Raw genomic sequence first — 135,112 nt, 5'->3', positions numbered from 1 at the left:
GGTCTCAGCCTACGAGCTGTATGGTCACGCGATTTTTGCTACCGTGTCGTGGTGGACGGCGAGCATGTCTGGCCGAAGTACCGCCGTATTGGGCGTGACCGACGTCAGAGATACATAGCGTCGTTGGTTCGTCGGCTGTCGAGAACGCCGTGCAATCGCCCAATTACCGTAGAATGGGACTTTGATGCGTGGGCGTATCGCACAGAGGGCGATCGCGGTTACGTCGCCAATCTGCGGCGATTGTTGGATCATCTACCGGAGCGAGTTGAGGAGCCGGGGATCGCATACATGGCGCGGGATAAGCCGATCCTCCCACCTCGCTACGAGAGGTACGTAGAACGGGAAAGCAACCCCGGGTATTACGACAAGCTCAAATACGAGTGTTGGATGCGCAACGCTCTCGGCGTGTTTGTCGCCTACGAGTGGATCGAAGCGACGACTTTCGAGCCGCGTTCTCGGTATGAGCGGTATCCTCAGATACCGCATTGGTTTTCGCAGTACAAAGTCCCTGCGGACTTCGTTGCGGAGGTCCCACCTTGTCTGGTGTATTTCGGCTTGAGTTTGAATGACTCGCCGCAGTCTCCGCGTTGGATGATATTCCTCAGCAAATGGATCGCTATCGTGGCGAAAGGTTCATTTGGTCATCGCTGGACGGCCGGTTATACGTGTTGCCGACCATGCTTGTCCAATGGTTGCGCAAGCTAGACTTGGAAGGGGTCCTTGGTGGGGCTTGGGTTTGCGAGCAGCTAAATACGCTGCTCGATCTTCATGACCGGGTTGACTGGCCACGGGTGCCTTATGGTCAGGGCCACCATTACGATCGCTCTGATCGCGCGAACGCATCCCCGGGGCGGCGAGACGACGCCGGCGAACCGAACGCCGGTAATTGGATCCGGCTCGACCCGGGGTCGTTTAAGAGCCTTCAACCGGAATTAATGCAGGGATCTCTGGTCCCTGTGTCAACGTCAGTAGCTGCGCCGTACACACCCCGCGAGGGTCAAGACTCGGCAAGTCAGCCGGGTGGACCGGTACAACCGGAGGCTCCCCTGGGGGGCGAGAGGCCGACGGTTGGGGAGCAATCGCTATCGGTGACTTCGAAAGGGGAGTCGGGTGTACGGCGGCGTATGTTTGCCGAGTTGGGCGTCTCCGAGGACGAACTCTTGAAATTAGTGAGCAACGCCGAGTTTGTGGCGGGAGTGAAGCGCCTCAAAACGGCGGTGGATGCGGGGGTTACCACGGTCGTGGTGGACACCCCGATGGGAGGGACGGCCCCGGCGGCGGCGACGGTCGCGGGGGACCCCCTCGATTCTGAGGAAGGGTCGATCCCGTCGGATGCACCAGTGGCTCCGGTCACCGGGGTCGAGGATGATCTCGTCGACGTATGGGGAGTCGTGGTATGTGGCGGGTGTGCGTCCTCGTAAAGGAGCACCCCGGGGTAACGCGATACGCGCGTGTAGAAAAGAGAAGAGGAGTTACAGTAGAAGATAAACGGGACCCCTTCTCTTATCAATCGCCGTACGCAGGCGCCTTGTGCCGAGCAGTGTACACAACTCGAAGCAGAAGCTTCGGGGGGGTGTCGTTTTTCCGCAGCTCGAGACGGAGGGGCCCGTTCGCGGTGTTCGCGGGAAGGAAGGGGCCCCACGAGTGAGAGCTCCTTGTAGATCGACCGTCACCTGAGGGCGAGTCGCGTAGTGTCCGTGAGAGGGTGACCCGGGGCGTTGAGGGCAATTATGGGGGCGCCTTGGGATGCGAACAGCCGAGCGGTTCACACACGACCTCTGTAGCCGGGGTCTCCTGGTCTCGGCATGAGTACCGCCCCAGATCCAAGAATACACACAGCTTGTAGCTGACACCGCGGGGGGGGAGGTTACTTCACCCGAAGAAGAAAGGTCCCTCGCGGTTACGCGGGACGCTGCTCGGACGTGCCAGGCCGCGAGGAGTCGTTCCTTGGCTGGCGGCAAGGTCATGGACGGAGCCGGTCTTACACGGCTGTAACTTAACCGGATATGAGTCGACTGTAAGGTCGAGGGTTCACCACGAGGGATTCGCGGGTGGTCCCCTGGTGAGTCGGCGGGCAACAACACCCGAAAACGAGACAAATCCAGGGTCGGCTTGGGGGTTAATTGTCTATCCCCACGCTGCCCGGAGTAGACCATAGCTGGACGTTCGGTACGGGGACACGCTTCCGTCTGCAGAACCGCACGACGGTGTTATAGTCGATATGGTTCGCGGGCTCCCAGGTGTCATAACCTGCCGCGTAACCGTACCAACGAACGCGGAAGAGCGGAACTCCGTTCGCTCCGGGCTTATGATCGGTAAGAGCCTCGACCACGTAGGTGTTTGTGGCTTCCTCGGTAGGAGGGGGCCGTCTCGTCGCCTCAGAGAGCGTGGGGGTCGCGCGTTGAGCTGAGGTATCAACCGCGGATGCCGGGGAGGAAGGACGTCCGGAAGGGAGGAGGAGGGGGGTACCGAAGATACACAGAGACGCCATTTTCGCAACGTGCCCCCCGGTGATCTCTTCTGCACCCAGCGGCGTCCGATTGGAGCAGGGAGCGAAGTCCGTGATCACTACCGGTATGGTGCGTTCGCCCCAGGAGATTTTCTCTTGATTTTTCCCATGACGACCTTCCCACGTGTCACGTGTCTTGTTGGTGAAGGTACTCGCTCGTTTGCTCACTGACCCGTCGCCGTTCGGGGCGCGGGTCGTTGGGCAAGCGTTCTGAGCCGTAGGGCTCGCCTTCGCGGTACGCGTCTGTAGAGGGACTGAAGGGGACTGTGGAACTTCTTTCGTCTGCTCCGTCCGGTCTCGCGTATCGCCCACCTGTGCGGGGAGCCGCGGAGGCTCAACAGGGAGCTGTGACTCCAACCGCGAGGGTGGTTGTGAAGGGGGGACGTCGTCCTCTGGTACGGGGTTTTCGCCTACAGGGGCGGATCTCGGATTCAGTTGAGATATGATCCGGGTACGTGAGTCGCCTCGAAGGGCGTCCATTAATCCGGTTGTTGGGGGACTCCCCGTCTTCCGGATCATGGGTTTCGACTGAGGGGGTCGGGTTTCTTCTGCGCGGTTATTCGCGTCCTCCCTCCCGTTTCTGCTGCGAGTAGTGTCCCGACTCCCCACGTCGGTCGACTCTGGCGGGGATCTACTCGTGCCACGTTGGTCGAGGTCATCCTCTCCCGGTGGGGTCGCCGTTGGGGGCGCGAATTCCGCGTCGTCGTCGACGGGGACGGTCACCTCAGGGGGTGTTGGTTCAGTGAGCTCGGTCCGGAGAGGAGGGGCTTTAACAATGCGGTCTGTCGAGACGCGATCCTTCAGTCCCGTCGTTCTGAGGATGGTCACTGTATGCTCGTCAAGGGCCACCACCGGGAACGGACCTTCTGTTCGGGGCGCCAACTTGTTATTGACCCGGTCTTTATCCGTCTTCTCATCCACTCGCAGGGATGTCTCTCTCTCGATGAGGACTTGATCACCTATTGAGTAGTGCGGTGTCGGCGTTCGCAATCTCTTGTCGAAATCGCGTTTATAGCGGTCTTGACCGGCGAGCAGCGTGTCGCGGGCTGTTGACATTAGCCCGCGCAACCACGTTAAGAAACGGAGCTTATATTGCTTCCGCGAGACGTCCTTTTCCAGAGTAGGGGTCTCTTGGATGGAAAGCGGCGCCGGCGTCCGAGATAACACGAGATCAAACGGCTTCATACCGATCATGCGATTCACGGTACAATTGTAACCGTAGGTTAGCGCGTCCGTGAACTGGTCCCAATCGCGTTGGTTGTCGGCTAAGTAGTGCCGTAGGGAGGATACCAGGGTGCGGTTGAACCTCTCCACTTGTCCATTAGCTTGTGGGTGATACGCTGTGGTGAACACGCTTTCGACGCGGAGGATTTTGCACACGGCAAGGAAGAATCTTGACTTGAATTGAGTCCCATTGTCGGAGAGTAGTTTCACTGGGGCTCCGTATACGAAGACCCAGTGTGTGACGAAGGCCTGAGCAACGGTCTCGGCGGTAATTCTCTTAAGCGGCACCGCTCGGGTCAGCTTTGAGTAACGATCAGATATTACCAAGAGGTATCGATTGCCTCTTGGTGTTCTGGGGAGTTCGCCGAGGATGTCAATAGCGATAAACTCCAAGGGTCCCATCGGAGGGAACGTTTTCAACTTCGCGTTGTGCTTACGCAATTTAATGCGGGCTTTCGCACAGTCGGAGCACCTTCTCACTGTGGCGTATGCGTCGACGGACATACTCGGCCAGTAGTACCGTTGTCTTAATGTGTAGAACAGACGCCTGCCTCCGGGGTGTCCCGAGGCGGCGGGGTAAAGCGCCATATACAACATTCGCTCGCGCAGAGTGGTTGGTACGAAGATTTGCTCAACACCGTCTAGGTGCGCTTTCCGACAAATTACCCCTTCCTTGTTCATGAAGAACTTGGAGAGGCGAATTTGGGCCATACCCTGCCCTTCTTAAGATGGGAAGCAATCTCCTTACAGAACGGGTCGGAGTGTTGAGCGAGTACAATCTCGTCGTGTGTAATTGCGGCCTTGGAAGCCGGGGGGCGAGGGCGAAGCATCCGTCGTGAATGTCGTCGTCCCACTCCTCGGATTCCACTTCCGGCTTGTCTTCGTGAAACTCCAAAACGGAGAAGCACGGTATTACTTCGTCGATGGGGACGGTTGTGCCCCCTGTAAACGGTATTCGACTGAGGGCGTCGGCAAGACAATTCTTGATGCCCTTCACGTACGTGACGTCGAAGTCAAACTCGGCTAGGCGCAAGCGCCACCGTGCTAAACGCCCGCTTGCGTCGGCGAGATTCATTAACCAGAGAAGGGAATGATGGTCGGTGTTGACCGTAAATCGCTCGCGTTCCAAGTAAGGACGCAGCGTCTGAATGGCCCACACGGTGGCCAAACATTCTTTCTCCGTCGTGGAGTAATTCCTTTCCGCCGACGAGAACGTTCGCGACCAGAACCCGACAGGGTATCTGTTACCATCCTCGTGTTGCTGTAATAACGTGCAACCGAGTTGGGCGTCGGATGCATCCGTGTCGAGGGAATACGGTAGCCCCAGCCGCGGTAGTCGCAAGATCGGCGGGGAAATCAGGCAAGTCTTCAGAGCTTCGAAGGCAGACCTGCCATCTTCGTCCAGTTCGGGGAGCCGATCGGGCTCTCCCTTCTTCAGCATGGACGTCAACGGCGCCGCAATCTTGGAGAAGTGGTCGACGAAACGTCGGTACACGCTACACATACCCAGAAACGAGCGGAGCTCGGTCTGGGTTCGTGGCGGCTTGGCCTCGGCCAAAGCCGAGACATTCTTCGGGTGGACATGAAGTTCCCCGGGTCGAATGATGTGGCCCAAGTACTCCACGGAGTCCTGAAAGAATTTACACTTGTTCAATTTCAGTGATAGCCCCTCTTGTTGTAACGCAGAGAGAATATCCTTGACATCCTTGAGATGAGTTTCATAATCATTCGAGAATATGATAATGTCATGTAGATAGATGAGGCGGCTCTTCCATCGGTATCCAGAGAGGAGAATGTCCAACATCCGTTGGAATGTGGTGGGCGCGTTCATTAGCCCGAACGGCATTCGGTTAAATTGATAAGTACCGGCATGACACATGAACGTGGTTTTCGGACGGTCTTCTTCCGCAACGGGGATTTGCCAATAACCCGAGTTACAATCTAGAGTTGTGAACACGTTCCTTTCGCCGCGCGAGTCCAGACACTCGTCCATGCGAGGAATCGGGTAAGTGTCCCGTACTGTCATCGCGTTCAAACGTCTGTAATCGACGCAGAAACGGAGGGATCCATCCGGTTTGGAAATGAGAACCACCGGGGATGCCCATTCTGATTGTGATCGGGAGATGACCCCGCTTGAGATCATCCCATCCACGGCGTCTTTTTCGCCTTGTCGAGACCGAGGTCCAGCCCGATATGGCTGACATCGAAACGGCTTCGAGCCGGGGTTGAGTTCGATCCGGTGCTGCGTAGCCCGGACTTCCACGAGATCGCCACTCCACATACGGGAGTACGGCGTAAGCATGTCACGTACTCGCGTGCGGACATGTGACGGCAGATGTTGGAGGGAGACAGCATCAAATTCTTGGGGTTCTTCCTTCGACGAAGCCGGGGGGGCTTCTCCCCCTTCTCAGATTGGGGCTTGTCCCCTTCTGTAAATTCCGCCGCTAGGAGGGCGTCGAAAGGCATCGCGGTGCGTATCATGGCACGCGGATGAGGGGTAACGTACTCCAGCACCTGGTTCTTCGAGAGACGCTTGGGGGCTGAGGCGAAGTTGGCTACCAAGACCTTGAACTTTCGAAGTGCGGTGATGTGCGCGACCCCATTCGACAGGGAGACGCGGTGTTTCGCATATAACTGCGGGTTGGGTTCCAATACGGAGAAACCCGTACGACCGTTGGTCACATGCACCCAGGCTTGCGTCCTGGGTGGTATGATAACCGGACGAGAAACCTTGAGTTTGGGGGAAACTCGACCCGGGTCGTTTTCATACTCCTGCTCCGAGGGGAGCGGAGGTGCTTCGGCTCGACGAGTTGCCGGTTTTCTGACGATGGGGACTTTCGTCCCGTCATCGAGCTCGACCACCTTCCGACGTGGATAGATGGCCTGGACAAACTTAAGTTTGTCCACCTGGGCTGTGACTTTAACGACAATTGTCGTTAAAGTCACAGCCCAGGATGACGGGGGCTGCCAGGCGCTCGCACAAGATGAACTTGCATTTCATGGTGCGAGTGGCTAGTCGAACAACGAGGGTGATGGTCCCGCTTGTTCGTAACGGCCGCCCATTCGCGTCAGCGATCGTCGGGACTTCCCCCGGTTCGATTAAGCTCTCCCATCCTTTGGGCAGGGTGTCGGCGCGGACAAAATTGGAGCCGGCACCCGTGTCCAGGATGGTGAGTTGACGCACCATGATGGAGGTGGTGATCCCAAGGTCGGCGTAGACCTTGTAATTACGTCGAGACAGTGTACAAACTGGCTCCACGGCCTTGTCGTCGGGGGAGCGCCTCCCGTTGTTAAGACGCCACGGTCGGCGGAGCGTCCCCATGCCCGTCGGATCGGGGTTGGAGGGGCTCGCTTGGCGAGCGTGTCTCCGCCCCAAAACGCGGATCGCCGGCTTCGGGGGCGGAGGTGACGCGGTGTCCCGAGATGGAATGTCAGCGATTTTCAGCTGTGGGTCTCCTAGTTGTTCGGAGGTGCGGTCTTACCGCTCGGGGGGCTTGACTTTTCCGACGCGGAGGGAGACTTCGACGGTAAGACGGGTGCGATCAGCCGATTCGCCTCGAAACTGAGGAGGGCTACAGCGCGCAAGTACGCGTCTGCCGGAACACGGGCCATCTGTGCCGCCGTGAGCTTCTCAAAATTATGAGGGACGAGCGACACATCGCGCACCTTCATGCTGCAGTCGGGGTTAATATGATCCCCGACTTTGTGGCAGGTGTAGCAGATGATTTGCGGGGAAGGTGTCTTCATGTCCCGGGTTCCCTCTCGACCGGCCCACCCGAGAGACTTCTCGCGCGGTCTCGGAAGCCGGGGCGGGTCCTTGTAGGTCGGCCGCCGCTCTCCGTAGAACAACAAATCCTTGTCGTTGAATGAGGATACCTCGGTGGGAAATGAGGGTGACCCAGCTGCAGCGGCGAATGGCTCGTCATTGGCGAGGAAGTTCTCGGCGTCCAGGCCGGTATGATAGCTCGGGGTCAGACCCGCGGTTGTCGACGAGGGCATGCTGTCTGCCATTGCCAACACTTGCTTGGCGGCGGGTCTTGCGAAGTCGACGCGTCTTCTTCCGCCAGCCGTCTGCGCGCGGTAGGCCGCCCCTTGAGCGCGGGCTTCGGCCACCGTGTCGTCGAATGAGGATCGGGGGCGATTCTCCCTTGCTTGGAGCACCAACGGCTTGATCGTCGGAAGGAGGCCCTCTATGAACAGGGTAGTGCGTTCATAGGGGGATTGGATGTCCCCACACCGCACGAGGGAGGTTAACATACGAGGTGCATACTCGGTCTCAACTTCGCCGGGTTTTTGGCGTAAATTCCGGATCACCGAGAGCGCTTGCTCGATCTGAATATTCGTGGCATACGTACGAAGCGACTAGTTAACTGCTGCTGGCCACGACGCAATCCCTTGATTGCGTCGGAAATATCCCCGATAGGATTCATACGCCTCCTTCGCCGGCGGGTTGAGAAGATGCGGCAAGGCCATGAGAGCCATTGCCTCCGACATTTCGGCGTTGTCGAAATTCTCCTTACATCTATCCAAAAAGCTGATGACTTTGATCGGGTCGGACACGTTAAACTTGTACTCCCCCATTACGACGAGGAGATATTGCACGCGCTTACGCGTCGTGGCGTACACCTTTGCATCGACGGTGGGGTCGGTATTCACGAGACGGTATGCTCGATAATTACACGCGCCTCGGAAGCGGTGGTTGGTCGGCTTCCACAACGTGACACCCTTCGCTTTAGGGCCGAAGGTCGGTTGTGGTACCGTGAATGCCTCGGCTTCGGAGTCCGAATCGGAATCGGATTCTGAAGCTGAGGGCGGGGATCCCCCCGAGTAACCGGAGAAGTCCTCCGGTTCAGGTCGGCTTCCGTGGCCGGACTTGTGACGGCGGCCTTCGGTCTTGACCTTCTTGTCGCGGGACGATCTTGGCGACGGGCCTCGAGCGGCCGCTAGATCCGGGATAGGATCTCGTTGTCCATCCATCGTCAGGGGATCGGGGAACGGAATCCCGGCGGCCGTGAGAGCCGATTTCGTGACGTCGGCGAACAGTAGATTTTCGTCCAACGGTTGTAACGCATGTAGCTGCGGGTTGGGTCTTGGCTTCGACGCGGTCGACTCGTCCGGTCTACCGGGGGCGGGTCGTGCCTGCGCCGTTTCCAAGGCGAGGTTACGCCAACGGAGGTCGTTGACTTCCTGCGTCAGGCGATCTACTTTCTCCCGTAGGGGAAGGAGCGTCTCGTCGACGGTGGACCCGATGTCCTTCTGCCACGCTCGTGTAAGAACGCCTTCTAGTGCGGCGAGGCGATCACGTCCCTGTTGGGACTGTACCTCCGCCTGAGCCGCGATCTTACCAGCAACAAGGCTGTCCAACATCTCGCGTATCTTGGCGGTGTGCGAGTTGAGTTTCTCCTCGATTAAGTTGAGAGAGAACCTCTCGGCTTCTTGGAGTCCTTCGCGGCGGTTCCGCGTGATCCACGCCGCGACGGGAGCTGGGACGTCTCTCGGACGAGTGTCATGGGACGACTCGGAGCCCGTCATCATGGCGAATACACCTAACGATCGGTGCGTGAGGGAAAAGCGTAGGTAGGAGAGATAGAAAGGGAAAGTAGGTCAGGGAAGAAAGAGGACACTCGGATGCACGAGAGTATCGACTGTTTCTAGGTCGGGAGACCAAAATGTCGTGCACTACAGCCACGTGTGGCGGCTGTAGGCAGAGCGACGCGCGTTCGGACGCGTAAGGAAGTTCGGGAGACCACCGGGTGAATGACCGGAACCGGGATCCGGGCGCGCTTGCGCGGTAGAAAAGTAGCAAGGTAGTCAGCAATAAAAGGGGGAGGAATTAGGAGAAAAACAGAGCTAGCAGGACGGAGAGCACAGTGGTTAACGTAGGTCTCGCGCGGGGTGATCGACGCGCGCGGGGAAGGCAGTTGGAATTCCAGGGGGTGTAGATGGCTCGGTCGGTATGGGCGAGCCAGTACCGAGTCGAGGCTACAACCTGGAATCAAGAAACCAAGGTAAAAGGCCCGAGGCTTCGTGCCTCTTTACTTTGAGTATCGGGTTGACTATATAGTTCCCCGTCGCCGTAATGGCGCCGCTAAATTATACTGTAAATTAGAATAACTAGGAAATAACGGATGTAGCCCCGAGGGGACCAAGTACAGCCCTCATAGGCCCTATGGGTCGCGGAGGGATTACACGTGTCCACGGGGAGGTCCGGTAGAGCGGCAGGGGAGTCCACGTGTACCCGTGGTACACGTGGTGGCGGCGAGCGTGATTTTTGGCCGATCAGGACAGCTGTCCCGGTACCGAGTACAGTGCACTACAACACGTGTACTGGCGGGAAACTTATACCGTATCGCCGAACGCTGCACCGCATTTTTGAGACACGGACGGCGAGAAACCTGACAAAGTTAGCTGGTTACCTTCTCCCGCAGTTCAGAATGCCACGGATCCTTTTTCCATCACTTCATCCACTGAATTCATCTGTTCTACCTGTCATTACTTCTCCCGGTAGTGCACGTGCCCTTCGTCATGCAGCCTCCATATTCGGGCCAGCCATCTCACAGGCGGCTCCTTAAGCGAAAGAGCTCATCTATCGCCGTCGGAGTTCAGAATAGACACATCAAGAGAAGGGGAAATAAGAACGTTCTCAAAACTATTTTTCCCCGTGACGGTAATTGTCCTGATGGAGAGAATGACGAGCCCCGAATTCCACCCGTCACGAGACTTTCAGACATGGAAACGCAGCCGCCTCCAACCGACGAAGCAGAAAGGGGGAATTTACCTGCTTAGGATCGTCCCTGTTCCGGAACCCAATCTCATCTGCCTTCTGATGTCGACAATCCGAGATCTGGGCGACAGAGGGGCCCGGCAGGAGCCAATCTGCGACGAAGGGAACACGTAAGGAATCGAGAGGAAAAGGAGAGGGACGAAGGGCCTGATGTGCTTGTTCGTAGTAGCTCAGGAAACTGGGCAGCGACAGAAGAGTTGCGCAATGAAGAGGGCTTCTCGGGCAGTGACATTACCAGTACAGTACGGCCAGGCCTTAGTGACATTCGAGCAGTATCTGCCAGACCAAATTCAACCAAACAGTTAAGACCTAACATAGGGGGAGCATTGACCTCGTTTCGCCTCTTTTTGGATAGCATGCAAAAATCTGTACTGGCTCGCCTTGATACAGTGGAAGGGAGCATGAAGGGTGTTCAGAGAGACCTGGAGACTATCAAAAACGCCCTAACAATCTTCAGTGTATTGAAGCAAAAAGCAACATCTTATTGAAAGTCAACTCAAAGCGAACAGCAAGCACGTCTTCGAAATGGACGTTCAAGGATATCGTCGATATGGAAAACCCAACTTTGAAGTCCCAAGTGGAAAACGTTTTTCGCATTTATCTCATGTCGCAAGGTATGGCAGAATCTTCTTGCTATTTTATGGAGTACGCTTGGTCTATGGGATCAACCGTCGCCCATATCCACCTCGCAATGGCTGCTTTTCTTTACGGGCATCAAAAAAAGCGACAAAAAAGGACTTTAAGTCAGGCCCCGCTCGCGTTCATTGCGATTTCAAATCTCGATTCGTGCGAACACTTTTCGTTGAGGGTGGAAAGCAGATCGAGAGAGATTGCATGCGTGAAAACGATACTCGAAGATCTTTGAAAACGAGCGTTCCTCCAGAGAAGAGAGACGTCTATGGAAGATCCTTCGCACGAGTGGAAAATGAGCCAGGCGTATCCAGTCTCATGATGCCTGTGCCAAAACCTCCGTACTGGCTGAATTCTAAGTACGTCGGAAGGCATGCATTACAGAAAACTCGACAGTTGGTGGAGACCAAAGCAAAACCGGATAAGAAAGATGTCGACACGAAGAACGGACGTGAAAGCCTGTACATTGCCCACACCGTATACTCAATGTCTACAGATTTTTTGAGAGAATCACGTGTCGCGGCCAGGAAACGCTTCTTCCAGGATCTGGGGTTTGCGCTTAGACCTTGGGAGGCAAGTAGAGGAATACCGGAGGAGTTCGGCCAGCCCAATATTGCCTTCAAGTATCCGGAGCACCCGTTCAATTTCCGTGACCATGTGTCATCTGCCGTGACATCAGATGCCCCTAACGCAAGTGTTTTGAACTTGCAAGCTCTGAAAGAAATGATTTCTTCTCGGCTGGAACTTGACGTTCTGGTCGATTACTACGTGATCGTCGGAGATGGTTTGCTGAAAAACGGGATACAAAAGAGGGGGTTTAAGCCTGCGGAACGCAAGAAGATGTACCGTACAATCAATCCTGCACGTGTTGCTGTCAACTTTTTCGTTGCGCTAACTCAAGGGAGAGGAATTAATGAGTTCCTTGGGAGCCACTCTGGGTCGGTACGAGGTGTGTGCAGGACTGCTTTGCTCTTTCGATGGTTCGTTCGTGACATTATCAATTGCAGTCGTCATTACGATATGCCATCCACGTTGACAGGGGAGACCCAGATATGCCTGCAACAGAAAAAGAGGAAAGGCGTTGGTCAGGAGAAACCAGATCTCAGCGCAATGAGAACACGTTGCTCCCGCTACCATGGAAACGATCGAATCAATGAAGATAAACTTTTTGAAGAAGTGGATGACAGCATACAGTTTTCTGGTGAGCTGGAGGAAAGTGGAGGTGCGCCAAAAGGTGGCAAAAGGCGGTTATCTAAGAGTCAGATAGTTGATGAAGATCTGAGTGACCGCGAACACAACGATGAGTCGCAGCAAGGAAGCACCATGATTCGTTTAAAGAAAAGGGACTTCATCCCCGGGCATTCGAAGCAGAAAGATATATTGGATGCTTACATCTTAAGAATGCCCACAGCGCAATTTAATCATGATTAAATGCTGCAGCTCTGCGCGGACTCGCCCAAGAGAACTGAAAAAATGTACAATCCTGTAAACGCCCTTAATCGTCGTGACCGGACAGAAGTTCATGCATTAGCTGAAAATGATGATGATTGGGAAGATCCTTCTGATGATGGATTTGATTTTGACCATCTCCTTCATCATGCGGAGGAAGGGGCGAATGAAAACTGAAATAAAATCGTCCCCCAGCTAGTGTCGAAGACGTTTATCTTCTAGGGGACCGCGAGGAGCGGCGATGGGGAGATGAGGATGGAGGATAACGACGGCGTCGGTGGTACGCGAGGTTGGGTGCGTCGTGCGGGAGAGGTTGCGTCAGTGGCGGGAGTACGTGCTGGGTTTGTGAATGTCAATGTTTTAGGTAAGCCATACAGAGCACTGCTGGACAAATTGAGATGAGGATGGAGGATAACGACGGCGTGGGTGGTACGCGAGGTTGAGTGGGTCGTGCGGGACAGGTTGTGTTAGTGGAGGGAGTACGTGCTCGGTTTGTGGAGGGCGAGGTGTGGCGGAGTGGGAGATCCAGCCGGTGGGAAGGCAGCTTCTGGGGGTGTCGGGATTTGGGGACGGGTGCTCAATGCGAGCAGATAGATCGGCGCGCGGGGAAGACGATTGCACACACACTTTGATTCTGGACGGAATGAAACGAGGATTTTTTGCCGCTGTTTCTAAACCATTGTGAATGTCAATTTTTTAGGGAAGCCAAACAGTGCACTGGTGAGCATGTTGTGCAGATGTTTCCAAAAATTGTAACATTGTCAGGCAGCACGCCACGGCCTCGCGCTCTGTCAAAAGAGTCCGACGCAGCCTCCAGCGTGTCCTTCCCGCACTCCAGCTCGTAATTCTTCGGACAGCATCGAGCTGGAACCCTCCGGACAATGCCGGAAGAGCAGCGCAATTTCCTTCATTAGCAACATGGAATGGTTATTGAGCGGTTTCTGATAAACAGCGAATCGGCTTCCGCCCCATAAATTAGAGCTACGCGTTCCGTCTACCCTGCAAGTTTTCCGGTACACGGGTACCAGTCCGAGGGAATAAGATACCCGAATGAACCAACCACTCATTGCACGACAGACAATCAGTGCGTGATCCCGAAATGAACTGCAGCTCCTGTCGCTCTCTCATGGCCGGACTACGGCTCTCCGGATGTGCTTTGCCGTAATCTAGGATACCATAGCACCATTTTGTCCGAAACGGCTTGCCAAAACGCCCACGCAACGAAGAAACACCTCCAAATACGTTTAAGCGCCGCAGTCTGAACTCCATCCTAAATCATGAGCCCGTCATTGCACCGGAGGTACAAAGGGCTTTCGCCTCTATGCATGCCCCTTAACAGGCATCAACAAATGTAGAAATGCCACCTACCCCGGCACGGCTTAACTCGACGCCATACAGAGGGCAGAGAACCGAAGTTTGCATGTCTCCCGCGCAGGAATCTCCTTCCCCAATGGACATCTTAGCAGATGTGTACTGTGGGAGCGTGATACTGCACTACCTTGCAATTCACGCAGTAACACTTTGTTGGCTTAAGGTATGTGCGCCGAGCCATACGTGACCCGCATCAGTGGTCCAGCTTATTACTAAAAAATATTGTGATGTCCATAACAGCAACGTAACGACCTTTAACAGACATGATCGACCCTACTACTTTTGGTTTGTACATTTACTATCTTTTACAATTTTTTTCGGCTTGCGTGACTGGTTGCCTTGCTGTTTTATGCATATTTATCAATTCACAAAATTTGATTACCTGGAACACTGAATATTATTGATCTGGCATTTAGGGCCGTTGCAGTCGCAGTGATATCCATAAACCGTCAGAAAAATCTGGTAGTGAACCGTTGAACAGTAGAAATGCTGCAAACCCTGCTGTCAACTGTTCAACGGTTCCGTTGCAGGTTCTGAAGCAACGAAAATTGCCTTCCTTCCCGACAAGAAAAGGCCATTTAATTGGCACCGTACCGTAAGGATGTGTTGCTCAATCACCAAAGCCACATCCTGTAACCGCTTCCCCTTTTTCAAAACGCAGACCTTCATCCAACAATCCCCCCAAACGTCTCTCCTCGGCTTTTCTTCCCATGGGAAACAAAAAACTGACCCTGCTCCAAAAGAAAAATATGTGAGGAAAAAATTCGTCGACAGAGGGCAGGTGAAACAACTTCGCGTGCTGCAATTGCCAAATGGGCCAAAGCTAAAATTTCCCCCGGAGAGACTCTGAGCAAGTCAACATGTCGCGCATTTTAAGCAAATCGGTCAATCTTGTGTCCAGGTTTAATCAAGAAATATCAAAAAAATCAGGGACAAGAATGGAAAAAACCATCGCGTTGAGGAAGCACTCTTCGAGTGGGTTTGTAACCAGCATGCGGCAAGAAAAATATCAACGGGGAATTTATTCTCCAAAAGGCGATCAAGCTGCAAGCTTTGGCCAATAAACAATTAGATATTGGGGAGCGGACCAATTTATTGTTTTCGGAGGGTTGGCAGGATAAGTTTAAACGCCGTTGGGGCCTACGGGTTTTCAGGTCGCATGGTGAGGCTGGAGACGCGGACATTGAGGTAATGAATGCAGCAATGCCAAAGCCCAGAGAAGCAATAACCGCGTATGATTGCAAAGATATTTTCAACTGTGACGAGTGCGGACTTTTTTATCGCTTGGCACCAGACAAAAAATAGCGCTTGAAAGGCTGGCGGGTCGCAAAAAGGAAAAAGAGCGCATCACATTTATGCCATGCTGCAATGCAGAGGGGACAGAAAAAACAGAGCTGATGGTCATTCGGAAATCTTTTAAACCGCGATCTTTTAAAAAGAGATCAGGAGCCGAGCTAGGATTTGACTACCATGCAAACAAGAAAGCATGGATGACGACAATTGGTTTTTTGGATGGCTGCAGCGATTCCAAGACTACGTTGCCTGGACCCCTGGTCGCAAAGTTGTTTTGTTTATGGATAACTGTAGTGCACATGGTACGAAGGATAATTTAACGGTTCTGCCCAACGTGAAATTCATACTCCTTCCAGCTAACTGTACCTCTAAGGTACAACCAATGGACGCAGGTATCATTGCTTCTTTAAAAGTACGGTACAGGAAGTTTCATAAGGAGAGGGCACTGGAAAACCTCGATTCAGATGTTAACGACATTTACAAGGTTGACTTGTTGGTGGCGATGAGATGTTTTAAAAGGGCATGGATGGAGCTTCGCCTATCTCGGAAATTACAGCACGTGAGGGTCCTGTGGTACATGAGCACCCTTGTACCGACCCCATCCACGGGCCCCTTCTTCAGTGGTCTACAGAAGTACTTGGAAATGGATAAGTGGACGGCACGCGACCTACCACATGCGTACACGTGTATGGAAAAGTCGCAAGAATAAGGGACGGCTACAGTATAGCCACCCCTGCTTACAGACACTCAAACACTATTACAGACAGTTTCAGACATTCAGAGACTGGATCCGAAGATACTTCATAGTAGGGGGGAGCAGCCGTCCAATTAGTCCTGGTATCGTTCTTAGTTTCCCATAAATGGTACTTACAACACGCGCCACGTGAAGGCGAACGAAATTCGAATCTTGACAACAAGGTTCCGGGACCTGAAGCCTCCAGTATTAGTCTGGCTGCCTTTGGATCCTTCTTCTCATTCCCTAACCGGATGTTCAGGACCCCAAAACCGGCAATCTCTAGCACTAATAACAACCAGCTCAACGCTGGTCTACTCGAGATCTCCGGTTTCAAAGCTCATCCTACCCCGTTAAGGCCCTCTCCAAAGGAGAAGCGCCGATTGATTATAGTAGCTGAAACAGTTGGGTATCACCCCGATTCCTTCAAATGGAAGACAAGCGCACAAGGAACTCGTCAATGATAAGTAACTTACTAATTCGAGATTAGTAGAGAAATAATCTCCGGTTCACAGCTGTGAATTCTGTTGCCCCACTAGGGGAAAGTGAGTCACGCAAAAATACGGAAAGGGGATGAGTGGCCTTCGGCCACTTATCCCCCGTACTTGTCGCTTTTCTGGCGTTGTCACTGTTTCTCAGACGTGTACACGTGTACCATATTCAGACCGATGCGGCCGCCACTGTCCTCCCTTAAATTGTTCATGCTCCAAGAGCACGAGTATATTCTCTTCTTCATCCCGCCCCGCAGCCGTCCACATTGCGCGCAATGATGTTGAACTCCGCACCCACTGTCAAAAGCATGCGCAAAAGATTGGCTCTCTCCGAAAAAGCAGATATTATTCACCAGCTCTGTAATGGGTTCACCGTGAGAGATGCAGCAACTCGTTTCGGTTGCAATCCGCGAACAATTCAAAAGATCCGTAAGAATTCTGTACGACTTCTTTGTTACTGAGAAACTGCCGCCACTGTCCGATGTTGCCCAGATATTTGGGGGGTGGAGGCTTTGGCGGAAAGGGCAAGTGTCGTTGGGGCCAGCGAGGGGCTTCGTCGGGCAAAGCGAGCCTTGTACCGAGAGCAGACGAGATAGAGAACATGGCAGACGCTCATTTTCGAGCATTTTGAGTAAAGGACCTATGCCAGCAATGCGATCTTAGTAGTTCGTTCTGTCAATAGTTCGCATTTTTGGGTCCTGGCAGGGGGGTGAACTATTGAGGGGTGCCTACTGTATTAAGTATAAACATTTTCATCTCCACTAAGTTGCTCTTATAGACACCGTTCACGCTGTTTACCAAAAAATGCTTAAAAGGCACGCTAACTTTCGTCTTGTGGTTTCCAGTAGAGCATCCTATACTTTACAAGCAATACCTGTACCCTCAAATTCAAAGCTGTGCCAGAGGGGTCACATTGCTATGTATGTGCTCGAGACGAAGATTTTGTGAAAAAGTAGAGATGCAACTTTTCCAAAGCGACCTGAAATTCTGTATGGGAGTAACAAAACATCCTTTTCAGTTGTTCCACTGCTTAGCCATTTCGAAACAGATTTATGCGCAAATCATCCAGGCTGTTTTTTTTATGAAGAGTCAAACACACTGGGTTGCACCAATCCACGTGACTCCTCCTCATTGCACCCCAAAGCTCAAGAAGTTTCTTTGCCTAGCATGAAGGATAGGGTGCCTCCATGATTCGTTGACGTTCTACCTTTCAGTCATTGACTTCTGAACCCGCTCGGACTTCTCAGTGGACTTCGCATTCTAATCTATCTCTCAAACAACCTCACGTCTACCATCACCCTGCACCAAATTCGACCCCCTCCCCCTTCTCTACCGAAACTGCTTCAGTCGTTTTTCTGGGTGAGTGGGAATTTCAAAATAACTACATTGTTCCCACCGCAACGTCGCGGTCGTCGTCTGGAGTGACAATATTTTCGATTGGTGATAACAGGCTGGAAAGCCTGTCTTAGTTCTTTAAATCAAACCTCACACAATGCGCAGGCTTGTCTTCAGTCTCCCGGCTGGCGTAGTTCTGGAACCGCATGCCTGAAAAGACCCAGGGGAGGGTGTCTGGGAGGGCGATGAGGAAGTGTAGTAGGGTACCCTTGGGTACTGCTACAGTATGAAAGTACCTAATAGAGTGGAGCTGCGAAATTGAGGAAATTTCTGCAGTATTGGTGCCTTCTTGTTCCTGGCCTCGACGGCCTCTGGAACGGCCCAGAGCTCCCCAAGTGTACAAGTATATCTACAATTCCATTCCGAAAATTTTGGTCGTACTGTACTACAGTACGCAGTACCAAGGGTACTGTACAATATATCATTTTATGGCAACGCACCTCCTCGCTGTCAACAATGCGGCCCTTCCCCTCCACCTCAGCCTCGCTCGTCTTTGTCGCCCAACTATTATCGCAGCGTGCAACATCTCTTCCTTCCGTCCACTTTGTACGTAGGTGGTAACAGTTCCACTCATTTTGCGCTCTACCATTTTCAACGTTTACGCTAGCTCTTGTCCTACTTCGTAAGGCCTTCGTGCCGCACGCCGTCCGTTGGAAACCCGCCAAGAGCATGGAGCACACATTAGTCGACAAGAGCATTGCTCTTCGAGACGACGATCATGTGGAGATCACAGTTCTTGACCCCGATCAACGTGATGAAATGCAAAGAGACCGTGAGCGACTACTTCGATCTCACCGAGAGTTTTCGGCCCAAGTTCCTTCGCAGCACGGGCTGAAGAGACCTTTCCCGTTTGAGAGGTAAGCCACCACCTTTGCGACTTCCTTGCATATCTCGCTTTTTCGGTTCTGACATAAACGACCTCTATCTCGCCACTACATTACTCGCATCTACGGGGTTTTTGCGTACAGTTCATCAGTTCAGAAGAATGTTGGAGCCAAGCGCTTGCGCAAAGACGCCGGCACTCGAGGTCGTCCGGAAACGCAGGGGACCGTACCAAAAAGTCCCCTAGATGTCCTGACAGACGATTTATTAATGGAAATATTTTCACACCTTCCCCAGCTTCCTTCCATCCTTACTATTCGCCAAGTCTGTCAAAGGTGGAAGACGCTTTCTTGTAACCCGCGCTTATGGAGAGCTCTGTCGTTCGAAGGTCACGAACATGTCACATCAAGTAATGTAAAGGCCCTCTGTAGAAGCATGTCTACATTTCCAATGCTGAAAACGCTTTCCTTAGCCAAGGTCCATGGCGTTGGTGATGAGGAAGTAAGAAATATCCCTCGAACATGTGCTGCCTCTCTGCAAGACGTGGACTTATCTTGGTGCAGTGGAGCGACTGACAAAAGTGTTGTTGAGTTCTCGAGATGCCCAGGTCTGCGTGAGCTACGGTTGTCACACTGCCGAAGGGTTACGAGGCGGAGTGTTCGCATTTTGGCAGTGAGATGTCCGCGATTACAGGTTCTAGATATGAACTGCATTAGTGGAGTGCGAGATTCGTTGCTCAAGGTGATTGGCCAAAACTGCCCCTTTCTCCGCGTGTTGAACATTGCCAATGCGCGGAATGTAACGGATGAGGGCGTTACGCACATGACAAGAGGTTGCGTGAGGCTGGAAGTGCTCGATCTGTCGTGGTGCCTGAGAATTTCAGACTATTCAGTTTTGAGGATCGCTGAAAATTTACCACATCTTCGTGAGTTGGGTTTGTCCGAAACGAGGGTGACGGACATTGGTATGTCAGAACTGACGAGGTGCTGCACACGGCTACAGATCTTGCACCTTGCAAGGTGTGTCTACATAACAGACACTGGAGTCGATAGCATCATTTCTCATTGTCAAAAGCGATTGATCTCTCTAAATCTAGCGACTTGTGAACTCGTTTCCGACCAGTTCGTTGAACGCTTGATCAGAGAATGCCCCAAGCTCAAGAGTCTAGACGTGTCAAAGCTGCCATGTCGCGAGATATCTGGTATGCTCGACCAGATTACCAACGCTCGAGATATCGAAGTCTATTTTTGATTTGAGTTACGCAAGAGAGACGCCGGTAATCGACGTCAGGAGAACCGTTACGGTCTATAATCAGGTACATTGCAAGCTTTGATCTTCGCGTACCTCACTTGTAGAAGCTCTTGTTGTCGCTTATAGCTCAAACTGTGCATCTGCAGATGTCACTGTGTGTGAAACAGCAACTGGGGAAAGGCCAGTTTTTGCCGTTCGACAGCTTACCTTCATTTGTAACACCACTTGTTCTCGTTATATATCTGATCGGGATTGGTCACACAACGAGCACGCATGCCACTAGCGTTGGGCATCCCATTGCACGCAACTACTGCAAATCAAAACAGATGGATGGTCATATGTGGCTTCCCTACTTGTTCAAATATACTTTCGATGTGCCTCCCGCTTACTCTAAAGATAGAAAGTGAGGCATGAGCCTTGTGTTTTTGAGCTAGGGGACAGATCCATGTGGTGTTCCACAAGAGGCAAAGGTATGGCACGCGCTAGCGGTCGCAATTTACGAACGATTGGCTGAGACGATGCAGTGATGCAAGAGGCTGTTAGGACGATGTAAGGCCATGAACCCAACCGCGTGGCGTGACGTCCGGCAGGCGATTTAATTAGAGGTGAGCTACCGGGGCCCGGACGGTCTTGCGCAAACGACCGTTGAAAGGATACAACACTGAGCGCGAGGTCAGAAGTCGGACCAAATTGTCCTAGTCAATGAAGCTAGCGAAGACGCAGTTACCGTTGTTTACGTCCACGAAAGGGTTCATGAACCAATAGCTACCTTGTGTCGACACCACTTCATCTTTATATTGCGAGTGTAAGGATACCGGTTTGAGCGTTTAATGTTACTCTACGTTCTTCGCTGCCGCCCGAAGTCTTCGCTTGAAGTTGAAGCCAAGGAATCTTCCTTTCGGCTTGGACGATCCAGATGCAAAATCTGTAAGTTCTTCGTGCATCTGCGAATCTTGGGCCGGAGCAGAGATGGGCCCCTGCGTTGACGACAAGCAGTCCAGTGTCCACTGTACTGCACTGCGAACCTTGACATCATTCCCATGGAGGTCCAGAGTGGCTTTCAGAGCCTCCACTGCGTGAGAGCGCTCAGCATAAGTTTTGCCTTCTGGTTCACCTTTGAGCAACTCTGCCAACGCATCAGTTGCGCATCTGGCGACGCGAGCATTGTCACGTCTTTGGTTGAGGATGCTGATGGTGGTCTCAATCGCCCCGACTTGCCGAAGCCGCTTTCGGGAAAGTGAACCAAAGGAAGCTAGAAAAAGGCATGCCTGACAAGCGTACCAACTGACCTTGGCACCAGGTTCACCAGGCCAGTAGTTAGAGTTTTGCATTAGAGTCGTAACCCTCTCGGCTATGCATGATTGGAGCATTGCTTCTTCGCATTCGACATTGCGCCATTGAGCTATCGCACGAATAAACTGGCAGCAGAGAACGAGAAATTCAGGATCGTCGTTCCTCAACATAATTTCTGCCAGGGCCTTCAAACCAGAGCTCATGACTATGTTTCGACGCCCACCGGTGTAAAACGAGAACGCGCGGAGGGCAGACAGTATATCACCCTCTAAACTGTGGTCAGTAAACACTGCCGCTGACCTGGAAACAGCATCAAGGGCTGAGACTTGCACCAAGAACTCCGAAGCGCGCTCATTGCCTTGGGCAATCTGCCTAACAGCGTTGAGCGAGGCTCGAGCGAGCTCGATATTCTTAAATGATACATTGTTCTTAGTCATGGCCCTGTAAACCGCTGCCGGTCCCCCTAGCGTAGCAACAGCCGATCGGGAAAGCTCGCTCGCCCCTGCGATAGCTGCCAAACACTTGCATCCAGATGTTTGAACAGGAACATCAATCTTGTGCCTGTTCATCAATTCGACAACTTCAGACGGTACACCTGTTGCTCTAATGCGGTGTCCCACTTTGTCATTGTAGTGTTCCGATAAGATGGTCATGGAATCACAGAAAATTACACACAGTTCCGTATCGAATTCACCGAAACGCACGGCTCCTGACAGAAGTACCTCAATACCCCCTTCTTCACAAATATCAAAGTACGTAAGCTCATCCTTGCAATGTCCTAAGATGTGTGCCATGCCTACCCTGGTTACTAGCGGCGAACAATTATGTTCTCTCATTGTCTGCAATATAGAAGAGATATCCCCGACAGTGTGTGCCCTCACTATGGAGTGCATAGCATTTTGTTCAAAGTCCGAACCCTGACTGTCCCTCGCCTCTGAATCTGAAGCATTTTTCTGTTGCCCTGGCAGCGTCTCTTCTGATGAGTCAGTCGTTCTCTTACGCTTCATGATTACTTCGGAATCTTTCTCGAAAACTGTGTCCACGCGATCCGGCCAGTCGAGGTTCAACGGCATCATCGGTTCATCGCTCATGTACATATTTCCGTTTGTCTCATCGGCTCTCTCATGAATCGATTTTGCACTTGCTTCCTTTTGGGAAACTGTTTGCGAGGTATTGCCTTCCCCTTCGCCCACTCGCTGTAATCCCTCACTACGTTGGAACGCGACGCCAACGAGGTCTTGCAGTAAATTGCAAAGAACGTCGACCGTCGGTCTGTCATCCATCGAATGCGACCAACATTTCTCCACAAGTTCCTTGAGCGCCTCGGGAATGTGTCCGTAAAAATCTTTCTCTCCATCTTTCGGCCATTCAGGACGAGCACCTCGGGCCAGCCTCAAACCAACCTCAATTAGCGGAATTTTCTTCCACGGTTTTCTCAGAGTTAACATTTCATACATCACCATACCGAACGAAAATACGTCTGTAGCAAAAGTTTCCTTGCCGGTGCTGAGAGCACTTTCAGGTGCCATATAATTAACAGTTCCCATCGACTGTCCAGTAGATGTGATGGTTGTCTCAGTGAGAATAGTCTGGATTCCACTGGATGCAAGTCCAATGTCTGAAATGCGAGCTTGGGCCGAAGGCGGAAAACGTCCGGCGGCATTGAGCTTTGCGGACAGCAATATGTTCTCAGGCTTCACTTCACCCCATGTGTAACCAGCAGCGTGGACAGCCCGTAGTCCGCCGGCAACTTGTAAAGATATGCGTATGAAGCTTCCTAGATCAAGAGGAGTGTGTAACTTGCGCAACTGACGTAAAGCTGCCCCCATGGACCCCCCCTGCATGAGCTCGGTCACAATTAAAACGGAATCATGTGCAGAAACTATTACTCCCAGAGTTTTCACAATACCCGGATGCACGAGCTTCTCTTGATTTTGGATTTGCCTGGCAAAGTCTTGGAGCGCATCCGACCTCTTTGCTTTCACAAAGGGGTCATTGGCCATGTGCGGGGAGAGGGAGTCCAACGAGACTCGCTTGACTGCTGCTAGTTCTCCGTAATATCTGCCAACGTGCACTGACCCGTACGTTCCCACTCCCAGATGGTTAACATTGTCGTCAAAGTCCACTTCTAGATGAGCGCCGTTGAGGATAGCTGCCCCCTCCTCGACATGCACCGGCGGCAAGGGTAGAGAAACTGGGCTTGATCTTGGAGAGAAGGTGTCGCCTGCGTCGCGGTCACGGGTGTTAAAGTGAAGTTGTGATATCTGGGAGGCAGCGGAAATGACCTCCTCGTGAGCGTGGGGCGCCGAGTCAGGGCGTGGAACGCCGGTCATTGCGGTGGGCGGTGCTGAAGAAACAACGGAATGGGATACGTCGAGAAACAGCGAAGCCAGCTCTCGGAGGTGATATTTTGAAACGCAACGAGAGAGGAGAAGAGGCGAGGGGTGTGCGGTGTGTGGAAAGATGATTTAGGTGAGCAGTGCCGCAGCAGGCGTGCATATCGTGAACTGAGGTTTCTGTTGGTGCCATACATTGAAGCACTGAAACGCTACCCACAACGCGGCGGGCACAAGGCAAGTCCTTCGGGTACTGGATGTGGTCCTACACTCACGTGTACCCAGGCGCATGTACAACCACACCCCAGCAGTGCTGGCCCAGTAGCTTTACCCCTATGGGAGTGCCACCAGGCTGTGCACCGGTGGTGCCAGCGCGGCAACGAGGTTACTGCATTGCGGAGCTTCGCAGGGGGAGCTCGCAAATGCTATCGAACAGTGCGAACAATGGCATGACCCGTCCACTCCAATACGTGTACAGCAAAGGGATGCTTACAGTATAGTCCTTGCGTCAGGGATCTTGTCTTTGTCACAGTCTTTTCGTCTTTTGGTCTGCAGTGCAGACCAAAAGACGAGGGTACTGTAATGTTTCATACAGTGCAGACTCTGCACTGTATGAAACATTACAGTACCCTTGGTACAGTACATATTGTACATGCACTGGGCTCGCCGTGCTTCACCCATTGGCACAGGGTGACATTACACCGAGTCCGTTCTAGGGCATTGCTGTTGCAAATCCAGATCTCATCAGATCGCGCTTCAAAGCGGATCCCCCTTTCACTCAATACGTAACCGGGATACGCCATATGGAATATCTCTTGCTCCCGTAACTCGTGTGTCCTCCTTACTCCACTGCGCGCACACACACACACACACATGCACATGAAGAAGACAACAGCTTCATCATTCCCCTCCCCTCCGTCGCCGCTAGCTCTGGCGGCGGCATCGGCCCGGCCACGCGCGCTCGGCGCCAGCAACTCGAGCGCGGGCTGCGTCTATAATTCGCGCGCGAGAATGGCCTCGCCTCCTTGCGCTGCTTAAGCCGCTCACATCACCTCCTCCGCCCAACCTCCCCCTCTTTCCTATGGTCCAGCGTTGCATCTGCTACCCTCGCCCGTATGCCTTCTCACGGCTCGGCCCTATCATGTACTTGTCATGTACCACCCAATTGTGAGTCTTTGACGCCCGTCCTGTAATACTGTATAGCGTCGTCCCCCGTTGAAAGTTAGATAAATAACCAAATCTCTAAATTACTCTACTGTGTGCGGCTGACCGCCGGCCTTAAATATTATTTGCTTGTATTTTGCAGTCTGTCCTGTCCGGTCTGTCAAGACCTTCCCGCGCTGTAATCGTCCATGCCTGCTTCAGTGCAAGCATGCAAATCTATCCGGAATCTAGCACAACGTACCGTGCTCACACAACTTCTACTCTCCAAGGATACCAAGGATGCTTTTTGGTGTTCCCTTCAGACGCGAACTCATGTGTCGCTGGTCTGATACGGTTACCACTGCGGTGCACAAGGGCTCGAACTCAACCCCACTTCAAGCACTCGCGAGAAGCCCTGGGACAACCATCTGCTTCGAAATTCACATGTTCACTATATTTCCATGGAGGCAGTCTTGATTTCAAAAAAGCGCAACGGCGACGTGAAGCATAGCCAAATAAACTGTAGAAAATGGAATCTTGTACCACTACTTTCTCCTTGAGAAACTGCTCCTCACCGAATCTCCGGCCAAGAGGGCGCAGTAGACGACTATCTTTGTAATAATGCTACGGGCTGGTCACGACGTTTGCAGAGGCACTACGGTACAATATGTACTTTCCGTTGCGTTCAGTAATTTCCGGATCAGTATTTAGCACTCTCGAACAAAATATGAGCGCTTTTATCAAGAGTATGAGCACAGCCGCTGCGGCTATCCGGGATAGTATCGGATACTGTAGCCGAAGACTCCATCTTCTGAAATATTTTTCATTCCTCCGCGTTACATGTGTGCACGTAATATACGTGTACACTGCAGCTCCTGCTCTATGCGGGGACTTTCTCCGGGATGGCACCCGTTTATCATCTTAATTGAAAGGCGTCGTCGCTCTTCGCATAAGCTTCTAATCTTGCAACCCGAATAGTTGCGAGCGCCATGCCAAACTTGCCGACTTTGTCATGAGTGGTAGGGTTTTATCTGCCGCCTCGAGGTCAGCAAAATCTTCAAAGTCAACGAATCGCTTCGTGCGCTTTGGGTACAGAAAGCAGAAGCAGGAGCAAATCACGCTGCCTCAAGCCGCAGAGCAACATGGCCGTGCTCTCCCGCAAAAGTCATCCATTCGTGCCAGAAGCGATGTTCGAAAGCACAGGGAGTTTGATTGGGATCCAAGTTTGAAAGATGTCAGAACTGTTGACTATTCTAGCTGGCCAGAAGTTGGAAACTGTCCCGCTCAATTAGTTCCAGTTTTGTCAGGTCAGGATCCTAGCATTATCCCCATTCTCAAACATGGAGTAGAAGCGGTTCTTCGGGGGGACGGCGTGTATCCACTGGAAGCACCGTGGATCAAGGCTCGGGGTGTCCATAATAACGGGAGGAGGTTGCGCAGGAGAGCGAGCCATTCAGAGAACGATCAGTATCAACTGTATTACGGGGACTCACTGAGAACAATCGTTCACCCTGATCACATTGCATGGGAGAACATACCTGAATATATTCCGGCGGGGAGTGACACAAGGCTTCAGCAAATCGCGGAGTCTACCGCTAATGTGCATTTTTACTCAAGCACGAGTTCAATAACACCAGCGATCAGCGCTCTATATCATCTCATTTCTAACTTTCGGGATACTGATCTCCAAGGCAGGCTATCCTCGCATATTTCCGATTTGCCAACCTACTTTTCAAAGATGCATCGGAGACCAGTCGCATTCACAGTGAAGCGAAATAGTTTGAAAAGGCGTATCTATTCCGTGAACGCGCACTCAGGGCCTGCGACCGGGCCTAGTATTTTGCGCGATCTTGGACACTCGATGGAAAGAATGCTGACCACTTCCCCGAATGAATTCTCTACAAAATACGTTCGTTCACCGAACGAAAACAGTAGTGTTCATCACGATAATATGAATGAAAGCAAAGGTTTGGCGAGCCCGGATGAGCAATTTTACAACTATTCTAAGATCTCGAAGTTTTTATTACGAGCGCAAATTGACTGCCGAAATGAGAACACTGGCGAAGTTTTCGATGTGAAAACAAGAGCAGTTGCCCCGATTCGATACGATCTACAAAACTACGAAGCGTTTTCCACGCATCGCCTCCGCTTCTTGAGAGGTAAGAGAGATTCTTACGAACGGGAGTTTTACGATATGGTGCGCACAGTGTTCCTCAAATATGCATTGCAACTACGCATAGGCAGAATGTCTGGAGCTCTTGTCGCTTACCACAACACGTCTGAAATTTTAGGACTCGAGTACCTTCCTTTGAAGGAAATTAATTCATATGTTTTTGGAAGCGAGAAGTGGGGGGACATCGCCTTCGGGACAACGATGCATCTGTTGCAAGACGTATTAGAGAAAATCACAGCAGAAGTCTGTCAGGGCGATCCAAATGAAAACCTGAAGGTCGTGATGTCGACAGAATGGTCTCGTCTTCACATGTACATCTTCGTTCAACGAGTAGTGGATGGAGAACAAGACCCGTTTGGACCCTCCGTCTTTTTGGAAATGGGTGAGAACGACACATCCCCGGCTGAAAATGTAACTTCCAAGCAAAAGAATCTGAGCGGTATCGGACAATGGCATATGGACTCCTTCTTACATGCAAACTGGCGTGGTCTATCCATGTTAGGGTCCCATCCTAGCATCAGCAAGCTAGGCGGTCATATGCTGGAGCCAGTCAAAGAAGACGCAGCGCTCCGTTTAGCGAAGAGGCCGCGATCGGAGACATATGACTACTCGAACTATGATCTCACCTCTCTGACCAGAGATCGGTTCCGCGTCTGGGAGCTGAGAGTAGCCCCTCTCGTAAATGACAAGATGGCTCCCAGGAATCTTATCTGCCTTGGCGAGGAAGATAGATTTCGACTGAAGTATAACTTGAAGGAGGTTAGCGACGTAAAAACCGAGCACGTAGCCAAATTCATCACGAGCTTGGGTAGGATATATACCTACTAAGTAAATCTGATCTGATGAGCACATCTGCTTCATTTCCGGAAAAGGCAATGCCAGAGAGGCGTAAGAGGCATGACATATCACGATCTTGTTCAAAAGGATGAGATCCTTGACTTTCTTGGATATCAACGATCGCTTCCTTCGACAAACAGAACCACGTTCTGGTAGGAAATAATTGCTTGAGATGCTGTTGGGTCATAAGTGGTGCCTTTCAATGGTGAGATAGCGCAGCATCTCACGATCTTGAAGATGATATTAACGCTAATCTATGTACTGTATGTTCTAGAGCATAGCAGAATGTCGCGAGAAAGTGAAGGCCAACATGCAGTCTTCCTCTGTCAAGCTCAAATTTCGCACGCACTGACACGACGGTGTAGTTTTCCTACTAACTGCTTCGTGTGACTCCGACATCAGCCTTTTGAATGAAGTCTCCCCTTGAGGTCTTCTACTACAAGCAGTCCAGACCAACTGGATAAGCTGAGTGTGAACGGCCTCGTTGATCTGCTGGGATGGCAAGTATCTCAAATTTCTGAAATGAGCTGAATCTGTGTTCTTGGTTCTGATGGAGTGCGTGCAACAATTCGCCGGCTATCACTTTAGGATAACTTCGCCATGAGCTTCAGGCTCATTCCATAGGACAGCGCAAATGTGGCGAAACGAGACCACCACCAAATAGTACCATACAGAAAGGTTCAAATGAGGAAATGGCCTTACATTATTACGCAGGCACCGGTTTGACACGCACAACGCGCTCCAAGCAGGCTTGAAGCTCGCTGCGATCGACACTGTCGTCGAACAGCACGTTCCGGTACTCATGTCGGTCTTCTGCACGCAAAATCCATCTCCAAATCGCATCTACAGTCCGTCTCAGAACGTCAGCGCGGTTGCCGTTGACACTTGTTCCCGACGCTAGATGCGTTAAACAAAAATCGAGAGACTTGTTTCTTGTCCCGCCGTCCTCATCAGATAATACAGCAAGTACTAATCGTGAGTCCACTCCGCAGTTGCGCTTTTCGGCTATCTGCCTCTCAATCCATTGCATCGCCTGTTCTGCTCGCCCGCTTCGCGACCAGCGATGGAGCACCGCAGCCTGATCTTTAGCATCAGTACTCTCCAAAACCTCCATATCTACCTCCCTGTTGTCCGTGTGCGCCAGTGCCACGCGACGTAACTTCCCCAATTGTTCTGCGTCCGCGACATCCCCAATAAGTCGTTCTCTCAACTGCGGCCGAAATTCCAACATCACCCAGAGCTTTTGTCTCGTTTTCCGACCCGGCGGCCCAAGCCACCCTCGTCGCATTTCCCTCCATGCTCGCAATGCCCCTTCTGTGTGCTCAGTGCGAACACAGTATTCAAGAATTGCGTCAATGGCTCCGTGGGGGACGCCGATACGCCGGTCAAAGAACCAATCGACAATCTCAAAGGCATTAGCAATGTTTCCGTCAATCTCCTCTTGTTTGACCGCAGGCACTCTTAGGTATGCTTCCACAAAAGGTCTGGCTAGAGATGGCGACAATGACACTGAGTCTCCACCCTGCACTAAATTAAGCACTGCGGAGATAGTGTCGGGACACGTTGCGCGAGCCAGCAACAAAGAAATCGTGTCTCCATTGACTCTGATCCCTCTCCCTGCCATTTCAGCCATAACAGCCCTTGCCCGAGCACCATCACCGGCCGAAAAACAAAGCCCTAAAACAGCGTGCAACATCTTGCGATTGGGCTCTATACCAGTCGCAATGGCACGATGAAACACGGCTAAACCAAGCTCTAGTTTCCCGCTCCTTTCGATAAGAGAACTATACGTCCCACGTCTTAACCTTGTTTCTAAAAGTCGTGACAGCAACTCCCCCCGAAACGCGTTGCTTACATCCCCTCGGCAGAGCATCCCTCGAACAAGTAAGTCCAGCAAAATCCCCACATCCTTGTCGGGCAATGCCTGCAAAATTTGAGCTTCTGCAAGGCAATTCATGATGGCTTTCGTCTTTTCGGAATCCGAAGCCGCTACTCGCTGCACAGAGGCGACAGTCACAGCACGCAAACACACCGCCGGGTCAACTCCGGCTGGTGGAGCGGCTGCTTCTTGAGCGACGTCTGCGAATAAATCCATGCGCCCCATCGCTGCATACGTGGCAGCTCTTGACCTTAATTGATCCACGAAAGCAGACGAAACAGTCCGGCTCGTGGCCAAATGCTGCTTGGACTTATGCTTGCCATAATCAAACGGAGGGCCTGCTGGCGCCACTGACTTCAAAAGAAGGGCGCGATGCGGTAGCACTGGGCGCATGTCCGCTTCTGGTGCATGCACTCGACCGACGTCCCGTAAGCGTGAAAAGATCTCGCGACGCTTTGCCTTGTCCTTTCTCCGATTTCCAGAGCATCCACGGCGAAGTAAGGTTGACGCGCAATTGGTGCTTAGTCTTCGCGACATTCTTTCTGGTAGCAGAGAAAGATCCGAATTGCCTACACAGCAAGCAGATGAAGCAGCGACGGGTTGTCAAAAAAGTCCGACGTTTCGGTTGTACTGCGAGAAGAGCACCGCGTGGAACCATACACAGTCGCTATGAGAATAAATAAATCATTCGCCAAAGAGGTCGGTAGTATGTTGACGTGGTTCTCTCAGGTTAGCGGCCCTCAAGCTTGTTCAGCAACCCTCAACCGTGAATAAACGGATATCCGTGACCCAGCTCAGAAGTCTCCGTAGGTTGAAAAGAGCCTTAGAACTAAAAACGTGCCCGCAAAGGACGATGTGCCGGCGCACACAGCCCAACAAAGCCTGTAGAAAACTTTGCTGCAATGGACCAGCACCATAATAATTTGATAGATTTTTAACCCTATCCTAAATTATTGAGTTTCGTATCCCCGTAACCGCTGTATTTCGCTCTATTCAATGCCATTTGTTGCATACACAATAAACTACATGCCCAGGCTACAGAATGAAGCTCAAACATGGCCTGTATAGACCTGCGCAGCGTGCGATGGGATGGCCTCAAAGCCACAGTGATACGACAACGGCAGCGGCCGTACTGGACCAAATTGAAAAGCTCAGAAGGTGATGGATGTGCACTTTGATGGCAGCATATGTATGTCACAGCGCTGCGCGACGATATCTTGTGGGCCATTGTTGGACTGTGCAGTGCCATGTTTACTCTTCGCATTAACTCTTTTAGCTTCGCATGTTCAATCTATTGTTACTTTCTACTTCTAAGCCTCCTTGAACCGCCCTTGAAAGTATGTCAGAACACACCCGTGGGAGGCTTCGTACTTCCGGTAGAATTTTGACAGACTCAGTCGTTCAAGCCAGAATAAGTGTGTATTCATCCATCTCTCTCTCTTTCTTTCTTGCGCGTTCGTTGTCGAAAAGCTTTCCTCTGTCCCCATCCACCTGACGAGAGCGATGACAAACTCTGCGAAATACTTCCCATTTCGCATCCTTTTGATCAGTTGACCTTCGACAGAAAGTTTAACTTCTTCGCCGTAGTAGCTCTCCACAAAACGCGGGAGTAGTCTTTCTACTCCTGCAAAGTAACCCATCGCTCGATCTCCGAATGAGTCCACGTTCTTGCAGAAAAGGGATAAGGCACGCCCTGGTGGAAGATTCTCGAATTCTTCAATGTAGCTAGTCACCTCTTCCATTTTTAACCGAAGCCATTCCCTCGTCTCTCGTAATGGCCCCAATCTTTTCAATAGGACATCTCCTCTTCCATCCAATAGGCATATTTTATGCACAATAGGATCCAAGAGCGTGTTTTCATAGTTTTCATACTCGGACCACAATGTTACGAAGAACCTCCACCATTTTCTTAAATTGTAGATGTCGCTCAAGATTAGCGAAAGGTATGAGGAACGGACAATGTTCAGCATTTCGAATACATCAAATAGCTCCCTTCTAAAGGTGTTGTGCATCAAAACCCACAGGTCACTTGCATGTGCACCTTGACCTCCGTATCCAACCAAGCATAAAACAGGGGTTCTCAGTCGTTCGCCTTCATGGTCTATTAAAAACTCTTGGAACTCTCGTGCGTCAGCGCCATCTCTTGAACAGAATAATCGTCTGTTCAGTACCTCTCTTTCCTCGTCTTCAATTGCGTTCAAGGATTCTGGGAGGCCCCGAGATGAAAACTTCTTTTCCAGAATTATGGATGTAGAAGTAGAAATATCAGGGAAAATCGACTCTGGGTCAGAGCCTGATCTCTTCCATTCGCCGGTAGAGTACGACCAGAAATTAGGGGTGGACTGACGTTCTCTTCTCGAATTTATAGAGCTGGTAGCGGTAGACACAGAAAAGGAAGCGTTAAAGCTCTCACCCTTCTTTTTGTTGTATGTATCCTTATTTCCTCCCTCGGAACCCAAGCAAGGAGTCGCAATACTTTTAGCGTCACAAGACGTACGTGGAGTCACCTGAATGACGCTGAGGCACTCATAACCCTCGCCTGGCTCAATGCAAGTGCAAGGATATGAAAGGTTCTTATCCGAGTCTAGCACGCACGAACGACTGTCGCGGGACATTGTCAGACAACTATTGCAGCGGCGGGACGAAGCGCTGCACACCAATTGGGGTTCTTTCACGGCATGTCCTTGTGAGTGTTGGCCATGGCCTTGCAAGGACAAGGACATAATCACGGCCCAACGAAAGTTAGGTAAGCTATTTGCATGCGGCAAGATAGTCTTCTTCGGAGTGGACACGAACAGCGTACACACTGTATAGCTGCCAGCTTTTGCATTCAAGGGGTACAACGCAGCCAAACTGGGCCAGAAGTACACGTGGCAAATTATGAGCTTGTCCAACTGATCATGTGATGTGGGAGTCTTCGTGATGATGCAATTCCAGTATTATAAGTCATCCGAACACGAAGTTTTTTGCTTTTAATAGCCCTTTTTAACTAACCCTGTGCTCCCGTTTGTGACGATTACAGGGGTCTCAAAAAGTGAGACGATTTGTGAGATTTTTTGTGAGTTGTGCTACCGAGCCCGCCGCCGTCTACAACATCACAAACCGTTTGTGAACATTTGTTGACGTTTAGCACTTTTTCAGATGGTTTTGAGACGATCTCATTGCCTCATCTCAAACGTCTCATAAAATGTAGCACTTTTTGAGATCATTGCGTGACGTCTCACAGGTGCATCTCAAACATCACACTTACTATAGCACTTTTTGAGATGAATTTGTGTGAACATTCACAAAGTTCGCAAACGTCAACCCTAAACTGCACAGTTCACAAAACTAGTGTGCCGTTTGAGACGGTTGTGTGTGAGCGCACCACCACGATCAGACGCCTCACACAGTCAAGTGCCTTTCGTCTCACAAAGTGCTCTTCGTGAACAAACTCAACCAAAATTTCCCCCAATCTCACTGTGTCTCGCGGGATTCTGCCCTTTGTGATATCTGCCTGTTCCATCCCACCAATCACCGAATACCCGCACTGTCCACATTTTCTGAAACTTCTGGCCATCTCTCGCTATGGGCGACAGAGCACGGTCCCCGGTGGAAAAAATATCCAACCATCGCATGTCTGCAGACGACAGTCTTAATGCAACGGCTCTTCCCGGGTCTCAGCAGGCCTGTTCGCTACAAGCCTCGCCAGAGAGGCTAAAATATTACCAGAGAGGATTCAACCCATCCGTAGGGATCTGTATCCCGAACTACAGCCTTCGGAGCTATACGAGGACATTTCACCGCCTCTGAAACAGGCAGAGCTGCGTCACACTTCACTTCCAGCAGACCTCCCTGCAGTCCTCGCCGGTTTTTTGACGACGCAGAGTTTTCACCAGCCCCCTGTACCGACACTGCACAGTCCGGACAACACGTATCCCCGCATAACCCCTCCCTGACTTTGCAGCGTTCATACGGGCACCAGGTAGTTAATGGTGGGGCCATGCTCGAGCTTACAGACTCACTGGACGCCAGTGACGTTCCATATTCACAAGAAAGTCCTGTGTCTAGCAGCTTCAACTCCTCCGCAGAGGAAGTGCCTCTCTCTGACGTTGAACTCGAGACGGAAATTAACGAAGCCGAAGTACGTGCATTGCAGCCAACCACCTATCTGGCAGACGTAATAAAGCAAACAGACTCTGATGCCACTCTATGTGAGGACCTCTTCAGTAGGATATATTACGATTTTGATGAGGAGAAATACTCCAGAGAGCATTGGGCGGATTTCGACGCTGAGGCCATGAATTTATGCGTCCCGGTCTCAGCAGACGAATTGGAGGAGCGTGCTCAAGCGCAAAGAAGTGGCGGTCTCGATGGCTGGCACTATGATAGCCCTTTCGACGAAGTATTCTGGAAAATCGACAACGTGAATCGGAGTCTGGAGGGTCGATTTGTAGAAGAATCCAACACTGCACTCGACCGGGTTATTGCAGACATTTCCAGTAGAAAGGATGACCGGGATGGTAGAGATGACTCCGTTACTTTATTAACGCCATTGTCCTGTATGCAGACGTTTGTTACTGAGTGTCTGCTGGAAAAACTTCGGTATGTAGCAAACCGAGTCTTGCACGAGAGAAAAAAAGAGCCAACAACAAAGAAAGAGATACTTGGCCTGCTTATTCTACATATTATTTGTGCTTCGTACAACGAGTCGCCGACTACGGTTTGTGACCCCCTCGAAAGCGGCCACTTCTTCCAAATGGGCCTGTCTGCAGACCGCCACTATGATGTCTGGGGGGCTCTCAGTGGTTCGAAGGAGCCCCGTGCCACACACGACTACAGTTGGACGGGATGGTTCCCTACAGCGAACAGGGCAACGACTCTCATAACTGAGATAGAAGCCGAGGTTGCAGCCGTCAACCGTGACTTACTTTATGTACAAAACACAACTGTCTTCTCGTTAGATGACGATCATTTGCGTATGGCATCGCGGGCTGTTGTTGAACTTACCTACTTGCGACAACACAATAACCCTAAGAACGGTTTGGGGCCTGTAGGTAACGCACTATGCTCCGCTCTGAACCCTTTCTTTATAGCCTGTCATTTTACGCGCACGGGTGAGAAACTGTTGCATACTTGGGAGAGGCTTATCCAGATGGTTCAGGGGGCATCTACGACCGGAGCTTTACGCCCTATGCCGAACGCAATCTTCGCAGCCGATCGCGGCTACAATTCTAAAGAAACAATCTCGTTTCTGTCCGACAAACTAGGTGCAAGCCTACTGGGTACCCATAAGAGGGATTTATGGTACCCGTTTGTATTTGGCGAAGGCCCAATTTCAAGAAGGCACCGAGGGATGGACGTGTCTGAGAGGGGCTGCCGTGCTGTGTACACGGCCCGACTGAAGGGCGGGGGGCTTGCAGTTCCCAGGTTCGACGTGCCGAGGCCTGTGGTTATCGAGAGAGCTGCTCTGGGAGAATTGCTGCCTTGGTTCACAATAATGCATCCCTGTTCCCTTCCAGACGCTTCACTGTTGTGCTGCGTGACTCTTTTCGAACGAAGAGTTCTGTACAGAAGCTACAAGAGTCATTAGTAGCCTTTGACGAATACCACAAATGCGGGGATCAGCCGACAAGGTCCGAATCGGTCCGATCGGACACAGTTAATCATGGCAAAAACAAGGTTGAACAGCTTCTTAGCAGGTGCACCATGCTGACATATTATCAGTCGGAGGACCCGGTTTGGTTCCTCCTTCGTGCATTCCGCTTCACATCATGCACTGCCCATGGCTTTAAAGCCGCTTTGACTAGCGACTACGAGGCTTTATTGGGGGGGCTATCATGGCTGTTGCGGGAGAAAGTGCTAACCATTGGGGCACAGTCTTTGTCTGAAGACCATGTCATTGTTCGGGAATACCTCAGGCCAAAATGGGAGCAGGTTCTCAGAACCCTAGGAATGGCGTTAGTGTAGCATAAACACCCCCAGCGATAGGGGTGTATGCACAGTTCGACCGAGACCCCGTCCGATCGGGAAGACGGGGGTGAAGCAGGACACCAGCTAACGGCACCGGGCAGCGGGCCTGGGTAGCGTGGTAGAGCGGGAACGGGGAGGACGCCGGTACGTGCGAGCGGTTCGACGCCTCGACGCCTCGGCGCGGTACTGGGTAACGATCCAGTACCGACGGGCGGAGGCGGAGCCGACTCGTGGGCGTACCGCGCGCGTCCTCAACCCGCGCTCGGTGCCGCTCTAAGGTAGTTATCGAGCGCTACCTTACAATAAGCGGGAAGTCGGACCTTGACGGTCGGTGGGTGACAAGTCCGTGCTTGTCCTCCTCCCCCGCCGCCGGTCCGCTCCATATTTAATGTACATAATAACCTATCATAATAGTACAGTACCGATGTACTGTAGCGACGTACTGTAGCGGTCGGTCGACACTGTAATACTGTCAGCCATCGGGGCTGACAGTACACGTGTGTGTGCGTTCTTCGGTCCCACGCGTACACGTGTACACGTGGGCCCCCTGTACTCGGGAATACACGGGGTGGTACTGTAGAGCATCGAGCCCTATAGTAACCGATCCGGTTCTGAGTTGATCCAATCTGAAATAAAGCCCCAGGGGGGGGTTATACTACACGGCCCCCCCCTTAAGCGGGGACGTCTGCGTCCACGGGTGGTTGTAGAGAGGGGACAACATGTCCGGCCACGCCGTCTATACGGTCGATTCCGCTCTCCCTGTCTGTAGTATAACCCCCCCCCTGGGGGTTTAAATTAGATTAGATCAAGAACTAGATCAGCTACTGTAGAGCGTCGAGCTCTGCAGTACCACCGCGCGTGTCCACGTGTACACCACGGGGACAAGGGACTTGCGCATACACGTGCACACGTGTATAGCGCGCGAACGAAGCGCGCACGCACCACGAGTGATACGTGTACTGTCAGCCTCGACATAGCTGACAGTATTACAGTGCAGGCCGACCTGCACTACAGTAGCCCACTACAGTACCACGGTACTGTAGTGTTATGATAGAGTGTTTTGTATATTAAATATGGAGCGGACCGACGGCGGCGGAAGGGGACAAGCACGGGCTTGTCCTCAACCGACCGCCAAGGTCAGTGCACCCAGCTTATTCTAAACGTCGCCTTCGCTCTCCGCGCGCGTTTAGTCGGAGCCGAGCCGGAGTGGACGCGCAGCACGCGAGCGAGCACGGAACCGCCTCCGCCCGTCAGCACTGGTACGTCACCCAGTGCTGCTCCGGGGCGTCGAGGCGTCGATCCGCTCGTGCGTGCGCGCGTCCCTGCTCGCTCCCGCTCTACCACCGCTACCCGGGCCCGAGCCCGGTTCCGTAGCTGGTTGGCCCGCTTCACCCCTTCTCCGAACCGGGGTCTACAGGTCGAACTGCGCATACACCTCCAGTCGTCTGGGGGTGTTTATGCTACAGTGGTCTCCCGACCTAGAAGACCCCGAGATCTTTCCGAGAAGACTTTCTTTTTCCTCCGCGTCCGTACGCGTTGAGATGAGTCAAGAATACGCCACCTCGATCCGGTCCGAACCGGCGGATCCGAGGGCGGCCGCTATGCACGCACCATCACCGCCGCTCGGCGACGGCGACGCTGGTCTCCGAGACCGCGAACCGTCGCCCGAGTCCCCCGAAGGACAAGCGGCTGCGATGTTCGATCGCATAGCTGACTACATCGAGGAAGTCCGTACTTCACTCCGTATAGACGTGACGGACGCCGTCTACTCGCGATGTATGGACGAGCTTCGCTCCCTACGTGAAGGGAGGTTCGATCGAGTCAGCCAGTCCTTGGAGAATCTCCGAGCACTAGTCGACGAGTTACACTCGCGACTGGTGCTCGTCGAAGACTCACGCCTCGCACAGCCCGTACTGCACGGGCAAGGTCGCCCCACGAGGCCGACCTCGACGAGACGTCCCGACGATCGACCGTCCCCGTCAGCAGAACAGTTGGGTGCGTTCGCGCACCTCTCCGCCGAGCTCAACGCTACGCGACAGCGTGCTCGTGACATGGAACGGACCATGGCCGCAAGGCTGCCCGGTGCCCCCACGAGAGGGCCCGGTGGTGCTGTACCTCCGAGCGCCGTCGCTCCGGAAGGTTGGCGTCCGACTGGCGCCGACGCCAGTCGGACTGCGGAAGGAAACCGTCCTCCGATGGGCGCGAATCTCGCGTCCGAGACCCAAGAATTGCCGCCTATCCCCGTAAGTAGGCGGCAGATGGACCGCGTATCGTACGCGGACGAACAGGACCGTGGAGGAGCCGCCCGCGGATCCGGAGAACCGATGTTCTCCGTCGATCCCCGCTGGGGCGGCTACCCGCCGGCGAGTTATGCCGAGCATCCAGGTCCGGTAGACGTCCGTACGCTACCTGTTACCTCCTTCGGCACGCTAGGTCTCGCCGAGCCCGGGCTCGAGCCGGTGCATACGATGATCCAAGATTTCAGCGCCGTCGCTGACTATCGTATGTACCGCTTGGATAAGACCTCAAGGCTCGTCACCTCGGGTGACGCGGGACGGATCGCGAAGTACGTCCAACGCTGCCGTGGGATCCGTCCCACGATGAGGAGCTTTGACGGTACGGACCCGATCCAGCTCCTACCGTTCTTGAAGGATATTCATTAACCTTCAACTCGCAACACCTGACCGAAGGTGTTGCGGTGAGAGTCCTCGCACACTTCTTAGAGCGCGACGCGGAGCGCCTGTATACGAGTTATACGATGCGTGGCCTCCGCGCCGGCCAACTACACGACGACGTGAGTTGGCCGGGGCTCGTGAACCAGTTCCTGAAACGCTACCTAACCGACGACGTGTTAGGTGAAGCGTACGACGCTGTCGCGACGGCGCGACAGCAATCTCATGAAACGGAGAGCACGTTCGCGGACCGGCTCGAAACGGCCGCGTTCCGGTGCACGGCAGTGTTCTCCGAACAGTCCCTCGCGCACTACTTCGTGCGGGGACTCGCTCCTGCGACCCGTGCCGCAGTTTCCGAGACAGTGCAGCGGCTGCCGAGCCGCCAGAAGACCGATCTTCCGACCATCCGCCGTATCGCAACGGCAGAAGGAACCACTTACCGCGCTCGACGCGGTTTACCTCTGCCGGATTCGAGACCGGCAGGGAGGGCTGGCAGGACTACGAAGTCCGCCGCAACAAGTTCGCCCGCCTCTACCCTCCATGTCGGGGAGGATGAGTGGCAGGCCGACCCTGTCCTCATTACGCAAGGAGCAAGGCCGGTAGGGGGTCGACCCCCTTCACCGATGTCGACCGGAACGACGTCGAGCTACGCGACCGCGTTCGCGGCCACTCCCAGAGCACCCAGGGGTACGGTTCCCCGGGTCGCTGAGCTCGACATCTCAAACCGAGATACCGGAGGTGAAGCCCCTCGCGTGCCCCTCCTCACCGATGAGGAGGCGCGTCACGCGGCGACCTTCGCCTCGACGGACGGCAGCGCGTACGTGTGCTGGCTATGTCGTACGTACGGACACGCCATGTACGCCTGCCCGTTCCTGTCGCCGGAACAACGAATGTTCACGGCGTACAGGAACTACCGCTACCAGATGGAGACGCGCGCCGGGGCGCGCAATCTACTCCGGCAAGCGGTCGGCGAGGGTCGTCTCCCGCGTCAAGGTTTCCCGAATCGGTCGGGTGGGGGCGCTCGATTCACCCCCCGTGGAGGCGGGTATCGTCGTACCGAACTCGATCGTCGCGATCGGCCCGACTACCGCCAGGCCGACACAAGGTACCCCCGCCAAGGAGGGAGAGGGGACCGAGACCGTTCTCGGTTACCCCAACAGGTACAGAATGCGATAATGTACCTGCAAGACTGGGTAGAGGATCCGTACCCCCTACCCGCGGAGGGTCACGAAGGAGAGCCGACTCGCTTCATCCCCCATATCCTGCGACGGCCGGACGGTGCAGGTCAAGGCCCGGAAGTACCCGAGTACTTCGCCAAGGCTGCCGAGCCGCCCGGGAGGAATAGTCCCGACCCACGTGGTCGGCCACCCGGAGAAGACCTGGCCGACGATAGCCAGGGGGGTAGCTCCGATAGCACCGGTAGTTCGAAAAAAGGGTAAAGACGGTTACGTACACGCGGTCGCGTGAGCCGTCTTTTCCCTATGAACTAGACCGGTCCCCGCGTGCTGGCCAAGGACACGGGGGGTATTGTCCGATAATACATCCCCCGCTATCGGAGTCGAGCACGGGGACTCCAGCAATGTCGACATTGCAGGAGAAACCCAACACCGTGGCCCACGTAGACCCGATGTTGGAAGAAGGCACCACAGGGACACCCGACATCCCAGTGAAGCGCAACGAGCGAGACGTGGTTAACGCCGACCGACACGAGTCGGTCGCCCTTCGGACCCCGGTGAGCCCAAGGTCGCCGACGAAATGTCCGCCTCGTACGGACTCCAGCACCTGGACGGGCGGCACTGAGACGCGAACGTCCCCCGGCTCGAGCCGAAGGAAACGCAAGAGGGGCCAACGCCGAGGTCGAAGGCCCCGGCGGAACGACCTCACCGATAAGGTCGCGCCCAAGGTGGTCGATGGCCTCGTATGCCTCATGACGTCGAAAATATATAACGTCTTGGGCTCCGTGGCCACCGAAGGCAACGCGTTTAAGCCCCACACGATCGCCGTCGACACGTGCTCGGGCTACAACTTGGTGAGGAAGGCCGACCTCCCTCCCGACTGGGCTCGCTACGTAATACGGGGCGCGCCATTACCACGCCTGGCTGGCGCGAACAGTAACCCGCTTCGACTTACGGCGGTCGTCCGCCTCGCGGTCCGGCTGCGGAACAAGACGTTCCGCATACCTTTCGTAGTGGCCGAACAACTCGCTGTTCCCGTTCTACTTGGGACCGCGTTCATTGATGCGCACGTACGCAGCATCGACATCGATGGACAGAAGCTCGAACTTCGTCACGGTGGCTCGGTAGCCATCGTCAATGGGAAGGGGGAACCGACTCCCCCTACCAGGCGACATGGTCGCCAAACTAGTCGTCCGGAGGTACGCGAGGAGGTCCCGCAGGCGATCCGAATCGCCCGCTGGGCTACCATCCCCGCGATGTCGCAAGCCCGTGTGCGTGTGACAACCGCGGGGAGGGGTCTCGTGTTCCTGGAGCCCAAGCCCTCACTCCAACACCGCCATGGAGTGAGGCTGACGAATGGCGTCGCAGAAGTCCTGCCGAACCAGACATTCGAAGTCCTCGTCGCAAACTTCTCGCGACGGGAGAGGCGGCTTCCGAAGCACACCGTCGTGGGATACGCGAAGCGCAACCCCCTCGCGATCCTCACGCCCGAACGTCGAGTCGCTGAGGCGGTCGCGCTTGCGTTGCATCTGACCGACTTGACCGATCAAGTCAGAGAGGTCGGAGCTGGCCGATCCAGCTCCGACGAGAAGGCAACCGCGGGGAGTGAAGGGGTTGACCCGGACGAACGGTCACCTATACCCCAACCGACGGCGGGGGGTACTGTACCCCCCCAGCAGAAGGATCCCGAAAATCCACCGATGGATTGGGAAAAAGAGATTGACTTGTCATACATCGATGATGACAAGCTCCGTGGCCACGTGCTCGAGATGCTCCGTAAGCACTCGAGCCTGTGGAGCGGTGCGCTCGGAACGATCCAAGCCACAGAGCACCGCATTCCCCTCGAACCGGGAACGAAACCGATTCGTTCTATGCCCCATCGGAAGGGCCCGGCCATGCGCGAAATGGTCGCGAAGGAGGTCAACAAGATGTTGAACGCAGGGGTTATCGAACCCGCGAGCACCGAGTGGGCGTCCCCGGTGGTGCTCGTACCGAAGAAAGACGGCTCTCTTCGGTTCTGCGTGGACTACCGGAGTCTCAACGCGAAGACTGCAGCGGATTCGTATCCGCTGCCGCGTATGGACGACTGCATCGACTCGTTAGGAGATGCAGCCGTCTTTACGACGCTGGACTGCAATTCCGGTTATTGGCAGATCCCGGTCGCTCCCGAGGACCGGGATAAGACTACCTTCACGACACATATGGGTACGTACCGCCATTTGCGCATGCCGTTTGGATTAAAAGGGGCACCGACCACCTTCCAACGTGCCCTCGATATCATACTCTCCGGAGTCCGCTGGCAAATATGCCTCGTCTATCTCGATGACGTTATCGTGTTCTCGCGTACGGACGCGGAACACGCAAGGCATCTCGATACCGTCTTGAGGTTGTTGCGGAGTGCCGGCATCTCCCTCAAGCTTAAGAAGTGCAGCTTCTTCCGTCCCAAGGTGCATTACCTGGGGCACGTGATATCCCCAGGTAAGCTGAGCGTTTCGGATACGGCCTCCGACGCCTTCCGAACGTTCACGTTCCCGAGGACGCTGACGCAGGTGCGCTCGTTCCTCGGGGCGTGTAACGTGTATCGTCGCTTCGTCAAGGGCTTCTCGAAGATTGCCCGTCCGTTATCCGATATAACGTGCAAGGACTCGGATCACGATTTCGATAACCCAACGGAAGTTCAGCTTCAGGCTTTCGAAAGCCTGAAGGCTGCGATGATCTCCCCGCCGATCCTCGCGCTACCACGGTACGGCCGACCGTACCTGTTGGACACTGACGCCAGTGCATATCAACTCGGGTGCACCCTCCTACAGGAGCACGACGAGCCAAACGATTGGCGCCCCGTTGGGTACTGGTCGTACGCGCTAAGCGATAGCGAACGGAACTACAGCGCTACGGAGCGTGAGTGCTTCGCCGTGGTGTGGGCCGTCCGCACACTGCGGCCGTATATCGAAGGAACCAAGTTCACCGTCCGGACGGATCACGACGCCCTCCGATGGCTCATGTCGCTCACGGAGAGCTCAGAAAGACTCACCCGGTGGCGGCTACGTCTGGCTGAATACGATTTCACCATTCAGTACCGCCCCGGGCGCGTGCATCAGGTGCCCGATGCCCTGTCACGACTCGTGTCGCCGAAGGTCGCCGATGACCCTCGCCCCACCGTCGAGGTGGATGACGATATTCCCACCTTCGACGGGGGTACGACCGTTCGAGACGTATCGAACGAGCTCGCGGACCACGCTTGTATCGCGAGCTGCGATCATCAGGCCGTCCATGTCTTCGTAACGACACGGAACCAAGCCGAAGCCCGAACAAGGTCGCGCGTACGGACGCGCGACGAACCGCGAGGTGACGACGAAGCCCCCGCTCTTCAAGGACCCAATTCGTTTTGGGAGGAGAACGACGAGTTCGACGCCGCCGATATCCAGCGCGCCGAAGACCCCGAGGCTGGCGCGCTCGACTCCCCGGTCGCCCCACCGCAGGACGACCTTCCGGCCCCTCTTACGATAGAGGAGATAGCCGAGGAGCAACGCGTGGATGACTTCTGCCAAACCGTTTTGGCACGACAGTCAGAGTCCCGGGACTCCGCGTTCTTCGAGGACCACCAAGGGGTGCTCAAACGGAGACACCCCTTCGACCCTGATATCGTTCAGGTGGTGGTACCTCGGACGCTCCGCGCCAGGCTCCTTCGCCTGTGCCACAACCCGGCCATCGCGGGGCACCCGGGCCAGAACCGTATGTACTACGCACTTCGACGCGAGTACTACTGGCCCCACCTGGCTGCAGACGTGGCAGCCACGATGCGAGGGTGTCGGACCTGCGCGATGAACCGGGTCAAGCTGAGGAAACATCTCAATCGATTGAGATTGTTCCCAGTGACGAGGCCTCTCGAGAGCCTCGCCATCGACATCTTGGGGCCGCTTCCCAAGACGAAGACAGGAAAACGATTCCTGCTCGTGACTACGGACCGTTTTAGCAAGCTGACGCAAGTCGTGGCGCTCCGCACGATAACCGCATACACCGTCGCAGTCGCGTTCTGCGAGTCGTGGGTGTTCAAATACGGCGTCCCTCGCACGTTGCTTTCGGACAACGGCCCTCAGTTTAATGCCAAGTTCGTCCACAGCACGTGCCGTGTTCTGGGGATAACGAATTTGTACACTTCGGCGTACCATCCCCAGACGAACGGGCAAGTCGAGCGATATAACCGAACAATCGCCTCGATGCTGAGGAACTACGTGGGTGAACACCAGGACGACTGGGATGTGTACGTGGGGCCGCTTACGTACGCATACAACTCCCACGTACATCGCACCACACGCACCACGCCGTTTGAGCTCGTGCTCAGCAGGCCACCGCCGGAGTTCTCTCTCCGACGGGCGGACGGCGACGCGCCCCCTTCCGATAGGGGGAACCAACGTGCCGAGTTCCTCAAGACCTTGGACTCGACTATCCAGAATGCCTACGGAAGCCTTCGGCGAACGCAAGCTCGCTATAAACGCGACTTCGACAAGCGTATTCGGCGCACGAACTCGCGCCTCAAGGCAGGTGACTACGTATATCTGAACGCCACCGATGGGGGGAAGACATCAAACAAGCTGGCCTCCCCGGCTGTCGGACCGTACCGAGCTCTCGCGAACGACCAGCGCACCATCACGATCGATCGTGATGGAGTTACCGAGCGCGTCTCGGCAGACCGCTGCGTCTACGCACCCCCGCCGGCGAACGCGCCAAGGGCTAGCACGACTACCCCCGAAGACCTTGCCGACAAGATCAACGAAGGCACACAGTATGCCGTCGAACGGCTACTCAAGCATCGCGTCATGGAGAATGGAACTACGGAGTTCCTCATTAAATGGGCAGACTACGACCAACCCACCTGGACATCGCGTACACACGTCCCCGAGGAGCTAGTGTCACGCTACGCCAAAAGACTCCGGACACGTACAGGTAGAGACCTCCTCTCTGAACTGAACGCGGACGTTCAGCCTTGAGGAGGGGGCCCTCAACCGCCCTGTCGCGGTCTGACATCAAACAGCACGAGCAAACCGAAAGGAAACCCACGGTTGTGCAGCGGCCCTCATCGGAGGGACACCGCAGAAGACGAAGCCAGACGCCAAGACGTATGGACGAACAAGGCAGACACGACAGGAAGCGGTCGTGCCAGAACATAGGGACGATCAAGCCGTCCGACGACAACCACCGAAACCGAGAAGGTGCGGGAGAGAAGACAGCACGCACTGTCCCACGAAAATCGGTCGTGAAGCGACAAGCAGGAGAACGAGGCGAACGATCCCCTGAGGAACACAAGAGATACCGGCAAGTAAGAGAGGGCGCGAAGATGTCAAGACGTATTGACTGACCAAGGCCAATTATGCAACACCGAAGCACTAGGCAGTACGTACGGCCTCGAGAGGAACGTCCCTCGTAAGAACAGATGGGACGAGGGAAGGCGAGATCGCCCGTTGGGTAGCTGGATAACCCGATGAGTTACGCTTAGGCGCGTCGGCCCCTTTTGGGGAGGATGCCTCGGCATCCCACTCCCGCGCGAAAGGCAAACGGGAACGAGGGAGAAGAAAAAGCCTCACGTGGTGGCAGGAACGCGAAAGGCGTCATTGCGGCAAGCGTGCCTCGAAGGGCTCTGGGGTTCGCTTTTGTTCGTACAGCCACGCGAAGGCAGGAGAGGAGCTGCGACAGACGGACGCCACCCCAGTCCGACAGTAATACGCCTGGTCGGCACTGGCGCTCGGCGCCGACTCCGCCGTCGTTTCTGCAGCGCTTTCCCAAAATTAATTGGGAAATTACCCTAAGAAATAAGGGGAAATACCTCACGAGGAACACTGTATGCCAAATCCAACGCGCTGCTGGCCCAGCGACGAACCGCCGCCATACGCAGACTTTGACGAGAAAGTGACAGTATGGGAGAACGCACGTAGGCACGGGTGTGTACGCGTGTGCGGCATGCTGCTGTCATGTCCAAAAAAATGGGGCAAAAATTACATCGGAAATCGCGGGGCACGTGCGACACGTGTACGCGCGTGCGGTACGACCGACACGCAATCGACGGCGGCACGCGGATCGTGTGCTCCACAGATACGTATACGACCCCACCACCGGCTGTTGCCGCGCGTGCACTGGCCGTCGTGCCGGGTGCCGAGTACGTCGCGAAGGGCGACTTGGGAGGATGAAGGGCGCGGGATCGAGGCCAAGAGCAGTCGTGCCCGCGCGCGGGAAGGTTGCGTCCGTGCCTCGGGGCGCCCCCGCCATAAGGATGGTGCAGTTCGTAAAGAGGGCGTGAGGTAATCGGCGGCGATTCGAGAGAAACGGCCACATTACGGGCGTCCGCCACGGACGTCGTGGGGCAGGAGATGCGTGACCGGAGACTGCGGAGCGCGCTGCGCGTCTTCGTGCGGCTCAACCACGCGTCACAATCAACGACATAGTATAGGTGGCGGATACGACAAAATAAGGACAGGAACGCGAGGAGGGAAGTTTGGGGTTCTGATATTCGCAATGACAAAGGGGTAGCGGCTACTTACGTGATTCCCTAAGCATTGGAATAGGTGCCGACTACGGACAGAGCGTTCTCTGTCAAAACCTTGGAGCCCCGAACGAGGTTTCGAAAAAAACTCTTAGGGAGTGGACCAAAATTGGGACGGACGTCATCTCCGACACCCTGGGTATCGCTTCGGAGCGTCACGCCGCACCACCGTCACACCCCCCCGCACCCACAGTTCAAGAAGTGGTCGTGGACAGAACGAAGGAGCCGCGAGGTTGCAGCCAGTTCGCAAGCGAATCCTCATCCGCGTCGCAGCAGGATGCGCGCCAACGACGCGCACACGCACCGTACTCTACGCCGCAAGGTCTAACGCGGTTGGCCGGCGCCGTCGTTGCGCAAACACGCGGCCGCTCTGCCTGGCAATATAGGTCTACAATCATTCCCCATAGCCGATCGATGGGGCGAGGGGGTGGTTAACGTCGAACGGCGAACGAACGTCTTGGCGCGAACGGCTTTGCTGCTAAAACGTGACTTAACGCCGTTCCCCGCACGACGGTAGAGCTACGAACGGCGCCACCCGGGGGTTCGCTGTCTGTCGTCGTCGATGGTGACTCTTACCCGCAAGGCCTTAACTCCTCGGCCTACGCTTTCGGGCCCCCCTACTATGACAGAGAACTCCAGACGGAAGGGAAGGTCCCCCGCGATACAGGGGAAACAATCATGGCTGGAAGGCATGAGAATTCCGGAAGTCTGGAGGAAACGAAATCCCTAGGGTGACTATCGATGCAAGCTGAACGATGATACCCTGCGAAGAGTTAACGAGCGGTCGCTGTTGTCGAACAGCAGTTTCGCCGCCACGACCCCAGAGCAGGAGAGGGGGAACGCGAAATGGATGCCGACCTCCGTACTTGGGAGTCGGAACGGCGGAGAACGACATCAATGAGAGGGTAGTAATTTACGAGAGGAAGAGGAAATTACAGGGACGACGGTACACGTGTATGACGTCCGAGCGCACACCCCATGCCCAACGCACACGGGACGCCCGGCCTACAGACGCCTATCGAAGGTACAGAGTGCACCAGACGACTGGTACAGCACACGCAGCTCGAACACTGACCTCGAAAGGGGGGGTGATTGGAGTTCAGCACGGCTCAGGGCGACCTAGGACCGGCGGGAACGTACCGCCGTGGAATACAACTGGCACACGATCAACGGTGCTCGGTGCATGACAATTTTCATGTTGCTTAAGCAACCACCGGCCCACGCCCCCCCCGTGGTGGCGAAAGGGGGGGGGGACACGAAAGAAACTGCTGGCGGAGTGGCGCAAGGAAAGGAGGGGAAGCAAGACGGGAAAGAGAAGGGCTTTACGTGAACGAAGGGTAGAGGTGACTTGACGCCCGTGAACTCAACGGCTCGAGCCGTTGGGTGCCGCTGTAGGACCCGGTCCATAGAGACCCGGAGGGCAATAACTTGGGTGGCGGGGCAACCCCGAGCCCAGCCCCTCGAGAGGAGGCATGGCCACTTCGTCGTGACGCGTCCAGCGCGGCTCGCCGCCCTCGAGAGTCGCAGCGCTCTCTACCACCGGGGCTTCACGCCCCGGATCTTCGTAAGGATCTCGCAAGGCCGGGCGCGAAGTGGACGGAGGGGCCACCCGAGGAGCACGAAGTGCGTCCCGCTCGGCCCGGTACCGGTCCCGATCAGCGGTCGTCCGCTCGAGTACGCCGGTCTGCGTAGCCATTGCCTCACGCACCCTCGATAACTCGCGGCGCACGTGGCAGAGTTCGGACATGTGCGAGTCGCGCTGCGCGGCGATGCCCCGGGCCTCGTCGCCCCGCGCGAAGTACCAGCTGGCAAGGGTGCTCAGCAGCCTTTCCACTGGCCACGAACGATCGCTCGCGTCCCCGAGGGCGCGATGTAAGATTGGTATGTCATGGATATCCGCCCGCTCGATCGTCAGGCGACGTAGCGCTTCCCCGCTCGGGACGGCACGGGTCGAGACCGAGTTAAGAGGAGGCACTGGGGGAACCTGAGGGCTCGCCGGTCGGCGGTGGTGGCCCACGGGCATCGACAGTCCGGATGGCGGGTTCGTACCCGCAAAAGGGAAAGTCGGGGGCTCCCCGTCTAGATCGCGGTAACGTTTTTTTCGAGCCAGTCGTGAGGCCGAGCCGACTCCGCCTCCCGACGGCCTAGTGGAGGGCGGCGCGACGGTAGGCCGCGCCATGAAGGCGTCGGATCGATGGTCATAGGCCAGAAACGAGGACTGTACGCCAGTGGTGAAATCCGTCCAGTGACGGAGGTGACGGGGCCCCGAATCACAGGCTCGATGCATCAGCTCGAGGGCGAAGGCGTATGTCCAAGGTACATGTAGGGAACTCCGCTCGAGCGGGTGTAGAGGGACATTGGGGAGGTCCCACGCTACCCCCCCAGGTGGGCTAATACGCTGATGGGCTGGACGAACACCCGGCCATGGATCGATACTTCGTTCATGAAAGCGTTGCCGAGTGCCCATGCCCATTCCCTCTCCACGTTGTACATCAGGGCGCCGTGTGCGGGGTGGGTCGGATCAGTACACGCCACCCCAAAGTGTTTTAAGACGTACGGAAGTAGGGGATGCACTCCCAACGAGGGGAGTGACTCCCCTACCACGGTGGGGAGTAACGGAAAATCGCTTGGAAAGAGACCGTCCTCGAAGACGGCCGACCGGAAGACGCGGCCGTCCGCTTCTCCGGAATGCCTATAGGCTGCCCAATCGTGGGGAGCAATGGCCACGCGGTGTAGCCTCATAAGCGAACAAGCTGACTTCTGCAAGGCGACGCGTGTTTTTGAGTAGGCGAAGGGACGGGGGCTTACGTACAGTCCCGCGACCATGGACAGGACGAACTCACGAGAGGGCGACGACCCACGGTTAATAAGGTAATACGCCATCCGATCAACGTACTCTACCTCGGCCAAGCTATAAGCAAAGGTGCGATCGCCGACGATCGCAGTAGGGATCTGGTAGGCCGCCCCGTCCCCCTCCGCGAGGAGACGCCCCAACACGAGGGAGGCTTCCTCCCCCCGACCCGCCTCATAGACCTTGCGTACACGTAGCAAGTCCGGGCGGAGGGTCTCACGCGCTAGCAGTTCCCCGACGGTAACCCCCGAGCGGGCATAACGACACCAGGTGAACTTCAGGCGGTCGAGAGGGAGCGGCGTCGATCGTTCAAGTGGGACGCCGAACCACTCTGAAGGGGTGCCACCCGAGCCCTCGCCGGGCCGTACAGTACGAAGCGGCGGCGGCGACTGCACTCCCACCGACCCCTGACGCAGCAAGCCGGCTCGCTGCGTCACTGGTTCGTCAACAGAAGGCGACAACGAGATGGCAGGTCGACTGCATGAGGCGGGAACGATCTCGACGGACGACGTCGACTCACGGGAGCCGCGAACCCTCTGGAACGGCTGATCTGTGGACCACGGGCGCACGACCGCGCCGGGTTGCCTCGTGATACGCCCCTCTGGGGGCACGAAGCCAGCGACGGTCGGCCGGCAGGGACCAGGGGCCCTAGAGGGAGGCGGCGAGGAGCACGGAGGCTCCGGTACGGCGGCCACGGGGCCGGAGGTAGGACCCTCGATGGAGGTCGGCATACCGACCCGGACGGCGAGACACCCCACGAACAGGGGGACAACCACAGTGGTGTGGCGAGAATGGTCAGGGCCAGAAAGAAAGGAACGAGAAGCCCCCACTCGCGAGGGAGCGAGAGGGCGGCGAGGGAGAGAGCAGTGCAGGGAGAGCGCGGCCGTGGGGATAGCGGAGAGGTGGAATACGCGCGATGAGGGGGACGGGTCAGGTGGAATCCTGGTCAAGTCTAGGACTGCAAGGGGGGGATCCGACATGGTCGCCTCTACAAGCCCGAGAGCGCTGACCGCGGACGTTCAGCCTTGAGGGGGGGGCGGTGTAGTATAACCCCCCCCCTGGGGGTTTAAATTAGATTAGATCAAGAACTAGATCAGCTACTGTAGAGCGTCGAGCTCTACAGTACCACCGCGCGTGTCCACGTGTACACCACGGGGACAAGGGACTTGCGCATACACGTGCACACGTGTACAGCGCGCGAACGAAGCGCGCACGCACCACGAGTGATACGTGTACTGTCAGCCTCGACATAGCTGACAGTATTACAGTGCAGGCCGACCTGCACTACAGTAGCCCACTACAGTACCACGGTACTGTAGTGTTATGATAGAGTGTTTTGTATATTAAATATGGAGCGGACCGACGGCGGCGGAAGGGGACAAGCACGGGCTTGTCCTCAACCGACCGCCAAGGTCAGTGCACCCAGCTTATTCTAAACGTCGCCTTCGCTCTTCGCGCGCGTTTAGTCGGAGCCGAGCCGGAGTGGACGGGCAGCACGCGAGCGAGCACGGAACCGCCTCCGCCCGTCAGCACTGGTACGTCACCCAGTGCTGCTCCGGGGCGTCGAGGCGTCGATCCGCTCGTGCGTGCGCGCGTCCCTGCTCGCCCCCGCTCTACCACCGCTACCAGGGCCCGAGCCCGGTTCCGGAGCTGGTTGGCCCGCTTCACCCCTTCTCCGATCCGGGGTCTACAGGTCGAACTGCGCATACACCTCCAGTCGTCTGGGGGTGTTTATGCTACACGGTAGAGGCCCGAATGCGACGCGAACGTTGTTTTATCGCGGTCCTCCTCGGCGATCTCCACCTGCCAATACCCGCTATTACAGTCTAGCGTGGTAAAGACAGTGGCATCGCCGAGCGAGTCGATACATTCGTCCATGCGCGGTAGTGGGTAGGAGTCGCGAACCGTAACGGCGTTTAGCTTGCGATAGTCCACGCAGAACCGCATGGTCCCGTCCTTTTTAGGGACGAAGACCACGGGGCTCGCCCACTCGGCCGATGTCGGTTCGATGACTCCCGCGCGCAGCATGCGGTCGATTTCCTTCTTCTCCTTCTCGCGCGCGATGGGTCCGGCTCGGTAGGGTGCTTGGTAGATCGGCTTCGCACCGGGCTTCAGCTCGATGCGATGCTTCGTAGCATCGATCTTACCCAAGTGGCCGGACCACATGTCCTTGAACTCGGACAGCATGTCCATAATTTCCGACCGGACGGTACTGTCTTCTGCACCGATATGGACGTCTTCTTCCCACGAGCGGGTCTTCTCCGCGTCCGTATCGGTCCGCTCATCCGCGTTAGCGGGATTGCCACTGTGGGCGTCGTCCGTTTCCGGTTCTTCGCGTCGCGCGCCTCCTCCCGTAGCGGTGGTAGATTTAATTCTGCCATCGTCCGTAACGGGTCCTTCTCGTCGCGCGCATTCCCCTGCGGGTGGGGGATTAATCCTGCCTTCGTCCGTAGCGGATTCTTTGCGACGCGCGTATCCTTCCGTAGCGGTGGAGGATTGTCTTCTGCTATCGTCCGTAACTGGTTGTTCGCGTCGCGCCTATTCCTCCGTAGCGGTCGAGGAATTATTTTTGTTCCCTCCCCCTTCCTTAGCGTCGGCCTCTCCGGGGACCGGCACGCCAAGTGTCAGGATGTGTGTGGGGGATGGCAACGCGAGACCAACAACGGTATGCTTGGGGACGTGGGCCGCGCGGCTTCCGAAGTTGCTAACAAGCACCGTAAACGGCTCGCCCGGGAAGAGGTCCATGACCCCCTGGGCCATCAGGCATAAATTCTTATGCGCCGTTTTGGGGTGGTTTTGCAGGAAGCAAAGCCCCCCAACCGTTGTTGCGACGCGTACCATCGCTTGGGTCATCGGGGGTATCGTGACCCCCTTGACCACGCGAATTTTCCGTGACGGTACGTTCGTCGGGAACTGCGCGCGCTTCCGGTCGGCCGAATTTTCCTCCTGCGGGAGCTGCTGCGACGGTCCCCTCGAGGCCATCTTGCGGTCGTGCCTCGAGGGTGTGACTCCCGTCAGCGCTACGGACGGCGCATGATGGAACAGCACCTTCCTCTGCGGTGGCAGGATCGCCTTCACGTGGCGATCCAGGAACGTGGTTCCGAGGATACAGTCCACAGCGAGGTTGGTGACGACCAAGAACGGCACGCGCGCGACGAACTCACCAATCCGGACGTACAGTTTGAGCTCGCCGAGGGCCTTCATCGACCTATTCGAAGCGTCGATGAGCGGCGGGCTCCGCGCGGACTGGATGGCAGCGCGCCACGGTTCTGCCACACAGGGCAGGTGGATTAGATTCGGGCCGGCGCCCGAATCTAGAACCGGCGTGATGGCGCGCATCATCGCGCGTCGTTGTCCGACCGTTGCGGTGACCTTATAATTTTGCTTCTTGAAGAAGCAAATTGCCGCTTCGTCCGTTCAGCTCTGCGATGGCGCGCGTACCGAAGCGGTCGACGGGGTGCCTTGTTTATTGAGGCTTGGCACGGGGAGGATCGTCGACGCCTCTACGCGTCCTCCCCGGCTTCCCCCGTCAACCCAAGGTCCTCGGGCCCCTCGTCCGTCAGCGGTAGCGCGGGTTCTTTCGATTGGACGGCCTCGCGCGGCTCGACCACGTTGATGCCCGTGGGAGCCTGCGCACGCGAATTTCGCCACGCGGTCGGCGGTTGGCGCTCGAACGGCGAACCCGGGCGGAGACCTTGACGGATCCGAAGCTTTTGATAATTGACCTCGCGGGCCTGCAAAAGCTTCGAACGCAGCGCGCTATCCGCCACCACAGGACATTGCTCCTGTCGGTGGGTCAGGTCCAGACAGAACCGACACGGCGGGGGTCCAGGTAATCCTTGGTTGAAGAACCGGACCCGCTGGTTCTGTACTGGCCTTCCGTACGGATGTGCGCGCGCGTCACCGTGGTGGGCGGGCGCCATCGGCGCGCCCGCCGGGGACGAGGCAGGTGACGGATGGTCGCTAGTCGGCGGCGAGCTAAGCGAGCTCGGCGTCGCCGACTGGCCCGTCACCGCCAGTATCTCCTCCGTTTCGGTTCTGCGCGCTGTCGGGAGTTCAGACAGGGACTCGACCGACAGCACGGGCCTTGTCCGCGCGTTGCGCGTGAATCTTCTCACCGAATCGGACGGTGCTTGAGGCGACGCGAGCGAGGTCGCCTGTCTTCGGGCCGAGCGGTGCGTCTCGCCTATCGCTTGGGCGTAGCGTGCCACCGCTTGGTAGTCCACGCCCGGATGCATCGCGAGATAATTCCGCACCTGCGCGCACGTCACTGGCAGAAGTCCCTCCACGAAAAGGGACTTCAAGCGCCTGTCCGAAAATACGGTTCCGCAGCGCAACGCCTTGTCCCACAACTGGTTACTGTACACCTCCTCCGTCATATGAGAGCTCTGACGGAAGGAGGTGACATCACCGACCGCTTCGGAAATAACTTCGTCAGTCGCGTACGTGCGCAATAAAAAGTTAACAACTTCCGCGTAGGTTTCGAGCATATCGCGCTGCTCCGCATCGACCGCCATGGTGTTCCCGTGTAGCCTGGACTGGAGCAGGGCGTGAGCCTGCCCAGTCACATAGGACTGGAAACACCATACGGCCGCGCCTTCGCTGACCCCGTTGTGGTCGCAGGCCATCTTGAAGCGCGCGAGAAATCCTAGCACCGCGATTGGATCTTGACCACCGAACGTGTGGGCTTTCAGCTGGACGTCCAACTTCTTCCGATATCGGTTAACTCGCCGCGCGGTACTCGCGTCGTAGCGCGCGCTGCGATTTTCCAGCCTATACGTGCGGTAGTCGACGGCCTTGGTGAACAGGTCGTTCAGCGGCCTGATCACCGGCAACCGTTTCGGATCCCGCCTCGGGGCAGACCGGCGGTCTCTGCCCCTGCGATGGCGGTCTCCTTCTCCGCCGGGGCTACTGTAGCCCTCCGGATCGGAGTCTTCTCGCCGGAACCGACGTCGGTCGCGCGCATTGCGGCCTCTGCGGTCGCTTCTGCGCGATCCGTCCGACTCGGTGTCCTCATCATCGGAGGGGTATCCACCTCCTCCGGCATCGCGGTATCGCGTATAGCGTCCTTCGCGGATATCATCGGAGGGGTAACCGACCCCTCCGGCATCGCGGTATCGCGCGTAGCGTCCGTGGCGGTTATCATCGGAGGGGTAACCGACCCCTCCGGCATCGCAGTATCGCGCGTAGCGTCCGTCGCGGTTCTTGCGCGTCGCCCTGTGGCGACGTCTTGTGTCTTCTTCTTCGGAGGGGTTTTCTGTACCCTCCGAGGTGTAGCCTTGAGCGCCGGGTGCGCTTCTTCTGCTCGACCGATACGGCTGTCGCTTTTCTGTCGCGAAGCGCCCCAGGCGGTTTCCTGTCCCGCGGGGGCCAGCCGTATCGGCGAGTACGGGAGGGCCATTTTCTGTGGGCCCTCCTGTAGCACCATAAATTGGTGGGAGGTAAATGGTCTTACCCTCCGGGTGAGGGGCCATTGTACCGATCCCGGGTGCGGCGCCGATCGGTTCAGCGTGCGTTAGAGTAGGATCCGGAGCGGTTGAGTCGCGCTGCTCGCGTGCGTCGACTCCTGCTCCGGCGAAGGTCGTGGCCAGACGATTGGCCACGGCGGAGCTGATCGCTCCCTTTAGAGCCGTACCGGACGGGGATTCTTCATCCACAGTGGTGAGCGCGGTCACCACCTCGCATTGGACTTGAGCGGGTAGAAGTTCGTCCAAAAGCGGTGGTATCGCGCTGCGTACGTGCGCGTCCACGAGCGCGGGCACCGTTCGGTCGAGGCATACGCGCGCTACCTGGGGGAGTTCCGTAGCGAGGAACTCCTCGACCCAGGCCTGGATGCGCGGCTGAATCGCGTCGACCATCCATTGGACGCGATTCTCGGTGCCTGCCGACACGGCCGGCGTAACATCCGATGCCGACGCTCGCGTGCGGCCCGGTCGCGGTGGCGGTCGCAGCAGGGCTTCCGGGTTTTCCACCCGGGGGCGCGGTGCGCCACTGCCACTGCGGGTGCTCAGACGCCCGGAGGCGGAGTCTCCCCCTTCTTCCGGTCGGTTCATCGTCGAATACGCTTCGCGATCGACGCGGTGATTTCTCAACCTTTTCCGTCCGTACGGTTCTGCGCGCGATCGAGCGACCACGCGTGCGGCTCAACCTCGAGAGTTAAGCCCTCCACAAGAGTACCAAATGTGGGATAACTCCTCTCCGCCTTGGGTTGGGTGAGAGGCGGAGGCTTTAGAGAGGGGGCACGCGGCGCGGACGCGACGCGCTAATTGAACCGATCGGACGAGCTCGCGAAAAGGGAGTGGCTCACTGGCCGGTTACGCGCAGTCGCCCCGTGGTGCGTGAACAGGAGCGACCGGTAACGGGTTAGAAGCCAGCGCGCGCGATAGACAACCGAAAACGGACGTACGTAGGCGCAAAAGGGACGGGGGCGAGCTTGCCCCCGTTTACTGGTGGGGACGGGTGCCAGGTCTTAACCCCGCAGAGGGACGCCTCGGACACCTGTCCCAGTACAGTAGTACAGTACCTGCCGCCTAGTGCGTACCGGGTACTGTACACAATTAAAAAACTAGCGCCATAATTGCTACTACCGCACGGACGCTGCTACTACACGTGTGCACTACTGTACACGCGTGTTGCTTACAGACTACCGCACGGACGACACGTGTGCTAACGCGCACACGTAACACGCGTAGACTACCGCTCGGACGACACGTGCACTACTGTACACGTACGCCAGATTACGACCGCTCGGCATGCGCGCGCGCTCGCTACACGTGGGCACAGCCGCCCACGTGTATACCGTATACGGCCGTCCGGTGACCTCCGCGCGCTCGCGCCGGTCATTATACTACAGACGGCAGCTTGTCTCTCATTTCTGAACGCGTTGTGAGACTTGACTTTCTTTTCTTTCCTTACCAAACTACTGATAAACGCAATGAATTTCTGCTCTGCGGGTATGTTATATCGTCCTGGATACATGGTTTTTAGTTTTTGGATCATCGGGCTCGCGCTCATTTTGCGTCCTCCCTCTTGGTCCCCGTCATCAAACCATCCTGTGAGTTCCGTTCGATACAATGACAAAGTATTGGCTCCAAGCGTGCTTCCATGCAACGGCCTTCCAGCCCATCGAGATAATATGCGACAGGCGGTTCTAGTGCTTTCCTCAATCTGCAGACCAACGAAGGCAGGGTGTATGTCTTTGGAGACATATGTCCCAATGTCAGACGTGTTGAGAATACTGAGTGCCATCCTTATCGCTCGAAAAAGAACAGATTGGGACCCCACAGCTCCAGTACATATCAAGTAATGTGCATCGAGTGCTTTGGTCCGTCGATAGAATTTGCCACACTTCGTGCACTGTAGCATAATTTCATCTAATTGTGCCTCCTCTGCATCACTGGTGTCGCTTTGCGGCTCATTGCGGAGCTCATTCTCAGCTTCTTCTATGTAATTTATGTTTCCTCTTCTTCTCCTCTTGCGAAAAAGTAATCTGATATGTGCCATAGTGTATACAGTAACTCCTGTCATGTTACTTTTGTATGACACGGACTCCGGCAAAGCTACTTCTTCAGTATCGGGGGCAAGATTGTCATCCTCTGTATCAATATCCTCTTGTCCTTCCTCTTCCGTACAGTTAGCTTCCCCAGGGCCAACTACTGTCTGCTTCCTCGAGTATTTTTGACCGAACACGTATGGAATTGACTGACGATTGGAAAGTTTATGGCATCCCGCATTCACTTCGTTTCCACTAAAGTTGGAATAGATAACCTCGTTCACACGTCCTAATTTCGCCAGCTTCCCATTACTTTGTGCATCAATCCATTCTTTCATATTCGAATATTTTCGATGAATGCATACTAACTCTGCAGTGCAGTTTGCAACTCCACCGAAGCTGTTTAAGGCACGAACTATATCGTTGCATTACAGAACCTGTTTATGTGCATCATTGATAATGCAAAGTGTGCATCCACAAGGCTTTTCCCTCTTTGTGTCTCGGAATGCACAAAACCACTCATAACTATGCCATGTTTTCTCGAGATAAAAGGACCCATCACAGGTACTAAGTCGTTCTGATAACACCTAGCATTGTCCGATAGGAGCGTGAAGGACTTGATCGTGGGAATTTCAATGACTAACCGGGATAGAATGGCGCCCAAGAGATTGCATATTGCCACTCTGTCTTGCTTCATGTCGTTACTGATGACGTGATCTAGAAGCATAGTATGTACTTCGTATGAGTCTGTAGAGGCTTGTTGCTCGACCGAGTCACAGTAAAATATAACTGCCCCGTGCCAAGATATGCCCTTTTTTCCAAAGAATTCCGTCGTCTTCTCCCTGTAACGTATAGGTTCGAACTTCATTTTGTAATCGACGAGTATTACAGCTTTGCACTTCGACCGGTCCCGAGAAAGACCCTCAAAAAGTTCAGCGATTCGCTGTTCCTGGTTTTTGCATCTCTGCTGGTGACCTAAGTACAGCATCACTTTGTTCTCTACCTCGTCGAGGGCCTCTATTATGTCCGCTTTCGGCGCATGCAGTGCCTGCTTGACATTCGAGATCACCTGAAAAGGAGCCATGCAGGCTGCACATTCACTCTGTCGCGAGCTCTCAAGAGGTCCAATTAAATCTCTGCTATTCTCCTGCGGCTCTAGAGCAAAAGAGCTGTCATGAAACGGATCAGAGTCTAAGTCAATGTGGTTTAGGTACGTGAATTTCAGGAACTCTTCGATGGCATCTGACTGAGCTTTGAGCTTTTCCCTCTCTGCTTCACTCCCTTCAGCACAGATTATCTCTCGGAGTGTGCGAAGGCTGTCGTAAACGAGTGCGCCGAGGACGTAGTCTACAGCCGATTTTCTCTTCTGCTGCGTGCGAGTCAAACTGTCAGACATTTGCAAAAAAACGGAACGACTCAATGGCCTTTCCCCGGTATTATTCTGTCTGGTATCATAAAACCAGGAAGTGTAGTCAGCATAAATCTTTTCGTTCGTTTTGCGCCTCATTACAGCCGGAAACTCCACCCATTCGTTGTCCAACCTCAACCGTTTCGTACCCCAGAAAAGCAACTGCACGTTTTCTGGACGAAACAGAAACCTCAAAGCCTGACTTATAACGTCCCCGTGGCGATTCGCTTTGGTATGAACGACCACGGGTAGTGCTCCAGCACACAGTAAATGATCCCAATCTTTCCTGGCTCTCTAAAATAATCTTGCCACTGCGCCACTTCTGGCTTTCTTTTTTGCCGTTTGGTCGAGGTTTTCTAAATGGGCAGTGGTTCATTTCCTATTTACGGCATCAGAAGCTCCTTTGCCCTCACGATTTTCAAGGTCCTCTTTTTGACTGCCTTGTGTGTTCGAGGTTGTGAAGACTTCAAAGCATTCGGTGCAATAAAGAGGGTCGTCAGCATCTTCAACGCTCAGTTTGAGTACTTTTTGGCAGCACAAGCTATGGACGCAGGCATTACAATGAGAACAATTATGACCTGTAGCAGTCCCTCTCTCGCCTTCTCCGTCCAATACCCAGCCCTGCACACGACACCTAAACAGATTATCAATATCACCAGGACACGTGAATTCACGTGGCTACCCATATATGGGCAGCCATGCGTGATGTGGCACTTGACACTTTACCTATAGGTAAAGTGTTGGTACGTCTCCTTCTCATTAACATGTGTAACATCGTAGCTAGGTTTCATCACTGCCTTAAGGACGCTTGGCGGCTGAACAGCATCACTTTGGTTCTTCCCAGAAAAGCCATGTCCCTCAAATTCAGGCTTTTCTGGTTCAATTTCTACACCGTGGGGCTCTTCTGGATCCGACACGCGAGATTCCTTCGTTCTTATTTTAGAATCATCAGCTTGTAGAACGCGATGGAATTCCGCCCCGCTCACAGAAGAACACAAAACTGCCTGAAGCGTCTTTTTCTCAATAGAGCCATTATTAGCAGCTTTGATCCCATCAGAAATGGCGCCCTGAAGTTTAGAGTTTTGCACATTTTGCTCCATAAAAGACCGGAAAAGGTTCTCAGAGTCACTCGGAAGAAAGGCTCGTGAAAGAGCCGCCAAACATTTAACCATCACAACGTGGAGTTTGCTTCTTTCTTGAAGTGTGATGTCTGTAAGCGTTGAAGTCAACGTGCGACTTGCAGGTAACAAAAATTTGGTCTCACGGCGATTTATTCCCAGAGTAGTAAGAATAGATGCGACTGTTCTAACGTCCAACTTAGAAATATTTTCTCGAGCTTGGCGAAATGAAGCTTGTGCTTGTTGTCGAATTTCGGTTCGTGCGGCGGCGGAGGCACGACGTCGACTTTGAATTTGCTGCTTCGGCGGCCTGCCGCGACCTCTTAGAGGTCCTCGGCAGGTACCGGAAGGACAGCGGGGGCAATTCCGGCATAGTTGGCATGCCCGCTGGCGATGGCCACAAGTGCCCATTACCATCAAAGAAATCTGGACAGCAATGTTCAATGTCAGGGAGGTCTGTCGGTGTGTGCTGGCAGCGAGAAGCGGGAGGCACGAGACCGTGAAAAGGACGTAGGGGGTGCAGGTGTCAAGGTTCGAAGAATTGTAGCAGCTGAGGTTCAATGTCAGGGAGGTCTGTCGGTGTGGGCTGGCAGTGACGAGCGGGAGGCACGAGACCGTGAACAGGACGTAGGGGCTGCAGGTGTCAGGGAGGACTGGTAGTGAGGAGCGGGAGGAACGAGACCGTGAACAGGACGTAGGGGGTGCAGGTGTCAGGGTTTGAAGAATTTTGGCAGCTGAGGTTCAATATCAGGTAGGTCTGTCGGTGTGGGCTGGCAGTGAGGAGGGCGAGGAAAGAGACCGTGAACAGGACGTAGGGGCTGCAGGCGTCAAGGTTTGAAGAATTGTGGCAGCTGAGGTTGGCTTGGCAAGTCGGGGGAGGGGATGGGGGACATGAAATCGCCATGTGTCAATTGCCCACTTTCATGAACCAGAACTGCCTCTGAAAAGACAGGATGGTTCAGTGAAACATCTCTTGCTTGGCAAAATGTCGCGAGAACTAAATTTTGATTATATTTTTCGAGTCCATTTTGGGTGAGATTTGGTTGTTACACCCCCTACAAGGAGGTTAACCAAGCGCCAGAGGGTCACCTTCCCAACCTTCAATCTCTAAAAAACTCGGCCCGTCCATTGGTGGAATCTCAAAGGAGCTTCTACCGTTGACAGATTCAACGAGCACCGAACCCGCAATTTTTTTGGATCCAGAGATGTCTCCTGAGATGTGCCCCTTTTTAAAAAAATTACGTGTTAAAATGTCAGCCGGGGATTGCAACTTCATTAAATTCTTATTCTTTCTGTATATTCACAACTGCCATCCCAATGTTTTGCAAGATGCTATTGCCGAGGGCATATACGTAAAAGAAATGGTGTCCAAACTAACCTTTATAACGGACAACCTTATTAAATCGAAACTTTATAAAGTTTCGATCTAATAAGGTTGTCCGTAAAGTCACGAAAACGAGACGCGGCGGCGTGTTTGCTCATATTTTCTAAACGCAAAGTTCTCAGACATCGCGTTTGGCAAAACTCAGATCATACGGAAAACTGGGGGCATGTGAGTTTTCCACGAACTTCACACCCGCCTGATCACAGCAGTGCCGGATCGACCCGTCTTGAAGGAAAACGAAGTGGGGTTTCCGCTCTTTCATCAGCTCAAACGAGTCTCAGACTGCACGGGTCGTATCGATATGCGTCATGGACGCCCCTATCGCTTCATCTGCGCAGAGTCCATCAACGGATCAAAGCGCAGGATCTGCCACAGATGCCGCCGAAGCAACCGCGAAAGATAGACAAGTAGAAGCTTCTAAATAGCGGTCCTCTCCAAACAGCCCCCCTCAGCCTGCCAAGAAGACGAAACACATCGCCATTTTGACTGAGAACCTTTCTAGCCTTGTAGCGAGCTACAAAATTCGCTTAAACAAGTATTCGCGGAGGTGCACGTGGTCCGTCGGGCGGCACAACGATGTACCATATTTGCGTTTGTTGCGGGCAGGCACCCTGCTGGAGGTCAGTTCGCAAAACCCGTGGCGGAATTTTTCAATCTCGGGTTCTCGGGTTTATAGTACATCCTGCGATTTTATGGGCAAATGAAAAAAAAAAAAAAAACAGCGCGTAATTTGACGGACAACCTTAATGTATCTATATATGTTTGCAAAAAAAAGCTGGCTTCATAAGGCAAATCGCTTGTCGTTTAAACACTTGAGCTCGGCTTACCGATGCGGCTCCACATAGGACACCTGTAGTGTTTCGACAGAAACGTTGTTGTCGACAAAGTCAGCCCCATTGCTTTCAGGATGCGACAATCCGTTCACCTGAGCTCTTGGCCATCGCGCTCTAATCACAAGCACTAGAGCGAATACGTCTACGCCTGGGACTGTAAAAATCGCAAGGAACGCAGTCGTCTTCGAGGCGAGATCGACACCACACGCTTGAAGGACTCCATTATAAAGATAGAGACCAAGCGCAAAGGCTCTCAAGCATGGAACTGCGACGAAGAGAAGCAATCCAGACGGAAAAGCCGAGACATTTTCGCGAACTGCTGGATCATCTGCAGATTACTTAAACCGGCAAGAACTTTCCTCATCGCAAAATTCGGCCGTGTCACATGGCGCCCCTACCGCGCCTGGAAAGCAACAAAGTCGATTCCCCTTCAAACGACAGTGATGCTACTGTCACATCATAATGTGTTTGACACCAGTCGCCGCATGAAAGTGATGACGAAGTGACTGTGCAGATGCAAGTAAGTACTCGCAGCGAATGCGCGATACGGGGAGAAAGAAGGCCAAGAGCCGATGGATATATCGTGAACGATCCCGAGTGAAGCAAAAAGGGTTACGACAGACCGCCGGACGAGCTTCTTAGGTCCGTGATCCATTGCGCAAGAAGTCTCTTTGCACGTCTTCGCGCATCTGTGTAGCTGCCGAGATCCGGTCTGAGCACCGGCATTTGAAATGAGGACGCCAAGGAAAAGTAGTAAAGTATTGCTGTCGTCTGCGGTTCGACTCAGTAAAAATGCAAAGACGGCGCAATTCGTCAAGCGTCTGTAGAGGGAATTGTTTTTTCCGCGACCGCATTTTCACCAGTGTCCACCTGCTTTGGGCCGTCTGTTGCTTCAACTTGCTCCCTTTCCTCGTCGTCATCTAGTTGAAGATCTATCTCTTCTTTGTTCTCGATGGTCTTCGCCAGGTCCCGTTCGAGGGCATCCCATGGATTTTCCAGGAATGACTTCTTAAAAAAGCGAAACCCTCGCTCAACCGGCGTCAACTTTGTCCCACTCCCTTGATATCCCCTGCCACCGCGACTACCACCACGACTACCACCGCGACCACGCCGTGCGCGCTTGAAATTTCTCCCTCGGCCTCGGCTAAATTGACCTCGACCTCGACCGTCCTGCGGGCCATGAGCCGGACTTCGGCCGGACTGCATAACTGTTCGCGCCTGTTGGAATGTGGGAGATGGATGTACAAATGTCAGGCGACGGAGCATTGGAAACGTGATGGTATTGCTGCAATGTACGATAAGAAGGAAATGCAAAGAAGTGCACGGAGAAAAGGCAGGACTCCGCGCAGAGTTGTTAGGAGATAAAAGCAATGAGATCTTCCGTCGCATTTGTGAATCAACATCGCAGACTGGGATGGCCTGAGGCCCGCAACGCCCATGGTTCCCAAAAATGCAGGAATTCTCCGTGTCCACGTGGCGCGAATGATTTATTATTGGGGTATGTCACCGAAGATGGACATTTTCCTTTATTATTTGCAAACGGTGATGAGGTAGCATACGATAAATGTGTTGTACAGTAAGATTTACCATCGCATGAAACCAATCAAACCTCATCCGAGACTTGATCTCCATGCCCTGGGTCCTTTGTTTAGTAGGCTCGCTCCAGGCCAAAGACAAAAAAACCCTCAGATGTGATCAATTGACCCCATATCATGATATGGCGGTCACTATTCACCTTCCTTTTGTTTTACATGAATAGGAATAGTACTCTCAGTAAAGTAACTAAGTGGTTTTCTGCGGCAGAGCACCAAATAGGCTGTGAAAGCTGCCCACCTTTCCCAGATGTTTTTAGAAGAATGACGAAGAAGCGCTCGGATCACGCTTGAAACTTTGTTTCTTTGATATCTCTGAAATCAAGTACTGTGCATAGTTTAATAACTCAATCCTGGTCTAGCTAGCTAGACGTCATTGAAGTCTTCGTCTTTTAGTGCTTTCGAAGCTGCTGTCTTGGTGATATGCAAGATGTTTCTGACTGGGGCAAATACGGTCTAGATATTGTGCCCCAAAATGACGTTCAGAATTTAATTTTCGCGCAGTCTCATCCTACAAAAGGGCTGGCCGCAAATCAAGCCGAGTGACCTCGTACAGTACGTACGTACAGTATGAGCCAAAGCGATGGTACCCTTGGTACTGTAGCAATAGCGAGATTGGAATTGCGAAAGACATCGTTGTTGTTTTCCGTCAGCGGCCACACACAGCCCTCCTTCGATTTGCTCAGACCGGCCCCGACACTGTTCTTGATTCAGCAGTGTAGCGTGTTTCGCCCAGGACGAGTATCCCAGATCGTCAAGACACGGGGGAGCGTGTTTGACTACTGGCTAAGACTCTCTAACGGGCAGATACTATTTTCTGCTAGGTCTTTTCAAGGGCAAGGCTTTCAAAGCAATTTTCATCGACTTGTCAGGCAACTGGTCTCTGATTGCAGCAGAAGTTGTGCAACAAAGAAGAATGGCGTTCATAAAAAGCATAGGGCTCCCCCGTCAAAAACCGGGTGGTCCAACATGCCGTCGTCGCCCACGCGTGCCAAGCATGCAGCTCCCCGGTCCTCGTTTAGAGAATCGCAAGTCTCCATTAGCAATTGAGTCTGAAACTCTGGTATCATGGCTCGAAGAAAATGGTATGTATCTATCGAAGGAAGCAACGTGGGGTCGCCCTCGTCACCCCATGGGCGTTGCAAACGAAACGACCGATGAGGGAGAAAGCTCTGGCCGCGGTCTTGTGGCGGTGAAGGGAATAGTGCAGGGTGAACCATTATTTGAGGTACCATTTGAGGTTGTCCTTACGAAGCAGCGAGCGCTCGAAGAAATTCCAGAACTTCCAGAAGATGTTAATGAGTATATTGCAATCGCGACGCTTCTCATACAAGAACGGTCACGAGGCGACGCAAGCTTTTGGAAGCCATATTTGGACGTGCTTCCGAAGGATGAAGACATCATTCCCTTGTTTCGCTGGAGTGAAGATGACATGTTATTATTACAAGGAAGCCCATGCCAAGCAGCTGCAAGAAGTTTGCGAGGGAAGCTAGTTTCTGAATTTGCGACGGCCGAAGAAACCATCTATGCACCAAATCGAAGAAAGTTCCCAGATGATGTTTTTACGTGGGATCAGTGGGAGTGGGCATTTGCAATCCTCTTTTCCCGTGCGATTATGTTGACGGCCGAGCAGCGAATCGCTCTTGTCCCATACGCAGACCTGCTCAATCACAATCCATTCTGTTCAACGTACATCGATGTACAGGAGAAGCAACTCACCGGCAAGAGATTTGTGACGCTGTACACAGACCGGCCTTATGCTCAGATGGATCAAGTATTTGTCACATATGGACCCAAATCAAATGGCGATCTTCTGCTCCTCTATGGTTTCATTACGGATCGCAATCCCTACGATTCCGTTGAGCTTGTGGTCGCGCTTAGTGATGAAGACGAACTGTTTGAAAGAAAGAAGAAATACCTTGATGAATCCGGAGTCGGGACAACAGCTACGTTTCCACTGTACAGTGATAGATATCCAATGGAACTCATTGAATTCCTGAGATTCTGCGTCGCCGGAGAAGATGAGTTGGACAACGGAGATTTCGGAGATTTCATGAACGAGGACAACGAGACACTGGTAGCAAAGACGCTGATCAGTGCATGTCAAGATGCACTTGCAGCATATCCGCAATCCCGTGAGGAAGACGATAAACTCATAGCAGACCGCAGCATGTACAAGATGTTTGCTCAGAAGCAAAGGTGGGCTATTAGACAACGGCGGGCAGAGAAAAGAATTTTGGAACGGACCATAGCGAACATCGAACGGGAAATCACAGACCCTACATTTATGTTTACGGAGAGCAAAGAATAATGATGATGAAGCGCATAAACTCCAGAAAATCTCGGTATTGTAATGCGACAAACGCTTTGTGAAACCTAGACCGTCATTCTGTGCGGAGAAGGATCGTTTACCGCCAACACCGACATTAGATGTGCCTTCGTGAAAGTAGGACATAGTTGGACTCGATGTCAAAACATAGAGCTTACGCAAGCATCGGCCTGGCGGGCTTTGGTAGGCTCCTCTTGGTCTGAATAACCTCATCAATGATTCCATACTCCAGAGCTTCCTCGGGAGTCATGAAAAAGTCACGATCGGTATCGACCTCAATTTTGTTGAGATCCTGACCAGTAGCATACGCCATATACCCATTCAGTAACGATCGAATAAACAGAATCTCCTTTGCTTGGATCTCAATGTCGGCCGCTTGACCCTGGGCTCCTCCCAGGGGCTGATGGATCATGATACGAGAGTTAGGAAGGCTCTTCCTCTTTCCCTTTGTCCCGCTGCCAAGCAAGAATGCTCCCATTGATGCTGCAGTTCCGAAGCAAATGGTCGCTACATCACATGGAATGTACTGCATGGTATCAAAAATGGCCAGCCCCGCAGACACAGAACCCCCAGGAGAGTTGATGTAAAGGGTAATATCCTTCGTGGGGTCGTCAGCAGAAAGAAAGAGCATTTGCGCAACGAGTGCATTCGCGACCTCATCATCAACCTGGCGCCCGAGAAGAAGAATACGATCCTTCGCCAAACGCGAATACACGTCCATCTGGTTATCGCCGAAAGTCACCATAGGCACTGGCGCGGGTGGTTTCTTTTGGGGCCGTGGTCCGCGCGCAAAGGGTGACGAAGTCTGGTCGGCAGACATATATTCTCGAAAAGATTGAGAAGAGAGCGCAGCGCGGGGACTTCGACGAGTGGCATTTCGACGGCGAGGGGATGTCGCCGATGCGGATGATGCGAACGTCGAGGACCGCAAAGGTGCGCCGAGGAGCGGCGACACAAAAGCCATGGGGAGAATTTCAATAGGGTGGGAGGACGGTGAAGCTTCGGTTGCGTGGAAATCGACTAAGACCGTTGTTGATCAAAGAGCAGTCAACTGGTGGAAGTTGGCCAAACGAGATAGAGCGAGTTCGAGCAGGCAGACAGCCGGGATGTCAACAGACCGACTTCCTCCCACAGCTACGGCAAAAAGCCCCATGCAAGCTGCGTGACGATTTTTGATCACGCTGGCGGAGCGTGAAATTTCGTGATTTTGGGTGAATCACGATTACTGCGTGAACATCACTCTGTGCAGCGTGAAGTTCACCCGGTCAATGCGTGAACGTCTTGCTGCAGAATCACGCAGATCACGAAATTGATCACTCTTTTCACGCTCATCACCCAAAACATCTACTTTGTCACTTTGCATGACGACATGGTGTTGAGGACTAGCTAGGGTAGTAATTCCAACTTGTGCATATAAACGCGTCCTCATGTCTTTTTTGGATCGCAACAACATTATTAGTTCTGCCAGAGCACTATCATTTCATACGGACTAGGTGTTTACTCAACTGACAGTGAGGCTAAAGCCTTATCTCTAAAACCTTCTTTTTGGTGAGGAGAAAAAGTTGCCCGATGCAGCTCTTCGTCCGTGTGCCACTTGTCCCAGTATTTTGAACATATCGGTTGCCTACATAACAGACACCATTGGATCTCCTTTGAACCACCCTTCTTCTTAAATGTCACACCTTGTAAAACAAACGTATAGTTAAAAGAGCACAAGGAGCAGTACGCAGCTTTTCCTTTTGCCTTTGTGTGCAGTTCGGGACTGCAAAGTCTCTTTTCTTTGTCAGCTGGCCTACTATACTTAGATGCCGCATTTTTAACGTAAAACGGCCTTATAACTGGCACATGACATTCACTGACATCCCGATATGGCTGTTTGTTAGGCCCCGTAACAGACTGTGAGTTTTCAACCCATTCATGAGCTAGATGTCTAGCAAAATCTGAGAACGACGCTCATCTGGACACGTCATGTCTTAATGCAGTGTAGTTGTTACCGCTTCGACTGTTCTGATCCCCCTTATTAGGGAGTAAGCCTTTCTGCTTTGCGACAACAAGACGATGCACTATAGCCACATTATTGATTTGTGCACAGACAAGCCTTCCAATGACACTTACAATGGGGTTTTCAGACGAGTTAGTATAGCATAGGTGTTTCAATGCTCTCGAAAATTCATCTACACCTCCTTTCGATAGGTTCCAAAATACCAACGAAAAATGTCTGATCATACTAGCTGGGAGAAGGGGTCCATGTTTTTCTGCAAGCGTCTTGTATGCTTTTTGCTCAGGTTATAGAATGAGGCGTATGAGAACAGATCTGTTGCATGGCTCTTGACCAAAAGTTCATCTAGGTGCAGGGGTATACTTTCTGCATCATTACCAATCCATTCAAAACAATATATACGAACGGTTGAAATGCAGTACAAATAGTTGGCAATAAACGAGTTGTTAAACTGCAACAGTGTCTCATAAATAATAGAACCCAGGCCCATATTGCTTCCCTTTGCCACAATAAAAAGTGCAGTTCCCTTACCAAGCACTGCACTATGATGAAGGCACTGGAACCGGTAGCTTGAAGTCGGCACCAAGTCATGAAAAAATTTCACAGATGTCTGGTTACTACCAATGTTTGGGAGCACTGTCAAAGAACTGTACTCGCTCCTAAGTTCTATTTCATTGCTCTCTCGATCGTATTAACGGCAATCATCGTCTGTATCTCCACTGCTGCGACACAAACGTCCCCCTTATTATCTGAAATGGCCACAACACCGTCAGGGCTCCCAGCAACTAACTTCACTACCTTGAAGCCAATTAGACCAACAGTTTGCAAGTATTCAATTTTGTAATCGTACGCAAGTGCACTTAGAATGTTTGGCTCGCCCGCAATACAGACTCGTGTCACATCCTGTACTTTGTTTTTGTCAAAGAACATCTTTAGGGACTTGAGAATCTGGTGTTCATTAAATGCTCCCTCCTTCATGCCCGCAGTGCTCATAAGTGGCTTCATGAACCATGTGTTTAACGAAGTTTCAAGGAGAGAGTTACAAAGCCTTTTCTTTTCCTGTTCGCACTCTGTTTCATTGCTTGCCTCTTGGATATTTAAAGTTTCTGTTCCATCTGCCACATTCCTCTGCAGCTGAATAATCTTATCAATTAGCTGTTGCTTTCTATTTGAGACAGGTTGGCGGTGTCTTACATTTTCCAGTACAATAAGCAGTTCGTCCTTTCGAAGCGCTGAAAAGGACGCAGAAGTGCAGGTCATGACTCGATCCACCGAAGCTTGCTGGGCAGTGGCGCTTGGTTGTGCTCGTTTTTGCATTCTCAATCCATCCATAACGGCATCCTACTTCTCTTTTATCAGTAATTCAGTTTGTGAATTGTCTTGCGGTAATGCAGTTGCACCAACCATCACGACCATTCCACTAATAACAGAGGAAAGAGCGGCGACATTTTTCTCGAAGTCAGACGCAATACACGATATGAAGGTGTGCGTTGTTCTTGACGTGAACTGAAAAGCTCTCGCAAGAAACCAGCCTGGGTCTTCTGCCTGTAGTAATGTGAAGTGATTAACTTCCTGAAGTGTCAGGGACACTTTCAGAAAAGGAAAAAACCTGTCTCCAGAAGACGAGCGCGTTGGAATCAGGATCCTTCCGGCGATGTTCTCAGTACCTGCCGCGCTGTATACCTCGTGAAGGTTGCGAATATTTTGGGGAGTGTTAAAGTTTTGGTACCCAGCTTTAGGAATGAGGGTGAACAAACGAGCACCAAACAAGCGGGAGTTGTTATGGTAAACTGCAGCAATTCTTCCACTGCAGCTCTCACGGTATACAACTGCTCGCACGGGCTTTCCCTGACTTGATGAGGGCTTCCTAGTGGCCGAGTATACAGCCCGGCATCCACGTTCGCTTATTACCATTCCTTTGTGCCTCTTTCTTACCGGTCCGTCCCCGAAGACGAATGGATAGTCAAGAGATCTTTTGTGTGTGCCAATGCCAGTGGCACCAAGCCGTTCGTTGATAAAAGAGATTGTCTCTCGCGAGTTATAGCCGCGATCTGAAGCAAATATGGCGTCACACATAGGGGATTTAGATCCAGGCGTAGCAGCACCTTGAATAAATTGGACGAGGCGCTGCCAAACGTGGATGATTTTTTCACCGGGTCTGGAGTAATGACCTGCAATAAATGTTGACGTTAGAGCGGAACACACGGCATTGTTGACTGGACCAAGAGCTTTCTGGGGATTGTTGATTCGCGAAAGATTTGTTAGCTCTGTTACTGCTCTCGAACGGAGTCGCTGGTGATCATCGTCCAGACTAAATATTGTCTTTCCGGGAATATAGACAAGACGCCTATTGACTGCTGCAAATTGTTGTTCTAGTTCAGTTATTAAACCGTTTCCAAGAAGAGGCTTATTTGACCAACCCTCACCGTATGTCTGCACGCGCTGCCGTTTTCTGGATGTGCAACTTAGTGCAGACCATATTTGCATATACCGGTCACCAGTTATTCTCGTCTGATAGAAGAACTCCCTGTTCGCAGGAGCAGTGATGACCCAACACTGCCACCATACGAAGTGGCCAATACATGAGTTATAATGGCACACTTTAACTCAGCTAGAGTTGCTGATTTTTCTTAGTCGTTCTTAGCACTCTGTTCACGTGTGCAATTAGTTTTTGAAGTACGCTCTCCGGTAAAAACATTTCAAAAAGTTGAAGTCGTGTTATTGAAGTCAACGACGTTGTCCCTCTAATACCGCATATCACAAGCACTTCGTTAAGAACATTGTCCAGAACCATATTGCTTTCAGATACAAACCGCTCAGCAAAAGATTTGTTCATATAATCCACACCTAATTCAACATTTTCAAATGCTGAGCTATAGTTCCACGAAGACAGGCCTCCATTTCTTTGCGCTGCAGTCCTTTCCAGCGAGCTTTCGTTTTGAATATCCTCAACAGCCTCAGACTGCATCAAATGCATCTCGGAGGAACCATAGAGCTGCACGGCATTCTCACAAAAAATGGATGACCAGTGATCCTCAGTACCAACTGTTCGTTCATCAAGTTCGTTTGGAACTGTGCACGTCGGAAGCGAGGAGTGGCTAGGAGTTCCTAGGTCTTGAAACAAGTGCACTACTTCTGCGTTTGTAACTGTATCTGAAGCAGCTACTGAGGAAGCCGATTCTTCTGAGGAACTGCCAAAGGCCTCCCCGACACCCGTATTTCCATTTTGTTCCATTATCGGTGTGAAGGACCAGTCTGGATCCCGGGCATTGCTGTCATCACTTGAGCTGTCGCGTTGTACATCCGATAGAGTGTCAAATTGCAACTTACGACATATTGTTTCACCATCAGACGTGTTAACATCCCTGAAAATATTTTGGTGTGACGCCGTTCTTGGTACTCGTTCAGCAGATAAACTGACTCGGCCATCAGGTCTATGTGCTAACGTTGAACTCTCCCGTGCTTCGCAGTGGTCAGATGGCGACGATCTCTGAGATCGGATTGGGGACGGCTGAAACGCAGAAATCTTGCGCATAGTGTTTATCAAAGTCGAGAGGAGCACTGCGTATGCAACACAACTGTCAGTTTTGTTCACACGGCCTGATCTGCAATTAGCTAGCCTTGGTACAGTTGACTCGATTTGAGCGACAAAGTAGATGTTTTGGGTGATGAGCGTGAAAAGAGTGATCAATTTCGTGATCAGCGTGATTCTGCAGCAAGACGTTCACGCATTGACCAGGTGAACTTCACGCTGCACAGAGTGATGTTCACGCAGTAATCGTGATTCACCCAAAATCACGAAATTTCACGTATCGCCAGCGTGATCAAAAATCATCACGCAGCTTGCATGGGGAGAGGGAGGTCACCTTCCTCAACGAACGATAAGTCGAGATCTACAGGGAGCACACGTGTATTTTCTTCATACTCTGTTCAGCCCAAGACCAAATTGATGGCTGATGGAGCGACTGTGTGCGTTCTGTGTTCAAGGTCAATTTCAGATCCCGTAAAGGGGGGGTAACCCAAAAACCGAATATGACCCAAATTCCGAACATTTCAAATTATTGGTGATTTCCAAGCCATGGACCTCTGAAAACACAATCATTGTCATATCCCTAGTGTTAGAATGTACGGTGTACCGTACATAACTGCCGATTCATAATTTTTGAAATGTCAATTATATACGGTCTATCGTACAAAAAGGCCGTTTTAGGACTATCTTTGAACGACTTTAACTTCTAGACAAGTGTAGCAATCCCATTTGTGAGTGAACAATCTTCAAGCGTGGGTTGCGGAGAACCATCCACGTGTTCATTTTTTGCTGGAAGTCAATACAGACAGAATGATGTGTCTCAAAAAGCTCGGTCACCATTTGAAGCACCTTAAATCTCCCTTCGAGCCAAAGTAGGACCCCCAGCAAACTCTCCAACCTTCGGAGTAGTACTCATACTCTCTTGGAGGTTCCTAAACCACCGCAACAACAGATCATGAACCCAACACTCCCTCAGCCCGCCCTCGCCCCCGCCACTAGCTCTAACGGTGGGCAAGAGCAACTTGCGATCCCTTCCATCCCCCTTGATCAGCTTATACAGCCCGCAACCACTTTTGAAGAAAACGCAAGACTTTCTGCCGCTCTAGATACCCCTCTGGCCGTAACAACGCCTGGGTGTACTGCTCAAGCCCGCTCTACACGAGGAAGACGGTCTGGAAGAGGACGCTCGCTGGCAAGGAGAAGAGCTGGTGGACGTGTGGCCGGAAGTGGCAGAGGGGGACGAGCTAGAAGAGATGGTACTGCGCATACGGCAGGGTGGAGGATTCAATCTGTCACCGAACAGCCGGTTAAGCTCGAAAACGACTTTACAAATTCCGTTCTATCAGAACGCGCACGCCTATTCTCCCGCGTTGCTCTTGAACGCATGAAAACGGAATTAAGGGTTCGGCAGCTACATCACGCCCGGTCGAGCTACGTTGTTTTGTTTTGCGATGAGTTGGTTCGCAAGTGCAGCCTGTGGACAAACAAAAGACTTATCATGACCAACTCAAGCCTTGGAACTGTAGACCGCGCAGACATGTACGCATTCCTCGCTGTTTTTTCTTCTCGCAGTGCTCCGGATTCAGCGAAGACCCGTGAGTTGCTCCAGAAGCTAGACTGCCCTGTACTGCCATTATCCCTAGTGCGTTATCTGTCCGCAAATATTTTAGCATTCTCCACGACAGGACGTGGATGTAGTGGTGAGAATGTCTGATGCTCTCAAAGGGATCAGACAGTGCGGCTTTCTGAGTTTGAAATGGCAGCATACGGTGTGTCTTGTAAGGTTTTTTATCACCTTCTTATACTTTTGCTACCCTCGACGACGACCTGTACGGGACAAGGGCAAGTGACAATCAAGTTAAAACAATAAGTTGAAGGAAAGCCAACAAAGAAGGGCATTCCGTTGACCCCCTTGCTGATGCCATATTTCGCGTGACCCTAATGGTTCGCTTTAGGCTTAGGGGAGAATCACAAGCATGTAATGTGGAGAGGTTAATCGACACAGTAGTGGATGCTCGGGGCGAAGAATCTCTCTCTGGGTTTGTGATTACAGCAGACAGCGGCTATGGAAAAATGAGCATGATCCCAAGTCTAGCTAGGAAAGGAATGGGTTTTATTTTTATAATGCCTGAGCACTTGTTGAGGTGCCATCTGTTCGTGGGGGCTTCCCAATTTGATCCTGCAAGGACGGATATTGATGAGAGCGACGCAGCGATGGGGCGAGTAACTCCATTCAGATGCAATCCAGAAACTCTACTATGCTGTACGATCGGGAAAATGCGTTAATAATAGATGACAATCCGAAAATGGTAACCTTTGCAAGCGTGCTGAGAAAGTGTTCAAAGATGAGGACACTGGCATCAACACACTGTGTTGACGCATGGCACGCGTCACAGCTGTCGCACTGAGGGAAAGGGGCACAAAGAAGTTCGCAAAAACGCTTCGCTTTGTTTAGTCTCTACCCAGTTGCTTGTCCAAATTGATTAATTGTTGGGTCGCTGTTCCGCGCTCAATGTCTATGTCTGAGTTGTTATTCACGAGAAAAGCAAACGATGGCACGTTGATTGTCCCGCCGGCTACCTCGCATGACAACAGGGACTTGGTCGAATCGCACTGCTTAAATAATACAGTTGTTCTAACTTTAGACCAGAGGTGTGCGGATTGGTTTGTTCTCCGACAGTTCCGTATCACGGGGACAATGACTGGAACAATTTTATTGAATAACTCAGAAACTCTATCACAACTTGAGGTAACAGATGTAGAATTCCATGAGTGAACCATGGCAGAAAGCTTTCAACTCTTAGCAGCAAGTTGGATCAGCACTTCTCGCTCTACAGAATCTATGATGCGTGGAACAGTGACGGAGAACGCCGCCATGAATGAGATACGATCAAAGCCTTTTGTTAGGGCCATTTTTCAATGTGGTATGTTTGGGGATAAGCAGTATCGATGGCTGGCATGCTCACCAGATGGGGTGGCGCTCATAGATTTGAATCAGACGGCATTTAACACAACAGGGGATACAGATCCTTTGCTGCATGTATGCAGCGTGGAAATCAAAACGAGCATTGCTGCATCGTCTCAGTCCACTGCAGTCTCCAATGCTTCAGTTGATCTTCCCTGCGTTAAAATGGGAACTTTCTCTTTTCTAGACAGAGTGCCGCGTGCGCACATAGGACAGGTTATACAGCAAATGGTAGTCCTGCGGGTCAGCTACGTACTTTATGTTGCATGCTCTGAAGCGGCCCTACTGTCATGCACTTTAATTAAGGCCCCCTCCGCAATATTAGAAGAAGCAACACGAGTTCTTGAGCTCAATAGAAACAGTCTACTAAATTGGGCTTTCGATAGCCCGGAACAGTTCCCGCCCTTCGTTGCGGCGGACATAAAATAAGTGCTGAAGTCGAGGTTACAAATATGGAAGGCCTTGAACACAAGCGTACAGTAACGACAGCCCTTTGTACCTTTGAAGCTGCTCAAGCACAGTGTGCAGTGTTTTTATTCGAAAACTAAGGGAGGAGTTGACGGAAGCGCTCAAGCACGTGCCATGATGCGCAGTCCATCAGCATCCTTTAAATGGGAACAGAAAGTGGTTGGGCAAACTCTAAAGACTCTGTTTGTCAATGCCTTTATCGCATACAGGATGAGCGAGAGACCGGATCTAATGGAAAACCCCTGTAGCTTCCAAAATGTGAATTTGTACAGGCAGAATCTCAACAATGTGGAGTCCCTCTCCCACTTTTGCTTTGAAGCGTGCACGGAGTTGCTTCGATTTGCAGACACCTTGCGGCAGAGTTTCCAAAACGTAGAGGAGTCGCCCACAGTGGTCGTGAATGACAGTGAGATTGCTCAACTTCGTGAGCTTGCCCGAAAAAGAAACGCAATCGGCTAGTATTTTTTAACATTGTGCAGGGAGTGCGATTGCGCCTACATGTTCATGGACATTGCCAAAAGCAGATGCTAGCAGAGCAGTGGTGTGCCTTATGCGGCATGAATGTTAAGAATGGTAGCAGTTACAGAGGACATCGTTCATCGTTTAAATGCACTCAATGTGAAACACATTTGTGTGTAAGGACGTATCACGGAATGCGAAGGTCCTGTTGGGACATGTGGCATGCTAACAAGAGACTAGAGCAACGTGAAATGAAAGGAAGAATAAGTGTCACTCGGGGCAGGTCAGACCGTTTGTCCGAAATATCTGATTCCGTGGGTGAGACTCGGACACCTCCGCGACCCCGGAGAGGTCACAAGGGGCCCTCTGATGACTCTACAAGGCCTCATACGAGGTCTGTGAGAACGATTTTGTCCTCAGGCATGCGCAGAAGTAGATAGAACATTTCCATATGTACGATGTACCGTACATAAGTCATTTGCGGGCTCTAAAATGGTCTTCAAGTAGTAGTTTTCCAGCGGTCAAAAAAGAATGTTGTAGTGGTCCATGTTCGCTGATACTTCGTGTGTGTACCGTTGATGCTCTTCCCAGTCCGCTTGTGTGATTGATTGGTCCCATAGGACTCCCAGGGATGTACTATCGACCGTTAAAGTTAATGTACGGTGTACCGTACATTAATTCAACACTAGGGATATTAAGTTCGATTCACTTGAATCTTAGGGATAAAAATAAAAACTATTCCCACCAGCGTTCTCAACGGACCGCATTACAGCAAAATACCTCTTTTCTTTGAAAAAGGGGACTTTCTGCGGAGATCAATTTCAAATATCCCTCCCGTTTTGGCCTTCAAAAACAGCTCCTCATTCAAAACTTAACTGCGACTTGGACTATGTTCCTATCCCAACGACTTGTCCCCCTGGTTCCCCAACCAAAACCATTATGACACGTCCCTCTCCACCCAAATGTCGAGAACAGAGACTTGAAGCTGCGGCTCAAATCGTTCAAAACGGTGCAACTTTCCGCGAAGCTGCACGCGCTCAAGCCGTACATCTGCACACTTTACACGACTGCTCTGCCTGGTCTTTCGTTCGACGCCTTTGAGCCTCAGTTGCGTCCCATGTGGAGAAGGAGGCTCATCGCAAAGCGCAGAACTCAGTTACGGCGTCTAAAGACAATTTGAAAGAGCGGTAGTATCGAACGTCAATGCTGAGGTGGCAGTGGCAAAATATCTCATTCATATTCTGTAATCCACTTTTTGCAGTAAAATGTTCGATCTTTGGGTCCTGTTTTGGTGCTCAGGACGACTACCAGCAGTAGCTCTACTGTCATGAGCTGACTCTGTATATCAATTCTGAGGCAGTTCTGCGTACGCAGGAGCCACGTGGGAATGACATTGACGACGTCGTCAATGTCATTCCCACGTGGCTCCTTGGAAAAACGTATTGATAGCCTTGCAGTCAGAAGTAGTTTTTTAATTTTATGCCTTTTTGTTCGGGAGTTGTGGGACTCCCCTTCACTGTAAAGTTGCTCTGTGGTTGCAGCTGCGCAGGGTGAGTGTAAAGACCGGGTCCCGCTCAGCCTCTTGACAGTAAACTTTAGACTGTAGTTAAGAGCTGAGCGGGACAGGGGCGTACTGTACATGACGTGTACAGTACAGTACACGTCACCACAGGGCTCACCATGACCGAGAGGTCGTCCTCTTGTAAAGAAATGGGAACTCTATACCGAAAAGAGTCACGGAGGACGACCCGGTCAGCGCCAGCAGGATCCGAAGGGGATCCTGCAGGCGACGAGGACCATGGTGAGACGGGAGGAGGAGTGAGAACATGGCCAGAAGAAGCATATTAGTAGGTTTTTTAATGGAAAAGTTTGATATTAGTGTAGTCTAGGCTATTCCACCTGTAGAGTAGCTACGTTCTAGAGTTCTATAAAGGTCCCGGTTTGGAGCGACGGAGCGACCGGGAGTTGGAGATGCACGCACAACAACCGACTAACCATCGGAGCCCCCAACCGGACTAAGACAGAGCGTTAATTAGAACCTCTAAGTCAAAAAACCCAAAACCAACCGAAACTTTGAAAGTAAGTCAAACAATCCAAAACCTTGTCCGCATGTCCATCGGGCACGTGAATTCTGGTAGCATCGCTAACCGCGTTTTAACCGCTATTTTCCTATTACATTTACAGGGTGTAAGCCAGAGGCTGACAGTAAGGCCGACGAGGCTGAAGTCACAGAAGTCACAACGGTGACACGTGTCGAAAAAGAAAAGAGCCCCTCTCTCGAGGAAGCTAAAGTAGTGCATGTTTCTACGGTGCCGGAGAGTACAGTACTAAAAAACGAAGTTAATTTTATCGCGGGGCTCGAGGGCCAAGAATTGGACCGCGGGCCAACCATTGACCTAATCCGCACGGCGAAGTGGGACCAAGTGTTCAGCGGGCAATACGTGTAAGCCTACACGTCAGGCGTGGCACGAGCATAACTTAACAGAGGACCACATTAAGGCATTTATTAATGCACGGGGATTTAATAATGCGGTACAGTATTTGGAGAAGGAGTACAAAAAATATTTAATTTTAAGTGTGAGCTTTGTCATACTAATTACAGTAATATGTTACTTTATAACGTCCAAAGGGGCGACCCTGGGCATATATGGTGCAAATCCGAACAGCTCCGCCTGGTCCACTTGGCATCTCAGAAAGGCTCTATCAACCGCTGGCACACTATTGCCAACCCCCCCAAGGTATCGGCCAAATAGATTGTGAAAACCATTTCCCATTACAAGAAGTACTCTCAGCGCCTAGTAATAAAAAAATTTGTTTGAGTTGAAAACAAAAAGTGCTTACACACTAATTAATTCACAGACACAGTAACCTTGCAATATTACCATTGTTATTAATAATGGACACCGAAAATGCATTGGCCCAAATGCAACAACAGATCGCTGCATTACAGGGGCAAGTAGCTCAGACTATCCAAGAAAACCAACAACTACATAACCAGGTTAGAATAACAAACCAAACTACAGCTGGTATGAATCAAAGTGGAATACACATTGAAAGACTAAAAACAAGTAAACCGGAAAAGTTTACAGATCTAAACGTGCGAAGCTGGCTTAAAAGTTTAGACAACATATTTTCAACGCAACCAAATGTACCCAACGACATCAACCGTATCAAGGACGCAGTGAGCTATATGGGAGGAGCAAGATTACAATGGTGGGAACTAGTCACTCTGAACAGCACGCCGCTACAGACATATGAGGTCTTCCAAAGAGAGATCCTTAGCTACCTCGAACCAGTAAACAGGGAGCTTACCGCCAGGAAAACACTTAGCAATATAGAACAGATGGGTAAACTAACCCAAGTGGCTGAATACAACAGGGAATTCTCAAAATGGCTACTGCAAATTCCATCAATGACTATGGCTGAACAAATATTCCATTACAACCAAGGACTGAAAACTCGAACACGTGTTGAAGTATAAAGGGCAGAACCCTAGGGTTCTGCCACGAGCTCGTCGTTACAAGAGGCAATGAAAATCGCAGAAAGACTTGACAGTCACTACACAAACAACCAAGGATTCTTTGGAATGAGTAGGACTACTTCAAACTTTATCGGCGGACCAACACCAATGCAGATAGGAAACAATCCTTATCAGAAAAGCAATACACTCTCGTACGAAGAGAAAAAGCGGAGAATCGAAAACAGGTTATGTTTCGTATGTGCAAAATCAAACTGCATAGCGCGTAACCATTACAACAAGCCTTTCATGAACAACAAGTCATATCCTCATAAAAACTAGCAGTTCCACTGAAGGGTCTCGGCACATCAGTGGAAACTTGTAAAATTGCCTACTTCCATAAAAACAAATCAAAAAACACAAAAACCAGAAAATACAAAAAGCACATAAAGGAGACCTTAGGTCGGAGATATCAAGTAGAGAAAATAGTACTGTGGAACTATGTGCATTTTCACCATACAGGAAAAGGAGAAAATCACAGAGACAAAGCCTACTGGTTTACATGGGAGGGGTACATTGTAGTACCGCCAACTTCTCATGTAACATCCTTGTGGATAGTGGGTGAGAGGGGATCGTAATCTCAAAGAAATATGCAGAAAAATTGAAAATGAAAGGAGAGAAAACAAGTCTCAATGCAGAACTATGGGACCGAACACTAGTTCCAACGGAACGGTGTTGCGAGAATCTAAACATACGGATTGGAGAAGCTACCATCAACGTACGGCCATACGTAGTGGACTGGATCGCCTACGACTTAGTCTTAGGCAAGGCGTGGCTATCTGAAGCCAACCCAATAATCAACTGGAAAGATAACCGTATGCTTCTCAAAGAAGGATCTGGAGTAATAACTCTGGACGCAGAGGCTCTTCAACATGGGGAATCCCACCCTACATTCATGTTGACGAGTAAGCAGCTCGTGAGACTAGCAAAAAAGCAAAAGAGTATGATATATCATGTAGTATTAAAAACAGTGAAGAAAAAAGAACAGGGGAAGGTCGTGAAGAGCTTAAAAATGAAGAATTAAAGGGTATGATGGAAGAATACAAAGATGTGTTTCCAAAGAGTTACGGCATGGACTACCGCCAAAACAATCGGTAGAAATGAGTATAGATTTGGAGAAGGTGCAAAACCCAAGATGGGGCCAATCTATAAGCTCTCAAGAAAAGAACTTGAAGAAATGAAAAAAGATTGAAGAGGCTCTATCCCTAGGATTTATCAGACCAAGCATAAGCCCTTGGGGAAGTCCAGTACTATTTACACCTAAAAAAGATGGAACTCTCCGAATGTTTATAGATTACAGAGCATTGAACAAAAAAAACGATAAAAACCAGGTTCCATTACCAAGAATTGATGAAGTATGGGATCAAGTCGGTAAAGCTAAATACTTCTCGACGCTGGATCCTAGATCTGGATATCATCAAATAAGGCTGAAAGACTCAGACATAGAGAAAACTGCTTTTAGGACGAGGTACGGACAATACGAATACTTGGTGACTCCATTCGACTTAACAGGAGCACCTGGATGTTTTAAACATTAATGAACAACACATTTAGGCTCTTTTTAGATACATTTGTTCTTGTATATCTTGACGATATACTTGTTTACAGCAAAACGAAAGAAGAGCACGTGAAACACCTCAAAACAGTATTAATCCTATTGAGAGAACACAAGCTGTATGGGACGCTATCAAAATGTGAACTTCTATATCAAAACATTGAATACCTAGGACACATCATTAGCAAAGACGGTATTCAAGTAAACCCAAAGAAAATTGAAGCAGTGAAGAACTGGGAAGCGCCACAAAACGTAACACAAGTGCAAAGCTTTATAGGATTTTGTAATTACTACAGAAGGTTTGTAAAAGACTTTGCAACAATTGCGACCCCTCTTTCAAACCTTATTCGAAAAAATAATCCCTTGAAATGGGAAAAGCCGCAAGCTTTAGCATTTCAGGAGCTAAAGCAGCGATTAACAGAAGCACCAGTGCTAAGATGTGCAGATCCAAATCTGCCATATCAACTAACTGCAGACGCATCTCAAACAGGTGTCGAAGCGGTGCTGACCCAAACCGACGAATCCGCATGTCGACCTGTGGCATACGCTTCTAGAAAACTGAACCCAGCAGAGCAAGGATACAGTACGCATGAGCGAGAGCTCTTAGCTATCATCTATGCCCTGCATACGAGGAGACCATACTTACATGGTTCTAAATTCAAGATCATGAATGATCATCATCCGTTAAAATATCTGGATACACAGAAAACGTTATCTGGAAGACAAGCAAGATGGGTTGAATTCATGCAAGAATTCGACTATTCTATTGATTAAATCAGGGGAAAATCAAACGTCGTAGCTGATGCACTATCTCGACAATATAAAGAAGTACATCATACATCATAAAATAGAGTAAAGCAGTTAATGGCATTCACAATGGTGAATGTAAGCCAAGAAACATTACGGAATCTACAAGAAGTCTATGAGAACGACGAATTGTTCAAAGAAAAATTCCAGGATCCAGTAGAGCCCTGTACAAAAACGGGACAACGGTTGTATTTCGGCAAAACGCTATGCATACCAAAAGGAGAACTCCGAAGGATCATATTACAAGATAACCACGAATAATTATTTGGATCGCATAGAAGAAGTAATAGAACGGCTTCACTTATATCAAGGCATTATTATTAGCCAACTATGACGAAAGATATCCACAATTACGTGAAAAATGCCTTCAATGCCAAGAGGCAAAGAGCTCAACTCAGAACCAACTTGGAAACCTAAGACCGTTTCCACCTCCAACTAAGAAATGGGAAGTCATTTCAATGGACTTCATATTCGATTTACCTAAAACAATGGACGGTAAAACCGCAATTATGGTCGTTGTAGATAAACTATCAAAAAGAACACACTTTATACCACTCCGATCGGACAACAGCGCCAAAACCATAGCAACAACGTTCTGCAAAGAAATAAACAAACACCATGGACTACTGCGAAAAATAATATCAGATCGAGATACAAGATTCGGGTCCTTCTGGACTGAACTCATGAAGATGCCTAAAGTTAAACTTAAGTTCTCAACATCATTTCACGCACAGACTGATGGACAGTCTGAAAGAGCATTTCGCACACTTCAGAAAATTCTACGCTGTTATGTAAGCTACACTCGGAAAGACTGGGAAAATATTTACCAGGAGTAGAATTTGCTTACAACAATCATGTCAACGATACTACTCGCCAAACACCATTCTTTTTGGAGTACGGTCAACACCCTTTCGCAATATCTGATATAATTCATTCAGATATAAGCGAAAATGCACTCAAGAAACACGTCTGCAGATCGTTTTCTTCAGGAACTCGACACTGCAACTAAACTCGCAAAAGAATCATTCAACCAAACCAACGCAAGAAACCCCGACACAATTAATAAACATCGAAAACAATTAACATTCAAGATAGGCGACAAAGTTATGCTATCAACCAAGAATCTACCAATCAATCCAGGTAGAACCAAGAAATTCGCTCCGAAATACATCGGACCATTCACAGTATTGGAAGTCCTAGCAAGTGTGCATACCAATTAGAACTACTGTTGCAATACCGAAATATTCATGCAACATTTCACATATCGCTTTTGAAACCATACCAAGAAGACCCGAACAGACAACAAGAACCAACCAAGTTCAAGATCCATACAACTGCAGACAAGAAACTCATTGAATGAATTATGACTCATCGCATATACGACGGAAAAGTACAGTTCCTTGTGCACTGCAGGAACACCAATCCAATTGACGACACATGGATAGACAAAGACGACCCTGCAATCACACCAGACCTCATTCAAACGTACAACGATCACTTATTCGCGGACGAATAATGTCTTGAAAGGGGAGGAGTTGTAAAGATCGGGTCCAGCTCAGCCTCTTGACAGTAAACTTTAGACTGTAATTAAGAGCTGAGCGGGACAGGGGCGTACTGTACGTGACGTGTACAGTACAGTACACGTCACCACAGAGCTCACCATGACCGAGAGGTCGTCCTCTTTGTAAAGAAATGGGGACTCTATAGCAAAAAGAGTCCCCGAGGACGACCGTCGTCCGTGTGACACGGTCAGCGCCAGCAGGATCCGAAGGGGATCCTGCAGGCGACGAGGACCATGGTGAGACGGGTGGAGGAGTGAGAACATGGCCAGAAGAGGCATTTTAGTAGGGTTTTTAATGGAAAAGTTTGATTTTAGTGTAGTCTAGGCAATTCTACCTGTAGAGTAGCTACGTTCTAAAGTTCTATAAAGGTCCCGGACGGAGCGACGGGGAGTTGGAGAGGCACGCACAACAACCGACTAACCATCGAAGCCTCCAAAGCGGACTAAGACAGAGCGTCAATTAGAACCTCTAAGTCAAAACCCCAAAACCATCCGAAACTTTGAAAGTAAGTCAAAACAATCCAAAACCTTGTCCGCGTGTCCACCAGGCACGTGAAAGTGAGTCCTACTACACGAGTCGTGTGAGGTTGCGCAACACGGTGCATTTCGAACATTTCGCAATGTATGAATGGCTCGTCCCCCTTTTTTACGGCCGTTGATTGGCTCGTCCCCTATTTCTCATATCAAGGTCTGGAGTATGAGAATGATACCCTCTGACCAATAGCTGACCGTCGTCTCCTATTTAGTGATGAGCTGTCCTGAGAAAGTAACTATTTTCTAACTTTATGCCACCAAATCTCCATTCATCCCTGTTGTAGGCCGTGACGCAGGGGCGTGACCATCCAGCACCCGCAGTGCACGCCCTTTTTCAAAAAAGGCGCGCACCAGACCCTCACCCCATCAAAGCCCCACGCCCTCCGTCCCGTCCCCTCACTTCATCTGCCGTCCCCCGTCCCCACCGTACCCGTACCCACCGTCGCCTCGTCCTGTCGTCCAGTTCTCGCCGTTCCCGCAATTCGGTTCCCACTTTTCTGTCATCTTGTTCCCGCCATACCTGCGGTCCATACTGTTCTGTCTCTGGCATACCCGTATCCGCGGACCCTACGGGTGGTTCCTACCGATCCCGCCTTCCCGTCCCCGCCGTTCCCGTTTCCGCCTTTTCCGCGGGCAAACGCTAAGGCCACATTTTACAAGATGTTCCGTGCTGCCTTCCAGCTAGGGCCCTCCGCGTTATTTTCTTTTACAGATTACCTCCGCGCTCGGTTAGAAGAGCTGAGCTGCGGTCGCAATCTCACGCCCGCCAGCATCCCCCTCGTTCACACTATTAATTATGATGTTGCAGGGGGAGGCGGCCCAGCTGATTTGTCCAATCCGTTTGTTGCCCGCCTGAACGGCGGGAGGGGTACATTAAAGCGGAAACGGTCGATTTCGGAGCGGCCAGTACCTCGGCCAGGCGTGCACACAGCCGCAGTAAGAACGTGGGGAAACCATACTCGAAGGGAAGATGCCTCTCAGCCTTGCAAGCAACCACAATAAACACTTGACTACGCCACCGTAGAGTTATTGTTGATGGTAATTGTGAGGTCAAGCTATTTCGTACAAGGTTACAGGTTAAACATGGCACAATACAGTTAGGTGATGAATGAGGTCTTCCATTTTATTTCCCGGCGCACAGCTGTGTGAACTACGATCGGTCGTACTCGAATACTTGTTGTTGATCAAGAACGATAAATGATGTGGGGGAAATTGGTAGGGGTCGAACTGAGGGTGACACGGATGTGGGATGGGTAAATAGGGAGAGCTTTCACACGATATAGCTCGATTCCCTCTGTAAATCAAGACGGTGTTCTACATCGACTGCCAGCTTCGCAGCGCCAAAGACAGATTAGCGAAGCGCGTGTGGAAGGACGTAGATCATGGATATACATTGACCGCAACTCATGAGTCACCCGCGTAAAAGGCTCTCAATAAGCTCAAGAAATTGTAACTGGAAGACAAGGCTGGGCATCTCGATCGTGAATGGGGGCCCTCACCCTAATTCCAAAGTCTGCATGTGGTGTGGATCTGATGGCTTTAGATGCATACTGCAGCCTGCCAAACATCAACCTTAAAACTCAACTCGTCTTTTCTTTCCTTACCAAAAGTTTCTGCTTCTCCCCACACAACCTTACGCTTCTCTTCATACAACCTCCTGCTCACCTGCCCCACACAACCTCCTGCTCACCTGTTCCACGCATACTCACGCTCACCTGCTCCATAAAACCCCCCTTCACCTGTTCCATATTACAATCCCTCAGGTCCCCCCAACTCTCCCAAACACAACCTCTCGTTCACCTGCCCCACAAAACGTCCCCCACGCTAGCTCTTCCTCCGCATCCACTCACCTCCATTAACGGCTTCCCTGCCCTCGTCGGCAACGCCCCCTTCCGTCACCCCAATCTTCATCCCTGCCTCCCTCCGCTTTGCCAACGCAGCTTGTGCCCTCCACAGTCTCGCCCTCGGTGGTGGCGCACCGCTGCATCATGGGGCGCCCTGACAACCTTTGTCACTCGGCCTCCTTCTGGGGCAGAAGAACGGGCATCTTCCCTCCAATCCAATCGCGTACGACCCGTGGTCCATCCCCTCGCACCTCGCCACCTCAACAACAAAAGGGCCGTGTGGCATAAACACCCACACACGGAGGAGGGGTGTTTGCGGCGTTCGGCGCGAAGACCCTGGATCGGCGGTACCGAGGGTCTTGGACCCACGCCACCTGGCACGGGCCGGTAGCGGGTGGTAGAGCGGTGTCGGCCGGGACGCGCGAGTAGGCGAGCGGATCAACGCTTCGACGCCCCGGAGCAGTACCGGTTGACGATCCGGTACTGACGGGCGGAGGCGGATCCGAGCTCGCAGATGGTCGCGAGCGTCCACTACCCGCGCGGTGGCCACTTAAGAGACGCCGGTCGGTCGGGCGCAAGTTAAGAGTAAGCTGGGAGGTAGACCGTCGGTGGAAGGTTGCCTAGCCTGGCCCCCCTCCGCCCGCGGTCTCTCCCTATATTTATTGTACAAGTTCATTAATCGTCTACAGTACAGTACGGACTGTACTGTGATCGGCTTACTGTAGAAAGTGCGGGCCGGCCCGCACTGCAACTCTGTCAGCCGTCGGGGCTGACAGCACACGTGTGCTACACGTGGGGTACACGTGTTGATGCGCGCGCGCTGTAATGTATGCGCGCGGGCACGCTGTAACGTCCGTACCTTACAGTGTTAGATCTAATTCTAAATCTAATATATTCCTGTGCTCGAAAATAGAATATTCCTAAAGACCTCAAAAATCATTTTATTGCATACTACGAGCTCGCTTCGGCGCTAGGCTTCTTTGTGAGACTCGGAAAACGTTTTCCCAGAGACCCTCTTTCCAGCTATCGTAAAATCGTTTTCAACAGATGAATACAACTGGAGTTATTTTACGTTAAAGAGAAAAGTGGAGAACATTTTTCAAATGTTCTCCAAAATGTTCTCCAAATCGGTGGAGAACGTCTCCAAACCGAAGTAGTTTCTCTCCATTTCTCTGTACGTGAACAGAATCTACTAATTCGTAGAATACAGAACATCGAAGAGACGCTCTACGACTTCTTAAGAAGAAAGTCACGGCGAAGCTGTGAGAAGGTACGGCTGTGGGGGGGGCGTGTGCGGGGGGGAGTGCAGCGCGAAGCTTTGAGAAGGTACGGCTGTGGGGGAGGACGGGCGTGTGCGGGGGTGGGGGTGCACGGCGAAGCTGTGAGAAGGTACGGATGTGGGGGTGGGAGTGCCAATAATGAGTGCGCAGAATGGATGAGAAAGTTGAAGCGGACGACGTATATGTGGGTGTTGAAGTCGTGAATGGGGGTTGGATGAGGGCGGGGGACCGGGCTGTTTAAGTATTAGAAAGTTTCATGTTCAGCTGCAAGACTGACGTGCTTCCTCTCTCAGAATAATTAATTCATGGCTAGGAATTGATGCTCGCACCAATTTTCTCTCTGTGTGCCATGTCTCCTAACATCTCGAACAGACTGGCTGACGACAACAACTACACCACTGTGGCATTTTTGAACCTCCTTTGTTTTGGAACTTCCTGTTCCGAATCGATATTGTTTCAGAGTACGATCATAGACTGCAGTAGGTAGCTCTTCCTATAACCTGTTCAGGCGAAAGGTCACTATTAAGCCGGCGACGTGCATCTGCAATGCAGTTATACTTCTTAACTGCCGATGTGGGATAGAGGGCTCTTACAACTTCAGTTTGTGCTTCGCGCCAACCTCCGTTCCCTGACTCTAGGCTCTGGCAGCGACTACCATTACCATACGAGCCAACACATGTTTTTTGTTCAAGCTTGTACTCTGCCGCAAGGCCTTGCGCAAATGCTCGAAACGTTTCACATCCGGTTACAGTATGGCGGAGATTTTTATACCCTTCACCCCTAGAGTATTCCGTCATTACAGGTGGCAGCTTCTCTTCATCCCTTCCAATTCGAAGGCGATGAACTACGGCTGCGTTAGCAACCTGAGCACGTAAAAGCCGTCCTATAATGCTGACAATAGGATGTTCCCTGGTGTTAGTGTATGCTAGGGTTGTAAGGGACCTGCTAAACTCGTCTACACCGCCTTTTAAGGCGTTCCAATATACAAGCCATATGGACCTTATCATTCTGCTCGGAGGAAGGGGGCCGTGTTGTTGGACCCTGTCTTTGTAGGTCTGGCAGAGACTATAAAATGGGGCCCAAGTATGCATATAAGACGCATGACTGGTGGATAGTATACTGTTGTATTCTGCTGGAATGATATTGGCTTCCCTTCCTACCCAAGAAAATGCACTCACACGCACTGCGTCCATGAACATGAGGTAATAGTTTCGTAGTTGTTCCGAAATATACAAAAGAACTGCATATATCACCTCACCCACTCCCCCACTGCTACCCTTCGCCACTATGAATAGAACTTTAGATATGCCGAGGGTAGCAGCGTGATGAATACATTGAAACCGATAGGCAGTCGTGGGCACAAGTTCACGAAAGTACTTATCCACGCCCTCGACGGCGTGAATAAGTACTTTCCAGGAGCGATCGCTCCTGCCAATATTCGTTAAGATAGAGAAAGTGGGAAACCTTTCTCTTATATCTTTGGCATTGCGAATCGTGTTTGGAGTGGGAAACCTTCCTCTTATATCTTTAGCATTGCGAATCCGGTTTGGAGTGGTCATAGTTTTAACCTCAATTGAGGCCACGTGTGCTTCAAAATTGTCCGAATAGCCCAGGATCCCATCTGGGCTATCGGCCATCATGTCAGAGCTTGATGAGCCTATTAGGCCTACACTCCTGATATACTCTACTGTGTATGAGTCCCTCTCACAGTAATTTATAGACTGACCTGCAGTGATATTTGATGCTTCGTTCGCTTGGAAAAAATGTGGTAAGGCCCTGAACACTTGCATCTCATTCAGGGTACCTTCTTTCATCCCTGCGGTGGAAACCAGGGGCTTCATTGCCCAGGACTCTAAAGAGGCTTTTAAAAGCTCGTTTTTCAGCTTGAACGCCTTGTTATTGTACAGTGTCATCTCATTCTCAGGTGCTAAATTCCGAACAGGCAAAAATATCTCCCCTCGACGAACGCAGTTCTGATGTTCGATACATCTAGTTATTAGTTCGTTCTTGCGTAAAGAAACTCGCTCCCGCCTGCCTACAGAGTTCAATAAAGAAAGTATCTCCTCCTTGCGCATTTGGGCTAAACTAGTGGTTGTTGCTGACATGAAGCGTTCAGCTGTGCAGATCGTGATCTCAAGATCTCTATCACGATTGGAAATTCCAATAGTTGCCGCCATGCCCTTCCATTTTATCATCAACTCTTCCTCAAGCATTTTGATGTCATTTGTGAGAGGTTGTGTTCCAGCCCGTAGTGTGGCGCCACGGAGTTGGTAAGATAAACCAGATATACTCGAAGTATAAATCCGGGCAATAGCACCAATAAAGTTGCTGGCAGTTCTTGACGTAAATTTAAATGCCCTGGCCAAGAACCAACCTGGGTTTTCTGCCTGAAACACTGTGCATTGGCACAGCCTCCCCAGTAACTGCACAACTTTAAGTACAGCAATATTTGATAGTGCCTTTTCCTGCGTCGATGGATTACGCAAAAAGTATCCACCACCCTCGCCTTCTGGACGAGCGACTCTATTGTCGAAGATGAGCTGAAATGTTTCGACTGCAGCACTATCAAATGTATGCCTGAAGCTATTCTTCGGAATGAAGCAGTACTGGTGTGCTCCGAATCTGACAGGGTCGTTGCTGTACACTGCAGCAATACGGCCTGAGTAGCTTTCTCTGTAGACAGAAGCTTTAATAGTGTGGTGCAATAACGGGCTCTACAGGGGGGTGAAAAGAAAGGAAATTAATGGGGTATGACAAGTAGTCCGGGTTGGGGGACACACGTGTGAATAATTGCACAGTTTTAATTTTTAATTATTTAATTTTATTTAGTTAATTAGTTAGTATTAATTTTGCTGACATTAGATTAGATCTCGGATCTAGCGCCGCGAGCTACTGTAGTGGCTCCGGCTGGGCGATATATACCTTAGCCCTCTGACTCACGAGTCAGTAAAGGTAACCCAAGTTGTCGGAGTTGAATGTCGCCTTGGTCGAAGTCCGTCTCTACCAAGACGCTCTCTTTTACGTAAGCCCACGGCATCCTTCAGTGCTCGGGGGTCCCCTTCCTTTTTCCTTTATTTCCCAATCGAACCCGAGTTGCCGGAGTTGAATGTGGCCTTGGTTGAAGTCCGTCTCTACCAAGACGCTCCCTTTTACCTAAGCCTACGGCATCCTTCACTGCCCGGGGGTCCCCTTCCTTTTCCTTATCCTTTTACCTTTTCTATCTCTACATCTATTTTTCCCTTAATTCTGTTGGTCCCATTGGAGTCGGTCACGACCGATCCGGTGTAGGTGTTTTAGCCATCGGGCAACACGTTGTGTAGCGCTGCTACTGTTTCAAGTTCCGTCGGAAGGCTGTCGTAACGACGCCTCCGTCGAAGGTGTTACTGTATAAGACAGTTGGTACCGCCTACCGCGATCGCGATCGCGCTGGTGAGGGTGTTTTTAGCCATCGGGCAACACGTCGGTAGTAGCGTTGCTACACGGTTACGATCCCGTCGGGTAGTGCTGAACAAGCCCCCGTCGAAGACCTTGAATTATACCCAAGGTGCTGAAGACGCTCGTCGAGCATTGGCCTTACAACCCAGCGAACCGCGGTTACATTTTCGTAGACAAGCCCAACCCGCACTCGTCGAGCACTCAAGTCTTCACAAGTCTCTACCACCATTATCCTCCCGGGCAGGGTATCTTTCCTTAACCCCCCCGTCGGAGTCGAGCTACCGTGGGCCGCAAGCCCACACAAGGGTAAAGGGAGTCTCGAACGCTCCGTAGCGCGTGCCATCGGCAGTGGTTGTTGCTGTTGCTGTTTTTCTTCTTTTTGTTTGACCGTCGGAATGCTTTCCCGGCCTGCCAGGCACATTGCACCACAAATAGTACGACCTTTGCTCCCACGAGGTGTCCTTTGTGCACTGTATATCGCCCTGCAACCCTTCTCTGCCACAACCATCCCCTTATGTTTCTTTCTGATATGTCCTTCCCCAAAAACAAATGGGTAACTTAAAGAACGCTTATGCGTTCTAATGCTGCTAGCTCCTAACGTCTCATTCAGAAATGAAATTGACTCAACCTCATTATAGGCCCTGTCGGCAGTAAACAAGGAATCCACCATGAGCCTCAAGGCCCCAACTGTAGGTACACCCTGAAGCAATTGGACCAATCTGTGCCAAACATGTGTTACTCTTTCGTGCGGACGCGAGTAGTGTGAGGCAATAAAAGCATGAGTTAATGCGGAGCTGGCGGCATTGTTGACAGGTCCGAGGGCCTTGACGGGGTTGCTCACATGAGATAGGCTTGTCAATTGTACAACTGCTTTGGAGCCTAATCGGTCGTGATCGTCATCAACGGAGTGCACAGTGGCACCTTCCACATTCACAAGCCTTCGGTTAATGGCAGCCAGCTCACCTTCCATTTCAGTGATCAAGGCATTGCCGGAGGTCGGTTTGTTTAACCAACCATATGCCGTCTGCTCGCATGCCTCCCTCAAAATTTTCGTCCCGGATAGAGCACTCCATACCTCATTATACCTTTTATCCGAGATTCCCATTTGAAAATAGAATGGTTCGTTCTCTGGGGCAGTTATTGTAGACACACAAGCACCGTAAGATGCAGCCAGTACGTGAAGAATAATGATGCGTTTCAACTCAGCCGTTGAGCACGGCAAGCGCATGCGAGTGATGAGTACTTGGTTAATGTATACACGAAGTTTCTCTAACAAAGAGAACGGCAAAAAGGCAGCGAAAGCCTCCACTCGGCTCAATCGTTCTTCCGGAGACCGCCTTTCTGCCAAACCAGGGCGCTGCTTCAACACATTATCTAGGATAGTGTTCCTTTCTCTCACATAGCGAGGGTACAAATCGAGATCAACTGTGTCGACGGTTAACGTAACATGCTTAAATGCTGGGGCATACGTCCAAGAAGGGAGGCCACCATTAGACATTGTGGAATGCTCATCGTCCACGCGCGGCCTATCAGGTGGCGCTAAGTTGTGCTCAACAATCAGGTCATTGTCATCCCCATTCGTCAACGCACTTTCTACTCCAGTACCAACACTATGATAGTGTTGGTACTGGAGTAGAAAGTCTACTCCAGGACTTTTATTCATCTTTATTTCAAGATAATCTTGAAATAAAGATGAATAAAAGTCCTGAATCACACGGCGACGACCATAGAAATGGTTTGAACTCCATTGATGCGTTCGAGCCCTCGTACCTTGGCAAATGTCGGCAATTTTCTCTTCATCTATGTCTGAAATCGATGCATTATCGACGGATTCATCACCAGAGACGGACGACGTCTGCTGGGAATTGACCTCCTGCGAGAATGGGAGATCATCAGATGATAAAGAATTGTCATTGACAGGGTTTTCATATGCGTACTGCATGGAGAGGTCATCACAGACATGGCTTTCACTGTCCTCGGGGATTACGGGAAAGTCATCTTCAATTGACAGCGGGGGACGTGATGCGGGCGATGCGTGCTGGCGCCGCGCCTCAGCCTTCAGATATCGAGTGCGAGGTACGAATTGAGGGGCATTCGTGGGATGGCGTGCAGGCTCACAACTTGCAGGGATGCGTAGATCAGGCTCTTGTTGACAGTTGTCATCGTCATAGGACTCTCCTGGGAAAATCCTATGACGATGGCAACTTGGCGAGGCAGCGCCAATACTGTCATCGGCCGTTACTGACAGCGGCAACTGATCAGCGGAGGACATAAGTAGAAGGCGATCTGAGAGATAGGGGAGAACTGGGGAGAACTGTGGAGAACTGGAGTAAATTGGAGAACGTTCTCTGGATGGAAGTGACGTCTCCTACTTGTGGAGGGAATTTCTCCTGGAGACATTGGAGAACATTCTCCTCAAATGTTCACTTTTCATCGAAAATAGATGGTAGATTCTACTTCAGTAAAAATTTGTTCTATTTCTGAAAGTAGAAGGAAAATCATCTACTTCGGAGCACAGGGATATAGTACAGTAGTCGGCGGTTATGCTACACGGCCTCCCCGCGTGAACGTCCGCGTTCACGTGGGCGAGTAGGGGGGTGCTCTGTTGTTGGCCGTCGAACGAACAGTAAAATGTACTCTCTCTCCCCGCACGATGCATGCATGACGCCCCATTTCCTTCGGCGCACGGGCGTCGTATCCCCCGCCAACCCCGTGCGAACTCATGGGTCATGTACCCCCCTGCCGCGGGAATGGACAAGGTCGCTCCCTGTAATAGGGAAAGTCGTCCTGTGGCCCCCTTGTGGGCTCCCGACTTTCTGACGACGATTTCGTTCGGTGGGGCACTCTTGGGGCGCGTCCCGGTCGAGGCCGCGTGGTACGGGGGCGGGGGGCTGCGATCGGCGCACGTAGTTCCGTCAGAACTATCCGCGGCTAGTTCTCGTTTCCGATTTGCCCGTGTCCCTGCGACGGACGTGTTACGGTCCTTCCGTCCTTCCTATCCATTCAGGAACCCCTGCGCACCACGTCGCGCTGCCTCCGTAGGCCTTCGTTCTTTTCCCCTGCAAAATGAACTGTCTACCGTCGCCATAGCGGTGTCGTAGTGTATCCGTCTCCCGTCGCGCTGATACGAGGCGGAGATGCTCCGGCTCTGGGCGTTGGAAGTAGTCCTCGTGAGCCTTCGCCGGCGCCGCAGTGCGCCCCGACCGGTCTACTATTTGCTAGCGCGTCCTTACTACGTCGTTCATCACAGCCATTGCTGACGCGGTGCGGGTCTCGTCCCTTCAACTTTCCCGCCGAATGGGAAGTGTTTCCATCCGTCGTACTGGTAGTGTCCCCTGCGCGCGACGTCCTTCGGCGTGGCGCGTGCGCGCAAGGTACTGACATGGCCGCTGTCGTGCTGGCCGGGAGGGGTCGGAAGGCTCCCCGACTTCGCTTTTCCCAATCAGGCTCGCTGGCGCACAGGAATTTGTTCTTCGCACTCCACCCACTGTGCGGAAATCGAGGTCTGGCCTGCCGTGCGTCGCCCCTGGCGTAAGCCGGCCGGGTAGTGTCTCTCCGTCGATAGTCGCGCGGCCGTTGTTCCTTCTTCTACACGTTTGCGACGCTTTGGGTCTGTGCGCTCTCTGCGCGAAGATCGTCGTCCAGCCGCCGCCGGCCTAGGGTGCCTCCCTCATGCTTGCACCGAGTGACGGTGTAGAACGGGCGTACGCCGAGTTTGCCACTGTTGCCCTTCCCGAGCTTGTCGTTGCGCGCGTTCGAACCTACCCGCGGTCGGGTGAGGGAGTTTAGTCCTCGAACTACTCTCCGCGGTCGCGGCCGCGCCAGACTGCGGCGACCGCTCCCCGTTCCTTTCCAGTCCAGCCGAGTTTTCGCGGCTATTACTTCGTGGCCCCCTTCGAGTAGCCCGTTGTTCTCTCCTTACCACGACCTGTCGGTGGCCGCCTTTGCTTCGTCTTGTACGGCGAGTTCTACGTTTTACAGGTGCCCTTCCCGCGAGACGTCTCGCGAACACCCACTCCGAACTCACAAGAGTTCGCTCTCCTCGCAATTTATCCCTTTCTGCGCCTCCGTCCTTGCCGCGAGTCCCGTCCTTGCGTGCATCGGGAGGGTCGGTTGCTGTCCTCGGGCCCCCCGCGGCGGGGTCCACGGCGCTGCCGTTCCCGTTGGGATACCTTCGCCGTCCGTTGAGCGTGCGTGCCGCTCCCTTTGGAGAGCGTCCCGCGCTTCTACAATCCCCAAAATTCCGCGAATGTGGGCTTTCGTACTCGGGATGCACGTCACGCCGGTAGGTTGTAGATGGTAGCCCGCTCGTCGTGCGTGAAAAATCCCACTACAAGGTACCCAGCACGAATGTCCATCGCTCGGCGGGAGGCGTCGTCCTTCGTCCCGTGTTGTCGTTCTTTGGGACCGGCTTCCCGTAGTCGTCATCGACAGCCTCGAGGTGTGCGGCTGCGCCCGAGTGTGACGCGCGTCGATAACGAGGTTCTGAGCGTGGCGTGTTCCTTCCCCGACGGACGGTCCGGGAAATTACAGGGTCATAGCGTCCACCCGGTGCGCCTCTCACGAACGCAGGACAGTGCGGCGGCGTTTGTATGCGCGGTAGGCGCGTTCGGTAGCGCAGCACGCGCTGCCAACTCCGTACCTCGAAGGTTGACCTCCTTCGGTGTGGTCAACACATTACCGCCCGAGTAGACACCCCCCCTCTGCCACTATGGGGTAAAGATTTAGGGTACCGTCGTCTGCTTCGATGTGTCCCCGGGTAGATGTCCGAGCCCGCCCTCAACAGTTCGACGCCGTACCGCGGATATCTCCTGCGTCGCGCAGTTTCCGTCCGATGCGTGCGACGCGGACGGGTGTGGCGAGCGGTGACGTCGGCGTTTCGGGGTCTCCGCCCTTCGGCGCGTCAATGGCGGGGCAGAAGTGCGTCAGTGCCCAACTCGGCGACAACTCCGCGTGTTCCTTGCCCTTCTGGGTCGTCGGGTGAAGGATACGCCATCTCAGTCCGTGATAGTAGATGGTGAGGGCGGGGGCCGGTCGCAATGATGCGTCTCAAAGCGCGGGGTTGCGCAGCGCGTGGGCGGCGGGAATCCGGGAGCGAACGACGGCGCTCCAGGCAGCAGTGGAGGCGCGGGCTGCGGCGCTCGATCGTGCGGGCGTCTCGCCGAGCGCGCCCTCCTCGGCTTGATCGTGTGCGCCCCTCTTGGAGAAGGAAGAAGGAGGGGTCCACAATCGGCAGGGGCGTGTCCCCATCCGATGAGTATACAGGCCCCGTGCCGCCGGCCTGTCAGTGTCCGTCCGACCCCTACTGTATGCAGCGTCTACGACGTTTGTCGTGTACAGTACCCGTGCGCGCGCCTGCGCGAAGAAGCACAGCCCCGAGTCCTTGATCAGATCACTCCAAAAATTGCAAAAAATGTTTTCCCGCGAAAATCATTTTTTTGCCAAAAAATCACAGCAAAGTCCATGATGTGTGTGCGGCGTGCGCGGACCAAATTATGTTCACGTGTAACGGCAAGTGTAGAGCGCTCGGGCGCAGCTCGACGGGCACGTCGGCGACGCGCATGGGCGTCAACGCGTCGGCGCCACAGCCTTACCAGAGGGGCTGCGAGGGCGTGATCGCGAAGGCGACAAGGGCACCGAAGAGGTTGAGATGCCCGCGTTCCATGGAGCGCGACGAAGCCTGGTGTCGGCGGCATCATGGGAATATCGAGTCGGCATACGCGGTCTTCGCTCCTCTCTTGCCTGTACCTTTTCGGGTATGCAGTCGATCGCTCGTTCTCCGATACTATCGCGTGGACGCGGCGGCGTGTTGGTCGTGCATGATAGTTTAGTGGGGCGCGACACTCCGTTCTTGTCAGAACATTAGCGTATCGGGATCCGTTCGTTGCCCCGAGCTTCCGACGCGACGTGCTCCAGATGACTTGCCCTCCTTTTCGCGAGCACGTTTGCATTTGTCCTTTTTTCAAAAAGCTACCGCAGCGCCCTTTACGAGATGCTTATTTTGACGAGCTCCCCCTGGCCGTGTCGTCCTCTGTCTCCGGTCGGCGGGTCCATCCGGCGACGTCATGAGGTCCCGTGACAGGAACAGGCCCGTGCGTTACGAATGCGGGGCCGTCCCTCGTTCACGTCCATTTCAACGCGCTCCCACTTCCTAAGCGCGGCGAGTCTAGTAAGCAGCCCGTTCGTATCCCCGCCTCCCGGGTGTCGCGGGAGGAATTCTGGCCGTGCGTTGTCGTGGACAGTCTTTTTGGGCAACGAGAGGCGCTTCTTCTCGTGGAACAATCGGCGGGCTATCCATCAACGGGGGGCCGGGCGCTCGCTTGCCAGTCAGCGTCACATCATCGCCCGACGTCTCCTACGGCGTAAGTATGACGACGGGCGTAGTAGCGACGGCAGCATTGGCGTCGTAGGAGCGTGACAAGCTGCGGCACTTGATGATGCGCCTGTGTAAATGGGGATAGAGCTGTGTAGCGTGGGCGCAATCTTGTCGTTCGGTGACGCGCACGCGCGTAACGGCAACGGATATAAGGAGCGTGTAGGCGCTGGGATGCGTTCGCGCACGGAGGTTAACGACGTCATTATCTGCCTTTCCATTCCCAGTCTTAGTGAAGTGTAATACGCCAAAAATGGCCGAGTTGAGGCCAGATCCTTGCCACCACCACCGGAAAATGATGAATGATGTTAGAGATTTGACAAAAGAACCCGCCCAACACCTAGAGAATATAAAATACCTGGGAAAACAAGATCTTAAGATCTAGATTTAGAAGTTCGTCTGCTCGAGCCACGTTGCCCCACTGCATCACGTTGAGTGTACATGTCTGGAAAGCCTTGAAGTCGAACTGATCTTCAACACTCGGTAGCACGCCATTCATGACGCGTAAACTCACGTCCCTAACGTACATATTGTACAGGCTTTGCACGTCCTTATGAGTCTCAGCAAGAGTACGTTCAGTAATGTTGACTTTTGCTCGAGCCTGATCATTCTAGAGACGCTTCATCAACTGCTTGAGCTGTGGGGCGCTGCCCGGATTTACGAGGAAAGCTCCATCGACTTGTTCAACATAGTCGCCCTTGACATGGCGGCTTTCAAACCCGACGCCACACTCGGTGCAGTCCAACCGACTGAATGCTGCAAAGGCGGGGCGATGGAGAAGGGGTTTCAGCAGGGGTGGTGTGCTTCGGTACCACTCCCCTGCTATCCTTTCCTTTTGGTCGCGAGTTCAATTCTTCATGAATACTGATATTAAATAATGTGTTAACAAAGTTTTATGAGTAATCGATTTAAGAAATAAAAAGATTAGCGCAATTTTATTTTTTGGCAGTGGCCCGCTGGTATGGGGCGTATGAGCTGCTACCCACTGAATGTAACCCGTGCTCACGGATCATAGCATCCTGTCGTAACCGTGTGGCTTCTCGTCGGCGGCTTAACCAGCAATTTTCTTGTCCTACCACGTTAACCGCCGTCTATATCCACAACTCCAAGTCGCAAGCTGTGATACGTTGGAACATGGGTTCTGGTGTGGGCCGCGTCACGAAAGGAAAGGGTAGTCACAAACGCTCGCGCCGAAAGCGCACGTTAGCTCGTGCCCTGGATCAAGTGCATGAGGACATTTCGGACCCGCTGCGTGCAGAGGCGCTCCGCAATGACCAACCCATCGATTTTGATCTCCCCGGAATGGGCCAGTACTATTGCTTGGAGTGCTCGCGATATTTCATCTCGGCTTCAGTGCTAGACGAACACAAGCGCACGAAGAAGCACAAAATTAGACTCAAGGAACTCAAGCAGAAGCCCTACTCCCAGAAGGAGGCCGAAGCTGCAGCAGGCATGGCGCCGCCAGACAACGGTCCCAATGTAACAGCGCCAATATAGCCAGGGGTACTCATGCTCAGGAGCACATATCTTACAGCTTTCTTGCTTGCAGGTAAGAGGAATGCGGGTCTTGCGTAGTTGCCAGGACTGGAACGCTCATTCTTGCGAAGAAACTGGACGATAAGGATGCTATAGGCACTGCCTTGCGGAAGTGTGATTTTGCTTCTGTATTTACAAGTTAGCTATGTTAGCCGTAAGTTTTCATTTAACCAAGTTACGGTAGTCCAAGAACGTTCCCGTTCCCCTGCTTGTGGTTTTATCCTTTTGGACTCTTTCGGCACGCCTCTTCCCGGCTCTCGTGCCCCGAGACGTTGCTTCTGTGGCAGATTCCTGTGCTTCTTCCTCACCCAGTTCTATGCTCTTTTTCTCGTTCGCCATTTCCAACGCAATTTGCTGCTCCCGCTGGCGTATTCGTTTCTTAAGTTGCTGCTCCCCAGGACGTGAAGTTGAAAGCCAGCACAAAAGCTTGTTTAGCCCTTGCGACGTGTTAATTGTGGACCACTCTCCAGATTTTGTGTCTTCTATCCAGATCCGGCCGGAGCCCTCAAAAAACCAGTAACGGCGGTCCTTTCGATCTGTTCCCATAGGGTGCGTCCGCACGGGGTCCTCGTGCGGCGCTGCGAAAGGCATACTAGGTGCTGGGGCGGAGCTGTCGAACAAGTCTCCTTCCTTGGCGCAGGCGCTCGTTCGATTCCTCAACCGCAAATTCTTGAGCATCTTCAAGTTTGCCTTCAACTTGTCGAGTCTAGCTACAATTCCATCCGCTACGCGCTCGTTTGCACGTCGATCTTCTTCCTCTTCTCTCTCCTTCTTTGCCGCGACCAGCTTTTCTTTCCTCGACAGACCATTTTCTTTAGATGAATCTCCAGTGTTGTCCTCACTTGCGGTGCTCTCCTTTGTGTCGTTTGCTTGGAATTTCTCTCTTTCCGAGTCTGCCGGTGGATCTACCAAACCAGCCTTGACTCGGAACTCAAAGAGCTCAGCCTTCAGTCTCTTGATTTGTGTTTCTAATTTCTTCCGGTTGGCAGCGTTTTCTTCGCGTGCCTTTTTCTTCTCTTCCTCTGCGTGTTCCATGCTATCCGAGATGCAATTTCGGATCTTGTCAGTCATGACGACGTAATCAACCAACTCACGCAGAATTCGCAGCTTGCCTGCGGGTTCGATAACGCGATAAAAAGCCCATTTGTCCGAAGAATTCTCCAGCTTGTTGACAGTAGACAGCAAAGACTCATCGTAAACCTCGTCTGATTCAAAGGAGAGGATATGATGCAGTGCTTCGAGAATTTTCGTAATAGCATTCCTTGACTTCGAATTGACCGCTTTATATACGGTATTTGAAACGCCGAGTTCATCAACCAGCTCTTTGTCGGCCAAGATGGAGCGCATCAACCGCGTGATGCACGCATCGAGTAGCGGAGATCTCTCGTTGTGGACGATAGCTTTTTCGAGGTGTCGCAACTTGAAAGAACTGAGACGCAGTGTCCCTGAAAAGGCATTGACGAACTCCCACAGATGCAACATATCTCCCACTGCGTTTGCTGGAATGCCAGAAAACTGTTGATACGTCTCAGGATATGGCTCATCCGGGTCGGCAACGCTAGCGATAAGACTTCTGCGATATCTCTCACTATCGCGTTCTCGCTGTCTGACCGATTCATCATCAATTGAAGATGCATCTTCGCGTTCGCTAACAGTACCTGAGTCGTTGTCATCCTCAACGAGGACAACATCGCTATCGTGACAGGAACTTGTCTCCGCAGATACCCTTCCACAATCTTGTTTTCCATGCGCTTTCCGAACAGAGCCATCGTCTATGGAAACAGGGCTCTTACTGATCTTCATTCCGACGTCTGGCGGGTCCTCACCCATGTCAGAAGTGTCAGACCCAGACTTTAAGCGCTTCTTCTTCCTAGGAGGGCCTTCCTCTGCGAACCTCTCCCTAGAATTTTGGGGTACAGAATGCGCGGTCTTCGCTTTTGGACGCACCCTGGAATCCATCTTTGTCCTGGATGTTTTGGGGGGATGAGAAGTAACAGACTTGGCGGGTAAATTATGTTGGGACGATACGTCGAGAAAATCCTTCGAGTATTGGGGATACACGTCTGACACGTCATCATCTTTTCCAATTTCTTCGACAACTGCCTCTTTCTGCCGGTGAAAAGTCGAAGAGTGAGCATTAGTCGGCCGTTCCCTTCTTTTCACGCGGCGTGGGGCAGGATCAACGGTGTCGCGTTGATGATGCTGTCCGGATGATTCGTCATCTCCGCTGGGGGGTCCGTTCTTCTCCATGGAAACGTGCTCTTGTTCTTCGCTGTAGGACCGGGACTGTTTGGACGAAGGCCGCTTTTCTAAGGAGAGACGCTCGCGTGGAGGAGACGATTCTCTGTTTGAATAGTACTTGTATGTCTCGAAATCGGGCGGATGCGAATTATGCGAATATTGTTCGTCAACCGGGCCGTACCCTGGGCTTTGTGTTGGATATGATACATATGAAAGATATGACTCGGGATGGCGATGGGCCATGCGGCTTTGGTGGCGATGATGCGCAACGGCGTACTTTTGAGTGTCGGTCGCTGTGAAAGGATCCTTGGGTGGGGGCATTGGTCGATGGTCCGGCATGGGTGCGGTGTTGTAGGACGCAGGCGGTACCTCTGGCGGGTATGCGTGTTGGAAGGTTGGGTAGCGGCGGGTGGGGGCGGAGGTAGAGGAACACGGGCGGTAGTAGGGTGCACGTGAGGTTGGACGCGGTATGTCGTCGCGGTGTGGGGGGTGGAGGCGCGAGTCGGATTGGCGGTGAGTCGGAGAGTGTGAGCGCGGTGGCAGTTCGGAATATTCCTGATAGACTGTGTAGTTAACTGGGTGCGGGTCCTCGTATGGGTAAGGAGAGTAGCGGTATTGAATAGAGTTGCCCATGTGGCGAACTTGGACGGCAGGCTGGAATTGGTAGACCGGGCCTGTGTAGACGATCTGTTGCGGTGGGGTGGAATTGTGTGGTTGCATTGCAGCGAGGCGCGAGGGGGATTGCGGAGCGGGTGGGTCGGAAAGGAAGCGGTGAGAGTGCGGGGATTTTGTTCGGGAAGGGGGAGTCGGGGAGTTCGGCGGTGGTGAACGCGGCGCTGTGGTGTTGGCACGACGGTCAGCTTCGTTGAGGATGTTCTTGATGTCCATGGACGGACGAGGGGAAAAGGGAAGGGCTTGGTTCCAGCCGAGGTGTGACGGAGAAAATGACGCTGCGCCGGCAGTGTCGGCGGTGACGAAAGGAAATTGTGAAAGGATGGTCGAGGGTGAAAAGTGAATGATGCGCGGCGGTTACATTAGGTGGAGTGGGACAGGAGTCTTAGATAGTTTATTAAGCGCATTGAGGGTAAAAACGTACATGCTTGCGAGGAACAAGTGGCAGACGACAGCCATCAAAGGCGGACGGGAAATTTAAAAGAAAAGTATGCCGAATAAGAGCTAAAACCCTCGGACGCATTAGTCTGGCATGGCATGATAATTCCGTGAGGCATTCAGCACTCACACATGCAAAGCCCTCTGAGATACGAATGGCGCAGCAGGGGCGAATCCCCGAAAAATCTCCTGCGCGCCCTCCACTCCGCTGCTTGCTACGCCGCCCTCATCGGGTACTAAACCTCCCCACTCTGTATCCCGCCTCCCTGTGCCGCATCTCATAAAAAACAATAAAATTTCGCCGAACCTTTCTCCTTTCCCTTCGTCTCTCGCCGTGCAATTTTGCTAAAGCTTTACATTTTTGTGCAATTTTGCTACATTTTTTTTTGAAATACACTTCGCATCTCACCTCGTGAGGTCTGTTCCCATACTTATCGCGCCTCCGTTTCCATCACATTAGTCATTATTACCATAGACACAAATGATATTAAGTGCCACACTACTTTCCACACAATCTGCGGGCACGCAGCCTAGCAAGGCCAGCGATTGAACGAGAGATAGATGTACGAGACGGGGCACCGTTCAAACTACCGTAAAGCTTTACGGCATGTGCATGCAGCCCAAAAGGCTACACTAGAGGGGGAAGCATATCGGACTGTACAATACCCAAGGGTACAGTGTAGCATTGTATCGCTCCGTAGCGTTATCCATGACCGATTCGATATGCTTCTACAGTACCGTTAATGGTACAGTACGTTGCTTCCTGCTTACGCATCTAGATTGTATCGAGACTGCACTGTACAGTGCATTTACAGTGCAGTGTTGTACTCTCCTGCATGGAAACGTCTTCCACGTTTATCTTTATCACAGGGTATCATAGGGGCATATCCTAACGCATACGGTAGATTTCACGTTTACACGTGGAGTGGGTGGACAACGTCTGCGGCATAGTACAGTATTTTGGTTGGGAGGCAGCGACCTGGTTGTCGAGGCGACGTGTGAGAGACTGTACCGTAAATTAGCCATGGCGCGATCGTCCAGGGAGGTCAGAAGAGGGAACATGCAAAAAGTATCGAAACATGTCCGCCGCTGGAAGACTGTAATGCACATTTTGTCCACGTCGCTTTCGCGTTGCGAGCAACGTCCGCTCTTGCTGGCACACCACAATCCCACGCAGTCGTTCTTGCTTTCTCACTCCGTCACCCTCCGCGCCAGCCTTTCGCAACTAACAAGCGCCCAGAGGCAGGTCTGAAGCACCTCACCTTCCTCTCCAGAAATGGCCTCGATGTCGTGGGCACGCATCGAGGCGCGTGCTCGCTTCCTCTACGACGAAATTTGCTCAGAGGTCGCAAACCGCGACTGGCGCTCACCCCCCCGCCCGTGGTCTCAATTCATCGAAAAGTTCACCACACCGCGGAGGGACCCCAAGACCATCGGCAACCGCATCGTTCTTAACTCCCACATCTACCAGGCCAACTACTGCATCATTCTCGGTGCTGCACTGCTCTACTACGTTCTGCGCAGGCCATCTTCCGTCTTTGTTGTTGGCGCCATCATCGTGGGATGGGTGTACGCGACGTCCCCCTCCCCGTTGATGGTCAACGGAAGACGAGTTACTCGGAAGGAGCGCTTCTTGGCTTTCGCTGTTCTCTCTGTTCTCGCTCTTCTTCTATCGGGTGTTTTGTTCTCGTTCATCAGGATTGTTGGGCTCGCGCTCTCGATATGTGTCACCCATGCAACCATGAGACACACTAGCTTGCGCAACAAAGTGGGCGAAATTCGATCCCATATGGCAGACCGCTGGTGAGGCCCGTACGTGACCAGTTGCGTTTCGCCGCTTGCCGTTTCTCTTCGTCAAGCCTCACGCCGCTTTGCGTTGGAACGAAACGAAACGAATCCTTGCCCTCCTCAACTACTCTTATATACTTGCTCACAGATCGCTCCTTCCGACCACTGAAAGAACGACCGCCTTTCCATGTCGCGTGCCCCCTGCGTGCCCAGTCGCGGCCATACCTCCATCCAACATGGCGAAGGTTCTGCGCGGCGGCAAGTGGGGCACTGTCCCTCGAGGCATTGCTTCCTGTTCTCAGACGCCCACTCAAACGGAAGAAGATCAGTCGCACGCCCCCATTGAGGCCGATCAACTCGAACAAGGTATGCACCTCAAGACGCATCGTCACTTGCTTCCAGTTATTGTCTTTTCATTCGTTTCTGACGGTTCCCGGTAGGCGCTTGCCCCGCCTGGCCCCTTGATCTCGGTCCATCTGCAGATTCTGGAACCATTACCGCGTTTGTCGAGGAAAAGAATCATCTGGGCGTTGCGTGCTATGACCTTGCGTCAAGCGAGATCTACATTTCAAAGTATGTCTTCGCGTCATATTTGTATTCTTCGTTTTATTTAGCTAAGTGTTTCGAGGTGGCTAACCGATAACCTGTGTGCTACCGCTCCTGCTTAAACTTGTTTATTTTAACGAAAAGAGTTTCCTGTGAGACTGACTACTCGAATGCCACTCGAGTGGTCAACCAGCTCGATGCTATCACTGTCGTGTTACCAAACTCGTACAAAAGCAAAGATGATTTGCTCGATTCTATCCGAGGTTCTCATCACGAGTATAGCGCTAATCCTCCTCCTTCTTCCGTGGCAGAATCCAATATCCGTGAAACCAACACTAATGTAGAGCGCACAGAAGATGACACGGAACACGATGGAGATACAGACAGAATGGTCTCGTACGTAGCAAACGGCGAGTTTGGTATCGCAAAATCGAAAGAGCTATGCGGATTCATCAAAGTTCGTGGCTCACCCGAGCACATGACATCCACCGCACGATATGATTATCTCTGTCATTTAGTCGGTGAAGAAGAATGTGTCTTAAGAGCAATCGGGGGCTTGCTCGCTTTCGTTGTACAAAATGGCGTCCTTGCAGCTGTCGCGACCGACGACGAGTCCATTGAGATCAATGCAATTCGGCATCGCAATTTTTGTGATGTGATGGATATCAGTCCCACAACACTGCGTGCGTTACACGTCTTCAGCCAGGACACGCATCCAATCGGACGTGGTGGCCTAACGCCGAAGGAGGGTTTGTCGTTATATGGGATTCTGAAGAGCCACGTCAAGACAGGTGCTGCGCGAAAGCTGCTGAGACTTTGGTTGCTGTATCCATCGACGAACATTCAAACCGTAACGGAAAGACAGTTTGTCGTCGATTTTCTTCGGCGAAGCTCAAATGCTGCCATACTTCAGGCTTTGAATGATGCTCTTCGCGGAGTCAAGAACGCACCCGGTGTACTTTGCCGGCTCAGAAAGATATGTGGTGGGATAAATGATTGGAAAGCTTTGTATTCATCTTTGAAGTCCTTCATAATCGTTCTGGATACAATGAAGGTCGCCATGCAACAGAACGAGGACGTCAAATCTTCTCCCCTCTTCGCCCACGCCACTTCTGTCTCTGAAACCCATCTGAGGCAGTGTGTCGATTGGATTGACGCAGTCGTCGATTTCGAAGAAAGCACTGCATCCGGGAAGCTCGTGGTTGCACAGGGGTTTAGTGAGGAAATAGATGAGATGAAGCGATGTCATAGCGGTTTGGATGACTTCTTGACGTCTGTAGCCGTTCAAGAACATGAAAACTTCCTAGAAATGGATAACCCCCCGTCATTATCTTCGCTTTGCTTCACCTATCAACCGCAAATTGGATATCTGGTTATGCTTTCGAAAGCAGATGTTGATCGGGTTGGTTTCGAAAACCTTAAGCAATGCGGAATGTCATTCATCTTCAGCTCCCCAGAACAGGGATATCACTTCAAAAATGACCGATGCACTCAGCTTGACGACGAGTTGGGGGACATTTACGGTGCCATCATGGATTTGGAGTCGAAGGCTTACCGATACTTAGAAACGAAAGTATTTGAAGCCTCTGCATCTATTCTTGAAGTAGCTGCTTTGGTCCGAGAATTGGATTGTTTGCAGGCTTTTGCATGTGCCGCAAATGAATTTTCCTGGACCAAACCTAACTTTCTGGAGGACGAAGATCGGCTTGTTGTGGAGGACGGTAGACACCCGCTTCTTGAATTGGTCGTGCCATCCTATGTTCCGAATTCAACCAATCTGAGAGGCGGCGATATTCAGATTGTCACTGGGTAAGTGAAATGATGTCTCACAAAACGCACGCATAGTTGCGAGTATAGAAGTAGGTGAATGCTAACCATGTACTTTCTCTTCTCTATGCATGTATCGGTCTTGAGAAGACCAAATTACTCAGGGAAGTCCATTTATTTGACGCAGGTTGCTCTTATCGTCATTATGGCACAAATCGGGTCTTTCGTTCCGGCAAAGAGAACGGTCATGGTGCTCGTTGAATGTATACGAAGCCGAATTTCTAGTTTTGAATCAATCTCACACGGGCACTCCAGTTTTTTTATCGATGCAAGTCAAGTCGCGCAGATGTTAGCCCCTAAGAAGAGTGGAAGAGGGCTATATCTGCTTGACGAGTTTGGGAAAGGAACGTTGGAAGCCGATGGTATGGCCTTGTTAGTTGCTGCTTTGAGAGAACTTCTTGCCAGACCAGTTGCAGATGCGCCACTCTGTCTTTGCACAACTCACTTCGTCGAGATTTTAAAAGACCCATGCCTTCCAGTCTCAGATCCGAGACTGTCTATGTTTTCTATGGAAGTTATGACGAAACCAAACACCAATCTAGCTCGGCGGTCTAAACGCCCAAAGCTTTTGTCAGCGCGCGACTCGGTGTCCGTGGGTACTCGACTTTCTCGATTGGTATCCAGGGTACCCAGTGAAGCAGCTGACCAAGGGGAAAGTGATGGGAGAGAACAAGTGCACAGCGTCGTGAGGACATATCGACTTTTGCCAGGGTCAGTGTGCCAAGAGTCTCGAGCTCTGCAGTGTGCCTTGGAAGCCGGAGTTCCTAGGTTTATCTTGCAAAGAGCTGCACATGTACACAGTGCTATTTCTGGTAATAGTGTGATCGCACACGCTGTTGCAACTTCAGAAAACAATCCGAGGATTCGGAATTGTGCCGATGCCGTCCGAAAACTCATGTCCATTGACCCTTCGGACTCTCTAAAATAGCGGAAGTCCAACCATGCTGATGTAGTCCTGTTTTCTCAGGCATACTGCCCCTACAATTGGGTACCCAAACGAAGGAAAATACTAAAACAGATACCCAAAGACCAGAAGAACTCAAACAACTGCTGTATACTGTGTCTGCTGAGAACTACGGCGTAGAATTCTTCTGAGCCCTGTAAAGACCAAAGCGCTCCGAAAAGAGACGCCCAATAAAGTAATGGGTAGACATCTTTGACAGGTCGACCTGGTGCCAATTCAGCGTTGCTATTCTGCATCGGGTCAAGACAGGCTACAGGAGAACTTCAGCGAGTAAGATATGGCCGGTGACCATATGACAGAACGTAGAAGCGAGCAAAAGTTAGGGGCATAAGTTTACCAAGTCGAATGATTGCTCAATGACAAAAGCGCTTACCTCTCAAAAGTGCTTGCAAGCTCGAAATTTCACTGGCGATTTTATGTATTTCGGGATCTCAGGTGCGTGGCTAGAGCTGTTTCGCTCCTATTCGCATCTCCCTGGCACTTTGGTGTTGTACTGCACATAATTTTGGACTTGCCCTTAGCATTGCCACGCTCTGGAGAGGAAACAAGTTTTCCTCGTTCGGGAAGAAGAATCGCGTCCGCGGACACCCCAGGCCCCCCAGAAAATATTTGAACGAGATTGATTTTCGAAATTCGTTCGGAGCGTTTGAAGTTCGGAGCGTTTGAAGAATCGCATCGCCAGGTGCTTCAGGTATCAGGTTGCCTTGAAGGCTTCGCGTGAATCTGCTATCACATTTGCTCAGCACTTGTGATACTAACACAATTTTGTCGGGCAAGACAGACAATAATATCTCAAGATAAAGTTCGGCGGTACCCTCGTCAAGCGGCATCATGATCGCCTTTTGTCAAGTATCAACTGCTGCGCATTTTTCATCGGCCTCAAGGAGGCTTCGTCGAACTTGCTGCCGAAATGACACGCTCACAGTCGGGGCTCCTTTTTGTCCGACACATCGAAGGAATCGAGTAGAGAAAAGACCTGGGACAGGCGTTAGCATATTGCTACCAATTGCAGAGGAACGTCCTCAAAGTCGAATATCACCCACTTGTACTTTTACGCCTGAGAAACCAGCGAGGGTGGCTGTCCTTGTGTCAGGCGGCGGTCGTTCGCTGGAGAACATATGTGAGAAAATTGATGCTGGTACATTGACTTGCTGTGGCGTAAGTCTGGTTATAGCGAGCAAGAAAACCGCAGGGGCAATTGAGAAGGCCGAGCGACGTGCGATCCCAACCAGCGTCTTGCGTCTCCGAGACTTTGAACGCGACACTGCGCGGTTTAGTGATGCGATATCGAACGTGCTAGATGAATACAATATCGACTTAGTCGTACTAGCTGGGTGGATGCATTTCTATTTGATCCCCCCTCGCTATGAAGGCAAGGTTGTCAATATCCACCCAAGCTTAATACCGGCGTTCTGTGGGAAGGGTTACTACGGGCATCGGGTGCATGAAGCAGTGGTGAGTTTTTCCTGACTTCCCTCGTCTACCTATCACTGGCTCGAAAAAGAAATGAGATTTCACGATTCTGACTATCCTGTTTTACATGAAACCGTTTTTTTGCGGTACAACCTGGCTATTCGAATGTTCAACCTCGACAGCTTGAGTTTGGGGCCAAAGTAACTGGATGCACAGTCCACCTCGCAGACAACAAATATGACCACGGCCCGATTATTTTGCAAAAGGCTGTTCCTGTGCTTGACAGCGACTATGCGGATGACCTAGCTGCTAGAGTCTTCGAAGCAGAGAAGGAAGCATTACCAGAGGCGATTCAAATGCTTGTTGCAGGCAAACTCTGGGTAGATGGTAGGTTGATTCGAGTCAGGTCAGAGAGTGTTTCAAAGAGCGTTTGATTTAAAAGCGAGTGTCCGCTTCACGGCTTTTTAGCGGTATGGATAAGGTGAATGTAATCTGCTGCGGATTCTTGCCACATACATCACATTGCAGGGCTTCTCTGGATCAAGTCCTTCTTCTTTCAGGGTTGCTGCGGGACTGGCAAGTATGCCCTCCGACTTATCAGAAGCACTCTTGGCGGAATTTGAGTGACTCTTTGTGTTATGCAACAATTCTGTAAGCGTCTGACGCTTGCGTTGGAGAAAATGCTGCGGACGGACGCGCTTCAGTGCAGCTTCGACCCACGCGGGTAGTCGTGGAGACGAGATCAGACCGGAAAGCTTTTAAATTAGTGCTTTTCTATCGCTGCCGCGTTTAATGCTTGACGCTCCTTGCTGCCCAATCTAGTGATGGCCTCCACTCACCATTCTATCATTCAAACAATAGACAAATCGTAAAAGACTTAACCGCAGGCGCCGGGCCAGGAAAGGCGAAGATATGTTTTTGAAACTGCGCAAAGAGTGAGAGGCATAGCAAAGAGAGTGCAGGCGACCGTAAACTGCACCAGCGATGGAGCTATGAAAAGGGGTAGTGATTCGTTATAATTGAGCGAAGTTACACGCGTGTCGTTGTGGAGTTGTGAAAGACTCTCTTTCTGCTCTAAGCACCTTTCCCCATTTTTGCGACTCTGTTTTGCTGATGGTATAGAACCTAAATCCATTCAAACATACGCAATAGTAGGGAGTAAAGTATAGTAAGAGCGTCAGTGGTGATGTTTCGCGTCGCCATTTGCTCGTTCATTGGAGACTTGATATCAGCTGCGTACAATCAGATAACGACCGGCCACTTGAAATCCATTGAGACTCTCACAAGCCCCCTTCGCTTCGAATAGATCCTCGTAAACAACATATGCTGTTCCTCTTGTTTGGTTGGTGTTGCCGAGGCGGATTTGTCGAATGGCTCCGTACTTTCCAAAGATATCATACATGTCTTCTGTGGAAATCTTGTAAGGTAAGCATCTACTTGCGCATCGAGCCGAAATGGGGAATGGTCAGTTTCTTTTTAAATGTGTAAGAGACATATACGAGCTGAAAGAAGACAGTATGCGCAAAGTACTTGACGAAGAGAATCCTGTTGACTTCAGGAGGAAGACGCATGTTTGCGGCCACTCTAAGAGAAGACGCAGCCATCTGAATAGGAATTCAGTTTAAAGCCCGCAAAGTCTATGGTCTTGATACAGCTTGAAGAATGCTGCGATTCTTACGCAGTCGGGAACTTGCCGGTAACTGCGCAACGCACTGAAGCTGACTCGCCTTTTCTTCGGCAGGGCGAATCTTGTCGTAAGCGGAGAAGCCCAAGGCGGCGCACGCCGCTGCCAGTTTGACAGTGGCACTGTATATGAAGCTTCTTAGAAAAAGCCTATGTAATCATGTCCTTCGCAGTTGGCCGTTTCGATACTGAAATACTGTAGAGTTGTCGAATCAGGAAGTTCTAAAGCATCTCCCTTAAAGTATGATACGCCGGAGCAAAAAGAGTTTCGCCTGTCTTTTTAGGCCCACCCAGCACTCTTCCGCACATCTGGTCACCGATCCGCTCACATCTCTAACTCCACGTTGCTTCATAGCCACTCTTGCACGGCAATCGAACTCAACGCGAGCACTTCAGCTTCCCTGTGAAGTCGTTTCAGGAGAAGCATGGGTGAAGAATACGATCCGGACGGTTTTTCTCTAAGAGTAAGTGAGATGATGTCACCAACACCACTCCCAGTGCATGCAATAGTATCATCTGGGCGCTAACACATACTTCATGTACTCTCTACTTTGCAGATCTCACCGGGATTGTTCCAGGTCCTCTCTGGACGTGCATCAGAACCTGGCCCAATTGAGCCGCGCACACGTCGCGAAGCTGCATTAATTGAAGCTGTAAGAATCCAATCTTTTCCTTCGTTTGGCGTGCCAGATTTGAACAATCCGATTCTAGTCATCGGAAAATACTCAATTGGTTCTCTGACCCCGATGTGCTTGCTCTATATACATTGAAAAACGTCGAATAGGTTCGAAGAGAGGGGAGAAGGGAGCGTGCCGCAATGTTTCGCAAGGTGAAGGAGGCGCAATTGAAGGACGCTCACGAACTCGAACAAGCCGAGCGGATAGCGCTTGAGGAGAGCGGAAGGAAGCTTCAAGAAAAGCTATCGGCCTTGAACTTCCAAGCGAATTCATCCTCCAAAACGGGTCAGCCGTGCGGCGAATTACGGGAAGCGATCACAGTTTGTTACAGGGTTAATGGCAAGGATAACCCCTTGGCCTGCCTTGCGGATGTAGAAGCTTTCACAGAATGTGCCAAGCAATTAAGCAGGATTAGTCAGTAAAGGAATCTACGTGATTGCGTTTATATGTACACGGTCCAAAATATACAAAGAGTACTCTGTTCTATAATCTATTGTGATGCTGACGAATCAGTCGAAGAATCGTCCACATCCCCGCCAAAGTGAGAGAGAGACCCTTCGGAGCTCTTGATCTTCTGATCCTTCAGCGGATGTGATGTGTAAGCGTTGCGTCTTGGCCTATTCGTCGACATCAGATTGTCATCGTCGAAGTTATATTCCTTAGCTATTTCTGCAATAGCATCAAGGTCACTCGAGACCGTCGACACATTCCACGAGCGATCTTCGCCGTCTTCCATTTTCAGGAATGTCGCATGCCTCTTTAGGACGCCTTTGATGTCACCAAACGCGGAAATGAGTTCCGGTGCACCATATACGCACATGAGTTCTCGTGCCGAACAAAATTCGGAGGGCGGTTCTCCGAAACAGAGAAGTGCAACAACTGCTGTGAACAACAGACTCAACGCCAGCGAGCTGAGCCACAGTTGCGCCACTGCAGTTATACCACTAGACCCATGACTACCGCAGACATACACTGACAACTTGAATGCTACGGCAAACTGGGTATCACACCTTTGGAAGTCGTATACCCTGTCTTGCATCCAAGCTCGGGACTCTTCCCATTGCCCGGGGGAGATTTCACCGCCAGTAATGTCATCAAGATGTAGACTAAGCGCATCAGCCTCCCCTTTCACATATCCCAAAAAATCATTAATTGCTTTCAGGTCATCCGCAATGCCCGAAGTAGCGGGGCAAGTTAGCTGGTAGACATTGAAGATATTGGACTTTGATATGGAAACATCTCGGCCTTCAATTTCGTAGAGTGTCGTCTTATAAAACTCGTCACTTGATGCACAAAAGTCGGCTGTCGCAACAGCGAGCCATGTTGATATGGCGGTGTGGGCCCAAGCAGCTGCTAACGGAATGAGAAGCATGGCAAATGCGAATATCTTCACGCATCTTGAGTCAGGCGCAGTCACGTCGCAAACAAAGGAAAGTAGCAAACCGAGTACACACAAGATCAACGTGATGACGGTAGCGAAAATATATCGAGACGACAGCACAGTGATCTCGTTTCGAATCGTATCTAGGTGACCAAACCATTTGGTGCTTAGCGATACGAAGCTATCAAATTTGCCTTTAGAGTCTGCAAAAGACTGAATGACGGGTATTGAATCCTCGTTGAGGTCCAGCTCGGAGGCGCGGACGGCGTATTGCTGCAGCAATCGACCCGTCGATTCAATGTGCAACGAAATGTTAGATCTGGCACCATCCAGGACGTCGGTTGCATTCCCAGAAGCGGATTGCATGCTCGAGCACGATGCGATTGAGATGGCTATGCAAACAAAGATCGAAACGTTGAGAAAGCACGAGAAGGGCAAGTAAGCCTTGGCAACGCAATCGCGCTTGCCAGGATCGGATTCGCGGGCGTCATTGGCGCCTGGGATGACGCTTTTTCTTGCAAGAAAGTAAAAGTTTGCGATGAGAGCCGCGACGATGATGATGACGGCTGTTATCAAATAAGGGATTGCGAGCTTGTAGATGCCGCTTCGGTAAGCGTCGGAAGTTGAAAATTCTCTGAGGGCGCCGAAAGAACGAGGGTATGCGGTGAAGAAGGAGGTTGCGGTGGCTTGCCCAACTTCCGAGAAGTCGAGATCGCGGACGAGAGCGGTAACATGATCGGTGGTCATTCTGCGGGCGCGCTATCCCCTCACAAACGGAGGGAGAAGGTTGGAGGCAATTGCGAAAGAGTGAGAGGGCGGAACGCTTGTGGTGTTGTAGAAAGGGGGAAGGGCGGTGGGACAGGGTTAGACGGCGTCGACCCGGAGAGGGGAGGGAAAAGGAATGGTGTGAAGGGGTGGGAAGGAAGGGGGGGGGGGGGGGGGTACAACACGGGTAAGGGATGCAGCGACGGTGGGTGGGAGGAATCATAGCGGTTAGACGGTGTAAAGATAGAAGCGATAGTGGGGAAGCGGAAGCGGGGCAGTATGGAGGAGTTCGGGCGGACGGACCAGAGCACGGAGAATGCCGCGAGAATTGGGAATGGCAGCGCGTGGCAGCATCTGGTGCTCGGAGGTCGATTATTTATGCCCGTTATTGCATGCTTTTAACAGATACGTGTCGAACTCTGTGGATACGTGTCGAACCCTGTCGTGTTCTTCTGGAGGTCATCGATCGCTCTCCGCAACCTATCAGCTTTCCGCCTTCAGGTGTCTTTATTACGTACCCTTCCTCCTGTCCGGAAATAGAATCGACGGTGTAGGCTTGCAGTACTTTTTTTAGGCATACTGTAGTAGAATTTCAAGTTTCGCCTTAAGATACACAAGTGTTGACCTGGATAACTAACCTTGGCCATCAACTGAGATACCGAAGCAAAGCGCGGATACGCCCGAATGTGTACTGTAATCAGCGAGGTTTGAGTTTTCCGTTGCGATTTCATATTGGAGTCATACAGTGCAGAACGCATCTCCGTCGTGGAGGCAGGAGTTCAACTGCGTCCAGTTCTCGCCAATGTACTGTACCCATGGGTACGATACATACCCTTGGTACTGTACAAAGAAGTGCGATAGCTTGTACGGTACTGTAAGATATCTGAAGACAACCAGAGTATTGCACTGCGCTACTGTGCGCTTGGATTACAGTATCCTCTACGCAGTGGCGCGGCACTCGAGGTTTGTGTCGAAATATGCTTCACGTGCAACCGAAAGGAGTGCTCAAACTGCTTTAATTAAAAAGTACTGTCCCTTTGCGAGGTTCACCAGTAACACGACAGCCCAGTCTCACCCTCTTCGAAGAATTCTCTTCTGCACTTTAGTACGGTACAGTACTCAACAAATTAGTGAAGGCAGACGATGTATTGTAGACACCGCCTAGTGTGTAGTAGACAGCATTTCAATAGCACTCAGTGTACGGCAGGTGAGGCTGAATACTGCAGATGTGGCACAGAGTTGTAAAATGAATGCATTACTTCACAGCTGGGAAAACAGAGAGCGACACTTATCGCTATCCTTGAAGATGAGCATATGGGAATCTGCAGTTCACTGTGTGTGTACGCGGTTCTGTAGCCGCTTTGATCTTCCATTACCATGAGCCTACAGTAAAGCGTGTCACTACTTTTTTACAGAACCCTCACCCAAGCATTTCCTTTACTTTTTTACAGAACCCTCACCCAAGCATTTCCTTGTCTGGTGTCGGCCAAATGATTCCAGCTCTTACAGACAAGGTAGAATGACTATGATAATGTCATGTACTGTACCGTTGGAGCGCTGGGTCGCATTTGGAAATATTCTTCCACTATTTATGTTATTCTTCACATGAACAAGCATTTGGAAATTGTTTTGCCATTGCTGTCGCATGGACAGTTATTGGACGATCGATCGCAATACTGAACAGTAGTTTTTAACTACAGCATTATTAACATGCATCCGTTATGAAAATGGGAATCGTTTATTGGTCTCTGGCAATGCCTGTAGACGAGAGAGACCACGAACGTACCCTACGTGGATATCGCCTCCAGCCCGCACCTGGTATTTATGTAAACAAGTGCACCAATACAGTAAAACTGAAACAAACTGAGACGCATATTCTGTCCGCAAAATAGCCGTGCATATTTCCACACATCGCACGACATACAACGCAAGAACGCACTGAAAAATAAAATAAAAACACCGTTTCTTTAATATATATCTGTACTTTGAACACGCACGGCTACCCATGGATTACGATCAAGGGAGGGCACGCAAGCAACAATCCTCATTCCAGGAACATAACCCTGTTTCGAAGCGAAAAAACTGGCCTAAATGATATATATCTCTTAATTTTACGTACACACAACGTGGACGTCTTCAGTGTCCGGCTACAAGTTGTACAAGGGTGGGGCAGACCTGCAGGTGAATTAATCTTTAAAAACAGGCCATAAGAACATGAATGTGGATATTGTGCTGCCTCTGTCATCCCAGATCTCGACACACGCGTAGCAGACGATCATTACCTTCGACTTCACTGCCTCAACAAACAGGGCGACAGCTCCCGGGGAGAACCCGCCACTCTGTCACGTCCACAAGGCACTCCGCAAGTCATGGCTCCCGCCCATCCAATCCCATCGACTAGACATCCTACAGTACGGTGCTGCGCCACTGCGCAATCAGTGATCCAGCCCCCGCCGGCCCCCCGCTCCCCCTCCACCCCTGCGCGTTTCGCCTTTTGCCTCAAACGCCGCTCGTCGTTCTGTCGCCTCCCGTCGCTCTGTCTTTCACACGTTGCCCGCTCTGTCGCCTGTCGACAAGCCACCGAGCATGTCAGCGCATGCGTCGCTGACTGCATTACTTGCAGGTTGTAGAAAACTGTACGCCTTGGTCTGCACTGCACTGCAGACTCTGCAGTGCCATGTGTCAAGTTTCAAATCGCTTTTGTATCATCGATTGAAGCACCGCCATCCCTTCCGCTTCGGGCTCGAACATATATGTACAGTATCCTTGATATCTAAGGGTTACCGCTGACCTCCTACAGTATGTACAGATACTGTAGAAATGTACTGTACTCTTGAGTTCCGCCTGGGTCACCATGCGTCAAGACTCTTGAATCAGCCGTGATTTCCCCGCGTATACTAATTTCCGTGTCTGTCTGTCTGTGTGTTTGTGTATGTGTGTTCGTGCGCTCCCGCACGGGTTCTCATTGGCGCACGGGGGCGCCGCGGTGACAAGTGGCAGCCACGTGCGGGGCGGCCTGGCCGCAGGCCAGGCCGCCACGGGGACACGTGGCGTGACAGTCTGTGCGTCTGTGCGTTCCCGCGTTGCCATTGGTGCGCTCTGTAGAAGCCGCCGTGCTGATTGGTGCGCCTAATATTTTCAATTTTTCCGATGTGCCTTTTCGCGGGAAAACAAATTTTGGGCGCACGGGGGCGACACAGCGTACACGTCACGGCCACTTGAGGGGCGGCCTGGACGCAGGCCAGGCCGCCACGGGGACACATGGCGGTGGCAAGTGGCGGCCACGTGCGGGGCGGCCTGGCCGCATGGCGCACGGGGGCGCTGCGGCGACAAGTGGCGGCCACGCGGACACGTGTAGAAAGCGGCGGGGCCGTGATTTAATTTCATTTTTTACTACAGTGACAAGTGTACTGTGCGGACTGGGGGCGGCCTGGCCGCAGGCCAGGCCGCCACTGGGACACGTGGCTAGGCCGCCACGGGGACACGTGGCGGTGGCAAGTGGCGGGGGGCTGCGGGGCGGCCTGGCCGCAGGCCAAGCGGCCACCAAGGACACGTGGCGGCTACGGGATGGGCAGAAATTACGTGGGTCATTTAAAAATTCCGCATGACCTCAGAGGCGGCAGCGACGAGGGGAAAGGGTGTGTCACTGGCTGGGGGCGAGGGGGCCCGCATGGCCACGCTGTCGCGACGGTCGCGCACGGTGGGTGAAGGCAGAAGCCGCTGACGAGGCCCGAGAGGTGGGGGCGGAGCGCCGGCGGAAGGGGCCGGACCGCGCCCGGGGGGGAAGGCGGTGGCGGGGAGCGCCGGCGCGAGGGGCAGGGGCGAGGAACGCCGAAGACCGTCGCAGCGAGGCGGGCAGGTGTCGCAGCCGGCAGCGCAAGAAAACGCGCGCGGGTGAGGGGGGGGCCGGGAATTGACGCCCAGGCGGTCGCGCTGCGCTCCATCCGCGTGGTTCGCAGCGTACGAGAGGGAAGATCGACTAACTGCGATGACTGTGGGTGCGGGAGCGGGACCGCTGTGGTACCACGCCACACCGCGACCCCCGGTGGGAGATGAGAACCCCAGAGACGGGCGGTTACTACTGTAGTAATCGTGCACGCGCCCGCTGCGAGCACAGTAGTACCTCCACGGCGTACACGTGACACAACCGTTGGCGCCGGCCGTGGCCACGGGCACACGTGTGCGACCATCCGGTAAGTAATTAGCAATTAGTGGTTAATGGCACAAATTAGCCAATTTAGTACAGTAGCTGGTATACAGTATGTAACAGCTACTGTAGCGGGACAGGTGTCCTGGCGTCCCACTGAGGGGTTAAGACCAGGGGCACCTGCCCCGTTCCAGTAAACGGGGGCAGACTCGCCTCCCTTCCCTTTACGGATTTTTGCTAACTCCGTCCGGTTTTACCTCTAAGTCTCAGGCTTCTAACGCGTGACCGGCCGTTCGGATCTGACACCACCGACCGGCTGCGCGTCACCTGCCACGTGAGCCTTCCCTCTTTTCGAGTCCTTCCGTACGGTTCGCTCTCGCGTGGGTTACCCAGCGTCGCGCGCTCCCTTACCTCTAACCCCCCTCGTTCCGAGTGGTCGGGACGAAGGTAGTTATACCACAACCGGGACGGACGAGAAGGAGGGCCTACGGAAACGGCGTGCAGAGGGGAAGGTGGCTGTGATCGGCTTGATCAAGAAGAGGTGGGCAGGCGGGGGATGGGGGAAGCGTATCATAAGGGGAGAAGGGATCGTAGGGCGGTCAAAGGAGGCCGGAGGGGAGGGGAACCAGGAGAGCGGAGGGCGGGAGAGTCGCTGAGAGCGCACGCGACGAAGCAGGGGCAGCGGCAGCAGCAGCAAGGGTGGGGACTTCGGGAGCAGTAACTGCAAAGGTCGGAGCAAGAAGCCGAGCGGGAGGTGCGCAGGCGGCCAAATGGGTGGAGCGGAAGGCGAGGTGGGGGTGCAAGCCCGGGCACGCGAGGCGACGGTTACTTGGGGGCGGCAAGAGCAGCAGCAGGGGCGGAGGCCGGCGACGGAGAGGGCAAGGCCGCCGCAGGGCGGGAGGAAGCGGGGCGAGCCGCACGAGTAGAGGGGCCGGGTGGAGTAGGGCGGGGCGGCGGGTGAGGTGTGATTGCGCGGGCGTGTGCCTAAAGCGTGAGAGCCATAGAATAACGAAAGGGTAGAGGCACGGAAGTGAGAGTGCGGGGATTGAGGAAGCGAAGCGCCTCGCGGCGTAGGCACCAGGCAACGCGGGCGGCGGCGAAAAAGTCGAGAGCAGAAGCGGGGAGAGGGAGGGGGCAGTGTGGGCGGGGGGCCACGGGTTCGCCAGTACGGAGGTTGAGGCAGACGGGAGTGCCAACCGTAGCGACCAGGGTAACGGCCTGGGCAAGGGTGGCGAGCAGGACTGAGGCGAGTGTGGCGAGAGCAGCGCGACCTGCCGCCAGAGTGAGCACGGAGGGGCGGTACGCGTGGCACGACGAGGGGGAAGGGGGCGACGAAGACCGGAGAGAGGACGAGAGCAGTAGCGAAGAGGACGGGGGAGCAGCGGGGCGGGGAACGCCGGCAACGATGGTGGACCAGAGACGAAGGGACGGCGGAGCGGGAGGTGCGGGGCGAGGAGCGGAGAAAGAAGGGATTTGGCTCGGCGCGCGAAGCGCGCACGGAGCCCACTTGTCTACAACTACTAAAAATCGTTGTCTGTGTGTCTGTCTGTATGTCCTTGCGCTCCCGCGTTGCCATTGGCGCACGGGGGCGGCGCCGCGGTGACAAGTGGCGGGGGGCTGCGGGGCGGCCTGGCCGCAGGCCAAGCGGCCACCAAGGACACGTGGTGGCTACGGGATGGGCAGAAATTACGTGGGTCATTTAAAAATTCCGCATGACCCCGCGTTGCCATTGGCGCTACCGTGACAAGTGGCGGCCACGGGCGGGGCCTGGCCGCAGGCCAGGCCGCCACGGGGACACGTGGCGGTGACAAGTGGCGACAAGTGTAACATTTTTAAATTAAAATTACTGTGCGGACTGCGGGGCGGGGCCCCACTACAGTACAGGCTGACAAGTGGCGACAAGTTAAATTTTAAAATTAAAACAACTGTGCGGACTGCCGAGCGCGGCCGCGCTACAGTACACTACAAATTTTAGCCCGGATCCGTTTAAACCGCGCCACGCGGATCTACATTGTGGGCGGAACTGGGGCGGGTACTGCGAGCACGTGACGGCGGTGTGGTAGATGGACGCGTACGACAGGGGGCGGACGCGTGAGACACGGGGCTACCCGAAATACCGGAGGCTCGTGGCGACGTGGGCGGGGCGTTGGTGCGCAGGGGGCTGTGCGTGGGGGGGCCGGAATTCTTCAAGGCGGAGTTGTGCAGCGCGTGGTGCTCCGACTTTGGGGGGCGGATGTGGATGCGCGGCGACGAGGAAGTGCGGGCCGGGGCGGCGACGGGCGGCGATAGGGACGGTGGGCTGCAAGACGATGGTGGGCGGAGGGCGGTTTTGGGTGTGCGGCGATGACGTGGAGGAGATGTGGGCTGGGGCAGCGATGGGGACGGTGGGGGCGCCGAGGCGGGGCGGCATGGATCACTACACTCGCGCGTGCGCGTGGGGGAGCGGAGGGCGCGGGAGCAGACCGGGCCAGAGCTGGACGGCGTGGAGTACTACGAGGGTCTTCAACCGGGCGCGCGTGCCGGGGGGCGGGGGAGGCGGGACGGCGAGCGGGCTTCAACCGGGCGCGCGTGTTGGGGGGCGGGGGAGGCGCGACGGCGAGCGGGCGCTAACTGGGTTGCTCAGAGACGGTGATGGACGTGGTGTGCCGGGTAGCAGTGGAGGCAGGCGTTGACGCCGTGGTGGGCGAGTGCGGCGGGTGGGACGGGCGTGCGCGCGAGATCGCGGACGCGGTGTGCATGCAGCTCCACGCAAAGCGGTTCCAAGCGGCTGCGGAGACTCTGCTGGACCGGCGGGCGGGCGAAGCGCGCAAGGTGGCGAGCTGCGTGGAGCTTCTGCGCAACATGAGCGGGCAGCACGCGGCGAAGAGTGCTGTGCGCAGCGAGATGTGGCGGGCGACGTGCGTGGTGGGTGGCAGTGGCGGGGCGGACGGACGCGGGCGTGGCAGAGACGTTCTGCGGGCTGGTGGGCTGGGTGTGCTTGCGGCGCGGGGACGTGGTAGACGGGTGCGCTTGGGAAGGGGCGGTCGAGGTAGTGGTGGGAGTGGTGGCGCGGAGGGCGGCGGCGCGGGCCGCGCGCATCACGGAGGTGCGAAGAACGGGGAAAGTGGTCGCTGCGAGCCGGGCAGGTGTCGCAGCCGGCGGTGCAGGAGGGCGCGCGCAGGCGGGTGGGTGCCGGGAGCCGCCGCCAGGTAGCAGTGTTAGGCGGATGCAAGCGGCGGCGTGGAGGGCAGCGGCGCTGACCATGTTTGCGGGCTGCAGGGACCGAACCGCGGCCGGGGGGGAAGGGGACACAGGCGGGCGGCGGCGCAGAGGGCGGCGGCGCGGACCGGGCGCGACGCGCAGGGGCGAGTAACGTGTGACAGGACGAGGGGGCAAGGGGCGACAAAGACCGGAGAGAAGACGGGAGAGTTAGCGCAGAGGGAGGGGGAGCAGCGGGGCGGGGAACGACAGCGTGTGCAGAACGAGGAGCGGAGGAGGAAGGGACTTGGCTTGGCGCGCGAAGCGCGCACGGAGCCCACTTGTCAAATTCTAAAGGAACAGTACCGTACTGTTGCGGAGCAGCACGTGGCGACGTGTACAACAGGACTGCGAACCGGAAGGGGGATGCGCGCCCCCATGATAGGGAACCGAAACGCAAGTCTGACGGAAGAGGCGAATGAGGAGGTGTAGTCGACGCCACCGGAGCGTGGCGAAAGGAAAGTGGAGAAAGGGAGGTGTCAGGCGGGGCGGAGGGAGACAGGGACGAAGGAGGGGTAGGCGAGGGAGACAGAGGGAGACAGAGATAGAGAGCTTCTCTTAGGGAGGAGAGAATACTGAACTGGGCCACCCCCGGAGGAGAGTGCAGGGGGAGTACAGTAGACGAAATGAGCCATTGTTATGCATTTCGCAATAAACATTGATAGAAACATCCGACGTTTCCTTGTCTTGTCAAGCCTGGAGCGAAGAGTGCATCTTCTTTCACCGACTTCATGGACTCGAAAGTTTCAATGCTAGAACACTGTCTGAATAGTAGTTGTCTCACACTGGCTGCTTTCTTGTACTGTACCTCTTCGCCTCTTTTCTAATCGAAAGTATATGACATTCACTTCCAGACTTTCATGAACACCTTCTGTGCAGTAAAGCACTATCAATTGCCCTGCATACAAAAGATGTAACTCTTTCTCCCGCAATACATCATTCTGCAAGTATATCCTTATTAACGTAATGGTGTCTTGCAATCCTCTAGACATTTGTGCCTTCGAGGCATATGCTGGACGTGCTAGAAAGATGAAACCCATTTGCCCGGGGCGAAAACAAGAAATCCTTTACAAGATCTGGGATACGTTTTATCCTCATAATTCCCCAAAGAGTTGTTCTCTCATACGCCTGCCAAAGGTACACAGCTTTACTGGGCTCAATTTTTCCTTGCAGCACAGAGATTTTCATGCCGCCCTATCTCATTGCTCAAGTGCGAACATATCTGATTCCATCGAGCCGAAATGGAGTTGACGTAATAGAAAGTATGAAGGGGCAAACAATGCAAGAAGAATCAAACACAAGGATAAAATGTGCCACTGACGCAAAGCTGTGAATGGTAGAACAAAATTTGCATTACTCACAGTGTTTTGCTTCGACCATCGTCGTATTTCATATACATGTCCACATCTTGAAAAATAACTCCTCTAGAAATGTGAAGGGAGTCAAAGTTAAAAAAACGGCGATGTCCGGGTATATGATTGCATACAAACAGCGGAACCGCCCTAATTCTGAACATTCCCTCTCATTTCGTTCTGCACGCATAACAATTCTCTTATCCACATCAGGCGAGGATATCTAGAATGGTAGCGAAACACTTCGAACATGATCGAGCATAATCGCAGTTGGAGTACTGGGTATTTGTATAGCCAGTCTCAAAACCAGAAGGTACGAACATGCAACTACACACCTTTCGCGATGACATCCCGAATGCCTATTGTGAAGCTTTGTAACGTCGATGTGAGGAAAATCGATTGTATTAGTGTGTATGAAGCACTCTGTTTTGGAGCTATTACATATTGCTCAAAATAGGAGTCTCTTACCCTGTTCGTTACGAGAAACGTGGTCGTCTTTATATAGCTCCGGAGCAGATAGAGGCCTCCTTCGTATGATGCAGAACACAAGCCGTAGTGATAATATGATTCGTCTGCCCCTCCGGATGTGACTCTCCAGTGCGGATTGCATCCACCCTGACGTGAATATCTTTTTGAAGACTGTTCAGACTAGCAGTGTATAGTAAACCTCTTCATGCGCCATATACTGACGCAGTTGGCACGGATATATACATATTTCTTAAGCCGGATACACACGCACTGCTTAAGCCATGTACTTGTCTGCTACGTAGGGTGGGGTGTGTAGATGTATGAGCTTATGTTTCTCGTCTTTGCATTTGTTAAGTTGAAGCATTTGTTTCTGCATGTTGCTGTCAAGGAAATGGCCTCTCTACGTAAAGAGCTTCACAAAAGAAAAGATCGAAAGTAAGGAGCGAACCAGGCCTATGCTGCATTCGCTGGAGCTGCCGATGAACTACTTTATAATTTGAACGTTAGTTGCTATTTAATGAAGGGCGTTAAGATTCATGATCCGCTTTTGAAGAATGCGCCTGCTGCACAGCCACCAATAAAAAGTATTACCGTCTATCACAGTGAGATATTACGAGACATGGAGGGTAAGGCTTGCAACGCCATTGGTAACATCAAACAATGTTGATTCTCCGGTCCTCCACAAATTAAGCATTTGGGAGCTCAAGCAATGAGCAAGCCTTGTCAAAATTATACCGGCCGAACGAATCCTCTTCATGCCATACACAGGCAGAGTGCAGTGAAGCCTCCTGACCACCACGTTGGGACAGGACTTAGTGTGTGCAAAATGTTGTCGTTTCCCAATCGGGTTACTCTTCTGGACGCAGTTTTGTTTCTCTAGAGAAGCTCACTCCTGCAGGACAACATTTGGGGATACTCATGGTATGGGTATAAGCTCCCTTTCGCTTAGGCGATTACTGAGACGTCCAAAAGTAATGGTAAGGTCCGACACAAGCGTGCGGAGGAAATTTCTGGTGCCTGTCGCCTTGCTTGCGATGTAATCTTCAATAAATCGAATCACATCGGCAGACAAAATGACATGTGGAGCTCCTTGTATGCTGGTAAACTTAACAGGCACTCCAATGTCAGTGAGGCGGTCTTTACTCAGCCGTCCGTAGCGAAAGTCTACGGCCTCGTCTTCCGTCCCCTGTAAAAGACGAGAAATAGTAGAAAACAAATGTTAGATGATGATGCGAATGTTTGAGGACCGCGGATTCAACAACAACACACAAAAGCGATTTGCATGAGCATAATTGGGACTTACATGAATCATAAGAATTTTGTTTCCCTTGACGTTTTCTGAAACAGGCTCTGGTCCAAATGGGGCGTACGAGTTATGCAAAGGAAGCCATGTCGCAACACCAACGCATCCTCCTAATTTTCTCTTACTTCTCAAAAAAGTGGTCAAAGCCAAGGCACCACCTTGACTGAACCCGACGATGAAAATCCGCTCTGCAGGTACACCAGCCCTAACCTCACCGTCAATTATTCTGTTAATCCTATCGACGCTCTGACGCAAGTCTTTTTCATCTACGTCAGAATTCGTACCCTGTATCCTTCGAATGTCGAACCAGCTTGGAATAGTCGTGTTGAGGTAGGTGACTGGTTTTGTCTCGGCAGAAGGGATGATGAATTTAACGTAGTTGAGGGAGAAGACAGACATGCCAAGGCTCATGATACCCCATTCCTCTCCGGTTCCGCCGAGCCCGTGGATGATGATTGCTGTAGCTAGAGGTCTTTCGTCAAGCAAGGGACGGACGGTGAAGCCCTCTCCGCCGTACCCGTCACCATCGACTGACTGGCGCATGGTGGACTTGATTGTGCGTGGGGCGGAGACGGGCATCGAACCCGCCCGAGCGTTGGTAAAAAAGAGCACCACGACCAAGCATGCACACAAAACGGGAGCAATTCTGAAATTCCCCATTCTCTGTGCGTGTTCTCGAAGCAGCAGCATTCGGCGTTTCTCTCAAATGCTCCTCGCCGGTGGAAATATCGGACGACTCGGAAGGAGCGGTGCAATATGGAAGCAAAGATGTGGGCGTTAGTTGTGCTTTGGAGACCAATGCTGGTTTCCGCCTTTCTCCTACCCTCTTCGGGTGCGCTGTGCGCACACAACAGACCGGGCGGATAAGTTGAGGTAAATGTTTGGAGGCGATGTGACACGGATTGACGTGGGTGGAGGGGTTGCCAGCAAGTCAAATTGCCAACCTTTCTACTGTACCCCTACCGTACATGGGGTCTTGCAAAGCCCCTTTTCTTTTTAAATTAACGGAATGAATGATGCCATTCATTTTGTGGTGTTGCTGAATAAATATTGTACCTGTACTGTACAAACTGTCCACGTCAGTATTTGAATAGTACAGTATACATATAGAGGGCCCTACTCATTAGTGCCGCCCCGTGTAAGACCCCAAAATTGGCACTATTAGGAGACGGCATTAATAGGTGACGTCGTCCCATCTATTTTCATGCATTCGGTAATTAACGTCTGCCTGCTCCGCGTTGGGTCTGTCGTGTTTTGCAGTGAGAAACGCGCGCTTTGCGGACCTCATACGATAGAGCGTCTGAAACTTGACATTCAGTAGCCAAATCTTCCAGCTCTCCAAACAATTCCGCAATCTCAACGACAGAGGGGACAGTCCTTCGCTCTCTCGCGTCCTCTGCGCTCCCATCTTCATCACTTGATTGCGTTGTAGTTGTGTTCGTCACACCCTGAACTGACTCAAAAACGTCCATGGCATCATTAACAAACGCCTCTACCACACTTTCGTCGCACTCAATATTTACCCACCGTTCCACATGAGAAATTCGAGCAGCTTAGCCTCTAGATTTGGGACCCATACGGCCTGAGGGGTCTTCAATTGCAGTGATTCGGGCTTCTTGTTGGCTACGCGGAGTAATTTGGGAGCAGTTGCTCTGATGTTTCGCACGGTGCGCCCTGCGATGCCGAACTGCCGCTCAATTGCTTCGGCACAGTGTCCTTTTTCGAGCAGATCTGCAATGTCTAGCTTCTGCGCTATTGTCAGGCGCTTGCGCGTTGCGTTTTTTATTTCCGGAACCGGATCCATAAGGAGGATAAGCTAAAGTCTGTGAACGCTGTTCGGCGAATGGAATGCCGCTTTCACATGTTTTCACGCGCGACGGACGGACGGACGGCTGCATAACACCTGGACCGTGTAACACGTGGCACTTTTCGTGTTCGTACGTCTGGCCGGCATTAATGGGAGGGTGGCATTAGCAAATGTGGCACTAATGAGAGTCCCCCCTCCCCCCCCTGTAGTTTCATGTGCAGCGCCAGGTGGCCCAGTGAAAACGTGAACTGGGAGATGAAATGCCCAGAAAATGCCTAAACTTCGCTTAAAAGGTTTCATTATTTCGGCAAAATAATCGTGATAACCAGACAGCCCTTCATCAGGTGTACTGCCTTGCCCTGAAATCCTTTCCAGCATTTGGATTCTATCGAAGTCGACCACAAGTGGAGCTTACCCCATTCAAAAGTTCCTTTACGTCAATTAACCCGAGATGAGCGGAATATCAATCTTCCTACGAAAGGCATGGGCGAACGAACCGGTTGTATGCTTTTCGATTGTAATCGGTGCTGTAGGTGAGTGGTTGACATCGATGCTCTTGCTTCAAACTCGTTACAGGTGAAGCAACGCGCAGATGACTGACGAGGATCTCATGCATTTACTCATTTTTGCGCTTTGAATAGGGCTTTCGCTTCCGTGTTTTGTGCCAAAACTATGGGGTAGATACCCGGACAAGATCCAGACCGACGAGCGTTCTGCCATGACAGAGGCGGCACGCCTGCAGGCACTCGAGCGATCTGGTATGCATACCGAGGCTTTGATTCAGTGTGCCACTCTTTACTGAAATTTTAAACGTTGATGCGACTGCAAAAGGAACTCTGACTGGCTATTGTAATGTTACATATCTTCCTCTGGTGCGCTCGCCGGAAACGATAACCTCATTGTCATCAACTCACGTCCTCACCGGTGGTAGGTCTCCTATAAGTCAGTTGATACAAGCCAACTTCGCGGAGATTGCTGTCGGGTCGTCGCAGTGGCTCCAACACCTAGACACATCTCAAAGCTTACGGTAAATTTGTTGCGTGCTTCCTCCGTTAACATCGTTCCCTTAACATAGTGAACAAGACAAGAAAGACGGAAATGATTGAGAACGTCAAAAGTAACACGACTAGTCGCTGAAGTTTTTCGAGATCTTGCTTCTCGAGCATCCGTGCGTTTCGTATTTCTGTGCAATCACCAAAGCAGTTGACATCGCCAAGATACCGTCAGTACATCAGTGCACGAGAGGAAGCTTACTCTGCAATATCCCTACAGCTGAACGCGAAGTATCGCATGCCTTACCCTTCAGCTCTGCTTGGAGTGCAATGGTCTCCTCCAACAATGCCATCAACTCCGGCACAGCCTCTGTCACTCCTCCCATCTCGGTTTCTGTTGCGCTAGCGACACGGCTACAGACGGTCTTCCACTCATCTGATAGCCCCTTGTCTGCGATACTTGTTTCCACGAGAAGGCAGCTATTCAAAGCTGCGGAAAGGCTAGAGCTTTGTGGGGATGTGTGCAGTGCTTGAAGATTAAATCTAGAACTGGATGCAAACAATCGTTTTCGAAGCCCAGACGATAAGTCCATGGGCCTCGTGTGATTCGCCTCGTCAACAACTGCTGTTCTACTGTACAACAATATAACGGCAAGCACCACTATTCGCACAAACGTGTTCACACGTGTAAATGAGCTAAATCATCATCTGCATACTGATGACTACCACGGGAGCATCCTAACTCCGGGTAAAGTGGAACTGTTGCGCTTTCAAATAACTAGCGGGTTCGGTACGTGTCCCCCTCGCCTCTCCCGATTATCTATCATCGCTCTCCAAGAGGGATAAATTCCCCACCTGGACTCCCAAGCCATGGCTGCTGTCACTCCAGTTTGGATCCAGAAACAGGTTTCCTTACGCCAAAAGCCTCGGGGATGTTATCTCATCACCTCCGAGCTTTTATCGGCGATAGGGAACGAGCTCTCTGGCTTAGAAGTGGGGATTTGTCACGTCTTCATAATGCACACATCTGCGGTATGTTTTCACGCAGGTTTGATTTGTAGATAGCCTTTCATCTTTTTGCCTACACGTAATACATGGCAGTCCAGACAGCTAACATTTCCGTCGCGTTGTATTTCACGCAAACTAACGCGGAGACCATGCGTAGAGTTTGTAAGTTGGGATCAAAATCGGAATCCTTTATCAAATACGAAACATGAAGGAAATACCAATATTTTCAACTAACGTTTGCAACGTTGTTCCTAAAACCTGTTGATTCATCTATGTTGTTAACTCCTCACCAGAACAATAAGCGAAAACGCAGATCCTGATGTTTTACACGATATGGAAACACATCTCAACAGAATTGTGCCGGATGTCGGTGACCCGGGGTGCCCAACCATTCGCCATACCGAAGAGGGCCCTGATGACATGGCCAGCCATGTGAAGAGTAGTTTAACCAATACATCAGTTTCCATACCAATAACGAATGGAAAGCTGGCGTTTGGGACTTGGCAAGGGTTGTGGCTTCTCGAGCACCGCTTTCACGGCGGTCCTAGACGGCTGATGGTCACTATTCAAGGAAGTCCGAAGAAATCAAAACCGTAAATCAGACAAATTCATTGAATCGCCATGTCTTGCTGAGTTGATATGGTCTTTTCCGTTGTAAGAATCAAAGCGACCGTCTTGCTTCGCAGCGGCGTGCAACGCGGATAACTTTCAACGCACGACATGTAATCAGTCCGCCTTTTGAATACACGGTTCGCTTGCTACACTGCGGTAGAACACACGCCTTGCATGCTGGTGTTCATCCTCGCTTGGCGGGTCTTCCCTGTCTCTTCCTGATTTTCGGAAACGTTAGTGGCACTTTCAGATAAACAAAGCAGTCGCTCGCATCCCTTTGTTCCGGCTTCCGACGGAGTTTGCACCCTATTTGAATCGCGTGTTTGAGTAGTAGCTTCGAGCTTATCCCAAGAGCTGCCGATAACTGGCCCACATCACCACATTTTCGGAACCCACAGGCAGTCAACCACATAACGATGCCATACTGGACTGCCCGAACAACGTCTTCCTGCGTTTTCTTTCGCACGTGCGGCCGGTCGTCGCTCACAGTAAATCTATCCAAGATACAACTAAGAATCCCTTCATCAACCGCCATTGACTGCATCAACTCCACTCGGGTAGTTCGAAAAATTTTGTCCGTCGTCCCCGTCAATACAATCAAATAGTGAAGATGCATTGCCGCCTGTATTCGTGGTAATCTTGCATCCGCTGTCAGGTCTGCATTTCGGATGATCCTCAAGAGAATAGTCCACACAAGCGGGTGCCATCCGGGATTGTCAATGTTGCCCGTTCCATCTGAGCAAGTCTGCATCATTGCTCGTGCTTCCTGTTCAAGCGCTTGTAACTCTCCGGGTGTGACAAGGCCCTCCAGGGGGTACGCGAGCTCCGGAGTTGTGGCGCTATTATCGTGAGGTGGGGCCAGAGACTCAGTTGTCTGCTGGAAGACATGAACAATCCCTTGTGATGTGTCCTTCTCTAACATTTGCTTCGCAGCTTCCCTTATATTTTCTTGAGTCTTGTCGTCCACGTTATCATCTGTGATACGATTCCTCAAGAACTTTTGTTCTCGGCGCTGAGATTTTCGCCCTCCAAACTTTTCCAACAACTCGGCGCGCTTTTCGGCGTACGTTTGTTCCTCTATGTCTTCGGGAGGAATCTCTGGGTTCTCCGTCAACCTTCGTCCAATGTATGGGCGCAGGGAGTACATTCCGTCGACAGCAACGAGACTAAGGGTATTGTTCATCTTGTTTCGAATCCCAATGAAGTAATCGTGATTCATTTCGTTGAAACCCTTCTTCGCGGTCCATGCCCTGCCGGCGTTCTCTGCAATCATTTCAAAGCTTCCATCCTGCTTTGGCTCACCTTCTCTGTGGACGAGCTTCACCCTTGTTCGCTCTACTTCCTCAGGTGATAAGGACTTTGCAAATGAGATTAAACTCGGATGCGACACATGCCCTTTGGAACTTCCTGCCGATGGCACCGGGAGCACTGACTCAATGCGGACCCGTTTTCCTTGCTGGTTGAGCTCGTTCATGGAATAGTCTTTGCGCTTCGCCGCCATGTTTGAAAGCCCTTAGTGCATGTGCCTTGAAGCTACTCAGAGTCTTAGATGAGCCAAGCTTGTCTTCCCCATCGTGGGGTATGAATGAAGATGGAATGATTGTGTTTGGCACACCGACCGGCGGCCAAGGCGGTGGCGTAGATACCCTTCGGCAGCTGCCAATGATGTTGCGCTTCAGCCCAACGCAATTGTTCTGTTTTACCGCCAGTTCTGTAGTTTTTCAAGAACCCCAAAAAATTCTGGAGAAGTATTCTTGAATGCCTGTGCAATACTGTACTCGATGTTTACGCCAATTGAATTGCTCGAAGGGACACACTATTCTATTCATGGGGTATGAAAACACAGGACATCAGGGAGTTAATGTTAACAGTTGCATTACAGTACAACATACCTTACTGTTAACAGTAAGGTATGCTGTACTGTAATGTAATTCAACATCAAGATACTGTTGTGAAATACAGTGGTGGCAAAAAATATAGCACATGTTGGGTTTGTGTTTGTCCAGCTTGAAGTATTTCTTTGTGCTCGAAAAGGGCCGTAGCACTGCTGGCACAAGCAACGCTGACACCAATCCCGCTGTCCGTTTTGCAAAAGCTTTAATATATTCTGCGTTATGATAGAAAACGTGCAGAACCCCCGGCAAAAAGGATAGTAACACTTGAAGTCAAACCCCCCACAAAGCAGAAACTGTTCGCACGATTCCCGCGAAACTCAACCTATGTAATGCTTATAAAGAGTTGCAAGCTACCGTGTTCAATTCCCAAAGAACTGAGAAGCAGTTTGAACTCCAGCATGGCTCGCAAGAAAAGTCACAGACTTTGAGAAGGGACAAATTTTAGCTCACCATTCAAACTGCTGGTCAGTTGCAGCAATGTCCAGGGAGCTGGACCGTTCTAGGAAGGTAGTACATGCTTTTCTGAAGCAAGGAGCACGGTACGGTACCACGGAAAGTCCGAAAAGACCCCTAAAATTAACTGAATTTTGTGAAAGAAGAGTAATTCGTGCGGCGTCACAAGGAAATTTGAGCTCAGCTGCTATCTTCAAGGCCCTACAAGTCTCAGTCAAAGCCCGTAGGGTCCGCCAATTGCTGCAGAACACCTCGCATCTGTGGTGCAAGCGCCTGCAAAGAACCCCAGCGACGCGATAACGCCATGAAAAACAACGCCTAACATGGTCTATGGAGAAGATGACTTGGACGCGCTCTCAGTGGGAAAGGATCGTGTGGTCCGATGAAAAGGAATTTAATTTGGACGGACCTGACGGGCTGGCGCACGAATGGCATGATTTGCGAAGAGAGAAGCAGTGTTTTTCGAAGCGCCACAGCGTAGAAGGCAGCGTCATGGTTTGGGGTTGTTTTGCAGGCCAGAGAACGTTATCTCTAGTGATACTGAGTGGCAATCATAACGGTATCAAGTATGTCGACACACAACGAGAGCATTTTCTTTCTTTTCCGCACGACATTCCCCTTAATTAGACGTTTATGCAATTGCATATTATATAAGATGAAGCCCCTTGCCACCGGTCTTCGGTGACAAAAGCTTGGGTCAGAGACAATTTTATAAACGTTCTTGACTGGCCTGCGTAGTCTCTGGATCTCAACCCTATCGATAATCTGTGGGGGATACTGGTCAGAAAGGTTTATGCCAATCAACGGCAGTTTGAGGACAGTAACTCTCTCGTGGACTGTATCGTCGCAGCTTGGAACAAGTTATCAACTGAAACGCTGGAATCCTTGGTCAACTCGGCGCAGAAACGATGCATAGACGTCTTACAAGCTAGGTGTAAAAATATAGACTACTAAACGTCAACGGTTTTGTCTCTGCGAGCGTCACAGTTAGCATTCTTTCAAAGTGGTTTTATCATTTTTGCCGGGGGTTCTGCACGTTTTCTATCATAACACAGAATTTATTAAAGCTTTGGCAAAACGGACAGCGGGATTGGTGTCAGCGTCGCTTGTGCCAGCAGTGTTGCCGCCCTTTTCGAACATAAAGAAATACTTCTAGCTGGACATTCACAAACTCAACATGTGCTATATTATTTGCCACCACTGTATATGATGATGTTTAGGTGTAATGAATTGAATGAATGAGTATGAAATGTGGCGATGAGCCGGAATTGCCGCGAGCATAGATTAAGGTGTGCGTATGACAAAACACACACATATACTGAGGAGGCAGACAAAGGGAAGGGAGTGCGACATTGAATCGTGAGGAGGAAGGATCATGGGCAAAGAAGTAACAAATGCATAAGCGAAAGATCGCGGAGGACATAGTGCACGTAGGGGATGTGCAATGACATTGCACTTGTCAGGGAATTACGAAGTGAAACACCGAGGAAGCAGAATTGAGAAAAGAGGCGCAGAACGATGCGAAGAATGGGAGGAAACCCAAAGGGACTTAGGTATTTATACATCTTAGAGGAGAGCTAGTAGGGAGAAAAAAGAGGAGACAAGCGACGGGGAGATTTGAACCGAAGCCAGCTGATGCTGAATATTTGCCACACGCACCACATTGTAGCACGCCGTAGTTTGAAGGGAACAAACACATTCCTGAAACAATATGTCTCACGGAAAACCCACAACTGTACAGAGTGGGTGCAGCCAGGAATTGCCTCTCCACCACTCTATCAAAAAGTGGTGGACGTTCGAAAATTATATATTTACCACTCTACAATACTGCAAGTAGCCACAGTATCCCATAGCCATGGGGCTATCTCCATTCCCCAACGCCACACGACGCGCCAGCTTTGCTTTGCAATTGAGAGGCATACTTGTTTGTTGGGATAAAGGGGTTAACACAGGATACTGTGGTGAAAGTTGTTGAGTCGGGGAGAGTGTGAGAATGAAAAGGGGTAGCTAAGGCTTTCCCACTCTGCCAGAAGTGACGGGAAGTGGCGGCAATACGGGAAATTGGAGACCCACAATTGTGGGGGGTAGAGAGGTATGATAGGGGAACACTTTTTGAGAAAGTAGGGTGGCAAAGGGGGGGTGTGAGAGGGGGAGGGGCAAGGGGAAGGAAGAGTGGGGAGTGGATATGATAAGTGCTTCAAGTACGTACAGCGCGAGAACGTCACACGGAGTAACGCAGGCTTCCGTAGAAAGTCACACTGAAACTTAACTACTGCCTGGGATGGGAGGTGGAACGAGCAGGATCAGGAATCGGTGCAGGATGTGAAACGATGACGAGACCTCCGGTGATCCATTTCACCCCGATTCGTAGCGCAGGGATAGCGGTGTAACAAGGCGCAAGTTGAAATTTGCTAAAAATGAGCTGCTTTTTCAACTTACAGAAACCGCCAAAACGCTTACTGTAGTCGGTTGGAAACAATTGCATGCAGGATGTAGACACTAAAATAATTTTGAAGTTGATCATAACAAATCCAGAAGACCTACATTAATCCTGTTTCAAATTACGATCACTTGTGAGTCCAGCACTTCAAAGTAGAAGTCGTTCCTGACGTTCCCGCCCTGTCCGTCAATTTTTCTCCGAATTGATGGCCTTAAAGCACTGGTGGACGACCCCTTCAACGCAAGCCGCCAAGCCCTTCAAATAATTGACAATTTAGAGGTAATTTGATGGTCTCAAGCACCGTTGTTTCACGCATCACATTTCGGCCTGGATTCAGAGCCTGATTATGAGACATTTTATCTTGTCACTCCACAAGGTGCAATAGAGCTCATCAATTCCGTTCAGAATTGCTGACATATTCTCAGAATTGATGGGCTATGATAAGCCCATTTGCTCATGGTTGACGGCTCTCACGAATGCCAAATGGTCGCTTTAGAAGCTCGAAACTGCTTCTCTGACTAAGTGCTTGAGCTTCGGTCTCTTCACAACTCTAGCTGCAACTTTTTTAATCTTTCGCGTAAAGCTAAAAAGAGACGTTCTGATGAGGAGAGGAATACCTGTCCAATGGGAGCCGAACTGTTCTCTTCTATGTACAAACTTCACTTGATATGTATAATCAGTACGCTGGCAACACGTCAAATGCCGTAACTTCTCAGCAAATGTCAAATTTGTATTTTGTTAGTGTGGGTCTTAATTGTACTGTTTAGAAGGACTATCGATGACTACTACCTCAGGCTTTGACATGGTGCAATGACATGTTTATCTCTTTCGCAAATGGTAGTAGATGTCAGGTTACTCTTCTATTTAGAGGCTTTCCATTGCTAGCAATCGGACTAACGCATTTCTTCCTGAATGAGTCAATACTGGTATAACATTCTCAGCACATGTTAAGGGTGCTTACTTTGGCTTCTGCGCGAATAAATGAAAGTTGGGAGTGTAGTCGTTTGACTCTCTGTTTATTCAGTGTTGAGTCCACTTAAATGCTGGCTCAGAAGGTCTTGAAATGCTTTACCTCATCGTGATACACATGCAAAGATGTTACAAAAGGAAGAACACTATAAAGGGCAACTGTAAAAAGGAGTATCCATAAAGGGATGTTATCCAAAATGGCACGCAGGTGCCGCACATACCCTTCGAAACCCCATTAAAGTATTCAATGGGGGGCTTATTACACGTCATATTGTTCTGTGTAGTGTAGTATTGAAACATGTTGCTTAGAAGGACTTTCGATGTGCATTACCTGGGGAATTGGCATGGTCCAATGGCATGATTATCTACTTTGCGGATGCTAACCATTTTTGAGATACAAGTTGGATTCGCATGGAAATGCCTTATTGCCGACATTTCCGACAATGACAATGAAAGTATAGAGATTTGTATCACCACGTTAATACGGTGAAAGTTTGATTCAATAGATGTGAGGTTGTTGATCGCTTTACTGGTTTCGTATTGTGCTAAAATGACTGATGCTTTGTTTTCGTCTTGCTCTCCAACCTCTAAAATGCGACTTTATTGTGTACACAGTAAAGTCGCATTTTAGAGGTTGCTACTGTGTACGATGCTTCTTCCAGTGTTTCTGAATTCATCCAAAATCTGCACGAGCGTCTTCATTTCCCATATTGTTCGTTTTCCTCTTCCTGCCTTGGTCAGCAGAGCATAGTATACAAAGCGCGCTGCTAGTCGGTGGCATCGAAATTGCGTGGCCCCAGATTTTGTCTGAATTGTTAATCCTAATAATGCGATGCCGATGTACTCCAGCAATCTTATCAATGTATTGCTCAAAGGCTCGTGCTCGTGGGCTGATCACCACGCACTTCTGATGCATTCCTTTTACCCATAGCCCTGATTTTGAGCGACATCTGGACAGAGCGACATATGCTCCTCCTGCTGGCATCCAACTTTTCTCCTCTGAGAAGTCTAATTGCCAATTGATCGAACGAGAAACCTTGTGACCGATGAACTGTTAAGGCATATACTGGAATGACTGGAAGTTGGAATCGACTAGCCAGAATTGTTCCATCATCTCGGTGGACATCAAATTTCATGAAGCGAAGGTCCAGTGTTATGGCCTCTTTCTTTGCGTTCTCGGCTTTGGAAACTATAACAACTTTGAGCAAAATCTCCTTATGCGTTTTAAGGCTGTCTGGAATCTGATTTCCATCCAGACTTAAAGACACACTGAGAGGTCTTGATAAGATTTCCTTCACTACACATATAGTCCCAGGGAGGAAGTCCTCAATTTTTCGAGTAATCATGACTCTCGTTCCTTGCTTCAAAAGAACCTCCTGAGGTATTGATTTGTCTAGCTGCTTTCTGATACCTTCTGTGGCAACTTCCCGAAGCCCTTTCTCCAAGAAAGTATCAAAGTTCCGGGACACGACGAGTTTTGATCTTAGCACTCTCAGTCGTTTCATCGTAATTTTCTTAGCAGTTTCCTTCTGCAAACACAAGCGCACAAGTCCAAATGATGGTTCGATTTGGCCATGGCTAGTGTAGTTGAGGCTCACAATATCTTCTTGAGTATGCCTTCCCCGTCTTATCCTCGTCAACATCTCAAACAAGTCTATGTCATTCTTCTGTCTATGATTCGCAGTCAAAAATGCAATAAGCCCTACCCCGTCCCGACCAAAGAGTCTATGCCAGCTTCTGCCCTCGTAAGCCGTCGGATTAATTCTTTTTTTTCGAAGAGCTTTACGGGTTCCAAATGCAACGGATCCCCGGAAAGAACAAGTTGCCTGCCAGCAAACGGGAAAGCCACATCTCTCTCCGAATGCGTCAATACCCGCACAACATAATCAATAGCATCAAGCTCACATGCCTTGAGCTGAGAAATCTCGTCAATAACCAAAACTCTCATTCGCATAATTCTGTCTGTTGTGGATTTCTTCGCTAGCACCCTTTGTAACAAACTCTCATTCGTAAATCTCCATGACGGAAGGGCATTGAAAGTGCTGTGAATCGTGCCCCCTGTTATTGATTCTGCAGCACTGTTAGTAAATGCACAGGATATGACGGCATCATCCCAATACTGCCTTCTTGCCCATCCGAGCATTTTGTTGATGAGAAAGGATTTCCCCGAACCCGCAAATCCAACCAGGGCAATACTTTCCCCATTGCAGAACGCATCATACGTTTTTTGAACTGCATCCATCTGGATAGAAACAACGATCGCCGGATACCAATTGTAAACGCAGATTGCCGTGTACGCCGCAAGATAGAAACAGTATTTGAAGCTGGCGTCGAAGCTATGGGTAAATTAATGCAATTTTCTCGTGCGAATAGTAGCGGTGGTCGAAGCTGGAGTTGAAGACAATCACCGTGGGCGGACTATACGCAGAGCATATGCTGAGTTGGCAACGCAAGTGCCGAGCTCGCCGAAATAAGGATGTCGCTATTCTGGACCTACTCGGGAGGCTTCCATGTTTTGGCGGGAAATGTATTGCCTGAAATTCCACCATGCCCTCCATATGAGCAATTAATCTTGCTGCATCTCATGCCCATTTTTAATATTAGGCCTCAGTTTTGCTGACAGATCTGTCAGTCGTCGAGTGAGGGTAATATTTTCAGCTGAACAGTCCTCGTTATACAAATTGAGATGAGCGACATTGTCTGCGTCTTGTATTGAGATCAAATATAGTTTTCTCATCGCATATTGAGATCACATGTAATTTTTATATCTCATAATGAAATCACATTTAAGATTCTCATCTCAATATTCATCACGTAGAGATTTTTCTCAAATTTAGATGGGAGTGGGTAGTATCATCATGTCATGAGACATGCAAAGTTGCCGGTCTTGGCCACTTTGGGTACGGCAGTTCTTGCCCTATTCCTCATGACACTGTGTACTACACATCATGAATGCTTCGTACGTGTGTACTACTAGTACACACGTACGAAGCATTCATGACCAATAGCCGTCCTTGCCTCTTCACATCAGTCGATACAGTACAGTAGCTGCCATTTCTAAAGCCTCTCGTTTTTAGGCGCGCGCTGTCCTCGGCACCTCTCCCTCCGTTTGATCCTTCTCTCCTTCTGTCTGCTCTAACCACAAGTGCAGTTAGAACGACCTCACATGTCCCAACGACGGTGTATTTTGTACGGGGCAGTAGCTGGGGTAGATTCTG

At 52.0% G+C, this 135,112-nt stretch overlaps 26 protein-coding genes; 13 read left to right on the top strand and 13 right to left on the bottom strand.

Annotated features, from left to right (window-relative positions):
- Positions 1 to 18,548: 18,548 nt before the first annotated feature.
- CHC_T00009575001 (F-box and leucine rich repeat containing protein) lies at positions 18,549 to 20,434 on the top strand. XM_005719194.1 is given in 3 exon segments: positions 18,549 to 18,736; positions 18,848 to 19,952; positions 19,953 to 20,434. The coding sequence occupies 2 exon segments, from the start codon at positions 18,549 to 18,551 to the stop codon at positions 19,950 to 19,952; spliced, it is 1,293 nt and encodes a 430-aa protein (XP_005719251.1). The 3' UTR covers positions 19,953 to 20,434.
- A 57-nt stretch (positions 20,435 to 20,491) lies between these two features.
- On the bottom strand, positions 20,492 to 23,578 carry CHC_T00009013001 (Serine/threonine pseudokinase). XM_005719193.1 is given in 2 exon segments: positions 20,492 to 20,785; positions 20,786 to 23,578. The coding sequence occupies 1 exon segment, from the start codon at positions 23,576 to 23,578 to the stop codon at positions 20,786 to 20,788; it is 2,793 nt and encodes a 930-aa protein (XP_005719250.1). The 3' UTR covers positions 20,492 to 20,785.
- Positions 23,579 to 25,736: 2,158 nt separating this feature from the next.
- Positions 25,737 to 27,725, top strand: CHC_T00006625001 (hypothetical protein). Its single transcript, XM_005719192.1, has one exon. The coding sequence runs from the start codon at positions 25,737 to 25,739 to the stop codon at positions 27,723 to 27,725; it is 1,989 nt and encodes a 662-aa protein (XP_005719249.1).
- A 715-nt stretch (positions 27,726 to 28,440) lies between these two features.
- Positions 28,441 to 29,838, bottom strand: CHC_T00006624001 (hypothetical protein). Its single transcript, XM_005719191.1, has one exon. It carries the CDS (start codon positions 29,836 to 29,838, stop codon positions 28,441 to 28,443), a length of 1,398 nt encoding a protein of 465 aa, XP_005719248.1.
- Positions 29,839 to 29,938: 100 nt separating this feature from the next.
- CHC_T00006623001 (hypothetical protein) lies at positions 29,939 to 30,271 on the bottom strand. The gene has a single exon (XM_005719190.1). The coding sequence runs from the start codon at positions 30,269 to 30,271 to the stop codon at positions 29,939 to 29,941; it is 333 nt and encodes a 110-aa protein (XP_005719247.1).
- Positions 30,272 to 30,923: 652 nt separating this feature from the next.
- CHC_T00006622001 (hypothetical protein) lies at positions 30,924 to 32,336 on the bottom strand. Its single transcript, XM_005719189.1, has one exon. It carries the CDS (start codon positions 32,334 to 32,336, stop codon positions 30,924 to 30,926), a length of 1,413 nt encoding a protein of 470 aa, XP_005719246.1.
- A 28,593-nt stretch (positions 32,337 to 60,929) lies between these two features.
- On the bottom strand, positions 60,930 to 61,688 carry CHC_T00006621001 (hypothetical protein). XM_005719188.1 is given in 2 exon segments: positions 60,930 to 61,490; positions 61,491 to 61,688. 1 exon segment carries the CDS (start codon positions 61,686 to 61,688, stop codon positions 61,491 to 61,493), a length of 198 nt encoding a protein of 65 aa, XP_005719245.1. The 3' UTR covers positions 60,930 to 61,490.
- A 1,853-nt stretch (positions 61,689 to 63,541) lies between these two features.
- Positions 63,542 to 64,968, top strand: CHC_T00006620001 (hypothetical protein). XM_005719187.1 is given in 2 exon segments: positions 63,542 to 64,936; positions 64,937 to 64,968. The coding sequence occupies 1 exon segment, from the start codon at positions 63,542 to 63,544 to the stop codon at positions 64,934 to 64,936; it is 1,395 nt and encodes a 464-aa protein (XP_005719244.1). The 3' UTR covers positions 64,937 to 64,968.
- Positions 64,969 to 64,995: 27 nt separating this feature from the next.
- CHC_T00008562001 (ATP-dependent Clp protease proteolytic subunit) lies at positions 64,996 to 65,918 on the bottom strand. XM_005719186.1 is given in 2 exon segments: positions 64,996 to 65,108; positions 65,109 to 65,918. 1 exon segment carries the CDS (start codon positions 65,916 to 65,918, stop codon positions 65,109 to 65,111), a length of 810 nt encoding a protein of 269 aa, XP_005719243.1. The 3' UTR covers positions 64,996 to 65,108.
- Positions 65,919 to 79,174: 13,256 nt separating this feature from the next.
- CHC_T00006619001 (hypothetical protein) lies at positions 79,175 to 81,473 on the top strand. Its single transcript, XM_005719185.1, has 7 exons — positions 79,175 to 79,359; positions 79,446 to 79,585; positions 79,757 to 80,156; positions 80,226 to 80,274; positions 80,544 to 80,917; positions 81,064 to 81,220; positions 81,345 to 81,473. Exons 1-7 carry the CDS (start codon positions 79,175 to 79,177, stop codon positions 81,471 to 81,473), a joined length of 1,434 nt encoding a protein of 477 aa, XP_005719242.1.
- A 10,091-nt stretch (positions 81,474 to 91,564) lies between these two features.
- On the top strand, positions 91,565 to 92,008 carry CHC_T00006618001 (hypothetical protein). Its single transcript, XM_005719184.1, has one exon. It carries the CDS (start codon positions 91,565 to 91,567, stop codon positions 92,006 to 92,008), a length of 444 nt encoding a protein of 147 aa, XP_005719241.1.
- Positions 92,009 to 93,670: 1,662 nt separating this feature from the next.
- On the top strand, positions 93,671 to 93,928 carry CHC_T00006617001 (hypothetical protein). Its single transcript, XM_005719183.1, has one exon. It carries the CDS (start codon positions 93,671 to 93,673, stop codon positions 93,926 to 93,928), a length of 258 nt encoding a protein of 85 aa, XP_005719240.1.
- A 366-nt stretch (positions 93,929 to 94,294) lies between these two features.
- CHC_T00006616001 (hypothetical protein) lies at positions 94,295 to 94,858 on the bottom strand. Its single transcript, XM_005719182.1, has one exon. The coding sequence runs from the start codon at positions 94,856 to 94,858 to the stop codon at positions 94,295 to 94,297; it is 564 nt and encodes a 187-aa protein (XP_005719239.1).
- A 382-nt stretch (positions 94,859 to 95,240) lies between these two features.
- Positions 95,241 to 95,707, bottom strand: CHC_T00006615001 (hypothetical protein). Its single transcript, XM_005719181.1, has 2 exons — positions 95,639 to 95,707; positions 95,241 to 95,555 (listed from the first exon to the last, which is right to left on the bottom strand). The coding sequence occupies exons 1-2, from the start codon at positions 95,705 to 95,707 to the stop codon at positions 95,241 to 95,243; spliced, it is 384 nt and encodes a 127-aa protein (XP_005719238.1).
- Positions 95,708 to 96,978: 1,271 nt separating this feature from the next.
- On the bottom strand, positions 96,979 to 98,619 carry CHC_T00006614001 (hypothetical protein). Its single transcript, XM_005719180.1, has one exon. It carries the CDS (start codon positions 98,617 to 98,619, stop codon positions 96,979 to 96,981), a length of 1,641 nt encoding a protein of 546 aa, XP_005719237.1.
- Positions 98,620 to 101,191: 2,572 nt separating this feature from the next.
- CHC_T00006613001 (hypothetical protein) lies at positions 101,192 to 102,638 on the top strand. XM_005719179.1 is given in 2 exon segments: positions 101,192 to 101,419; positions 101,420 to 102,638. 1 exon segment carries the CDS (start codon positions 101,192 to 101,194, stop codon positions 101,417 to 101,419), a length of 228 nt encoding a protein of 75 aa, XP_005719236.1. The 3' UTR covers positions 101,420 to 102,638.
- Positions 102,639 to 102,889: 251 nt separating this feature from the next.
- CHC_T00006612001 (hypothetical protein) lies at positions 102,890 to 104,314 on the top strand. Its single transcript, XM_005719178.1, has one exon. It carries the CDS (start codon positions 102,890 to 102,892, stop codon positions 104,312 to 104,314), a length of 1,425 nt encoding a protein of 474 aa, XP_005719235.1.
- Positions 104,315 to 104,368: 54 nt separating this feature from the next.
- On the top strand, positions 104,369 to 105,488 carry CHC_T00006611001 (hypothetical protein). XM_005719177.1 is given in 2 exon segments: positions 104,369 to 105,256; positions 105,257 to 105,488. 1 exon segment carries the CDS (start codon positions 104,369 to 104,371, stop codon positions 105,254 to 105,256), a length of 888 nt encoding a protein of 295 aa, XP_005719234.1. The 3' UTR covers positions 105,257 to 105,488.
- A 247-nt stretch (positions 105,489 to 105,735) lies between these two features.
- CHC_T00006610001 (hypothetical protein) lies at positions 105,736 to 106,122 on the bottom strand. Its single transcript, XM_005719176.1, has one exon. It carries the CDS (start codon positions 106,120 to 106,122, stop codon positions 105,736 to 105,738), a length of 387 nt encoding a protein of 128 aa, XP_005719233.1.
- A 1-nt stretch (position 106,123) lies between these two features.
- Positions 106,124 to 107,717, top strand: CHC_T00006609001 (hypothetical protein). XM_005719175.1 is given in 3 exon segments: positions 106,124 to 106,747; positions 106,888 to 107,139; positions 107,140 to 107,717. The coding sequence occupies 2 exon segments, from the start codon at positions 106,124 to 106,126 to the stop codon at positions 107,137 to 107,139; spliced, it is 876 nt and encodes a 291-aa protein (XP_005719232.1). The 3' UTR covers positions 107,140 to 107,717.
- A 216-nt stretch (positions 107,718 to 107,933) lies between these two features.
- CHC_T00010009001 (Putative Pre-mRNA branch site p14-like protein) lies at positions 107,934 to 108,309 on the bottom strand. The gene is made up of 2 exons (XM_005719174.1): positions 108,236 to 108,309; positions 107,934 to 108,138 (listed from the first exon to the last, which is right to left on the bottom strand). Exons 1-2 carry the CDS (start codon positions 108,307 to 108,309, stop codon positions 107,934 to 107,936), a joined length of 279 nt encoding a protein of 92 aa, XP_005719231.1.
- A 401-nt stretch (positions 108,310 to 108,710) lies between these two features.
- Positions 108,711 to 109,524, top strand: CHC_T00006607001 (hypothetical protein). XM_005719173.1 is given in 5 exon segments: positions 108,711 to 108,813; positions 108,814 to 108,852; positions 108,946 to 109,041; positions 109,173 to 109,487; positions 109,488 to 109,524. The coding sequence occupies 3 exon segments, from the start codon at positions 108,814 to 108,816 to the stop codon at positions 109,485 to 109,487; spliced, it is 450 nt and encodes a 149-aa protein (XP_005719230.1). The 5' UTR covers positions 108,711 to 108,813; the 3' UTR covers positions 109,488 to 109,524.
- An 11,320-nt stretch (positions 109,525 to 120,844) lies between these two features.
- On the bottom strand, positions 120,845 to 123,006 carry CHC_T00009177001 (Acyl-protein thioesterase 2). XM_005719172.1 is given in 4 exon segments: positions 120,845 to 121,331; positions 121,332 to 121,601; positions 121,719 to 122,379; positions 122,927 to 123,006. The coding sequence occupies 3 exon segments, from the start codon at positions 123,004 to 123,006 to the stop codon at positions 121,332 to 121,334; spliced, it is 1,011 nt and encodes a 336-aa protein (XP_005719229.1). The 3' UTR covers positions 120,845 to 121,331.
- A 906-nt stretch (positions 123,007 to 123,912) lies between these two features.
- Positions 123,913 to 125,271, top strand: CHC_T00006606001 (hypothetical protein). XM_005719171.1 is given in 5 exon segments: positions 123,913 to 123,976; positions 123,977 to 124,058; positions 124,167 to 124,283; positions 124,457 to 124,467; positions 124,468 to 125,271. 3 exon segments carry the CDS (start codon positions 123,977 to 123,979, stop codon positions 124,465 to 124,467), a joined length of 210 nt encoding a protein of 69 aa, XP_005719228.1. The 5' UTR covers positions 123,913 to 123,976; the 3' UTR covers positions 124,468 to 125,271.
- A 65-nt stretch (positions 125,272 to 125,336) lies between these two features.
- On the top strand, positions 125,337 to 126,122 carry CHC_T00006605001 (hypothetical protein). XM_005719170.1 is given in 3 exon segments: positions 125,337 to 125,449; positions 125,450 to 125,553; positions 125,819 to 126,122. 2 exon segments carry the CDS (start codon positions 125,450 to 125,452, stop codon positions 126,120 to 126,122), a joined length of 408 nt encoding a protein of 135 aa, XP_005719227.1. The 5' UTR covers positions 125,337 to 125,449.
- Position 126,123: 1 nt separating this feature from the next.
- On the bottom strand, positions 126,124 to 127,966 carry CHC_T00006604001 (hypothetical protein). Its single transcript, XM_005719169.1, has 3 exons — positions 127,867 to 127,966; positions 126,371 to 127,649; positions 126,124 to 126,169 (listed from the first exon to the last, which is right to left on the bottom strand). The coding sequence occupies exons 1-3, from the start codon at positions 127,964 to 127,966 to the stop codon at positions 126,124 to 126,126; spliced, it is 1,425 nt and encodes a 474-aa protein (XP_005719226.1).
- Positions 127,967 to 135,112: the final 7,146 nt, after the last annotated feature.

The sequence above is a fragment of the Chondrus crispus genome, genomic scaffold, assembly GCF_000350225.1.
Source record: "Chondrus crispus Stackhouse genomic scaffold, scaffold_47, whole genome shotgun sequence".
In the NCBI taxonomy this organism is placed as follows: domain Eukaryota; phylum Rhodophyta; class Florideophyceae; order Gigartinales; family Gigartinaceae; genus Chondrus; species Chondrus crispus.
The sequence above is the reverse complement of the archived record's forward strand: the minus strand, read 5'-3'. Positions and strand labels throughout refer to the sequence as shown.

What these genes read in the sequence shown, in the direction of transcription:
- CHC_T00009575001 (XM_005719194.1), top strand. Translation starts at nt 18,549, where the DNA reads ATGGAGCACACATTAGTCGACAAGAGCATTGCTCTTCGAGACGACGAT. An exon ending in AGACCTTTCCCGTTTGAGAG is followed by an intron (nt 18,737 to 18,847) that starts GTAAGCCACCAC and finishes TTTTGCGTACAG; the next exon opens with TTCATCAGTTCAGAAGAATG.
- CHC_T00009013001 (XM_005719193.1), bottom strand. Translation starts at nt 23,578, where the DNA reads ATGACCGGCGTTCCACGCCCTGACTCGGCGCCCCACGCTCACGAGGAG.
- CHC_T00006625001 (XM_005719192.1), top strand. Translation starts at nt 25,737, where the DNA reads ATGAGTGGTAGGGTTTTATCTGCCGCCTCGAGGTCAGCAAAATCTTCA.
- CHC_T00006624001 (XM_005719191.1), bottom strand. Translation starts at nt 29,838, where the DNA reads ATGGGGCGCATGGATTTATTCGCAGACGTCGCTCAAGAAGCAGCCGCT.
- CHC_T00006623001 (XM_005719190.1), bottom strand. Translation starts at nt 30,271, where the DNA reads ATGGTTCCACGCGGTGCTCTTCTCGCAGTACAACCGAAACGTCGGACT.
- CHC_T00006622001 (XM_005719189.1), bottom strand. Translation starts at nt 32,336, where the DNA reads ATGTCCTTGTCCTTGCAAGGCCATGGCCAACACTCACAAGGACATGCC.
- CHC_T00006621001 (XM_005719188.1), bottom strand. Translation starts at nt 61,688, where the DNA reads ATGGATCACGGACCTAAGAAGCTCGTCCGGCGGTCTGTCGTAACCCTT.
- CHC_T00006620001 (XM_005719187.1), top strand. Translation starts at nt 63,542, where the DNA reads ATGGCGTTCATAAAAAGCATAGGGCTCCCCCGTCAAAAACCGGGTGGT.
- CHC_T00008562001 (XM_005719186.1), bottom strand. Translation starts at nt 65,918, where the DNA reads ATGGCTTTTGTGTCGCCGCTCCTCGGCGCACCTTTGCGGTCCTCGACG.
- CHC_T00006619001 (XM_005719185.1), top strand. Translation starts at nt 79,175, where the DNA reads ATGTTTATAGATTACAGAGCATTGAACAAAAAAAACGATAAAAACCAG. An exon ending in AAAACTGCTTTTAGGACGAG is followed by an intron (nt 79,360 to 79,445) that starts GTACGGACAATA and finishes CAACACATTTAG; the next exon opens with GCTCTTTTTAGATACATTTG. An exon ending in GTATGGGACGCTATCAAAAT is followed by an intron (nt 79,586 to 79,756) that starts GTGAACTTCTAT and finishes GGTTTGTAAAAG; the next exon opens with ACTTTGCAACAATTGCGACC.
- CHC_T00006618001 (XM_005719184.1), top strand. Translation starts at nt 91,565, where the DNA reads ATGCATGACGCCCCATTTCCTTCGGCGCACGGGCGTCGTATCCCCCGC.
- CHC_T00006617001 (XM_005719183.1), top strand. Translation starts at nt 93,671, where the DNA reads ATGTCCGAGCCCGCCCTCAACAGTTCGACGCCGTACCGCGGATATCTC.
- CHC_T00006616001 (XM_005719182.1), bottom strand. Translation starts at nt 94,858, where the DNA reads ATGCAAACGTGCTCGCGAAAAGGAGGGCAAGTCATCTGGAGCACGTCG.
- CHC_T00006615001 (XM_005719181.1), bottom strand. Translation starts at nt 95,707, where the DNA reads ATGCAGTGGGGCAACGTGGCTCGAGCAGACGAACTTCTAAATCTAGAT. An exon ending in TTAAGATCTTGTTTTCCCAG is followed by an intron (nt 95,556 to 95,638) that starts GTATTTTATATT and finishes GGTGGTGGCAAG; the next exon opens with GATCTGGCCTCAACTCGGCC.
- CHC_T00006614001 (XM_005719180.1), bottom strand. Translation starts at nt 98,619, where the DNA reads ATGAAGATCAGTAAGAGCCCTGTTTCCATAGACGATGGCTCTGTTCGG.
- CHC_T00006613001 (XM_005719179.1), top strand. Translation starts at nt 101,192, where the DNA reads ATGGCGCGATCGTCCAGGGAGGTCAGAAGAGGGAACATGCAAAAAGTA.
- CHC_T00006612001 (XM_005719178.1), top strand. Translation starts at nt 102,890, where the DNA reads ATGGTCTCGTACGTAGCAAACGGCGAGTTTGGTATCGCAAAATCGAAA.
- CHC_T00006611001 (XM_005719177.1), top strand. Translation starts at nt 104,369, where the DNA reads ATGCTAACCATGTACTTTCTCTTCTCTATGCATGTATCGGTCTTGAGA.
- CHC_T00006610001 (XM_005719176.1), bottom strand. Translation starts at nt 106,122, where the DNA reads ATGCCGCTTGACGAGGGTACCGCCGAACTTTATCTTGAGATATTATTG.
- CHC_T00006609001 (XM_005719175.1), top strand. Translation starts at nt 106,124, where the DNA reads ATGATCGCCTTTTGTCAAGTATCAACTGCTGCGCATTTTTCATCGGCC. An exon ending in ATCGGGTGCATGAAGCAGTG is followed by an intron (nt 106,748 to 106,887) that starts GTGAGTTTTTCC and finishes CAACCTCGACAG; the next exon opens with CTTGAGTTTGGGGCCAAAGT.
- CHC_T00010009001 (XM_005719174.1), bottom strand. Translation starts at nt 108,309, where the DNA reads ATGGCTGCGTCTTCTCTTAGAGTGGCCGCAAACATGCGTCTTCCTCCT. An exon ending in AACAGGATTCTCTTCGTCAA is followed by an intron (nt 108,139 to 108,235) that starts GTACTTTGCGCA and finishes ATGCGCAAGTAG; the next exon opens with ATGCTTACCTTACAAGATTT.
- CHC_T00006607001 (XM_005719173.1), top strand. Translation starts at nt 108,814, where the DNA reads ATGGGTGAAGAATACGATCCGGACGGTTTTTCTCTAAGA. An exon ending in CGGACGGTTTTTCTCTAAGA is followed by an intron (nt 108,853 to 108,945) that starts GTAAGTGAGATG and finishes TCTACTTTGCAG; the next exon opens with ATCTCACCGGGATTGTTCCA. An exon ending in AAGCTGCATTAATTGAAGCT is followed by an intron (nt 109,042 to 109,172) that starts GTAAGAATCCAA and finishes AACGTCGAATAG; the next exon opens with GTTCGAAGAGAGGGGAGAAG.
- CHC_T00009177001 (XM_005719172.1), bottom strand. Translation starts at nt 123,006, where the DNA reads ATGAGGTCCGCAAAGCGCGCGTTTCTCACTGCAAAACACGACAGACCC. An exon ending in GCAGACGTTAATTACCGAAT is followed by an intron (nt 122,380 to 122,926) that starts GCATGAAAATAG and finishes ACACGCACAGAG; the next exon opens with AATGGGGAATTTCAGAATTG. An exon ending in ACAAAATTCTTATGATTCAT is followed by an intron (nt 121,602 to 121,718) that starts GTAAGTCCCAAT and finishes CGTCTTTTACAG; the next exon opens with GGGACGGAAGACGAGGCCGT.
- CHC_T00006606001 (XM_005719171.1), top strand. Translation starts at nt 123,977, where the DNA reads ATGAGCGGAATATCAATCTTCCTACGAAAGGCATGGGCGAACGAACCG. An exon ending in GATTGTAATCGGTGCTGTAG is followed by an intron (nt 124,059 to 124,166) that starts GTGAGTGGTTGA and finishes CGCTTTGAATAG; the next exon opens with GGCTTTCGCTTCCGTGTTTT.
- CHC_T00006605001 (XM_005719170.1), top strand. Translation starts at nt 125,450, where the DNA reads ATGTTATCTCATCACCTCCGAGCTTTTATCGGCGATAGGGAACGAGCT. An exon ending in AATGCACACATCTGCGGTAT is followed by an intron (nt 125,554 to 125,818) that starts GTTTTCACGCAG and finishes ACTCCTCACCAG; the next exon opens with AACAATAAGCGAAAACGCAG.
- CHC_T00006604001 (XM_005719169.1), bottom strand. Translation starts at nt 127,966, where the DNA reads ATGAATAGAATAGTGTGTCCCTTCGAGCAATTCAATTGGCGTAAACAT. An exon ending in CTTCTCCAGAATTTTTTGGG is followed by an intron (nt 127,650 to 127,866) that starts GTTCTTGAAAAA and finishes ACATGCACTAAG; the next exon opens with GGCTTTCAAACATGGCGGCG. An exon ending in TATCTGAAAGTGCCACTAAC is followed by an intron (nt 126,170 to 126,370) that starts GTTTCCGAAAAT and finishes ACAACGGAAAAG; the next exon opens with ACCATATCAACTCAGCAAGA.